At 39.2% G+C, this 144179-nt stretch overlaps 4 protein-coding genes and 1 pseudogene across 6 annotated transcripts in view; 4 read left to right on the top strand and 1 right to left on the bottom strand.

Annotated features, from left to right (window-relative positions):
• Window positions 1-26745, bottom strand: part of LOC140228721 (peptidyl-prolyl cis-trans isomerase-like) — a 27371-nt gene extending 626 nt beyond the window's left edge. Inside the window, exons 1-5 of the mRNA XM_072309002.1 lie at window positions 26529-26745; window positions 9654-9684; window positions 8961-9146; window positions 7003-7078; window positions 1-569 (exon numbers count right to left, since the gene is read on the bottom strand). The exon at window positions 1-569 is cut by the window's left edge and continues 626 nt beyond it. Coding sequence (XP_072165103.1) covers window positions 437-569; window positions 7003-7078; window positions 8961-9146; window positions 9654-9684; window positions 26529-26597 — 495 coding nt within the window. The 5' untranslated portion in view covers window positions 26598-26745 and the 3' untranslated portion in view covers window positions 1-436. The remainder of the gene's footprint in view (window positions 570-7002; window positions 7079-8960; window positions 9147-9653; window positions 9685-26528) is intronic.
• A 24677-nt stretch (window positions 26746-51422) lies between these two features.
• LOC140228720 (AN1-type zinc finger protein 4-like) lies at window positions 51423-71647 on the top strand. Its single transcript, XM_072309001.1, has 9 exons — window positions 51423-51936; window positions 57472-57547; window positions 58923-58990; window positions 60218-60407; window positions 64676-64820; window positions 65188-66006; window positions 66478-66529; window positions 67151-67277; window positions 68338-71647. Exons 1-9 carry the CDS (start codon window positions 51771-51773, stop codon window positions 68471-68473), a joined length of 1779 nt encoding a protein of 592 aa, XP_072165102.1. The 5' UTR covers window positions 51423-51770; the 3' UTR covers window positions 68474-71647.
• A 4075-nt stretch (window positions 71648-75722) lies between these two features.
• LOC140228719 (bifunctional 3'-phosphoadenosine 5'-phosphosulfate synthase-like) lies at window positions 75723-124595 on the top strand. Of its 3 annotated transcripts, none has more exons than XM_072308999.1 (12): window positions 75723-75853; window positions 108806-108923; window positions 109977-110212; window positions 110987-111125; window positions 111509-111627; window positions 113313-113426; window positions 114014-114125; window positions 116004-116209; window positions 116664-116925; window positions 117490-117632; window positions 118653-118778; window positions 121289-124595. In XM_072308999.1, the coding sequence occupies exons 1-12, from the start codon at window positions 75797-75799 to the stop codon at window positions 121529-121531; spliced, it is 1875 nt and encodes a 624-aa protein (XP_072165100.1). In that variant the 5' UTR covers window positions 75723-75796; the 3' UTR covers window positions 121532-124595. The 3 variants fall into 3 exon arrangements, with proteins under 3 accessions (XP_072165100.1, XP_072165101.1, XP_072165099.1); XM_072309000.1 differs by lacking the exon at window positions 75723-75853 and adding an exon at window positions 90393-90532; XM_072308998.1 differs by lacking the exon at window positions 75723-75853 and adding an exon at window positions 96677-96781.
• Window positions 124596-126251: 1656 nt separating this feature from the next.
• LOC140228927 (glutathione peroxidase 2 pseudogene) lies at window positions 126252-128742 on the top strand (annotated as a pseudogene).
• A 12723-nt stretch (window positions 128743-141465) lies between these two features.
• LOC140228368 (E3 ubiquitin-protein ligase TRIM45-like) lies at window positions 141466-143430 on the top strand. The gene has a single exon (XM_072308594.1). It carries the CDS (start codon window positions 141466-141468, stop codon window positions 143428-143430), a length of 1965 nt encoding a protein of 654 aa, XP_072164695.1.
• The last annotated feature ends 749 nt before the right edge of the window (window positions 143431-144179 follow it).

The raw sequence follows: 144179 nt of genomic DNA, 5'->3' as shown, positions 1-144179 counted from the left end.
CCATGTGTCAGTATGATCCATATACATCTCATGCAACATAATTATGTAATATAACAGAGACAAGTACATACTGTTTTGCCATGACTGTAAGAGAAATGTGCTACAAATAAAAAATATTAATAATGGTCTTAAAGACACATATCCTTTTTTTTTTCACTTCTAATTTAGACAATAAAAAAGACTGCTGGCTTCACATGTGACATATTGAATTGAATGAATGGTATGAATTGTACTTACAACCCATTGAAATCAGTCACCATGGACATCAAGTTACACATATGTTTTTCACTGAGTGATTCTACACAGATTTCTCTTGACAGTCTCTAGATGCAAACATAATACTCATACCACAATACAAATCACCTTCTCTGACACTTACGGACCCTACTACCAGTCTCTATGGGATAAAATGACTGGTGCTGAAAAAAAGGGCTTTCTACAGCTGACCACAGTCAGCGATGGTGATCTTCTTGGAGGTTTTGCCACTGTCACTACCGTATCCCTCCATTTTCTTGACGACATCCATTCCTTCAACCACAGATCCAAACACCACATGCTTTCCATCCAACCTGACCAAATGAAAATACAGAGGCAAATGAGAATAGACGCATCAACAGAGACCTCCAAGGTGATTTTTAGATTTCTGCATTTTAACATCTATAAAATGGGTACAGAGTTCCAGAATTCATTGTGATTAGGAATAAGAATGTTTTTCAAAACTCATAACTAATCACAAGGAACAAGGATGATGGCATAGCAGCATAAAAAAAAACAAAAAAAAACGGCATGATTGAGTGCTCAAAAATAGTATTAAAAAATATTATTATTATTATTATTATACAAAAAATACATAAACCCTATGTGCTCAAGGTCCACAATAAATTCCACAAATCTGCACATGGCACTACTGTAAAAGTAAAAATTTTCACGGTGTTGAAATTTTCGCGCATTTCGCGCAACCAGAAGCTAGCACGAAAATAAAAGCGTGCAAATATTTTTGCATGCCATATACAGTGAAACCCCATTATAAAGAGTTCGGCTATGATGAGGAACCGCTTATAATGAGGTGATCGCGTCAGTCCCGTTTTCCTTTTGCGTGTAAACCTATGGCAGAACGAATCAGTTATAACGAGATTCCAGTTATAACAAGGACATTTTCAGTGCATCATGATAAAGAAAACATAAGCAATTTGATCGGATACAACGAAGTTCCATTTCTTGACTTGCCACTTTCAAACAAGCAACGAACGAAACATTGAAAAGCGAATTCACACTATCCCCGTTTTACATAGTCTGTAAAGAACGTAGTAACACACTGCACAAATGCCTGTTCTGTCTCGATCTCTACATGTACATACTCTATGTACTATCTGAAGCGGGAAGACTCAGAAACAAACATGTTTCAGTCCCGCCGTTATCCTTCTTTACCGCCCATTATCAGTGACGAATAACCGAGTACCGTTCCTTCCATGTTTCTTCTATACCACATAACATAATCATAATCATTCCATTTTCTTTTTTGCGAGGTTCTATTTCTTGACTTGCCGCTTTCCAACACGCGACAAACGGAACATTGAAAGCCAAATTCTCTTTCCCGTTTTGCAGGAGTCCATGTTTTCTTCTAAACCGCGCGATAAGACAAAAATACCTTCCGATATTCCCACTATTAAGTTATTGAATAGAATCATTCAATTTTATTTTTTGTGAGACACGCATGCGTGATATTAGGTCAGACCACAGCGCAACGAGAGAGAAAAAAAATAACGCATTCAAAAACTTTTTAGTAGCGACACTTGTGGCCAATATGGTCAATAATATTGGAATGCAAGAGCAACTCATCATTGTATCTTTTTCATTTTTAGTCCCGACTTCCAGTTGTTTTGCTGGCTAGTAAATATTATGAGTGTATATGATTAAAGCCAAAATAATTAGTGAAATCAAAGCAACCCCACCAGATGACGGTAGCGTAAAAATACATTGTAGTTGAATAACGCTCGTTAATCTACTTGAGTCGGTGTTTAGAAAAAGAAACAAACACATTTAACAGTTTGAATAGATCTGGGATTGTTCATTATGTAACAAAATATGAGTGTGTATGATTAAAGAGGAAATAATTAATGAAATCATCGCGATCCCACCGGAGGACAGTAGCGTAAAAATAGTTGAATAGCACATGTTAACCTAGTTTAATGAGTTGGTGTTGAGAAAAAGAAACAAACGCATTTAACAGTTTGAATAGATTTGGGTTTGTTCATTGTCATTTAACACTGCATTTCACAATGTAGGTTTTTCTTTCTTTCAGAATGGTTTATAAGGTAAAGATTTGCGTAAAAAGGTTCACAGCCTTCCAAATTCGACACTGTGGCATAGTTTTCAAAAACGGGTAGAGAACGCATTTTTTTATCCCTTCCGGCGCAACGATCATACACTGTATAGGATTACAGCCGAAATGATTCATGAAATCATCGCATTCCCGCTGGGCACCAACAGCGTAACATATCTCGCAAGTTGGGATAAACAACGCATGTTACTCTATTTGCGCTGGTGTTTAGAAAAACTTAAACACATTTTAATTTATACAGTCTGATTTTGTTCACTGTCATTTTACACTCATGTACACTGTATTTCACAAATGAAAAAAACATTCTTTCAGAATGGTCCGATACAAGAAGAAGAAATAGGTGTAGAAAGAATCACGAATATGATCCTGCCGAGTAGGACTACTTCTCAAGAACATAATGTGCAACTATATTATGTGACGAGATTTTTGGAGGAAAAATAAGGAATTAACACATTTCAACTCCTACTTTTTTCCATTTCTTTTTTAAAGTATCAAATCACAAATAATTTCCCTTTATTGTCTCAATAATAACGATCCATACTTGTGTAATAGCAACATAAAGGATGTTCCAAAAATTGACGGGTATGATGTCGTGCTTATGTTTTTCTTTGTTTTTAATGCGTACGGTTATAACGAGGTACGGTTATAACGAGGTAATATCGCCGGTCCTACGGACCTCGTTATAATGGGGTTTCACTGTATATGTTCCAGTAGCTGATGTCTTGATTCCATGGAATCAAAAACACGCCAAACTCTTCTTACCTGGTCAAGCACAAAAAAAGTTAGTCGCACCAAAATATCCACTTTTACAGTATCGATTTATGTACATCTTAGGTGAAATTATATTAATTGTCTGGGAATGCCCATTTAAGTAAAGCCATATTAAAGCACTGTTCTTCAAGCTTGGATATGGTTGTTCCCTTCGTGTATGGTGAGGAACACACTGCGCAAAGTATGGGGAAGCTTGATATAACGAACACTGCTATAATGAGATATTGGTTATGACGAGGAAACTCTTGCGGTCCAAACGTTCCTTCCACACAATTTGATGTAAAATGCTAACCTTTATAGAGAAATCTGCTGTTATGAAATGACTGCTTTAACGAGATGACTTGTGATTTCCAAACAAAGAAAAAAAATGGTTAATCAAACCTGTTAGAGCGAGGTGAAGCAAAATCATTTTGGGTAAAGCTTTACTTCACCTGAGCGATCATGTTCGACGACGCTATGGCACAATGCAATGCAAATTGTTCACTTTCTACATTGGGGGTATGTTTGTTTGTCTGTGTGCAGATAAAACTTACAGGAAACATTGAGAATGACCTAAAGAAACAGATTATTAAAAATTTTGGTCGTGATCTGGGAATTTTTATGGATTTTATGAAGGATTTTCGATATTTAGGCAGGTAGGGAATGAACTTGGGAGTTAAAGCTATGCATTTTTTAGGTTTGCACAGGCGCACTAATGTGCGTGCTCTAGTTTCTGCTAGGGTGACTAGGCGAGCTGTGGCGCTGCTGGATCAAAGTTGATGACGTAAGAAAAAGGCTTCTACAGATTGGGAAATCGGCAACTTGCAGCATGCATAAGTACGGGTGGAAATCAATGATCTCCATGGAAGAACAAGATCAGTGGTGGAAATGAGCAGCTTGGCGGAGGTCTGCACTCTCTGAGAGCTCCTCTAGTTATCAAAGTGATGAACAGATTGCACACAACTCCCATCGTAACATGGTACCTACCCCTGAACTAGCAGCTTTTTTTGCTACATCAAATTTTGTTATAGCCAAACAAAGAAAATACAGGCATACAGGGGAAACTCAAAATAACATGAGGGACGAGACCATGCAGTTTTACTCGTTATAGTCGATATGTGGTTTTTTGATCAATTAGCATAAAAGAGCATAACATACAACACTAAATGATACATGTGGGGCCAAAGGTCGCCCCGGCAATGTGTGGTACAGAATACTCACCTTTATGTATAAACAGACGTGTTTTTTCGCCAATGAAATATGATTTTAACCCTATTTCTGTCACATATGCCGTAGCCAGACTGCTCAGACATTTTGCAGTGCGCTGACACAAGATTGTTGATGGCCATTTCTGATTATTATCATTGACTATAATGTGTCATGTTATACATCATTTAAAAGCTTATGGTCTAAACTTTCATATTACATAATAATCTGAGTGAGGGCGCCCTTAAATTTTATGTAGGACGCCCTCTTATGTCACATAATTATCATTGCAGACTTCGTTCTTCATGTTACCACCTCATTTCTTCACACAACATGCTCTTGCATCACAAAAAGGTCTCACAGATATTGTAGAGAATTTATTCAGCTTTCAGATGATATGAATTTTTTATCAATAGCATCAGTACTTTTCATTTTATGAACAAAAGTCATTTACACATTTTGTGTAATTTCTGATTTTGTGAATGATGTTGGACTGAAAATAGATAAAGCGTGTTTGTATCTTGTCAAGCTGAAAATACAAATTGAATTGTGCTTATTATTTTAAGTTTAGATTAATCTTGTCCTATGATATTGCCATAATGATAAGATAATCTAAGGATAAAAATTGTTACCGATGGTATTGAAAATATTCAGACTTCGCAGTGTCCATTCCAGTTGATCATATGCTAGTCTACGACTTTCTGCTCTCTCCTCATTGAGACAGAATTAACTATCACAACAGTCATTTTCTTTATAATAAACCTGCACTGAACTGAAGTTTTGCATAGTGATGGTTTCCTATGTAATAATAACAAACAGTCTAACATACCCCAACATCAAGACTTACAGCTTCAGGCGGCCAGCAGGAGGCTACTGTAACCCTATTGCTCCTTACACCTGCCCTGCTGGCCCCGGCTAACTAGAGATACCTTGCACTGCTGTTAGTGCTGAGTAAACAGTTACAACTGCTGCACTGAATGTGCAGTGTTCATCTATTCTACAGATCATTTATGAGGCCGGTGTTACTGGAACTATATGACTTCACAGAATTCAAAGATGTTAAAATCCCTATCCTAGGTGTTTTCACTTTATATTTTACTATTCTGACTTAGATAAAATAGATGCAAATTGACCCATGTGTACGATCTTTTCATCGCACATGGCAATCTCTATTACAGTCCCACATATACAGATTTGTGAAAGTTCTCCACACAAGAAACCTATGGCAAAACTGTACACAATACATTGCAGTCTGAATGCGAGTAAACATGGGCAGGGCCACCACAATTTCTTGGACTTTGAGAAGGCTTTCCTGATTGGTTAAAGGTGGGGACGCTTTTTTTCACACTGGATATTTTTCCTTACACTGTTAACCAATCACAAATGAGTTTATAGAGTGGTAGTGCCATAGCTTTTGAAGTAATCTGTCAATCAAAATAGGGCCGATCAAATAGGCCGAAGCATTTATATGGCAGGCTTTGGGCCGATTAGATCGGCCCGTGACACAGACAGGGTTAAAGAATGTTCAAGTTGTAAAAATAATGTATAGCTTGTGTGCGATTGTGTCACAATCATGTGCAAATTGATACATGTACATGTATGGGGTTCTGGCAAGTGTTTGTTGTGTGTGGAAGACTAATTCAAAGATGTTTGCATATCACTAGTAATGCTAACTATAAGTGACACATTTTGCATAATAATTTATTCACATTATGGAAGTGAGTGTAAAGATTGGGAATTCTCCAGTAGAGAGCCAATCACAGCATCAGATTGCCTCATACCTACTGCATCATGATGATGTATGTATGCCTAATGCTACAGCCACACACGGCCAGGCTACAAAACCGATTTGATCCGTTGCAGTGCTAGGCAGAGTGCACTGTAGAAAATGTACGACACAATTTTGCGTCCCATCAAGCAGTAGAATCTTAAAGGGTGTGTACAGTTCTGGTCGAGGTGAGGATTTAGCTTTTAACATTTTACTAGATATTCAGAAACCACTCTATGAGATGTCAAAGAGCATGCAGTTCTAAGGGGTATCAAAAGTTTATTCGATGAAAATCGGTTTTGAAATGGCTGAGATATCCAAAAACAAGGTGAAACAAAGAGATCCTAATAAAGTTGTGGCATGTCGCCTTTTATTATTAGCACTTTTTTAGATATCTCAGCCATTTGAAAACCAATTTTCATCAAACAAACATTGAATCCTTCTTAAAATTACATGCTCTTTCATATTTCATAAGAGGCTTTTCATTATCTCACTTGGGAATGTTCAAAACATGAATCCCCACCTCAACCAGTACTGTACAGTCCCTTTAACAGCACTGCCTTCAAACCTGATAGCACAGGTGAAGTAAAGCTTTAATTACCAAAACATTTTGCTTTACCTTGCTATAACAGGTTTAGTACTCATATTTTCCTTTGTTTGGGAATAACAAACTTTTTCTCCTTACTGCATTAATCTCCTAACAGCCAACCACACTATAAGAGTAGTGTTCTTTGTCGACTTGTGTGGAAGGAAAAATTGGACCACGGAAGTTTCCTTTTAGTAAATGATATCTCATTACAGCAGAGTTTGCTATATCAAGTTTACCCTGTCTTTTGATAATTTTGGAAATTTGATTTTGTTGTAATGAAATTTAATTAGGACTGCGTTCATTATAATGGGAGAGCACTGTAATTCAGTGGAACAAAATTGATCTTACCATGTGGTCTTCGCTGTGCAGATGAAGAACTGGGAGCCATTGGTGTTGGGACCAGCGTTGGCCATGGACAGGATTCCTGAAAAGAAGTAAATTGAGAAGTGACACCAATAATGGCCATTAACACTGTCCACAAAATAAGAAAAGAAACCTACTGTAGATCCTAAATTCATAACCTTAGTGGGGACAGAATTTCTTCCACCTGCTGGACTGTGCCTGTGGGAGAGCCACAGTGTATGCCATATACTTTGTGGTGGCTTTATTTGAATTCGACATGGCACTCGCAAAAATGATCCAACTTGAAAAATGTTGCTTCCAATATCAAAAGTGTACAGCAAATCATCTCAAAGGCTGGAAATCAATTACTTTTAACCCCCGAACAGATAACACTCATTACTCATTCCTTCACCGCAGTTCTTCATCAGGAATTCAACCAATCCCAAACTTGTCATACAAGTGCCAAATCGCACAATATTACACTGCTACTGCACTAATGCAGTGTACAGACTGTCACTGCAACAGGAGCGAACACAGAGGTTGAATGTTCATGGTGCAATTCAAACATTCCTTGTTCTCCCACAGAGGTTACTCGAGACATAATGGTAAGTTGTATATTCCACTTTCACGTGGGGGAGGGGACTGATTGTTTGCAATTTTATTCTCAGGGTGCTACATAACTTTATTTTACCATTTGCAGATTTTCAATTTCTCTGCAAAACACTTGCCTGAACATTAAATTTACTTGCCCAAAAAGAAAGTTCAAAATATAAAGAAACTAGAATTAGAAAAGCACTCCGAGAGCACAGACCGCCGCCAAGTATGCAGCTCATTTCCACCACTGATCTTGTTCTTCCATAGAGATATCAGTGATTTCCACCCATACGTACTTATTGTATTGTGTGCTGAAAGTTGCCCGATTTCCCAGTATAGAAGCCTTTGTTACGTCATAAACCCTCAGCTGCATGGCGCGCCTTGCCCTAGCAGAAACTAGAGCATGCACTTTAATGCGCACATGCAAACCTCAATACGCGCAGCCTGAACTCCCAAGTTCATTGACCCTACCTGCCAAAATGTCAAAAATCCTTCATAAATTCCCAAAAAATTCTCGGATCACTACCAAAAGTTAATTGTTTATTACTTGTGTCATTCTCAACCTTTCCTGCAAGTTTCATCCAAATCCGTTAACTACTTTTTGAGTTATTTTGCACACGGACAAACTAACTAACTAACTAACAAACCAACAGTAACAAAAACATAACCTCCTCCCTTGGCGGAGGTAATAATAAAGAAAATCATGTGTTAGTTAAGGGCTTAATAAACAGCACACATTGATTCGCATGCTTAAACACAATGGAGTAACAAACTTGGTGTGATCAAGTGTTACCGTTGCATTGTATTTGGGCTTCTTCACGTAAGTGTTGGAAAGTTGCTGAAATGAAATATAAAGTGTGTTGCATCACTAAACAGTCATTATCTTTGGGCTTCTGTATGGTTGACTTTGTGGGATTGTTGAGGGAATAAGTGAAGAAAAGGTGGCCTCAAAAATTTTGGGCAAGCATTTGTTACCATTGTTCAAAAACACTTGCCCGAATTTCGATTTTCACTTGCCCCTGCCAATCAGGCAAGTGCTTATGTAGCACCCTGACTCTTATTCTATGCAATAAACTAGCTTGAGCATAAGCAGAAAAGATGGGACTAATCAGGTGACAAGAACAACTTTTGACTTTTGACAGCCAGACCTTTGCATACAAACAATGCTTTTGTGTTCAAATATTAACCCTATCTTAACTGACACCCCCCCCCCCCCCCCCCCCCCACCTCCTACCCCCGGACATTTTGCACCATGATTCTGCAATCAACTGCTGCATTTTCAGGCATACAAAATAAAAAATAAGAAAAAGGTGGCTATCTGACAGAATAGTACCATCCTTGGACACTCTTAGGGCATAACTAACGCATACCAGCACCAGTGTGTTTCAGGCTGAAGTTCTCATCAGCAAACTTCTCGCCATAGATGCTCTTTCCACCAGTTCCGTTTCCACGGGTGAAATCGCCTCCCTGGCACATGAAGCCTGGAATGATACGGTGGAAGGAGGAGCCCTTGAAGCCAAAGCCCTTCTCACCAGTGCACAGTGCACGGAAGTTTTCTGCAAAATAAAGTGTAAAGAGCATGGTGAAGAGTCCATACTGCATGTTCAAATTATCACAGGCAGCAAGGATAGATAAACCTATAACTATTAATGATATACCCGGTACACAGCTCAACTACATAATGAAAGTGACATATTGACTAAATACAAATACAGATGTATCTACACACATGCACAAAAAACCAAAATTATTTTGAATAGGAGTGGAAGCTGTTCAGTATGGTTCCAAATACACCAATATATCCAAGCCTTAAACATGGTCTCTGGATTGCCAAGTTAATATTTTGTCTAGACAGTGACTGACATAAGGAAATGGAAAATATTATCTTACCATTGACACTTGTTATTTCTTGCGCTCAAAATGATAGAATATGAGGTGATATATGTGGGATAGAGATTTCCACATCTATACATTATGTTAAGGGGTATAATTCAGATGACTGTACACTGTGTGTATCTAGAATTGCTGCAAAAGACCAACATGATCAGGATGACTCTGCCTACCTGTTGTCTTAGGCACGACATCAGGCCGCAACTGCGAAGGCAAAAAGAGAGAAACTTACTGGTTAGCATTGTGTTTTCTGAAAGAGATGCTGTAATGAGAGCAGATAAAATGAGGAAAGTTCAATGCCTGTCAATACATGTAGTCAAACTTGTCTTAGCAGCCACTAAGTTTGGTGAAAGTCCATTATGTTGTTTTAAGCAGGGGTTTTAAGGGGGTTTTAACCCCCCGACTCCAAAGGGTCTCCAAAAGATCCAACTTCATTCATCCATCGCAAGAGCAGGGTGCCAACCCGATGAAGTTGTCCTCCAAACCACCCACACAAGAAAACAGGCAAATGAAGCCGACACCTCATGGTTCACCCCATCAGTGACTAGCAATGGTCAGCAAACGGTAACAACCAGGCACATTGTGCCATACGCTAGATGTACATTGTATACGATACATGTAGGCAATGCACAAAAAATGTTGGGATAACCTATAGCGACAACCTTTCTAGGTGTATAAATGGCTACTTTTTTCATCTCTCTGGGACAGGGTTCGAAATTGGCGATGGTCCGCTGGCCATTGGCCACCCAAAATCACGTCGGACTAGCTAAAAATCATAAAATTCTGTAAGCTACTAGTCCGTCTGGCTAGCCAAAATATCGCTTCAGTATCAAAATTGATTCTAAGTAGTCCGCCTGGCTAGTTAAAAAAAAAGTTAAGTGCGACCCCTGTGGGATAGCCACTATAGACAGGTTTAACCGTATATTCCCCTTGACCAGCATCGAATCTTGTCTGGACAAAAGTTTTGTCAGGAGAATGGAACATTTGGGCCATTATTAAGGTAGGGTCTTGGATTATGTAAGTATGGCTTGATGCTAACTCTTTTTTTCCTGGTAGCCAGTTCAGGCACCTAAAATCTTTAAATCTGAAATTTGGGGGCTGAAGTAAATGCAACGATCCATTTAAGAACATATCTGACCATGAATAATACTGAAATCAGTTTCATCACATAACAGCTAGAGAACAGATGAAAGTAAAACAAATGCATTTGGTTTAGTAATTTCACTAACAATAACATAGAATGGGTTCCAGATGGCGACTGGTATGCCTCCGCCATAATGCATTATTCCTCCTGCTTTCTAAAAGTGGTTACACGGTAGTCAAGTGCTCTTTCATAATGTGAGAAAAGTGAATTTTCGTGGAATTTTCTTTACCGTATACGCCATATATTCCGCAAGTCTAAATTTTCGCAAATCGGGAATTCCCGACAGTTTCGTGAGTGGTTAAATTCACGATCTTGGAGTCCTGTACTGAACAGAGAAATGTACATGCAATCAGAGTCAGTATTTTCGCATGTCTTTACTTTCATGAATAGGCGTAAACAGTATATTGTTGTCCACCCATACATCATAACCTCTAGTAGTCTCCTCATCCAGCGGTTCCAACATCAAAACTTTAAAAATTCATAATAACATAAAATAACATAAAAATTCATCGATTGTCCGATTTTCCTCAAACTTTCACTAATGTGTTCAACTAATGTTACTGCTTTCACTTGATTCGCATTGCTCTTCCGAGTTTGGGTTCCCTTAAATTCAGGCTGCTTAGTAACAAAAACTGTATCCTTTCCTCATATGAAATAAGATGATTAATGCCTTCTGAACAAAAAAAAACAAAACCATAGCTTTGTTACCAAGCAACCATGGAAGACTACCACCACCAAACTAATTATGCTTATGCAATAGAGTCGAGACAGGTAAAATCGGCAAAGAGGAAAGGTGCTCAGCATTCAGCACAATCAGAAAGGTGATCATATTAAAGGGTCACCTCAAATCCTGTAAAATCTATGCTTGTTCACAAAAACATGGAATCAATAAATGGCTATGTGTAGATAAATTCAGTACATACAATAGACTCCTATTATAATAAAGTCCTTTGGATCTTTTATTTACATAAATATTTTGTTGATACAAATAAACAATACCAAAAAAATAAATAAATAAATAAAGAGAGGATACTATTGCAGCCTGAATTTTTATCTAGTTGTAGCCTGAATTTAGTCTTACAGGAGTACACTGTATATCCACAGACAGACAAACTCAAACAGGTCTTGCTTATTCTATTTTCCCTTGCAAATATATTCATTTCCATTGAAGACCTTCCTTAATTTTTTAACTTCCAATGGCCAAACATAGAAGACTAAGTATTATTAAACCAGGAATGTTAGCATGCATTTCACAATTTTGCAATCTCAAAACATATTCAAAAGTTTTTGTCTGGACACTACATGCCCCGAATAGACCAACAGTGACAATTCATGAAAATTCAATGCCGCAAAAATGGTTCTTGGCTCCCATTCACGAAAACTTCATGCACCTAAATATCTTGTTTTACAGAGTAAATGTTCATGAATAATGAAATGTACAAAGCAATGCCTTAATGCACCCTTTGAGGGTAAGGGCAAGAAATACAGGCCCATCTCTGGTATCACACCCTATTTGTGTGCTCAATAAGCAGATGACTGAAGTGGGGGAAAAATTAAAAAGGACCATAACGCTGCAATCATTTAAGGACGTTCCTCAGTTAAAGTGAAATCCATGTCATTTTCTTGAAACTTTCCATACCGTAACTTTGACCCATCCGAAGCCCAAATATGTAAATAAAACCATAGATTCATGTGCTTGTTTTTCTTCTACGGGACTTTGAAGAATATGACTAATCTGCCGTCCTGTACCAAAATGATAGCGTTACATGATCAAGAACATGATTGGCAACAAAATCTGCAATGACAAACGTAAATCCCCATAATTCTTTCAAAATCCACAGTATTTTCTCCAAATTTGCAAGAATTGCAGAAAAGGGTACCCAAAACGAGGAAAGGGTTTTAAAGTTAGGGTTTACACTCTCATTCTTCAGCAAGCAGCGCCCTCACGCGGCAGAAAACATCGAAGTCTCTCAAATCCTTCTCATCGACGTTTTCTGTTAGGGGTGAGCAAAAGGACAACGTTCATAAAACTTATGCTGTACATTCAAAACCCATGTCAATTTCACGAAACTTTACCAAATTGTAGACAGAGGCTTACTTATTCCAGAAAAACAATCAAAAGTGTTGGTTCATGTGCTCGTTTTTGTGCTAGCAGCGCCCTCATGCGACATATACTATAGTACGACCCCAAAATCTGGTTAGGAACCTATCCAAAGTCGCCCTAACAGGGTGGGTTCATAAATCTCATGCTGTACATTCAAAACCCATGTCATTTTCACGAAACTTGGCCAAATCATAGACGAAGGCTTACCTATTCCAGAAAAATAATTAAAAATGGGGGTTCATGTGCTCGTTTTTGTGCTAGCAGCGCCCTCATGCGACATATATCATCGTAAGTCCCCAAAATCTGGTCAGGAACCTATGCAGGGATGCCCTGACAAGATGAGTTCATTAGGCTTATGCTGTTCATTCAAAACCCATGTCAATTTCACCAAACTTGACCAAATTGTAGAGGAAGGCTTACTGATTCCAGAAAATAATTGAAAGTTGGGGTTCATGTGCTCGTTTTTGTGCTAGCAGCGCCCCCATGCGACATATATCATCGTAAGTCCCCAAAATCTGGTCAAGAACCTATGCACTGATACCCTGACAAGTGGGTTCATAAAACTTATGCTAGCTGTTCATTCAAAACCCATGTCATTTTCACGAAACTTTGCCAAATTATAAAAGAAGGCTCACTAATTCCAGAAAAACAATAAAAAGTGGGGGTTCATGTCCTAATTTTTGTGCTGGCAGCATCCCCAAATGATAGAAATCACCTCACCGGACCCCAAAATCTGGTTATAAACCTCTCGTGGGTGTCCTGATTATAGGTGGGGTTCGTGAATGTCATGCTGTACATTCAAAACCCATGTCAATTTTACGAAACTTTATCAAATTGTAGAAGAAGGGTTACTTAATGCAGAAGAATTGTAAAAATGGGGGGTTCATGTGCTCGTTTTAGTGCTAGCAGAGCCTCCTTGCGACGGAAATCATCGTAAGACCCCCAAATCTGGTCAGGAACCAATGCAGGGATATACCCTGCTAGGATGCATGAATCTCATGCGGTTCACTCGAAACCCCATTTTCTTAAAAAAAAACAAACAAACACACACAAACAAAAAAACATGTCACAATTGCAGTGATATGGTGAAAAATATTCAGAAAGAAAGGTCAATGTGCGTTTTTGTTATCATTTCCCTTCCACAGCCATAATGATATTATGTGGATGCAAGCGTGGTAAACTCCATATTATTGACATGCACGCTTGTTTGTTTGTTTTACCCACTTGCTGTAACCATGTACAAAAAGTGATAATGGAGGAAGAAGAATAAATATAAGGAAATGGGAGTTTTGGCATTAGTCTGACGGTCCTCCAAATGAAAAACAAATCTTAATACAATGACGCTGATCGTAGATTGCATGTGTTGGTTGTTGCAGTGGTTGGTAAAGTGCGTGTTGTAAGCTATGGAGAAGTACCTTCGCCCCCCCCCCCCCCCCCGAAAAAAAAATGATTCTCCTTAACACCAGATTTGGTGATAAAAAAAAAAATAATAATATATGAATGGTGAAAGTGATGAATAGTCTTGTTTGATAACACTTTCGTGACCTTGTATTTTGTAACCAAAAATTAAAAAAAAGAACAATATTTTGTATTACTAGTAATGACAAGTTTAGATCTAATTTAGATCTTAACAGAGACACTCAGATTGTTTTAGCTGCTAGACCTAAAAATGAAATGTGTGTCATATGCTTGTTTTGTTGTTGTTGTTGTTGTTGTTATTGTTGTTGTTGTTGTTGTTGTTGTTGTTGTTTTAACACCTAGTCCAATAGACTAGTGAGCCTTAGACCCCGACTAGGGCCTATAGGCCCTTGGTACCTTACCATTCGACATTACCATGTTGATGACCGGATAATGAACTTCATGTCACAAAACAGATCTATGGATTGAAAATGGAAACAGCTCTGTTCCACTTCCAAGCTTCGCGATTCCGTCAATCAGTGTTGTGCTACAATGACCATGTATATGCGGCTCGGACCGCTGAACTTTGGTTATGGTATGTACAGATTGTAACGCGTACAGTCGGCACGCGAGCCGAGCGAGGCTGCCCAGCGCGGCTGCCCGGCGCGGCCGCGGTGGGGAGCTGTCGGGTATCCGTACGAACACATACCACACTCTAGCTCGATCTACTAGCAGCTGCTCAGCTCAGTTAGCTCAGCTCATCACTCGTGCGTGCGCTTCTACGCTCTTTGTTACGTCACTGACACCTGTGCAGCTAGGATGCGCACAAACTCAACTGAGGAACGTCCTTAACTGGAGAAGTCTACAAACTTACTTCATGCTTGTGAGGAATCATACATGCACCTTACCACAATCTCTTCAGTTAAATTTCTGATGTGGTTTCACTCACAGTCGCTAGTGTCCAAATTTGCATCAAGTCACAAGTGCAACACAAAAATTAACTATGTAACAATTCATGGTCTACCTAAACACATCTGAATACACCGGTAATGGTTTTGACTATTGGTGTTTGAAAAGCAATTTGGAAAACAGGGGTGGTATTCTGAGGTCGTCATTAAGACCATAATTAACTTTATAATTAAATCGAGAAGTTAATAGGCCCTTAATCATGGACAAAATCAGTATTCTGAGGACGTAATTAAGGTATGATTAAGTCCCCTATAATTATCTTAGGTTCCTCCCATCTGATTGTTATTTCATCCAATCAGTAGCGTTGTTAGAAGCCAAAATGATGATTACGAGCGCAAATATGCCCTCAATGCGCGCTCCTCCACACACCCCCTGTAATTACAACCCAAGAGCTCCGTGCGACCACTCCGGTCTTTGATTACAACCCTTCACCTACGCACGCGAAAAGCTCACATAAAATGACAAAATGCCTCAAAGATTGCCTATATTTCTTTTTTTCTCTGAATTCTATGGATACTATGACAACAAGATTCAACCGTTTCTTGGTTACCGAAGACAGTAAGCATCGTTGTGGCCAAGAAAACACGCTGTAATGCGTGATATGGGAGTAGTTAATGACACTCTTTGGTATCATTAAATTTTCCAGTAACTTTCATACTTAATTGCACGCTAAGAATACCGATTTGTATTTAACTCTGTGATTAAGTCCTCTCAGAAGTGCGCACGCGCCAATACGCACCAGCGCGTAATACTTTTCCACCAAAACGTTTGTTGTCATGGTAGTTAATAAACCCCTTACTTAATTAAGCTCTCAGAATACCAATTTGGTAATTAAGTGCTAATTACACCTTAATTGAGCCCTCAGAATACGGCCCCAGGTAATCATTCTTTGTGAGGGGGAAAAAGAAGTCATGAACTACAGCAACGAACATCACAATTTACAAATTAGTCCTTTTTATTTCATTTTGAAATTGAACTCAGGATTTTTGCTTCAGAGTGTCTGTCTTCAGCATGCAATATTTTTTTGCTATTTGATGAACCCACATCTGTACATTTAACCCAGAGTGAGGGTGCCTTGGATTACTAGTACTGTACATGCCATATTATGTGAGTGTATTTTTTTTTTAAAATCAGGACTTCCAAACAATTGTGCAAGAGGTTAACTTTGTGATTGTAAAATGAAGTCATGAAGAGAGACATGTACAACATCACATTCATGTGAAGGTCCGAGTTAAAAAATCAGCAGTGGACTCACAATATCTGAGAAAACTAGAACTATCACTGAAGGTGATTAATACATACACGGACGCAAATTCCTTTCTACCACTACACCAGCCAAGCCAGGTGGCTGGCATCTGCCGCATGCTTATCAGAGACACCTGGGTCCCCATTTCATAAAACTTGTGATCAGTAACAACTACCACATTTCTATAACAAATTTGCTCTCAGCCAATCAGATGCAAGGATTCCAGTAGCTCATAACAGCTACCATAATTTTTATTGACAAGTTCTATGAAACGGGGTCCTGCATGGCTGCTAGCAAGTGATTTGTTGTTTAACCCTAAAGCCCAAGGGGGGGCACAATGGGGGCACCGTTTTTTCGTTTCCCACTCCTACACCCTTTACCCGATTTCAACCAAACTTGGTGACTTTTTCTAAAATCTTATTGCGAACATTTTGGTATATAATTTAGCTATGTTTGATATTGCTGGTTGCCATAGCAACCATAGACTGACAACCATGTTTGTCAGGTTTTGCATGTTTTTCTGTTCCAATTTCAATCAACAATATAATAATGGATGAAATGTGGGTTTTCTTGATTGTAATTTGCTGGAGAACCAAAATGTGAAGTAATTATGGTTGTGAATTACCCTGAAATGGTTTTCTTATTATTTTCCTTATTTCTATATGCACGGGAAGGCATCAAACAATAGATATAATAGAAATTATAGAAAATACAGCATTTTCCAAAGAATACCCATTTACTTTGTGTCATTTTCACACAAGCTTTGCCTGTAATATCATTTGTTGATCACATTATCAATCTGCAAACTCAAAATTCCAATATTATGGAAATATTAAATGTGATACCAATATGTACCTATCCCAAGCAATACATCATAGGTTTAATCTATTTCTATATGTGATGAATAGTGCCCCCATGTGCTGACATTGAGAAATTTCAACCACAATAAACAGTGAACTGAAGGCTGACTTGCTTTTCATTTGTGGCAAATATGAAAATGATTGATACAAAATAAACGCATACGCCCAAGGGACAAAGAAATATAAAGAAAACATGAATTTAGCATACTTCCTATGTATTTCTCTTATCATATAATGAAGAATGCCCCCCCCCCCCCCCCCAGCCAGCTTGGGCTTTATAGGGTTAATCGTTGCAGTGCCATTTTTTTTTTTGTGTGTGTGTGTGTGTGTTTTTTTTTTTCCCCTGTCATTCATGGGACTAGAGCCAGGGCGAGAGATATCAAGAGGAAGTCTGCTCAGGCAAGTTGTCTCTTATATTCATACTATCAAATTGTCACTACGATCGCTAATCATTTTTGTATTTCAATCAAGTCCAAAAGTCAGGTTGCGTCTTAGACACCGTTGTGTCATATACATGGAACTTTGCTGTACTTTCTGTCTTTTTGTTCTTTGTTTGAATCATGGATCTATAGTATTTCCCTCGGCTCCATCTACTTCTCCTTTCCTCACCAATCACCAATATCTTTTTCTTATATTTTGTTCTGATAGTAGGACTAATAAACCTTTCTTTCATTTCCAACATGATTATTCTTAAACTTTCTATTCTTCTTTGCTTTCATCCAGTTTTGCTTCATCTGTAATTCTATCATTCTACCTAATGCTTTGTTTTCAATCTCAATTTTTTCTTTGCTTTCCTCTTTTCTTTTCAAATATATCCACCTTTCCCTTGCTTTCCTTTATAATGCAAGTTTCTCTTCTTTTTTCCTTCCTTTATCTTTTAGTGAACTGTCTATTTTAATTGTAAACCTTTTGTTTCATTTTTCCATGTTCTTTTAATATATTTTCTTTCAGTTCCTTTCCCCCTTAAAGGCTTTATATTCTTTTACCCTGGTCTTATAACCACATTTTTTACTAGTCTTCTTTCATACACACTTACACACACACCCTCACACATACGCATATGCACGCACGCACACACACACACACACACACAACATGAACAGCCCCAATCTTCAATCAACTGCTACCACGACTCTGTAAAAGCGGAAAGGCGGGAAATGTATTCTTTTTAAAGGTACCATAGATGAACTTTTCTGATCGCTGTCAGATACCTCCATTCAGATCAATCGCAGCGCTCACTGCCGTGAATGTGTTTTGTACACCATGCTGCACTGTTTGCTCCTGCGCAACACAGCTCTTGCAGTTATCGCAGAGCAAACTAGCTGCGATCGACATATTCCGACTGTGCAAGTGTAAGTGTCAAAATGGTGGAAAATTCCTTTTTCTACTGGAGTTGAATCTCACTCAGATGCAAATATTTGAGGCTGTTGGACTATAGAGTGAGTGTGTGGATGTTTGGAGATTATTTGACAAACAGGTGAGAAAGTTGACCAAAAGATTGGTCTGTATCTAGTCGTTGGGACTGCATTTGGCTTCACGGATCCCCTCCTATACAGACTGTAGGCTAACCTTCGACTTGCTCTTGTAGTGATGTTCATGTGGGGCTGCTCTGTCCGCTGTCGCGTGCGGACCAAACGTTACCATGCAGTGCTTTTTTTACATTCAAACAAGTTTGACATGACATAATATGGAGCAATCTTTGGGGTAACTTTTCCACATTATGCAATCAAAATACTTAAAATAACTAGGTTAGATCACAGAATTTTGTATCCACCATGATCCACATCGAGCAATATCACAACATCGCTGTTCTCTAGCTCAAGTCACCATTTAATACGAAAGTATGGTATACAAGCTGTGCTCGAAGTCTAATTGGCAGAGAAGGGACCACTCCTGTTGCACGTTCTAGTCTTCTACATCGCATGTGATTGGCTAATGGGTTCTAACTGCGACCAGCCCCAACGCATAGCGTAAGGGGGCTGCGCACTGTAGCATTCAGGATCATGACAGGGGTAGTAGCGCGGATAAATATCAACTTAAAATCGAAATGTTTCTTCCATTTGAAGACTTACAGGTGAAGTTGAAGTGTTGACGACAGGTAACATGCAACGTTTGGTTCTGCCAATAGTCCCTTTCTGTTCGAATTGATGACTTAATGTGACTCGGTCAAGAGGAACCTGGGAGAGCTACACTGAATTGACGGCCAGCGCATGCGCACAGATTTCAAATCCATTGACCGGATAAGATGTCGTTCTTCAAGGTTCCTCTCTAATTGTAATAAGGCGTGGCCTGTTGCCTTTTATTATTATCACTTTTTTTTTTTTGGATATCTCAGCCATTTGAAAACCAATTTTCATCAAATAAATGTTGAATCCTTCCTAAAATTTTCATATTTCATATGACTTTATGAGGTTTCTCATTATCTCACTTACGCATGTTCAAAACATGAATCCCCACCTCAACCAGTACTGTAATGTTTTGACTGAAAGATCGGTCTGTATCTGGTTGTCGGGGAAATGTTCCGCGGAGACTGCGTCTGGCTTTTACGGATCCCCTCCTTATACAGATCGAAGTCAATGATGCTGGCTCCTGTAGGGATGCGCTGCCAGCGGTCGCGCACAGATCAAACGTTACAATAAACCAAATTTCAGACAGCTTTTTTTACATTCAAACAAGTTTGACATGACATGACACATTATGCAGCAATATTTGGGGTAAATTTCTCACATTGTGCAATTGAAATACTCACAGTAACTAGGTTATAACGCAGAAATTTTATCAATATCGCAACATCGCCGTTCGCTAGCAGAAAGTCGCCATTTTGAATCTGTTAGCCAATCACATGCGAGGTACGTGTTTTAATAAAAAAAAAAACATGTACATGTAGAAACTACCTCGCATGTGATTGGCTAACGGATTCATATTGTGTTTCAGTGCCGTTTGAACGTGACGACGGGCTGGTTGATGTGTGTTTTACGTTGAAAATTCTACCAAAATGTTGGGATTATTCATTAATCTGGTGAGTGTAGTGCATTCTTGAAATGTTGATTTTGCTATAGGGGCAAGCATGGTGCCATCGGACACCACAGTATTACCGGACACACACATTTTTGCACACTAATGACATTCTGTACGTGCGAGACTTCATAGATTAGCCTCACAGAACTCTGTGTGGACCGAAATCGCAAAAAACGCGACATAAAAATGTAAAAAACACGAAAAAATTCACATTTTTACCTCAAATTTATAATTGAGTGACCCGCACTTCATCATAGTTAATATTTGTGCATGTTTGAATCACATTTCACAACTGAAATTCTATGAAATCCCGCTCACATACAGGAAAAATGCTGAAGATTCCAATAGAACCAAAAGTTCACTGATCGATATCGGAAATTTGTAGCCATCGTCCTCAAACGAACGATGCGGAATAGTTGTGCGCTACCGGGCCCGCAACTCGTCAACCGCGCGTGCAGCTACCATAATCTTAAAAGCATGTAAACTAGAAGTAGAGTCTAACCAGTTGTCGATTTCTCACAAGGTTTTATTGCGTGAACTGTTCGAAATATTAATGACAAACATTTTACCGTAAAATACAAAATTTGAGCCTCATTTGCCGACTTTTTTTTATTTGTCATCCGCTCGGAGAGACTGTGTACGGTGATTTGTGTGATAAATTGTGATTCTGGTGCAAGGACTATAGGTGCGAAAGATGTTGATTATTTCATTGCGAAAATCGTGTCCGGTAATACAATGCGATTTTGAACCGCGCAAAAAGACAACTTTTTCAGAGGGGTATGTTTGAAGCATAGATGGTTCTATTTTCTAAAAACTAGAGTGAACAATTGACACAAGTTGGCTGAATTCGTAATTTCCAGGAGTCTGTGTCTGTGATAATAAGTGATGTTATTTTTAGCCGAAATTTCATCCTCCAAGTACGGAATTCAAAGCCACAAAAAAAAGCGTCCAGTAATTGGATCTAAGCTAACGTTAGGCCTACCACTGTACCACCTAACTGCGACAGCCACCACACTGCGTGTGGCGGCTGCGCCGTGCTCCCATTCAGATCTTCATGTTGAACAAACGGGTGCCTTTGCGGCGCTATATTTCCTTAATTTTTCAACAGAAACTACTAGGAATAGGGTGTCGGATCGTGCCCTTCCTACCTTCGGACCATTGCGCGCCCTATCTCACAACACGCAACTCCCATAGGACGCCGTGCAAACGCGAGGTGCGCCGATTTTGGCAAGCGATTTTGAGCCGGATTTCCCTTTATTGAGTTTTCCACAGTCGATGCCGACCTCAAATCCTAACATTTTTGGTATCATATGAAAGAAGGAGTTTGTCTCCATCATGTATTAGAGCGCTGGTACATGAATCCGCCAATAAATACATTGTAGGTGTAAATGTCGTTAGAAACACGTTTATCCCCATATCTCAGCATCTACTTCGGTACTTGCACAAGCGTGTAGCATGTGAGTAGTTTAGGATATGCTGAATCCGATGGTGTGGTTAGTTTTTCGCTAGCTCCACGTCTTCGACTGTGGATTTTGCCTTGAAAGCACTCCTTGCAATAATTTTTCGGCTGCAGCGAACGTTCAAGGCGTGGCTTCGTATGCAAGGATCCATGGTAACTTTCGCGTATTTGGGGTCATGCATATTTAAATTCAACATGCAACGCAGCCACATGGCGTTCGCGGCGCGAAGCTGGGTTGCGTGTGCATGATGTGTGTATGTAGGACGCCTGTGTGTGTGTGTGTGTGTGTGTACCATACGTATACATACGACCGCGTCTGTTGCAGTGCTCCTCGCTATCGCTGCATGCACAGCCAGGCCAGTGCCAGGCAGCACAGCAGCAGGAACATGCCAGCTACGCAGGCTAGGCATAGGCATGCATGGCATAGCCGGGCACGCGCTGTCGACCTAGCTAGCTTGTGTTGCTACAGCGCTACCCCGGTCGACAGCATGATAATTGTGCAACGCACGATGTTTGATACACACTGATTCCACAGTTTACAAATGGACAATGCTAAATGCCACGTGCCTTCGTGTAGACTCAATACATACAACCACAGTCACAAACAAAACACTATTGACAACATTGACTCTCGCTTTTCTCAGACAGCCGATGTGGCAGTTATCGCAAACAAATAAGTTGTATGCATACGTAGGCGTAGAGCCACAGCTCGATCGTAAATGAGCAGTCAATTCCTTCCCAGGCCTACGCGTGGAAGACACGATTGAACGGGAAACTGAGTACGATCGAGTAGACCTATTACGAATACCGATATTTGTTACTGAACTTCAAATCGAGGTTTTTTTGTCAAAAGATTACTATAGCCTGTAGGCGCTTTAATGCTTTTATGGATGGTGGTAATTTGGCATCATTTTCACGCAAGAAGCTGCTGGACGACATGCTTCCTGTACAGCGCTGGCATTACATGCATGGTCACGGTGCGTGCGTGGCGATATCCGCGAGCTGCTAATGTACTGATACTGCCGCGCGATGGTGAGGCTAGCTGCCCGAGGTAGCACTGCGCGGCTAGCTGGCGCATATTCTCGCACGACGACAAGAGCATGCTTTCGCGCTAGCTTTATCGCGATGATTGGGGGGTTGTGTGGGTCTGTAGTGTAAACAACTGCGCTGTGTGGCACGGTAAGGGTAGCGAGCACATACAAATGTGTACACACACACACACACACACACACACATACATACACAAACACCACATGCGGTGTGACGACATTGTGGGGGAGTGGCTTCAGCGCTTGTTACGCGTATTTTCTAACCGCTGTACGCTCATTATCCGATTGCTCGAGATCCACACGCCAATGAAACTTTCCGGCATAATGATTTGGACACATTTTGGAGCGTTCTCGGAGAAAAGTGGGGTAATATTGCTGTGATTTGAAAGTTAAATTTCTCGAGATAGAAACATCGTTTCGCCATGAAATTTGAAATGTGTCTTAATGATGTAATCCTCTTTCATATAAAATAGTTCACAATTCGTTTTCCAGAGAATTTCAAAAGTTACAAAAATGCTTCAGACACCCTACTAGGAATATTTACATGGGTCGATGAAACCTAAATGACTATCATCGGTGACTGTTTGATGCATTTCATGGCTTGTGATGCACAAAATGATGTCTTATAAGCAGCTCACCGATGCGATGTTCACAGAATTCGCAATCACTTGCACAAGCGCACAGTATTGCTAGCCTTTTGTCAAGGCCCTCTCGCTGTAACGGAAGAGCGAACGGACGAGCGAAGCTAGTCCATCCGAGCGCACAGCACTACCCCACTCGGCTGGGCTCTCCACACCATACAGCGAGAGGGCCTTGACAAAAGGCTACGTATTACTTGCTACATGCGTAGATGCGTGCAAATGGATACACGTTTAAAAGGCTCTCCTCACTGGGGCAGGTCGCTTACTCCTAAAAAATGTGGAAAATTTTGCAGTTTCCAGATGAATTGGTGAGAAGAACCAAGCCAATGAAGTAATCTATACTTCAATTTTGATTGTTACTGCGTTCATTATCGAAATTTAGTTATTGTTTATTTGTGAAGTCGCCGCATGTGGCAATAGGGGAGCTATTCGTTACTCACATAAGCGAAACTGCGGGGAAGCTGCCAGGACCGCGCCTGGCGGCGCGGTCTCCGGGGCTATGTACCACCCTACCTCACCCAATTTTCCATAGACAGATAGAGACAGTGGTTAAGACCATCCCTAGATCTCTACAGCTACAGCGATGAATAGACTATACCGTTAGATCTAACGGTTAGGCCTGGCGCCTACTAGTAGGGTGTCGGATCGTGCCCTTCCTACCTTCGGACCATTGCGCGCCCTATCTCACAACACGCAACTCCCATAGGACGCCGTGCAAACGCGAGGTGCGCCGATTTTGGCAAGCGATTTTGAGTCGGATTTCGCCTTTATTGAGTTTTCCACAGTCGATGCCGACCTCAAATCCTAACAAATTTGGTATCATATGAAAGAAGGAGTTTGTCTCCATCATGTATTAGAGCGCTGGTACATGAATCCGCCAATAAATAGGTGTAAATGTCGTTAGAAACACGTTTATCCCCATATCTCAGCATCTACTTCGGTACTTGCACCAGCGTTTAGCATGTGAGTAGTTTAGGATATGCTGAATCCGATGGTGTGGTTTGTTTTTCTCTAGCTCCACGTCTTTGACTGTGGATTTTGCCTTGAAAGCACCCCTTGCAATAATTTTTCGCCTGCAGCGAACGTTCAAGGCGTGGCTTCGTATGCAAGGATCCATGGTAACTTTCGCGTATTTGGGGTCATGCATATTTCAACACGCAACGCAGCCACATGGCGTTCACGGCGCGAAGCTGGATTGCGTGTGCATGATGTGTGTATGTAGAACGCCTATGTGTGTGTGTACCATACGTATACATACGACCGCGTCTGTTGCAGTGCTACTCCTCGCTATTGCTGCACAGCGCAGCCAGGCTAGGCAGCGCAGCAGCAGGAACATGCCAGCTACGCAGCAGGCATGCATGGCATAGCCGGGCACGCGCTGTCAACCTAGCTAGCTTGTGTTGCTACAGCGCTACCCCGGTCGACAGCATGATTGTGCAACGCACGATGTTTGATACACACTGATTCCACACCACAGTTTACAAATGGACAATGCTAAATGCCACGTGCCTTCATGTAGACTCAATACATACAACCACAGTCACAAACAAAACACTGTTGACAACATTGACTCTCGCTTTTCTCAGACAGCCGATGTGGCAGTTATCGCAAACAAATAAGTTGTATGCATACGTAGGCGTAGAGCCACAGCTCGATCGTAAGTGAGCAATTTCTTCCCAGGCCTACGCGTGGAAGACACGATTGAACGGGAAACTGTGAGTACGATGAGTAGACCTATTACGAATACCGATATTTGTTACTGAACTTCAAATCGAGGTTTTTTTTTTCAAAAGATTACTATAGCCTGTAGGCTCTTTAATGCTTTTATGGATGGTGGTAATTTGGCATCATTTTCACGCAAGAAGCTGCTGGACGACATGCTTCCTGGGTAAGACTAGAGTTCCTTTTGTACAGCGCTGGCATCACTCACATGCATGGTCACGGTGCGTGCATGTGCGTGGCGATATCCGCGAGCTGCTAATGTACTGATACTGCAGCGCGATTGCGAGGCTAGCTGCCCGAGGTAGCACTAGCACTGCGCGGCCAGCTGGCGCATAATTCTCGCACGCCGACAAGAGCATGCTTTCGCGCTAGCTTTATCGCGATGATTGGGGGGATGTGTGGGTCTGTAGTGTAAACAACTGCGCTGTGTGGCACGGTAAGGGTAGCGAGCACATACAAATGTGTACACACACACACACACACATACACAAACACCACATGCGGTGTGACGACATTGTGGGGGAGTGGCTTCAGCGCTTGTTACGCGTATTTTCTAACCGCTGTACGCTCATTATCCGATCGCTCGAGATCCACACGCCAATGCAACTTTCCGGCGTACTGATTTGGACACATTTTGGAGCGTTCTCGGAGAAAAGTGGGGTAATATCGCTGTGATTTGAAAGTTAAATTTCTCGAGATAGAAACATCGTTTCGCCATGAAATTTGAAATGTGTCTTAATGATGTAGACACTCTAATCCTCTTTCATATAAAATAGTTCACAATTCGTTTTTCAGAGAATTTCAAAAGTTACAAAAATGCTCCAGACACCCTACTACTAGAGCAACTAGACATGTGTACTACTGAGTACTACTGGTACTAACGTTAGGCTACCAACTTCCGCCTGTCTACGAAGCGCGAGGAGAGCGATAACGTCAAAAAAAAAAAAAAATTTAAAAGACTCCTCCGGACAGACGGATCTTTCTGTCTATTCTACCCCCAAGTCTATGAGTATGAGCTATGTAACGTTGGGTCGTTTAGGCCTAACGTTACACTTACAGTCCCTTCAATACTTAAGTTCATATTTATGTAAAAAAAATCAGACTGCTCTGGACAGACGGATCTTTTCGCGAAAGTTAACGTTAGAACTAAATTACTTTACTTGTACTGGCGCCCGTAACGATTAAAAAAGGCAGCAAAATAAATGCGATTTGTTGCGTGCTTCTAGCACACACAGAAAATGTTCACTGATTCTGAGGAAAGTTCTAGATGTGCGCGGCGCGGTGCCCTGGGTAAAAAGGAACTGGGCTAGGACATGTACGTGACAGGTTGATTTCACGTGCTACTCTAACGTGCAAACGAGTACCACGAAGCACTCACACGACTTCAACGAGCACCGCTCTAGTTGAGAGTTTAAAAGTATATGATCATAAATCTCACCTCCATAACCACTCTACCGACGGCCTGTTTATCGGCAGTAATGTCGAAGAAAACTCTGGGCCTGGCCATGCTAATAGTTGCTAATTGGCGTCGGAATGCGCTAAAAATCGCAATTTTGCCTTGCCTGATGGACCTGAGGTCAATACTAGTAGGATGATAAACGGCAAAAGAATGTGCCTGAAGGGTTGATCGCTTGTCGGCGGCGCGGCGTCGACGCTCGACGGTGTAAGTACGTACGTACAGTACGGTCGTATCGGTCGCGCTCGCGTACGTACACGTACGTGCGCGCATGCACTTACTCTGAGTATTCATTCAGCACAATCATATTACATGCGGTCTCCGAAAAATCATCCTGTGCTCGTCGGTAAGATCGCGGTGCGCACGCTGTATTTGGAGTGATGATTGCCATGCAGAATGTCTCTGCCGCCAGTAGTAGCTAGAGCTTAGAGACAGACAGAGTTGTGTGCGCATGCGCTGCAGGTGGGGAACTAGTCTACGCATGCGTACCGTGCAGTTTGCCACTTCAAGGCGCGGTGAGAAATTCCTATGAGATGAGAGTCGTCCGAAAAAATTCGGCCAAGATTAAAGGGACTTGTACAGTACTGCATGAGGTGATGATTCATGTTTTGAACATTCCTAAGTGAGATAATGAGAAACCTCTTATGAAATATGAAAGAGCATGTAACTTTAAGAAAGATTCAACGTTTATTTGATGAAAATTGGTTTTCAAATGTCTGAGATTGTTTATCAAAAAAAAAATGATAATAATAAAAGGCGACAGGCCAGTGCACGCCTTTTATTAGGATCTCTTAGCAAAATGGAATTTTCAAAAATAAAATTATAGATTCATTTTCAACAAACTGCCTGTGCAAATGAGATGGGAAAAGTTTAAGTTTGCGAATTTTCACAGTAAGAAAAAAGCACTTAATTGGAAAGAAAGACTCCAAATTGTTACCAGAAGCAAAACTATAGGTGAACTTGAAAATGTAATGATGTGAATGAGTGTAATGAAGAGGTAGGCCTATTAAGTTTTTATCTTATACTGATGTAAAAGAGAAGTTGGGGAAAATATATACGAAGCCAAGGGAGCTGGTATACGAGCTCGCACAAGAATTATGCAAAAAAAAAAAAAGAAACACAAACCAGAAAAGTATGGAAAATTATATACTGTTCACAAAATATCAAGCGTCTCTCTGACGAAAATAAGGTAATGTGTGAAGGATTACTCACACAAGAAGAATGTAAAAAAGCTGTGTTTGCAATGAAAAAAGATCAGGCACCCGGTTTAGATGGAATTTCTGCAGAGTTTTATCAGGTGTTCTGGCCGAGAATACAAACGTTTCTCGTAGAAGCCTTGAAAGAAAATCATTTATCTGGAATGATGTCAAATACCCAAAGAAAAGGTCTCATCACATTGTTATTTAAAAAAAGGTGACAGTCAACAGCTGAAGAACTGGAGACCTATCACTCTGTTAAACCAAGGAGGTGGCTAAACGGTGACTACAAGATAATAGCAGCCGTAGGGTACAAAAGGTCATTGGCGGAATTGTGAATGGAACTCACAGACAGGATACATAAAGGGCCGCTTAGTAATGTAAGGTTGACGAAAGATATTATTGAATATGTTACGAAAAGCGGTTAAAACCGGAGCAATAATGGTAGCAGATTTAGCTAAAGCATTTGATGTTTTAGACATAGAATTTTGGAGTTTGTGGTGAGAAAGGTTAAATTTTGGTGAATCATTTCGAAAATGGATTCGTATTCTTTACACACACATATAAAGCTCTGCATTGATTAATGGTTGGATATCGAAAAGTTTTAATGTTGAAAGAGGACTCCGACAATTAAGGATATCCACTGTCATCACTAGTATTCATTTTAGCAGCTGGATTCATTGCCAACAGCATCAGAGAAAACAGAAATATTCGCCCTATGGAATTAGCAGGCTATGGTTTTCAACTTAAACTATTACAATATGCTGATGATACTTTGTTTTTTGTTCAAGATGAAAAATCGTTAGAGGAAATTTTAAAAGAGTTATTTTTTTTTTTTTGGAGATGTAAGTAATAGCAGGTCCAAAGATTAGCAAAGACAAAACATTTATGATATGGTTGGTTAAACAGAGTTTAACGCTGGAATTTATATAAGTTTTATCTGAAGTGGTCGAATTAACCAGTTAGATAATCTTATTTGGGACATTCATCCCAATAATGATGTAGCTTTGGAGTTAGATTGGGAGCAAAAATTATTCAAGTTGCAAAAAATTCTTGACAGTTAGACAACGGGAAGTTTAACCATTTTTGGACGAGTTATTGTTTTAAAAAGCTTTAGTTGGGTACCTAAGGGGGGGGGGGTGCGGGGGGGGGGGGTCACCGTGCACCCCCCCCCCCAGGACTCCTCGAAACTTACATTTTCAGGATCCTCATGACATACCAAAACATAATCAAGATGTTAACAGGAACGAAAAGTGGCTGTTCTAGGTGAAATTTAATGTATTCTATTGTTTTTCATAATTTCTTATGTATTTCTTTGTTTTTCAACTTTTTCAACTTTTGTTTTTTCTTTGTTTTTCTATTGGAAATTGTCACTGACCACTTTTTTACCATAATTAGCACAAAACTAATCAATGAAAGTGATTAATTGTAAAAATAATCAGGTTTTCATGACTTTCATGACAGAGCACCTGTTTTCCATAGGAAATGTACACAAAAGCACAAAATTGTGCGACATTTGGGACGACATTCCGTTACAAAAATGGGCGTGACTTCGCACAAGTATGCGGGAAGTTCCAAATTTGGTCTCGAAAGTTGCGTGAGACTTGAACAAAACAAAGTCAAGTAAGTTTCGAGGAGTCCTGGGGGGGTGCACGGTGACCCCCCCCCCCCCCTTTAGGTACCCTACTATGTATAGGCCCTACATGTAAGCACATATATATTACATACATACATATATATATATAGCACACCCTGTTGTCGTGGAAACAGAAGAAATACATTTATGTCGAACGCACCCACGAAGTTAAGTGACTTTCGGTTTATCAAAAAGAAAGATATATATGGATAAATACTTAGTAAAGCATACCACCTCCTTAAAAATGAGATTATGTGAAAATTGATTTTTTTTTTTCATCCTTTAAGGACGGGGGGGGGGGGGGATTTGCCCCCCCCCCCCCGAAGTTTCGTGCTATAAATCTGTCGCGAGGCTTCTTGACTTTGTTTGTTCAAGTCTCGCACAACTTTTGAGACCAAATTTGCAACTTCCCCGCATACTTGTGCGAAGTCACGCCCATTATTGTAACGGAATGTCGTCCCAAAACGGGCACAATTTTGTGCTTTTGTGTACATTTCCTATGGAAAACAGGTGCTCTGTCATGAAAGTCATGAAAACCTGATTATTTTTACAATTAATCACTTTCATTGATTAGTTTTGTGCTAATTATGGTAGAAAAGTGGTCAGTGACAATTTCCAATAGAAAAACAAAGAAAAAACAAAAGTTGAAAAAGTTGAAAAACAAAGAAATACATAAGAAATTATGAAAAACAATAGAATACATTAAATTTCACTTAGAACAGCCACTGACTATGTTTTGGTATGTCATGAGGATCCTGAAAATGTAAGTTTCGAGGAGTCCTGGGGGGGGGGGGTGCACGGTGACCCCCCTTAGGTACCCTATACTTAGCTCTTAGTCAAGTTCATTTGATAATGGTAGATTCAACACCGCTTAAATTTTTGAAGATTTTTGAAAATGTGATGTTCAAGTACATATGGATAAGAAAAAAATGAAAAATTAAAGCGAAGCATTATTGCAGAGGATTTCAGCAAAGGTGGAATAAAGATGATGGATATACAAAAACTGTTGTTCAGTTTTCGGTTGAAATGGCTGGGTCGTTTTCTCAATGACTCAAGAGATATATAGAAAATAATGTGCTCTTATTGATTTGATTTGCTATGAGTATTATTTTGCTGCTGAATTGTTACTACAACACGACTATTATTAATGATATTGATTTAAAAATTCCTAAGTTTTATAAAGAAATTTCACAGGCATGGGAACAAATACGATATTGCACTACAGTGAAAGATATCAACAGTGGAAACAGTGGGTCAACTGATGTTTTAAATCAGATTGTTTTGGCATAACAAACTTATATTGTTTGACAAGCATTCACTGTTTTATAAAGATTGATATGAAAGTGGCATACTCTGTTTTGGAGATTTAGTAACAATAAATGGTTTCCGGTCTCTGGAATACATTATGTCAGAAATTAATTTCAAAAGAAGAAAATGTACGGCAATTTTTTTATTATGCAACATTAAAAAGAGCAATACCATTGGTATGGATTAACATGATGAATAAGGAAATGTTACATAGTTATATCAGAAAAGAAAATGTATTGTCTGTACCAAATGTGTGTGTTTAAAAAAAAGAAGTAATCTTCATTATGAATTTAAGCAGCAAGGCTTTATATAATTTGATGCCTTCAAAAAGTATAATAACTAATATAATGTTCCTTATATTGGGAGAACACGTTTCATTTCTAAGCTGATTGGGCAAGTGTATTCAGATATAATTTAGAATACATAAAAGAAAACAAACTACGAGAATTTAATTTGAAATTGTTGTATGATTTGTTGTATAAAAAAAAATATAGAGCTACACAAACGGCAGTTTTTGGGACTGTAAAAGAATGTCAAAATTTTCATGTTCGCTCGCTTCGCTCGCTCGCATTTAATTGTGATGCCATTCTCCTGATGTTGCTACCAGAATTGCCAGCAGTTGCGCCCGGTGCGCCCTCCTTAATTTCCAAAGCGAAAAAATATAGCTACACAAAGTTAACGGCAGTTTTTTAACTGTAAAATGTCAAAATGTTCAATCTAATTGTTATGCCATTCTACTGAGGTTGCTGCTAGTAATTGCCACCAGTTGCGCCCGGTGCGCCCCCCTTAATTTCTAAAGCGAAAAAGTATAGCTACAAACGGCAGCTACTCGGGGCTTACAGCCAAACAAGTTAGCTTTCATGTATAGGTCCCGTCATACTTCTCTTTGATCAACCCCATTTCGATTTTGACCAGTTATCATTTAATTACTGTGTTATCACCATGTATATTGTATGTTTTCTGCACATTGTTTACAAGGTAAATGAACTTGTATTATTATTTCTGTTGTAATGTTCATAAATGAGAAGTATGAAAACAAATTAATTGAATTGAATTGAATTGAAATATACCAGGCATCCCATTCACAAGCTTGTTTGTTGGCCACAAACTGAAACAAGATTTGCTAGACACTAGATATATTTCTGGAATAATACAGAATGAATAAGGAATGAGTAGACTTTTTCCTGATTGCCCTTGAGTGGGTCATCTTCAATTATTAAGACTTTCTGCTGTACAGTCAATGATTCTCAAACATCAACGGAGCAATAATACCTCAGTTCTGTGGCGCTTTGCATGCATCAGAGTTCCTCCACAATTTAGAAGACCATCACATGAGGGTAATCTAAAAAATTGTCACTGTCTTGAAGCTGATGAATGTGGTGTTTGGCAATCAGCCATCGGAAACATTCAAGCGGGATATTCTAGAAAGAGATGAAAAGGGCAGTTTTTATGTTATGTACTAAGAATTTGTATCTAAGGGAATTAAAATAAATTAATCTCTGGGATAAAATCATATGAAAAAGTCCAGATATTCAGCTCGTGCAATTGAAATATACCATGTAAGATTTGGTCCAAAGTCACAACTTCTCATAACATTTCCACTGGTTCTACAGTCTGATAGACATGCTATTATCCAGTCATTGCTGAACGATACAATTATCGAAAGGTACAAGTTCAAAGTAATTCCACAATCACTCTTCATCTCATAATGTCATGGACTTCTCCTCATTCTCACTAACAAAGGTTCATTTTTCATACTCATGCCTTAGAAAGTAACCCACAAAACTGCGCCAAATAATCAGCCTGAAAGTTGAAATACTGAGCAGTCATTTCCATCTGACACAGAGACCACAGTCATCACGGAAAGAAAAGAAACAAAAGGTTCATCAAAGATGCCATGGGAGCTTTCACCCATCACTCACAACGAGGAAACAGACAACCTCATTCCATTATATGTATTAAATGCTACTTAGTACTTCAAGAGCAACGGGAAAATCCGAGATATTGATGATTATTACGTAGACACTGACATTTCAAATCTCCTGATGGATCATGTAAGTTTGCTTTACTTACTGCATTTGCATTGCATTTCATTTCATTTCATTTTTATTTCATTTCCGGCCAAAGCATATAATATGACAATATCATATAAACAAATTCAGTACATTCAAATTCATGAATTTCTTCCGTCGAGATGTTTTCATTGCAAACGATTGACAAATTGCCCTACATCGACGTAAATAAGCACTGAATTGATCAGTGTTTTTTAGTAGTAGCCATGATAAAAAATCATGGGCGTACATACTCGAGCAGGATTCGAACCTACGACCTCCTGATCACCGGACAGGCGTCATCTCCACTAGACCACCGAGCTTTCGCCCGACAGCATGTGTTGGTTCTAATCCTTATCATGCAGCGGGTACTGCTTTGTTATTCAAATTCATGAATTTCTTCCGTCGAGATGTTTTCATTGCAAACGATTGACAAATTGCCCTACATCGACGTAAATAAGCACTGAATTGATCAGTGTTTTTTAGTAGTAGCCATGATAAAAAATCATGGGCGTACATACTCGAGCAGGATTCGAACCTACGACCTCCTGATCACCGGACAGGCGTCATCTCCACTAGACCACCGAGCTTTCGCCCGACAGCATGTGTTGGTTCTAATCCTTATCATGCAGCGGGTACTGCTTTGTTATTCAAATTCATGAATTTCTTCCGTCGAGATGTTTTCATTGCAAACGATTGACAAATTGCCCTACATCGACGTAAATAATGAAAACATCTCGACGGAAGAAATTCATGAATTTGAATAACAAAGCAGTACCCGCTGCATGATAAGGATTAGAACCAACACATGCTGTCGGGCGAAAGCTCGGTGGTCTAGTGGAGATGACGCCTGTCCGGTGATCAGGAGGTCGTAGGTTCGAATCCTGCTCGAGTATGTACGCCCATGATTTTTTATCATGGCTACTACTAAAAAACACTGATCAATTCAGTGCTTATTTACGTGGATGTAGGGCAATTTGTCAATCGTTTGCAAATTCAGTACAATGTAACTTTTACATTTCCAAATGAAGTTTAGATATACGCCATTTGTTTACATGAATCAATAAACATACTAGTTGAAGAAATACATGGACAAAATGTGACTGAATCATAACAAAGAAAAGGTCGGAAATGGAGGGGACTGCTAAAAAGCCAAGCTTGTAGAATGCAGACCCCTCGTGAGTCGTGAAAATTATAGTAATAATGCAACGAGACAATTTGACATAATCCTCGGGAAACAGAACATAAAACGAGTACGCACAAAAATGCACACACAGACAGAAACAAAGCTGCTCTCTTACATACGCGTGGAAAGAATAAACAGGAGGTCAGAGGCCAGAAGGGGACAGGAAGACAGAGAAAGACAGAGGGGCAACGCGGTCGATGCCAGGGCACATGAGACTTTGGTCTTACCGAGAAGTGGACTATCTACGAGTGATATATTATAACGGTTATGAAATAAATTAAACAAAGCAAAGACATTAGCAGCAACGAAATCAGTTAGGAGCTTTCGAAATGCAATTCCCCAGTGATGTAAGAATTAACAAACATTTTCTTTAATTTGAAAGTAAAAGTGTGATGCATGATGTCTCCTCCATCACTGGAAAAAAAGGAAATTATAAAAGTACAATTTATACATTATTGAGGGATTATGTTCTGCAGTTCGTTGCGAAAAAAAACAACTATAAAGGTCTGCTTTTCATGCCTTTCATGGTGCTGGCTGAAGTTGAAAATTTGAGGATGTCTCAAAGAGCAAATGGACCAAGAAGTATTTAAACCTGGAATCATGCACATTGTGCAATCACACGGTCCATGCCTTCCAGAAGTTTGGCATGGATGACTCCAGCTGGAACAATCTCCCACTTTACCCTCGTATAGAGTATTGATACAACACATCCAGAGAGCAAACCTCGTAAACTCTCACAACCTAATTTTTGATATGATATGATATGATGTGGTATATTACATTGTAGTAATTTCCAGAGGGTATGCATAAAATGTTCAATTAAATGCTTGGAGCTGCCTACACCAACGGTAGCCACAGAATTCATTATCATGCTCATAGCAAGAAATGCAAAAGTCATTGTTTCTGGAAGATAGCACCAATTCTCCCCTGTGTATTATACAGCCTAAAAGTGCTGTGACTTCAAAAACATATGCAGGGAATTAGCCTATTCTGTTAAAATGACTATCCCATGATTTTTTAGAATATAGGGCTAATATTGTAAACTCTTCAACCAAATCGTCTAAATGGGGCATTTAGTCAATCAGACACATTATTAAAGGACAAGTTCACCTTCATTAACATAAGGATTGAGAGAATGTAGCAATATCACGAGCCTTAATAGTCTCCTCATCCAGCGGTTTGTTTGTTTGTTCATTTCCATCTAAGAAGATGGCTGGATAGCCCATATTCAGCTACGTTAAGCTGGTCTTCCATGGGGTCCAGTTGGATGTGAGGTGGGACCACTTCACCGGGTTAACACCCTGCTCTTTTGCGATGGATGAATGAAGCGGGATCTTTTACGTGCATTAGTAAACACAAAAATTTAAAAAAATAATAACTTTTGCATCGATTGTCCAATTTTCCTCAAACTTTAACTGATGTGTTCTACTAACATTGCTGCATTCTCTCAATCCTTATGTTTATGAAGGTGAACTTGTCCTTTAAGCCGTGTCACACCGTTCCGGGCAAGCTACGTGGGCTTGTGGCGAGGAGGTATAGTTTCCAGTACGTAGAAGATTTTCAGCGGGTGAACAAGAATGTCTGCAATTTTCATTCATGCCTTGTCTGTGAATGTCATACCGTATCTGGGGAAGTTTTGCGGCTTGACTTGCGGGGAAACAAATTTACTCCCCGGAGCTCTCCGCAGTTGGTCCGCAACTGACAGTATCTAGCGCGTATCTCGCCTGTAGTTGCCCGGAGGTGCTCACGCAAGTCCGATTTAACCGCAGCCAAGTTTTGAGCATGACAAAAACTTTTTCCGGGTGAGTCGCGGGAATGCCCGGAGAGGTCCACCCAGAACGCCAGTAGGAGGCCCTTAGCGGCAGCACTTCCCAGGCAACTCCCACGCAGGTACTTCGCAGTCCCGTATGCAGCCAAGATGATGAAATTCTGTGGGATTTCAGCCATTCCATCAGAGGAATTCCTTCACTGAGTTGTCAGTCTCCACGCGACTGGTACAAAGGTCACACAGTATACTCGCAAGTATTTATAGAACGCGTCCAGCAAGTAAGACACACATTCCGAATTGTTTGTGAATGCTGTAATTCACTTAATTCAATAAAACACATAAAAAAAAAAGTAAGACACATGCGCTGACTCGCTCAAATCCTTTTCCGCCCTCAGGAATGTCCGGTATGCTAGAAAATCCCTACACGTAACAAGCCCGAGTAGCTTGCCCGGAAAGGTGTGACAGGGCCTAAACACGGTTGCGGGTAAAAAAAAAAAAAAAAAAAAAAAAAAAAAAAGATATACTGTATATATATATATATATGCGTGCGCACCTCCGGGCGACTACGGTTGAGATACGTGCTAGGTACTGTCATGTGCAGATCATCTACGGGGACCTCCGGGTAGTAAAAATTGTTTTTTGCAAGTCGAACGCAAGGCTTGGCCGGAAAGGTGTGACACGGCCTTTATCTACACCCTCGTGTGCTTGCTTTTTCTGTTTGATTGCTTAACAGACAGCGTTCATGATATTAATCGTAAGAATTAATACAATAAGTTTATGTAAATGATACCATTTTATAGGCAAATCATTGTTCAATGTAATCTCCATCAAAATATAATGCTACCTTAAACAAGTGGGACTGTTTCAACTCGATAAAACACGCAAACATGCATAAAATGGCACCATTTACAACATAAAAATGCAAAAAAATTCTAGCCCCCCCTCCCCGCTCGCTCCACTCCCTCGGGCTCGGTCGCGTTCATGACATTCAGTGTAAGAATTAATACAAGAAGTTTATTTAGATGACACCATTTAAGGCAAATTGTTCAATGACAATCTACATCATAAATATACTGCTATACCGTAAACAAATGGGACTGTTTCAAGTCGATAAAACACGCAAAAACATGCATCAAATTGCACCATTACAACATCAAATGCAAAAAGTTCTCACCCTTGGAGGGTGGACACTCCAGCCCACACTCTTCCCCCCCCCCCCCCCCCCCCCCGGCCCTTGCTCGCTCCGCTTGCTCGGGTTCGGTCGCGTTCATGAAATTAAGTGTAAGAATAATACACGAAGTTTATTTAAATGCATAGCCAAATTGTTCAATAATAATCGACATCAAAGTGTATTGCTACCTTACAAGTGGGACTGTTTCAAGTCGATAAAAACATGCATCAAACTGCATCATGTAAACATCAAAATGCAAAAAGTTCTCACCGTGGGAGGACACCCGTCCCACCCCCCCCCCCCCCCCCCCCCCTCTCCTCCCGCAGTCGCTCGATCTGCTCGCTCGGGCTCTGTCACGTTCATGATATTCAGTGTGATAATATCAAGAAGTTTGTTTTAATGATACAACTTTATGTAGGCAAAATTGTTCAATAACACTGTCTACATGGTACAGTCTGCTGTTGTCGAAATATTGGGTCCCGTGAGATTTTCGTGCTAACTTGGTTAATTTGTGGGTGCTGAATCCAAAAAAGAAAAAAAAAATGGTTCCATTTTTTCTGACCATGTCTTCAGCCCCCATTTTGAATTTCAAAATGCCTGCCATAACAAACTGTATTTTGACCCAATTCTCATAATGTGAGCATCATAGAAGGTTCAAATTTGATGCAAAATGCATGTTTATAATGTCAGACATTCTGATACACCATTTTCTGATAATGTAATAGTGTTGATACAATTTTTAGGCAGCCATCTTGAAATGCAAAATGGCCACCATTGCTAAATATAATCTTACCATATCTATGGTTGTAAGCATTATAAAATGGAAAGTCAAAAAGGCAAAAAGCATGCTTGTGATGTCAGACATGCTAATATATACACTCTTTTTTAATGACGGATCATTTTCGTTGGCGGCCATCTTGAAATTCAAAATGGCCACCATAACAAATGTAATTGGGCCTGTATCTAATATCGTAAACATTGTGTAAGGTTCTAATTTGGGGCAAAGAGCATGCGTATATGCGTTCAAACATTCTGAAACACCTTTTTCTGAAAGGATGGTTCATTTTGATATTGAAGGTGGCTATCTTGACATTCAAAATGGCCGTCATACCAGAACGTATATTTTGACCCATATCTCATGTTGTAAGCAATGGTTTAAAGAAAATTCACATTTCGGGCATAAACCGGGCTCATGATGTTGAACATTCAGATGCACTTTTCCCCTCCCTGAAATTGCAGATCACTTTCGAGGCGGCCATCTTAACATTCAAAATGGCTGTTTTTCAGGTAAAATTTCTGGTTACAGTCAACTTTTAGACATAATGAATGTTTATGGTGGTGTACAGTGTACATTCTTTTAAATACACACACGCACATAGGGCCTATACATTCTGTAATAATGGATTATTCACACTGGCCGCCACTCTTGAAATTCAAGATGGATTTCGACCATATACCTTGGTGCAGTAAGATCTTTACTGCAAACCAGGCAAGCATGCTGGAACACTGTGAAAGTCAATCACTTCAGTAAATTCTCGCTATCGCCAATGACGTGAAAGTACCCGGATGTTGATTTAAGCGTCATTTACGGTGCATTATGGGATAGTCCGGTAGCAAAGTCACTTCCGTTCGTACGCGCGTGATACGTGACTAATGCTATTTACACACACAACCGACTGTATTCTACGTGTACTTCCGGTTTTCTCGACTTGAATTACAGCTTTAATATGATTTGAAATTTCTCCATTCTTAAGAAATTGCTGTTAATACGACTATAGTTGTTGCTGCGAAGCTGCCATGTGTTGTTCGCACGACAATAAATGAAAAAATCTGCAGAAATAGGACCCTTACTGGCATGCGAGACGTGACGTGGCCGCGTGGGTGAAGTTTGCGGGTGACTCCACAGCGCAGTACCTGTACGCGCGACTTACTAGTAGTGGTAGTATTATAGTAGCACTAGGTAGTAGGCCTATAGTGCCTACGTACATTGTACGTACTTACTTGGAAGAAATTGCTTCGGAGACAGGATAAGTTCGAGATCACTGTTCGTTCCCGATTGTGTTCGCGACATTTCGACAGAGAACAAATGAAAAAAAAAAAGATGGGCATTCCATGACGATATACTGCATATCCAGGTGGGTGAATATTTTCCAGCATATTTTCAACGTATGCAGAGATGTCTGATCTGTGATGTGCACATCGATCGCATGATCAAGCAGTACGCCGTACCGGTATGTGTTATGTAATTAGCTTATGCGCTGCGTGCAGTGGTGCATGTTGACCGAAATATCGGGATCCGTCGGGGAATGTTCCGCGGAGACTGCGTCTGTTGCTTCACCGATCCCCTCCGTCTACGGAGGACAGCGTTAATGGCAAAATATAAAAGAGTCCTCCAGACAGACGGATATTTCTGTCTATGGTGCAACATGCTAATGCAAGGCCGGCCACCGGCGGGGACTACAGTGTACGAGTATGACAGGCCTGGCCACTCGTTGGCTCGGGCGGTACACAGCGGCCTACTGTACTAGTATCCGTGGTCGGCGCTGCGCTATAGGTAAGGTACACGTACGCGCACGCTAGCGTTGTGCAAATTATGCCCCGCGCCGGAAGTGCCCTTGCTACCAAGTGCACTAAATCTTGACGAAAAAACCACATCCGGGTACTTTTTACGTCATTGGCGATAGCGAGAATTGCGTAGGCACGACTGCTTCCTGTCCTGTAGGTACACTGCCATGTTGAAATGCAAAATGGCTGCCATGAGAAACATTCCTTTAAGAGCATTGCGTTTGGGTAAAAATTGTGAATGGGAAATCATGTGATTCTGACGTCAAAACAAATGACTTTCAAAAGAACCTCTTAAAGGACAAGTTCACCTTCATTAACATAAGGATTGAGAGAATGCAGCAATATTAGTAGAACACATCAGAGAAAGTTTGAAGAAAATTGGACAATCGATGCAAAGTTATGAATTTTTAAAATTTTTGTGTTGGAACTGCTGGATGAGGAGACTACTAAGGCTCGTGATGTCATATGAGTACAACAGTATAAAGAAAATGTAAAGAAAATTCAACGTATTTTCACTTTTTTCGCACGATAAAAGAGCGCTTGACTTGTCTCCTTCTAAAGACAATGGGAATAATATTACCAATAACATAATGTCAGTAACGAGTCAAGGGAATGTGTACTTTTTTCAAAAGATGAAATTTTGTGAAATTCTCTTTATATTTTCCTTATATTGTTGTACGCATGTGACATCATACACTGCAGTAGTCTTCTCATCCAGCGGTGACTGCACAAAAACTTCAAAAATTCATAACTTTTGAACGGATTGTCCGATTTTCATCAAACTTTCAATGATGTTGTGTTCTACTAATATTGCTACATTCTCTTGTCCTTTAAGGTACATTTGGCAGTGATAACAACAACGACGTCACGACGTTATCCGTTCTTACTGTGAGAAAGATTCATCAAAATTACATCTGATTTTTCACGGAATTGCTCCAAGTGCTTGCTTTTCAAACATGGAGAATGTGTTGAGGTGATTATTGATACTGCTTGTGATCAATATTTGTGGACATGATGGGATCAGGAAATCGGACAGTAGGACGGAGAAAAACGGGCAGAGGTATATAGCTCATCAAAAAATGTCGGCAGGTACGAGCCTCTATCGTCCGACGATGGGGAACCGGAGCCCTCCGGCTGCCGAGACGAGGATGGAGAGGGTACCAAATTGGGTGCTCAACCTACCATGGAAACGGACATGGGTGCAAGCAACACAGTGATGTGACTCCGGACAACGGCGTAGCCAGGATTTGGGGGCGGTTTGTCTGTGAGGGAGCGAAGCGACCGAGCCCGAGCGAGCGGAGCGAGCGAGGAGTGGGGGGGGGGGGGGGAGGGTGGTGTGGGAGGGGGTGTCTCCCACTGTGAGAACTTTTTGCATTTTGATGTTGTAAGTGGTGCAATTTGATGCATGTTTTTGCGCGTTTTATCGACTTGAAACAGTCCGACTTGTTTAATATAGCAATTATATTCATGTCGATTATTATCAAACAATTTTGCTATAAAATGGAATCATTTAAATAAAGTTCTTGTATTAATTCTTACGCTGAATATCATGAACGCGACCGAACCCGAGCGAGTGGAGCGACCGAGGGGGGGGGGGGGGTGGGAGGGGGTGTCCCCCTCCCACGGTGAGAACTTATTTCAATTTTGTGTCTTAAATGGTGCATCTTTGGTGCATGTTTTTGCGTGTTTTATCGACTTGAAACAATCCCACTTGTTCAAGGTGGCAGTACATTTTGATGTAGATTATTATTGAAAAATTTGGCTATAAAATGGCATCATTAAAATAAGCTTCTTGTATTAATTCTTACACTGAATATCATGAACGCGACTGAGCCCGAGCGAGCGGAGCGAGCGAAGGGGGGGGGGGGGGGTGGGGGAGGGTTAGAGGGGGTATCCCCCTCCCACGGTGAGAACTTTTTGCATTCTCGTATCTTAAATGGTGCAATTTGATGCGTGTTTTTGCGTGTTTTATCGACTTGAAACAATCCCACCTATTTAAGGTAGCTGTATACAGATGTATTTTGATGTAGATTATTATTGAATTGTTATTTGCCTATATAGAATGGTATTAGTAAAACAAACTTCTTCTATTAATTCTTATACCGAATACCATGAATGCGACTGAGCCCGAGCGAGCGGAGCGAGAAAGGGGATGGGGAGGGTGTGGGAGGGGGTGTCCCCCTCCCAGGGTGAGAACTTTTTGCATTTTGATGTTGCATGATGGTGCAAATTGATGCATGTTTTTTCGTGTTATATCGACTTGAAACAGTCCCACCCTATATTTTGATTTAGATTATTATTGAACAATTATTTGCCTATAAAATAGTATCATTTAAATGAACTTCTTGTATTAAGATTCACTGATTAACATGAACGCGACTGAGCCCGAGCGAGCGGAGGAGCGAGGGGCGAGGGGAGGATGTGGGAGGGGTGTTCCCCCTCCCACGGTGAGAACCTTTTGCATTTTGATGTCGCAAATGGTGCAATTTGATGCATGTTTTTGCTTGTTTTATCAACTGGAAATAGTCCCATTTCTTTAAGGTAGCAATATACACTCAGCAAAAAAAGAAAGTAAACGCTTTTTTGAAGTTTAGATTTCTCATAGAATATTTGGCTGAAAGCTAATGTATTATATACCATATTAAAGGTAATTTAATTGGCTATCAACTTGGTAGGTCATCGAAAAGGCAAACTTTACGCATGAGTGAACACCATTGTTTTTCTCTTCCAGGGCAAAAAAGTAAAAATTGCAAAACTGAACAAGTTGTCATTCATGTGTATGCGTGTTCTTCCATAGAACGATAAGAACAAACAACACATTTCACACAAATTGAAAATAGATTAAGTTGCAAAAATAAACGTTTGATCTCTATGACATCTTTGAAGCCCAAAAGATCAATGAAGGCTAAAAATAATGGAGGAAAATAAAGCATCTTATATCAGATCTAAATTCAAATAAAATAAAAAAAGAAGTAATAATTAACAAAAATGGGAGAAATTTGAGCTTTGTTTTTAAATTAGGAAATTGTAAATAATGTTTGGTTCTTGAAATTGTCACATGGATTCTTAAATCACTGGATTAAAAGAAATAAATGAAGAGATTCTGCTCATTAATGCTTGTAATTCCCTATATCATATGACGTTTGACGTGACAGAAAATTCATATTTACCCGTTTAGTTTCCCACTTTGTTTTTCTTGGAGATTATTACGAGAGATAAAGAGAACAAAAACTTATTTTTCCTATTTCATTCATGTCTCTCATTGTGTTAAACTGGTCTTTTGCTGTCAATGTTATCGTGAAGGGCATTTGAAATTTTTGCAATTTTTAATTTTGTGCCTTGGAGGACAAAAACGAATATGCTCACTCAAGCGTAAGGGTTTCTTTTCAATTAACCTATTAGCTTAATAGCCATTTAAATTACCTTTAATATGGTATATAATACATTGACTTTCATTAAAATCTTCTATGGAAAATATGACGTCGAAAAGTGTTTACTTTCTTTCTCTGTTGAGTGCATTTTGATGTAGATTATCATTGAACAATTTGTTTAGGTAAATGGTATTATTTAGTTCTTGTATTAATTCTTACGATGAATATCATGAACGCTGTCTGTTCAGCAATCAAACAGAAAAAGCATGCACACGAGGGTGTAGATAAGGGTCATTTCTCCTCCAACACGAAGGTGATTTTGCATTTCAGATCTGAAATTCAGCGATCTGGTGCAAACTTTTGGTGCAATACTTCTTCAAGGAAGTGTTAAAATCAAGGAATTTAGCTCTTATTGTGAATGTGCATCATCTCTGTGTATGTACAAAGTCTTGTGAGGTAAAGCTTGACTGATCTTTTGCGTTTTTAGCATTGAAATAAAGTGATCTGGAGCACACTTTTTGTGGAAAATTCAGAATTTGTCATTCCCCAAAGTGTACTAAGTCTATAGTGGGTACCAAGCAATGGAAGGGTGACAAGATACTCTCCCATCAAGGGAGCTTTTTTCCAGTTTTAGAACTGAAATTCAACAATCTGGCGCACACTTCTTTTTTTTTTTTTGGGGGGGAATATCTGTATTTGTCAATCAGAAGAGAGGTGTAGCAGGTCTGTGAAGGAGATTTTGTATAATATTTTTTCTGATTGCAGTTAAACGTTTTGGTGTGCACATTCTGTTGCATATTTGGAAAACTGTTTATGTTCAAAGTGTAGCCACAATCTACTTGTATGCGGGGGGGGGGGGGCATTGCAGGGAGAAGGCGTGGACGAGTGATCCCCACCCTTCTCGTATACGATTGAGCTTTTGCCTTTTTAAAGTTGAAATTGAGATATCTCGTATACGCATATTTGATGGAATATTTAGGAAATTATAAAAAAAAAAAAAAAAAACAGTTGATCCGGGGGAACTGAGGGAGGAAAGGGTTGATTAAAAGGGAATATTCCCCTTGTGCATGAGGAACTTTGAGTTTTCGGAATGTGAGTGATAAGTCTTGTGCACTTAGAATTATTCAGAATTTTTTTGTAAATGTAAAAAAGTGTACTAAGGCGAAGGAAAGGAGCACAGAGGGGGAGGGTTGGAGGGGGGGGGGGGGGTATCCCCTCCCAAGCACGAGAGATTTTGCATTTTCGAATTGAAATCCAACGATCTCTGGCACACTTTGAGTGAAATATTGAAATAAATCATGATCTTACTTGATGAAAGGTTGAAAGGGAGATCCGTTCATGTTGTATGCAATTTTTTGTATGCAATCAAGTTGTCAATTTCATAACTGACAATGCAAAATTTTCGCCCCTTTATAATACACTAACAATATACATTATTATATCTATAGACTAATATTTACGGTTACAGCTCGTTATTCCGAAGGTTCGTTATTTCGAAGGCTCTTCGATAGTCCGAAGGTTCGTTATTCCGAAGGTTCGTTATTCCGAAGATTCGTTATTCCGAAGGTTCGTATAGGTATAGGGAATTTGTGTGTTTCGGATTAACGAACTTCGGAATAACGAACCTTCGGAATAACGAACAGCACCTGGCCATATCTACTCATGAGTAGATTTAGTGTATAGATGGTAGCCTCGCGTCCTCTAGTGTGCCCCGTGGAACATACCTTTAGTAAACCACACATTTTTCCTTTTCTTCTATGCTTTCTTGTAATACAAGAATAATTTTCATTGCTCGAACTATATGCAATTTTGTTTTGCTTTTAATGAATACATTTCAGACGAATGGCAAAGTGAGAGTGGCTCTCTCGCTCTGTCCATACTTATAGTTAAATTGTATAGTTTGCATAAGTTATGATCAGAGTCCTTCGCAGTGATTTTTTTTTATCACGAGTCCTTCGCAGTGATTTTTTTTTATCACGTTTAATTCCCTAGAAATTTCATTTAAATGCTCTATAAACGCGACTTTTATGCTCTGTTCTGGATTACAAAAAGTCCCTATGCGTGGGAAGGGTATCCCCCTCCACACCCTCCCTGCTCGGTCGCTTCGCTCCCTCACCGAGGATCTCACACCGTACCCCCGTATAATCATAGTCCTTCGCAATGATTCTATCCACTGTTTAATTTCCTAGAAATTTGCTTTAAATGCTCTATAAACGCGACTTTTGTACTCCATTTTTACAAAAAGTCCCTACCGTCCCCCTCCCCACAAAAAGTCCCTACCCCCCCCCCCCTCTCGCTCGCTTCGCTCACTCGCCGAGGATCTCACACCGTCACGTGAATATCGAGATTTTGCCCCCCCCCCCCCCCCCCAAAAAAAAAAAAAAGTGTTCCGGCGTGCTTGGGGCGCGGATGGGCTGCAGTCCCCCCCCCCCCCCCCCAAAAAAAAAAAAAAGATTATTTATTAAAAAAGAATAGAGCATGCAAGTATGCTTAAAGGACTGTACAGTACTGGTTGAGGTGGGGATTCATGTTTTGAACATTCCTAAGTGAGATAATGAAAAGCCGCTTATGAAATATGAAAGAGCATGTAATTTTAAGAAGGATTCAACGTTTATTTGATGAAAATTGGTTTTCAAATGGCTGAGATATCCAAAAAAGTGCTAATAATAAAAGGCGACATGCCACAACTTTATTAGGATCTCTTTGTTTCACATTGTTTTTGGATATCTCAGCCATTTCAAAACCGATTTTCATCGAATAACTTTTGATACCCCTTAGAACTGCATGCTCTTTGACATCTCATAGAGTGGTTTCTGAATATCTCGCAAAACGTTAAAAGCTAAATCCTCACCTCGACCAGAACTGTACACACCCTTTAAAATCGCAAGCTGGCACCCTAAAAATGAAAAATCTCCCTATTGTGGGAGGGAGATAACCCCCTCCCACACCATCAACCCCCCCCCCCCCCGCCTCCCACACCCTCGATCCCCCTTCTGACCATCTCAAAAGACTTATAGTATATTATAGGCCTGCTTCACTAAAGTGAAATGACGCAAAAGTGGAAATATATTTAGCCTTTTCACACTCATACAGACAGTCAGCATTTTTCTTATTTAATGGATTGAACATTTTTCATTTATTTCCCTAAAAATGTGCATCAGATCGTTAAATATCAGTTCAGAAAAATAAATGCAGAAGCTTCACACCCCTTTGTTCCAGCTCTATGAAAATTATACACGATAAACACACACGCGAAAAAGAGGTGACAGCTCAGCCCTTTTATGCACATTAATTTGCAATGTCTTTGAATATTCATTTTATCTCCTTTTTTTATTAAAATTTTCGAAATGATCCCCTAAAAGTGTACACCAGATCGCTGAATTTCGGTTCTAAAAAATGCAAAAGCTCCATCGTGTGGGAGGAGGACCACCTCAGTTCGGCTTGTGCCGAAAGGGTGGGTTGGGTGGTGGCGCGTCGCGTTAATGGGAACACCACCCTTCGTCCAAAGCCCCCGGTTTTGCCGAAAGGGTGCGTTGGGAGCGTTGGGTCGCGTCGCGTTGACTGGAACCCCACCCTCGTCCAAGCCCCCCCCCCCCCCCCCCCGTTTTGCCGAAAGGGTGCGTTGGTACTTTTTCTCATGTATAAATATTAAAAGACGAGTTTTGAATTTATATTCAACCTTCAAACAACCATTTCAAAGAGGCTATCGTCCGGATCGGTTTACACTCTATTACCACTTGGTCTACAGCCAGTTGGTCTAATAGACTGTTTAATATCAGTTGGTCTAATAACCAGTTGGTCTAGTCATCATTTCGTCCAATTACTGCTTGGTCTAATTGTTATTTGGTTTATTACTATTGGTCTACAGTCAATTCGTCTAATAATAGCCATTTGGTCTATTTTGGTCTAACACCAATTTATATCATCAAATACCGATTTGGTCTATTATGAGTTGGTCTAATTCCATTTCGTCTAATCATCAAATGGTCTAAATAAAACCAAATTTGTCCAATATAAATTTGGTGTACACTCATTAATTTTGGTCCTTTGCCAGTTGGTCTAGCCTCTGTCTATCATCATTTAGTCTACACCCATTTAGTCTAATAACCATTGATCTTATGTCATTTGGTCTAATAGCCAGCCTCCTGGTCTAATCAGGTACCATTTGGTCCAATCATCGTTTCGTCTATATGACCAACTGGGCTATTTTTTTTTTTTTTTGGGGGGGGGGGCCTTTTTATAGATGTGTACACCAAATTTATATTGGACAAATTGGTTTTATTTAGACCATTGATGATTAGACGAAATGGATTAGACCAACTCATAATAGACCAAAAATAGACCAAATGGCTATTATTAGACGAATTGACTGTAGACCAAAGAGCTATTAAACCAAATAATTAGACCAAACAGTAATTGGACGAAATGATGACTAGACCAACTGGTTATTAGACCAACTGATATTAAACAGTCTATTAGACCAACTGGCTGTAGACCAAACAGTAATTGGACGAATGATGACTAGACCAACTGGTTATTAGACCAGCTGATATTAAACAGTCTATTATACCAACTGGCTGTAGACCAAGTGGTAATAGAGTGTAACCGATCCGGACGATAACCTCTTTGAAATGGTTGTTGAAGGTTAGATATAAAAACTCGTCTTTTAATATTACATGAGAAAAGTACCAACGCACCCTTTCGGCAAAACGGGGGGGGGGGGGGGGCTTTGGACGAAGGGTGGGGTTCCAGTCAACGCGACGCGACCCAACGCTCCCACGCACCCTTCGGCAAACCGGGGGGGGGGGGGCTTTGGACGAAGGGTGGTGTTCCCATTAACGCGACGCGCCACCACCCAACCCACCCTTTCGGCACAAGCCCCTCAGTTCTGTTATCTGTTTGGTTATCAGTTCTGCGAAGAAACAATATACAGTATCTGACACTGACAGTGTATTTCCGTATAGTACTCATAATAATTACTTCATGAATAGCGGCAGTCGCTTTCGATATTTATACACTGTATAAAATGATTTAGACAGTATGTGTAGGGGAATTGAAGCACGAGAGTGACATGAGGTGTGAAAATGTTAAACAGGTTACTCAGTTGACGAGAGCCACACAATCATATTCCTATCAGGTACCATACTCGAGAACTAAATCGCATCGCCATTTGTTCTTTCCAAGAACTGTAAAGGGAGCTGGAATTCCCTGTCGTCGGAAATTGTTTCAGCGCGTTTCTGTGGGATCATTCCGTAACCGACTTAAGGGCTTTTTACACTTGTGTTTCTTTAACCCCGGGCTTTCTCTGACCCAGGACTATCGTTAGTCCCGTACCAATTTTTTCAGCTTTTTACACTCGCCAATTAGTCCCGTACTATCTCTTGTCCGGGGCTAAGGAGAAAACTGACCTTTTTACACTCGTATTAGTTTCTTAGCCCCGGATTTTCCAAACCACATGAATATTCATAATTACGCTGTGTACTGTACACGTACACGCACGCACCGGCAGCACTTGATTACCTCGTTTCTGATTGGTCATTGAGGGTCGGACTCAAGAGTTCTGTGGTCGGACTTCGTCTCCGTCGCTTAGCCCAGGATTATTTTTTCGTTCTGTTTACACTCACTTGCTTGGCACCGCAATTGCGGTGCTAACCCCTGCTATTTTGCAGGGCCAGATAGTACCGTACCATCGGTGGGGCTAGCCCACTTTGGCAAAAACGAGTGCAAACAGAAAGTGGGCTAAGGATAGTCCCGTACCAACGGTGGGGCTAAGGCCCCCCCTTATAGCCCCACCGTTGGTCCGGGGCTAAGCAAAATTTTACAAGTGTATAAGCCCTTAGCGGTTGATCATAGTGGCTAGTCATTTTCTTCAAATTTGTTATATAAAGTGCCTGTAAATATCTGTGAATAAACTGTATTATAGTGTAAATAACACAGTCTGCAAGAATCTTCCGCCAATTGAAGGAGGCAGACTTAACAGAAGGAGAAGAAGAAGAAGAAGAAGAAGAAGAATGAGAAGAAGAGGAAGAAGAAGAAGAAGAAGAAGAAAAAGAAGAAGAAGAAGAAGGAAGAACGAAGAAGAAGAAGAAAAAGAAGAAGAGAAGAAGGAAGAACGAAGAAGAAGAAGAAAAAGAAGAAGAAGAAGAAGAGTGAATCACTGAAATGTGGTATCCGAAAATTTGAGGCCGAAAATTCTATGGTCGAAATGACTGTTAAACACAGAAAGGGGATTGTGTAATATGGGAATATCCATCCGCAAAGTGATGCGCCCTGGACAAAAGCTCATAGTCATGTGGCCCTGGGTTCATGCCCTAAACTATACGTGACGGGGATACAAGATTGATCTGCTTTTTTTGGCCCCTAAACGACTCAACAGACACATGATATAGAATTCCATTTGCGAAGAAGTTGAGTCTCACAGAAAGTGATTCACGTGAAAGTGGTGCAACAAAAAGAGATATTCATGTGTTAAATCTTAACAAAGTAACAACTGCAGAGCGCTGAGAATATTCCGAGAGATTGCGATATTGGTGATAAATATGATAATAACAACAACGATAACCCTTGTGACTGAGGCAGTTTGTTAATGCTATCTATAGTACACTAAGTATCTAATGAGGTACCAAGTTCACAGTGACAAAGTCAATATTCATATCTGTAAACATTTTTTTTAATAGAAAATCCTTTACACCAATCAAAGAGTGCATGATGATGATAATGAATAGAATATACAACAATAACAATAACAAGACAACAACCGTAAACGATGATAACCATGATAATAAAAATGATTATGATGACAATTGATAACAATAACAATTATTATTACTATTATCATTATTATCATCATCATCATTATTATTATTATTATTATTATCATCATCATCATTAGGGCCAATATCTATTATCATTAGTAAAGGAACTACCCCAATGAATACAATCAGCAGTATCATATATAGGGCCTATAAGGATATTAGAACCTAGCTTTTGCAATTTGATTTGACGGATAGCTATTTACCAACCAATATAGGTACAGGCTTGCGAAAGTCCATGTCCGATACAGATGCAGGCCTATATACTATAGGCCTAGATTGGTATTTGTTTTCTTCTTTTTTAAAGCGCTGTCTTATTGTCGTTGTATTTACCATTGTTATTGTCTCTATGAGACTGTTCCTTCTTTGCGATATCTGGAGGAAATCAATACAAAATAAACAAAACGGGATAAAAAACTGAAACCTAAATCAAATTGTTGCAGTTTACTCGTAGGCGCTATACATTTCCATTTTTTTTTGTATTTTGTGCCCCTATACAAGACTTTTACATTTTTATGTGGAATCTCATCAACTTTTTTTTCTACTAGAAAATTATTTTGAGAAACAATTGATAATAATGGTCTTTGTTGTTGTTGTAGTTGTAGTTGTGTGTGTGTGTGTTTGTGATTGTTTTTTACTTCTTTTCTGGGGACCTATATCTACCCCCACAAGCATCTGCTTCGGAGTGTAGGTCCCCCCCCCCCCCACCCACACACATGCATTATCTTATTAATTTCATTTCATTTATTAATTTGTCCAAATTATGAATAAAAAATATCATGGAAAATTGGTTTTGCCCCACATTCATTATGAACACATCTTGACAACAGATAACAAATTGCATTACATTAAACATAGAATGAATACTAAAAAAAAATACAAGGAACTAAACATTCAATATAGCCTAAGACAATATGTGACCATAAAGTGATTGCCCTTTTATTGCTAATTTCATTTCACATGCAATATATTCACTTCATAGTTGGAATGGACGCAGTATGTACTGTGGCTTGTCGAATTCTAACAAGTTTGAATACTGGCACTGACCTTTTATAATCAATACATGTATTGAGTTTTCAAATAACTGGGACTTTACTGGGTTTGGAAATTATATGCTCCATTAATAAAAGAAATGCTAAGATATCACGACACGAACAATGTTCTGCTTGATATTGCAGATTTTTTTCGGTCAGATGCGTTATCACCATGATAGAAAGTCGCAATAACTCATTTTTATCTGTGAATGGGGACCCCCCCCCCAAAAAAAAAAAAAAAAAAAAAAAAAAAAAAAGGTTTGTGGGGAAAGGAAACAAAATATTTTAGAGAAAAAGCATAAAGACACTCATGTACTCGTACTATTGCGCACGCTGAGAGTGCGCGTTACCATTGGTGACCTACGTCATTGGTATAACTGAACTTATACACTAAAAATCTTGAACGAGAATATAGTACTGGTAATCTATGAAGTGTATTAAGTGTCGAGAGGGCGTACTACTGCGCGGTGTCCGCTAAAACTAGTTTCTAACTTCAGCAAATCTTCAGCCATCGTTCCCGATGCACGGCACCACACGGAAGGTGTACGAGGAGTCAGCACCCGTGCAACGCCGCTCTGCCTTCGCCTAATGTCTGTGCTGTGTTTGTTATTTGTATGCAATTTGCGTGCTATGCAACCTCGACCGGCGGCCACTCAACAGTGAGATGCCCGCATTGCATTGTGTGTCCCCACACGTATGTACGAAGTTTTCTACTTCCCGACATCGACAGGCAGGGGACCCGTGTGTTAATCCTATGGGCATGCAGTGTTTAGTGCAAGTGACAACAACCTGAGAAACACAACTTCACAAGAGCAGTAACGACTTCAATTCACCCTTTCCCCTTATGGGGAGCCCAAAAGTATTTCATCGAAACGTCTTGTAAATTTATTTGGGGCATCGTGCTTACATGTAGGGCCTAGATTTAGGTGCCTACATAATCTTTTTGCATAAGGAATAGACGCAATTCGCAAATTTTTCGTCTTGAGGAGGGAAACTCCGCTACGTGATCAATGGTGATGTTGGACCGGAAATCGCTGCGAGGTTTGGTGTCGGGAACCCTGACAAAATGAAGCCAGATATGAATGTAGACCAACACTAATTTCTTGCTGCTTGAGTCGGTCACCTGATGACAAGCAACATGAAAGAAGACACCATGGAATACCTTGATTATCCAGAATATGCGGATATCATGGAGCTCTTCATCGAAACTCTGACGGGAACAGTGTTTGAGCTGCGAGTGTCGCCGTTCGAAACTGTGATTTCAGTGAAAGCCAAAATACAAAGATTGGAAGGTTGGTATGGAAGCCGTCTATGATGAGTGATGACCACGATGACTATTTATGGCGTAGAAGTTCTATTAAACTGTTAACGAATGTATATAAAATGTTCGTTCTATCTTAGAACTGAGGTTGTAATAATTCATGGCAGTTAGTAATTTAATGGTAAAGTTAGATCTAACTAGTTAAATGTAACCGCAGCAGCGACCCCATACGGACAAATACGTTACTATGTTACAGCGCCCCGCGACGGGCGCGGGGTTACTAAATGCCAAAATGGTGCTGCGGCAAGTTGTAGAATAGAGAGGTCTGAGAAAATGACCCGCACCTCATACTGTAAAATTTACTATGTAGTTAATCTAATGACAGTAATGTTTAAATGTTTATATCACATGACACATTTCGTCACTGACCTGAAATTCTATGTCACTATGAACATGATGAAATCCCACTCACAAACAGGAAAGCCAAGCAAGATTCAAATAGAACACGCACAAGTTCACTGAACGATATCGGAAAGTTGCAGCTATCGAGTATCGTCATCAAACACGAACGATGCGGAATAGTTGTCTGCTAAGGAAGGGGCCCGCAACTTGTCACCCGCGCTCCCATAGACAAAAACAAAGCACGTAGGGCCTACTAAAAGATGTGTGCGGTTGACCATGTTGTTGATACTTCCTATGGAATCCTAATATAAATTTTTGCGAAAAACTGTTCGCTTTTCACCACAGTTTGCTTGATTGTGGTAACCCTTCCAAGTTTCAACCGTACTGAACACAGTCCCAGGCATAGATTTTTGTTCAGTGTGCTTGTATCAACAATTTTAAGCAGGGTGACGGTATTCAGGCCCCTGATGAGGTGCGGGCACCTCACTTACAGTTGCACTATACCTACATGAATGTGTATCTTACTCAGCTCAACCTGGGCTGATATGGGTGGGTTCCATCTGCGACAATTGCTTCGTTATGTGAAATATCTGCACGCTAAGCAAGGGCCAAGCATAGAGTGGTGGGTTTAGTCAAAATACAGTCGGGAAAATCCGCTCATGAGGGGAGCTCCATCTCAAGGCACTCTCCCCCTCATGAGGACCTCTGCCTCGAGAAGCTCCCTCCCTGCAGTGCTCATGAGGCCTCCTCTTCGCTTCTCACCCATCTCACATCTGATATATGAATGGTTTAAAGTTCGCTCTGTGATTTTTTTGTTTACACAATAATAACACACACACACATGTCCACTCTCCATGATGAAAAGAAGAAAAAATTCTATCTAATGACAGTAATGTGTTATTTTTTGTTTTGATTAATTATCATCATCATCATGTGATATATGGGAGACGATTGGGAGTGAGGTAGTCCTGTACTCTGTAGTCTCCCGGTTGTTCGTATACGCTGTACTATTTTAACATTCACAACTGTAGCGGCCTGCAATATGCGTAGATTTCAGTGGGTATTGAACAGCTTCATTGATGATCCAGTGTGAATTGGTACTTTGGTTTTACGAAAAAGTGTTCCAAATATATTCTGTCTATACCATGTAGAATTTGGTACACCTGGATCATGTCGCCCCTCTCATGCTGACAGTGAAGTGAAAATACCTCAGTTTCTTTAGCCTTTCAACGTATGATTAAGAGCTTATGCCGGGACCCATTCTGGTAGCTCTTCACTGTACAGCTGCGATTTTACGATCATCTCAACCTCAATTAAAACTCAGCGCATGCACATCACATGCGCACAAATTTCAAATCCATGAACGGATAAGATGTTTGTGTGCACATGTGCTGGCCGTAGTATTCAGTGTATGTAGCTCTCCCAAGGTCCTCTCGACCGAGTCACATTCAGTCATCAATTCGAACAGAAAGGGACTATTGGCAGAACCAAATGTTGCCCGAAGCCTGTTTTCAATACTTCAACTTAACTGGTAAGTCTTCAAATTGAAGAAATTTTTGGATTTTAAGTTGATGTATTTACCCGCGATACAAAATCTGTCACGATCCTGAATGCTACAATGCGAAGCCCCATTACGCTATGCGTATGGGGCTGCTGGTCGCAGTTAGCTATGCGTATGGGGCTGCACGCTGCTGGTCGCAGTTATCATGCAATAATGGTTTCGTACAATACGTGTACTACCTCGCCGCCGTACGGCGGCGGCTCTGGTATGAAATCATTATTGCATGATTACTCAGACATGGTGGGGCGAGTAAGTCTCACAGTGTTAGTTATATGAAAGGTACTTTAACCTGAAACACAAACTAAGACAAGGAAATTCAGGGAAACTTTTGAGGTACCAAAACATTTGAGGTACCAAAACTTTATATTATCTTTAAATATCGGACACTCTTACGGCACCCATGAAATTCTGTGTGTAACGTACCAGTGACCAATCTACAATGTAGAAGTCACAGTGAAAAATGTTTATTACAGTATTCATCGCATAATCGGGACAGGTTGGGAGTAGCAAACACGGCCCCTTTAAGCGGGGTGCCCAATTTCGCGATGAGCACTCACCATACGCTAACGGCATACGACATGTACATGTAGTGCACACACACACACACACACACACACGCATACTGACGTACTGTACATGTACATGAATACACAACCACGCTACCCCTCGGCGAGACCCTCTAGCTCTCCCTGCATTCTCGTAATGATGTAGAGTAATCGCAACCGGGTTCTTCTTCTGTCACCTCTCTCCGAACACAAAATATGTGGATTAAAAGCTAGCACTTTCTTAAACATTCGTAGAATTCTTGAACACGTAGGGCGTTCCGTATAAATACATATCCACAACCATGGGAAATGATTACCCCGAACTGATGTGGGAACGTCAATGAAAAGTCCTTCAATCATTCAATCATCACGGCTTGATTGTTTACTTGCCGCGATCACTGCACTGTACATGTGTTGTCAATATGTAGCGATCTAGCTCGCCATACACATGTACAGAAAAGCGAAGGCGGGCAGCGAGCTGAAATGTACGTGTACTGGATGGACGGAGGTCAAAACACACCAGTCCGAAGCTTGCTTTGTAAGTTTGATGTAAACGACAACTGATAGGGAATCTCTGAAATATTGTTGTGGTATTTTGGTAGATTTTTTGTGTAAAATATCAACAAAATCAAAGATCGCTTGAAGAAAAATTGTCCCGTTTATCAGAGGTCCCCGCCCGATTATCCAGTGAAAATAACGTGCATTGGAAATGTTTCTGGGAAGCGTATGTCATTTAAGCGAGGTTCCCGATTATCAGATGCCCGATTATGCGATGAATACTGTATTTTAATTCCATAGTTAAGACACGGAGGTACAAAATTTACATAGTACATAATTATACAGGCTGTACAATGTACAGTGTGCATTCTTGGCACAATATACAGTGTACAGTTCGACCTCGATTATCCGGCCATGTCGGGACCGGCGCTCATCCGGATAAGCGAATTGGCCGGATATGGGAGACTCTACACAATGTTAATGTAATAGCTGCCGTCCAAGCTGCCATCCCAGTGCACTGGCAGCTAGGCAGGTACATGTAGTGTACCCCGCGACGGTGGTGTAATCTATGCTAGCCTGCGCAAAATTGTAGTCCCTTCTTCACAAAAATAAAGTATATCTTTATGTGAAACTCATTAGATACATGAGAAACCTATCATTCACATCTTATGAAATTAGTGAAATAGATCCATGAAAAGATGTTAAAGTCACTGTTTTTTTCTCAATTTTTGGATAAAAAAAAACGTCCTTCACTGCGTGAACGCGTCTGGATAATAGAGATTTCCGGATAAAAGGAGGCCGGATAATCGAGGTCGAACTGTACATGTACTTTGAATTACAGATTGGATATGATGACATAAATGGTATCCTGGGGTACCAAATAAAAATCAGTCATTTTGTTGAATTATTTATTTTTTTAAAAAGGTTGTACCCTGGGTTGCCAAAAAGTGGAAATTATTTAGGTGCCAAAGCTAGCACGCGCTAGCCACTGCACTGCAATGCACTGCACTGCACTGCACTGCACTGAAGCACACACTATTGCTAGCACAGTGTGCCATGCATGCATAGTGTAACATGCAGTGGCATGGGAATGGCTATGTACATGTACACACAGTGCATGCATTTCTCTGCGGCTGTCCACGAGTGGACATGAGGTGGCGCTACACAACATGGTACCCCGGGGTACACCATATGCAGTACTCATTACATTTCACTGTTGAAGTCACTGTAGAAGTCACAGTGAGAAATATTTATTATTTAATTCCATATACCCCGTTTACAGTGCGAGGTGAGGCCGCAGCTTGGCCGCGGCCAAGCCCGCCTTCATTTCAGTTTAAATGCGCAAAAGGCCAAATGCGGGTCCAAAATTGGCCGCGCATTTGGCCACGCTTTGGAGATGATCTTGGCCGCGTCCAAGCCCGGCCTCTTCTTGGTGTAAACGCAAACTGGGCAAAATGGACGGCCAATTTTAGTCTCACTTCCAGACCCTCTGCCCGTACTATTTTGCTATTCACGATATTAATCCCCTCAACGTCAAAAACTAGTATAGTTTAAGGTGGTTTTGTCCTGCAAAGGATTTTTCCTTCGGCAAAGGCCTGTTTTGCCCGAACGGCGACGAACGGAATCCAGTTGGCAAAGGGTCTGAAAACCAGACTATACCAAATTGCATTTGTTTACAAGCAGAGCGCCACTACGACAAAATATTGAAAGGTTTGAATTAAAAGCGCGGCCGAGCCCAGCAGTGTAAACGGACAAAATTGCGGGGCTCGGCCCTGCAATTTAGGCTGGGCTCGGCTCTACAATGTACAGTGTGCATTCTTGACACAATGTACTTTGAAAATACATATTGGATATGCAGTGTCATTATATTTCAAGTTTTCATGATTCATAATCTTGTTGTTTTTCTTTTCCTTTTCTTCCACATTATCCAGTACCAATTGTTCCTCCGTGCAGTGCAATGTACTGTAAATGGAAATTCTGAATTTCATTTTAAACAGCCAAACATTTTACTAAGATGATCATATGTAGATACTGGTCACATTCATACATGTATGTGTCCTTCATTTATTGTGTAGTTCTTACCATAGTTTTGTGAGTTGTGCTGTCCCACATATAATCATTGTGTACTACATGTAGTAAAGTGATTATACAGCTGTATTATGTGTACACATGTATTGATCTACATTGTACATCATCGTACAGTGCCAGCATTATACATGAAAAATGTTACATTGAGACCAATGTGTAGATATCATGATAAAACCTGACATTACAGATCTAATTGTATGAGACAATATTGAAAGTTGATATTTGCTTTGTGATGATTACAGTATGTGCAAAGGTTTAAATTTCCCAACAGGACATCTAGAGAAAAAAGATTACCATAGTATCATTCAAGCATTTTTTTTTTTCAAGGAATAAAGATCACCAGGACTAAAGCATATCGCCAGCTTGACAGAATATAAACAGGGATGAGCATGTGCAGAAATTACATTTGTATTGATTTGTGTTTATTTCTTTATTTTTATTTATTTATTTATTTTTTTTTTTTCATTTGCAGGTATACCTATTTCCCAACAACATCTCATATGGCGGTCTGTTGAGCTTGAAGATGATTACTGTCTCCAAGATTATGGGTAAGACTTTTTTGACCCAGGAATGACATACAATGTATGACACGTCCACACAGGCAAATGTGTCGTCTTCAATGTCCCCTACATACAATACAGTGTTGTGCAGCAGAGTTTTTTCAGTGGTTTCAAGTGAAATGAACATCCACATTGTGACATACACATGAATCTGTGCACATAGCCTAACAATAGTTAATTTTCAAAGTGGAGGTATTTTGGGAACACTTACTGAAAGAGGGGGAAATTTCACATTCAATGACAGAGTAAGCACAATTCTATAACTGTGGCTCAACTTACTGTAGTATCAATTTCTTAGTTTTACATTGTAGCTTCAAAGTATAAAGTGCAGAGGGACTGAGATGGAGATTTGTTGTAGGGTTACTGTAAAACGCAATATATTTGCTGCATGAAATTTTCACAAATTGCCACAGGCATTCAATGCATGTACTTGTATCTAGTGCAGGCAAGACCATTTTAATTTTGTAAATCTTGGCTCTCACAAAATTCAGGAAATTAAAATGCACGCAAACATTCCTCATTTTACAGTGGGTTACATTTTTATGGTAGTTCAGAGTTATGCGTACACAAGGTACAATGTGTACCAGTATGTACAGGTGTATGAACATTAGTAGTGTTTACAAAGTACACTGTAGAGTGTGCACCGGGACTTGCCTACTCAGTGCTCATTTGGCAGTCAGTTTAATACAACTCTAAGCACTGTTATGCACTATTACTGGTGTACCGGTAAATCAAAATGTTTCACATTTTTGCTTATCAATACTCCCAACATACGTACAGATGTGTACATGTACACTGTATATAGGCAAAACAGTAGCCAGCATCATTAAGTTTTATGGGTGGTTTTATACCAAACAATATTTGTGCGTATTCAAATGATATACTTGTGTTTTTACATAATATACTCTGTACTCTGCATGTATCTGAGTATGCATGAATATGTATTAATGGTGACACGGTATCATGTAAAGGACATGGACAGCATGTACAATGAACAGTGGACTCTTGTAACAACAAAGTCCTTGGGACCGTTAGTTTTCTTTCGTTGTATCAATATTTCCTCATAACCAAACAAATTAACAATAAAAATACATACAGTGGATAATGTTGCAGCCTGAATTTTTACTCCGTTGTAACTGGAATTTTTGTAATAACTGTTGTTTTAACAGGAGTGCACTGTACAGTTGCGTCAAAATGTACAAAGGATTCCGGTAATCTGTCCTTTGGGGGGAGTGAGTGGAAAGCACATTCGAGTGACACCCTGCTAAGCACATTTTAGTTCTTAATTCTCGTGATTTAAAAATGTTCATGAACAGTTCAAGAGTGGTTGCTTATTTCTTGATTATATATCTTTGTCTTGCAGAATTCCACCATCAGCATCACTCAAGCTGGTCCTAGCCATGAGGGGAGGCCCAATTAACACACGCAGAAGTGAGTTTACCGTAAAGAGAAAGTACAGCATGTATATACAATGTAGTAGTTTGTCTCAAGTGGGCAGTCTTTCTGCACTTTCATGGGCTTGCTTTAGCTGGGATCAGTGATCTCCAATGATATTTCTGTGTCAAAGAATGAACCAAAACTACAAAGAATGTAAATCAAAGGCATAGTTTACCTTTGGGAGCAGTGATTTTAAAAATTTTCGAGTTATCATATTTGATGCATATTTGTAGGTCGGTTGTATCACAAAACATCCTACCATATAGCATTTTCGTAATAAAACCGAAAATATATGGAGATGTCTCTTTTTTTTCTCACTAAAACGGTAACTGTAGAAACGATTTTATTATAACTATTTTTCACTTTTTTAGTTTTTGTATATTCAACAGTACTTATTCATTGATTATTCTGATTACATTGCTTGTTTCTATCTCTAACTCACATGTTGGAACTATTTTGAAGCACTAAAGTTGGGTTTTTGTTTCATCTGCAAATAGTAAATAATGCCTTTAATGTTTGTCTTAATTCAGTTCTAATTTATAAAGCATTTCCATCAAATCTAAAGCTCAGGATCATTAATCATGTAGATATGAATCATGTAGACAGAGTACATGATCTGCACATGTAAGTACATATCCTCTTTATCTTTGCCCAATCTCTCTAAACATTTGATTTGTTATAAGCATGTGTGAATGTCACTGTAATGACCTAGACAAGTTAAATATGAAGCTTAAGGAACAATATGAACAGGTGCAGTTACAAGTAGTTCAGGTCAGCACTAAACTTCGAGGCCAACTTGTTGAGGGGTAAGTGTATGGTATTAACTTTGAAAAGCAGTCAGGGCTTGTGGTGGGGATGAGGGACAACTGTCAATTTTGGTGAGATTTGAATCTCAGAAATGCCCGACCAGTGTACTTTAATACATGCATGTGTATACTAAGGGACATTTGAATAGAAAAGAAGGGACATATGGCACGTACAGTTGTAAAACAAAGATATCTATGTGTGATGTTCAAATTAATGAAATTCTTGCTTGAAGTTTTTATTATTGCAACTGATTGACTAATTGCCCTACATCAACGTAAATTTACATCAGTGTAGGGCAATTTGTCAATGAGTTGCTATGTGTGATATATTTTTAAAGTGTTTTTTTTTTTTCACATGCAGTGGTAGTGGTGACTTTCAAAGAGTCTTTGATTCTTCTTTTACCCTTGTCACTAGTTCCCATGGAGGACCCAGCCATCCGAGAGATGGCAGAGTACATGGAGGCCAATAAGGAGGAGATTTGGGAAAAGCTGCCTGGCAACCGTCAGGTTACCCTCCTTGTCTTCCGCGAAGGAGATCAACTCAATTTCTTCCGGGTTGTGGACCGAGGGGACGGAACTTTAACCCCATTGTCAGAGTCTTTAAGGTGGGTGTACATACATGTAGCTCTGCTCTGCGGGAAATGCATTGCTATTTTGTTCACCATCGCAAAAAGTTGTCGCCGCGGTGTTTCGCGACTCTTTTCTTTCAAGTCTCCCACATCTTTTGACACTAAATTTGCGATGCCTAGGCACATGGTTCCGGAGTTATGCGTAAATATGCATGTCAGACCTCAACTTGCTCAAAAATCATGAATTGTTGTACAATTTCGTTGCAAATTGTGCTTTCAGTCAAATTTCATAAAAGCATTATTATTTTTGGTTCTATTGATTGAAATCAATTAAAAACATTTTCATGCTCAGAACAATGTCGCCTACAATGAAAAAACAGTAAAAAACTAAAAGCCAAAAAACAGAGATACATAAGAAAATTTTTAAAACAATAAAATACTTAACACATTTTTTTGATGGCGCAGTTTGTTTCAAATACATTTGCTAAGGACACTAGAAAAAATATTTGCACAAAGAAAAATGTGTCGGTGATTTATAGCAAATAGTCTGATTTCATGCAAACATTATGCATATAGTAGCATAAATGATAATTTTTTGAAAAATCAACTCGTAACTTTTTTAGATTACATCACAGGCAATGTTTGTGCCGATTTTCATTGCGATTGTGTGGTCAGTGGCCGAGATCTGGGGGGGGGGGGGGGGGAGGGGGCATGGGAGGTCAGTTTTCAACAGAAAGAGGGTTGAGTACACATGACATTTGTCAGATGTTTCTTTTTTTTTCTTTTTTTTTGTGCAGGTTGTGTTATGTCCCCATTGTTACACATGTCATTCAATGCATATTGCTTTAGGGGAATAGCTTGCGGGGGGGATGAGCAAATCAAAGCAACCCAAATTAGATAGTTAATGTGATAGTAGTCACAAAGGAGAATCTATGCCCTCATCGGCAGGATATCCTATACAACATATGCAACATTCAGATGAATTCAAAGTCAGCTACAAGATTAAAGCTACGAAGGAAGAAGATGTTTAAAAACCAAAAGGATAGGATGGAAATATCAGCTAACAAGGAAGAATCTGATAAAAGACAAAGGAAATGATCAGGTGCATATGATGGGGAATTGGTTGTGAATGTGTTTTGTGAGCAATTCTAAAATTTCTAGGCCCATTTCTAGTTGTACATTGAAACTGTCTGTTCATCCTCTTGGTATTATGATAGGGCTTTAGGTTTCTGTTTGGTGATATTTTCTAATAATTAAACTTTGACAGAAAAAAAAAACACTTTCAGTAGTTTTAATAGTTTCATTACAATACAAACTGTTTGATGGATTCTGTACATGCTTTCTCACGAGTTAGGCACTATGACTCTATTAAAAACTGAAGGTACAATTTGTATGGTGTGCTAGACAAACACCTAGTACCACAGCCAGAGCCTGTGATGGTATCCCATGGTCATCTGAAATGTCATTTACTCATATTGGTTTTGTAACATCTTTTTTAATTTTATTATTATTATTTGTACAGATTTAGTGAATTTGAGCAGTTCAATCAACTAGTTAGTCAATGCTCAATACAATTTACTTTCGAGATGCTCAAGAAAATTGGAGTTCCAAATTTAATGAGGAAGAGATGATAATTTCTGCAGGGACTTGATGGTTTTAGACAGTTGGATTAATGTGTATGTTCATGTGTGAATACCTGCCCAGTACCAACTCGGTATTGGATGGGATTAGAATGCTATCGATAAGTCAGGTACTTCAGGGCCAAATTTGCCATCAATTCCCATTTATAAGCACACCTTCTGCAGTTGTATCCATGCAAAGTATGCAGACATACAATAAATATGTAGTGTGCAACTATTGGCTTTCACAAGACAGATGCATGAAACCATGTGACAGATGTAAAGGAGAAAAAAATCTGAGACAAAAATAGTCTTGGCCATAGTCATAACTGCACCTCTGGTATGCGTGCTCATATGGCCTTCGAGTATTGATTTAGTCCCCCCTATCCAAAAGGCGGTACCCATTTGTTTATCACTTAATGGTGAGCGTTGCCATTGTTGAGGGGGAGACCTTTCACAATGGCAGCCCTAATCCAGGCATCAATTGAGAGCGGTAACCAAGGAGGCGTCCAGCAGACACAATAGGCCCATGTAAACCTTGCCATAACAAATGTCTCCAGCAGGTAGTGTGGGATAATGTTGTTCCCAACCAAAACGCCAGTGTTTGTATGCTCTATATAAAACATCTGCTAGAGTTTTATAGTATTTATTTTCACACGCAGGTTATTTCATTTTTCCCCAGTATCCCATAATTTCCAAATGGTTGGTATTTTCCTTGATGGCATACTATCGAAACGGGGGGTCTCTGTAGTTTCTTCTATTGCTTGATTGATTGCAAGCAGTCTTTTATTATTTGCCGTGGATGGGCATCTCTTCTCGATGACCTGCGGGCAGAGATGCAGGGAGGGTGGTGAGAGAAATCGATGACCTACCTATGTGACAGTGGGTGTCAAATTTCTCATAGAGTGTCCACAGTGACAGGTGGAACTGACTGACTGACATACATACATTTGCCAGTAGATGTGTTTCACTTCTGGATAATGTGTAATTTTCTGTAGGGGTAATACAAATTTGCTGCAGAGTTTATGCCTCTTTTACATGCTTTGCTGTATGAAAGTCCTTGTCTGCAGAGTAGCTGGATTTTTTTTTTTTTTTTTTTTTTTTTTAGCATTAATTTTTTACAGTTTGATATGAGTTAAAGTAAGCTTACACTTTGGGTACATACACTTGAATCATTTATGGCATTTGATGAAACAAAGAAAAAACAAACAAACAAACAAAACAAAAAACCTCATATTGAATTTAAGAGAGATTACATTTCTCTTGCTACATGTATCTAAATGTCCTGTGTCTTACAGTGAGCTGGTTTTGATACATTGTACATTGTACATGTACCCCTGACTATGATGTAAGCAATAAGAAGTTTTCTAATGCCATTATCATACATCAGATATTAATGCACCATATCGATATCACAAGACAATTTTTTTCTTTTTTCTTTTTTTTTTTGTGTCAAGTGGTACTACATGTACTTTGCTGATAATGATGTACATATACATTTTTTTTTTAATTTTTGTTTTTTTACAAACATTACTTACATGCAAGTTTGCAGTTCTGCTGTTGGATCATAGTACCTGGTATACTTTTTTTTTCAGTCAGACAATCCTAATCTGTCTGTTTTTCCACCTTGGAAGTACAAGCCATCAAGCGGCCAGCTGTTGAAAAGGTTGAGTTGCTCAGTTCAGACTTCCAGTATGACAAAGATCAAAACCACAGGGAAGGAAACTTAGCCTTGCTTTCAATGTTTTTCCCTGATACCACTCTGGCTTCTTGTCTGATATGAGCATATGTGCTGTACAGGCATGAGTCATGCTATAGAAGCAGCAAATTCTCAGTTACATCGTTTTGTCTTCGTTATCCTCTCTAGAGTTAGTTTTCTCTCTTGTCTTTTTTTTTTTTTTTTTTTTTTTTTTTTTTTTTTTTTTTGCTTTCATTCTGTGCAGTTTCCGGCTAAGTCCCTTATCTAAGGGACTTACTTTTTAATTTCATTTAGGGGAGGCTGATGTCTGTTAATACTTTACATTGTAGCAGGGTTCGAAATTGGCGATGGTCCGCTGGCCATTGGCCACCCAAAATCATGTCGGACTAGCTAAAAATCATAAAATTCTGAAGTCACTAGTCCGTCTGGCTAGCCAAAAAATCGCTTCAGTATCAAAATTGATTCTAAGTAGTCCGCCTGGCTAGTTAAAAAAAAGTTAAGTGCGACCCCTGTGTAGGTACTGTAGGGGTGAAGAAGAGAAGATTCATTCACTTCTCCATTATTTTAGAACATTCAACATTGATAATTTTATGAATTAATACATTATGTGACCTGTTACCATGTAAAAATGTGTGTGAGTACTGTACATAGTACAACATATATTATTCTTCTACAGTATGTTAAAGCACTAGTATGGTCAGACCATTGGCTAGATGGAACATGATGAACATTATGATATTTTCTGTCTTCTTTACTGTTGCTTTATCTGCACAGTTTTTACCCACATATAAATGTACATGTGGACCAATGGCTGGGTGGAAATATGATGCTGTGGGTTTTTTGTGGGGTTTTTTCTGTTGCTTTGTCCACACAGTTTTTTTTTTTTTTTAACCTCTTGATTTTCCATGTTGACCATTGGCTGGATGAAAATATGATGTGATAGTTTTTGCATTTTTCATTTCTTTACTGTCGCTTTGCCCCCACAGTGGTGCCTCTGTTTACAATGTCTGTGAGGAGGAGGAAGATGATGAGAATGCTCCCACGCAGGACCAGAGCCAGGAAAATGATGTCACAATGGGCAAGATGAAGCTGCTGAGAGCGAAGATGGAGAACTTGTCTATTGGAAAGAAGGTGAGACATCTTTTAGACCTTTACTGAATTTTACTGAGTTTGAGGTGATTCCCTGTGAGATATACATAGATGTGAGCTATCACTGGAGATGTGGGCATATGATAACTAGGCAGAATTTGCGAAAGTAACAATATTTTAGAAATAGCTATTTCAATGTATGTTCTAATACTGTACATAATTGTTCTGAGCTCGTGAGGACCCATAGTATTGATTAGCACTTGCGATGCAGTACAGTGTGAATTCATTTGAGCAATTAGGAAAGTTGATTGTAACAGTTTTAATTCCAAAAGACCACTTCATATAATCAGAGGAACAAGTGCACATCCCATAACTAAACGTCACTCTGTTTGTGTGTATTACTTCACAGAAAACAAAGGTACCAAGACCGCCGAGTGGGAGACCCAAGAGCTCGGCCCAGAAAAGAATGATCTCTGCTAAGAAGGGAAGCCAGTCCCTCAACAAGAGTAGCCCACTACCTCCTGTGGGAACCACGCTTCTGACCAGTGCTGGCTCTGAAGAGAAGCTATTAGGTGCTAGGACTCGTATCGAGGCCCCTGCCGCAGGCCTGGGTGTGAGGTCGAGGACAAAGGCGGAGATTGTCCCCCAGGCGAGGGCAGCAGACTTGTCACGCATTGGTGCTACGGGGAGTTCCCTCGCAATGTCTGCAGACGTTGGAAGCAGAAGCAGGAGCCGCTCCCTGCGGATCAGCAGTAGCCAGGATAAGAGGCACAGCCCAGTGCCTCCCTCATCCCAGCGAACTCTTGACAATTTAACCAGCACCAAGGTGCATCACTCCTTCAGGAGTAGGACTAATGCTTACCCCCACCCTCCCGCCACCCAGAGTTCCTTCATCCAGGAATTCCGGCCAAAGACTTCCTCAAAGCTTGCCGAGCCCCAGATTGCTTCGTCAGCAGACCCCGGCCGCTCGAAAGAGCGCATGAACCTGAAGACGGCCGATGCACGCATGGTGACAGAACTTGTAAATCAGGCCAACAAGGAGGGAAAGATAAACAACATCATCAGGTCGGGGCCACGGGAGTCTTCCCATAATGCCAAGCGAAGTGGACATTCGCGTGTCACGTCAGGTGGCATAGCATTATCTCATGCACTGAACTCAAGCAGTGGACTAAGTAGTTCTATCAATGAGGACCGCATGAGGACTCCTGATGCCAGGAAAGCTCTCATTGTAAGAACTTATTGTAACCTTCAAAGCAAATCAATATGAAGCAATGTAAACCACATCATGTACACATGACTTAGTTGGGCAGGTTGAAATGGATATTTAGCCAATTATTCAGAATATGATGAGACATATACTGCCTCTTATAAAGATTAAGCATTAATTTTTATGAAGTGTGATTCATTTGTATGAACTTCATATTATGAAGTTCACATGTGCAGAAGTATAAGTGCGGGAGATTTATTAGCAGTATAAAGCCATTACCAGGAGGCTTATTCACAATATCGCATGATATGTGATTTCAGGCTATTGTACTATACTTCAGGGGGGTTTTCATTTTTTTTTTTTTTTTTTTTTTTTTTTGGGGGGGGGGGTCTTTTTTGTTTTTTTGGTTGTTTTGTTTTGGTTTTTTTTTTTTTTGCTTTCCAACTAGAATTGATTCCCTGCTTTTCTTGTTTGTTGATTGTGTCTCTGCAGTCTGCTCACAGTATACGAGGTCGGTTATCTGGTAACAAAGAAGGTCGATTATGTGAGTATACTAATTATATGATGTATTGTTCTTGCAAATGAATAGAGGCAAAAATTCCAATGACATAACTTGTTTCCTTGCAGTGATAGTGTGCTATAGTTACAAAATCAACAGTACACAGTACAAGGCATGTTTATGTCTTGCTAGCCTTCAAAGTTCATTTTTATGTGATGTGCCATAGGCTTTGTAGGTACTGTTGAATAGGAACTCCTGAATTTACGTGAAAAATTTCCACAAGATGAGGCAAACTTACTCATATCTGGAGTTAAAGTGCTGAAGCAAGACCTTGTAGTTCAATTGTTTAAATTGGAAATATTACCAAATGTGTGTAACACAAATGAATTGAAAGTTACTGCAAGCAGAAGTATATCAGATAAATTCAATGAGATTAGTATCACTTTAAAATCTACAAGTTTCGCTCTGTAGTCTAATGTTTATTTTCAAAGTGAGAATATTGTAATTTGAGGGACTGGTTTGGTATGTTTCTGACTAGGTCATCCGTATTTAATTCCACATGTTTTCATGCTATTTTTTGATTTGGTTTTTGTTATACATACATATTTGAAGCTGTGGGTTTTGGGTGGAGTATGTTAACTCTTTGCTGTCTTCATCTCTTGGTAGTGTCATCCCCAGCCCATCGTTTGCCCCCTGTGCCAAAGCCCTCCCTCAGCTCCAGCAAGAAGAAGACAAGTAAACGCTGCTTTCTGTGTAACAAGAAGACTGGTCTTGCCACCAGCTACCAGTGCAGGTAAGAAGCTGTGGTGTTAGCAGATCCATGGTCCCACCATCTCAGGTGCCATTTCACCAATGTGCAAGTTTGAAAAGTCATAAACATTTTGACACTCCAGTCCTGTTTTTGTGACTCCATTCCTGAAATATGCCAGAGACATCATTTGTTTTTCATGAAAGGTTATCCTGCTTTTTTTTTTCTTTCTTTCTTTTTTTTTTTGGGGGGGGGGGGAGGGGGAAGGTTGGGGGAGTGTGTTAACAAAGTTTTTTGAGAATGCTGAATAAGAATGAACGGTGTGTTTGAATAACCATTAAGAAATGGGGATCCAGTAGGAGACAGTCGGCAATAAAAGTAGTCCTACATGAAGTGTGATGTACCAGAATGGACCAACTTTTGAGTGTCGAGGGGACTCAAACTATGCAGTCATTTATAGAGAGAGGAATCCTGCTGTCAAAGAAACATGAATATGTCATGAGCTGTATGATTTCAGAGATACATTATTGGCAGGTATAAGGCACTTCAGGGAGTTGCAGAAATATGCTTGAGAAGTATTCCCTGTCATTTGTAGTGTATGAGATGCAACTAATTTGTCCTCTTCATTGTACACATGCACTCTTTCCAGTGCCATGATGTGCTGTATTCAACATTGACATGGCATCTTGTTTCTGTACAACCGATGTGGCAGGGGGGAGTTCAAGTACACACGTATATACCTCTTCGGTTTTTAAACACTATGACTTTTGTCGATCCTAACTGGGGGCTTCCAAAATAAGAAGAAAAGATGATTCAATTGGTTGTGCAATGAGTTGGGGGCATTGCTATGTCTGTGCTTAAATCAATTATAATTAAGCACACTAAAGCTCCTTGTTGATTTATGGTTGAAATGGATAGTAACATTTTAAAAAAAAAAAAAAAATGCCCTAAACTGAACGTGTCTATAGTATGTTGTGGATATCAACTTCCCTGTGCAATAAGTAATGAAACATTCCATTATAGAGTGTATTATTTTAGGGATATGCTATGCATCCCGTGATCCTCCTAAAATCTGTCAATGTTGATGTGTGTTTCTTGACATTAGGTGTGGTCATAACTTCTGCGCCAGCCACCGCTACGCCGAAGCCCACAACTGCGGCTACGACTACAAAACGGAAGGACGCAAGCTTTTGGAGCAGACCAATCCTCTTGTCAGTGCACCCAAACTACCCAAGATTTAATCTGCGTCATCTTTGTGTCTTGTGAAACAACAAATGGAGATCTCATATTTACCTCATTACCCTGAAATGTTTTCATTTAACTGATACCACAAAAGGTTATAATTCATGGTAGGTGGGAGGAAGAAACAGGCAATGGGTTTAAAGAGTTTCGTAGCACAACCCTAGTAGATATACACGCATGTTTGGCTTTTTTTTTAATTGTCCAGTGTTTGATATAACGCAGAGTCACAGACTTATCCGTTTAATTACTTGTGTGTCTGCAGATGAGGAAATGCTATAGCACATAGAATTTGCAGAAATTTGCTGGAATTTGTAACAGAGCAAAAAACCAAGAAAGAAAGAAATTATATGCTTTAGTCCAGGGTTTTGATGATGTATGGTAATTTATTGATATCTCCCCCCCCCCCCAAAAAAAAAAAAAAGACTGCTAATCTACTCTTCATGAGTGGTTGTGGTAAACAGGACAGTGTAGCCCCAAATATTGCAAACTCTGTTATGAACAGACCTTGTTTTACACCCTCTTGATTGGACACCCTGTCAGCTGTTCCCAACATGAGCAATTGATGGTATTTAGTCTTATCGAAGCTGCTATGTATTGCAGCATTTTTTTCTCCAATTCATAAAATACACAATGTGTGATCATGTATTGATTTCGTATCAAGTGATTAAGTTTGAATTTATGTTAAAATAGCCATGCGTTGCCCATATAACCATTCATGTTATTCTTGTCAGATTGTACTAGCATAATACTCAATTGTAACTTACACACATACACCACCACGTATAAAGCTACATGTAATGTGAAGCAAGTTTGCAGGCAACACTTGATTACAGCAAATAAAACATTTTGTAGATATATTGTAACATTATGTCTCATGGTCATCATATGAATGTGTAGTTCCGAACAAACCTGTGGTTGGATCTTTATTTGCTTTACCACACCAGTACTTGGTTTCCAGTATACTTGTCCCGTTCATCACAATACAACATTGGAAATGTAATGTGGCTGTGTGTGCCACCTGTGTCTGTACCTCTTTCTCTCGATTACACAAGTACTAGGCAGCTTACGTCAATATTATACTCATATTATCACTGAATCAGGTGATCTGGATCCTGTCCTGTCCAAACCAGTACAAGAGGTGGGTTGTAAACGTGTATTTTGGGACCTCGTTATAACAAGGTCGGATTGATATATACCGAGACTCATGATAAAGCAAGGTAACTTTGCAGGTCCAATTCCTTTTATATTCTTTTGTTTTTATCACCGATATAACAAGGGATATTTCATTGGTCCCAATCACCTTTTAGTGACGAGGTTCCCCCATATCTCTACCCTGTAGAATTCACCTTCACTTGTCATGAGTGTTTCAGTAGTGAGGGACACATGAATGACATGAAGAGTCTGCCATGAAGCCTTGGGCTGCCCATAAAAATCATTCTCCTATCCGGTTACCATGTTGTGCACACAAAGTGTGAGAGTCTCTCAAGATTTTGCCAAATGTGAACCGATTTGATACTGTTGAACACTGCGCATACAAAGTCACTGGCTGCAATTAGCCAGTGCCCCAGTAATGAAATTCTGCTGCGTAATTGACATCGCCTTTGCAGCAAGGAACCAGCTTCACGTGTCATCTCCTTCAGTCAGCTTTCTCTTTTCAACATGTATCATTTGTCCCATAAGGGTGTAGATCTATTTAGTACAACTTACTAACTCTTGCAAACTTAGGGCAATATTATAAATGCAAATTGTAATTTGCTGTTGACATTTGTCTTGATTTTGTACAGCAATTTGTGTTTTGACCGTCACTAAACAGACACTCGTAAATAACACCTTCCAAACAACATGAGCATTTTAACAACTTTGTCGTAAATCTTTTGAATATCACAACACACAAATCCAACATCACTGATCGTCTCTGACTCTGTATGCGCCAATTCAAAATGTTAACTCCCAGTATGCTGTGCAACAGTTGTTCGCTTCTAGGATATAACTGTTTGCTTGTAGGGCTTGACTGACTTTTGTGCTACATTATAGTACTACTCTGGAGATTTTTTTTGATGGCTGAAAATTAATTATTGATAACTGTATCTACCATAAAAAGAAGGTCAAGGAATGTCAAGAAGATTACTGCCTGTATATTATTCACATTACACTTCATCCATGACAGTACAAAGATTGTGTGTGCCACTTTGCAGAGAATTTATTTGATGTTCCATTTGAGTATCAAAGAAAAAAAAAATAAAAGTCATTCTAGAAACCTCATTATAACAAGCTCCGTAAATAATGAGGTATCACTTTTTACAAGATGAATTCAGCGGTCCCGATTTTCCTTGACTGTCGTCTGTGCTTTATAATGTTTACAAGGACGTGACGGTTATAATGAGGTAAAATTGCTAGTCCTGGCATGCTCCTTTTAGCAGGGTTTCCCTGTATACATTGCACTATCATGTTGTAAGATATAAACACATGTTCCTGCCATCCACTGTAAAAGCAAAGTTAGTTTTTGAGATAAGCACTGCTGATACCATTAAGTACTAGTCCACAGTATGCCCAGTGTTAGTACTCATTCCAGTTATTGTGTGTTAGTACGAAATATCAGTTCTCATGATTTGTTAAAGGATATTCCTAGTTCTTGTGTCAGACTGGGTACTGTACTATTTCGCATATTATCACCAGTCACAATTTACCCAGTTGCTAGAGGTCAAGTATTTACCTTGTGCTTGGGGTAAGAGGACAATTTTCCTTCTTGAATTCTTATTGGACAGCCTTTATGTTATAATCTTGGGTACCTCTGTAAATCTTGGTTATATCAATGGTAGTTTGTCTGTGGTGATAATTTTTGCTGTTTTTTTTTTTCTTTTGAGAAAGAATTTAAAGTGCAATACTACAGAAAATTTGAAATATGGTACTGAGCTGCGCATCAGTACAGATTTTGATTAGAAAGATTGTGTGATCTTACAATCATGTACTATGGAAATCATCTTTTCTTCTTTACCTGTGTGCATTGGTCTGTGTAGCGTTTGCTATTACTGTTCTTGTGGATTTCTGTAGCTCATCTGAATACATTGTATCTTGACAAGAAGAGAAAAAGAGAGTTTGACTTTATTTGCCTTATTCATTTTTCTGGTTTCAACTATGCAGGCTAATAAATGCATTGAGTGTCTTAAAACATACTTTTTCTGATGTCTTATGTTGTGATGATTTCATTCAGCCCTGCTGTGGATGTACAGAGAGAAAAGTCCTTTTTGTGTATTTAGGTTTCTGCACACAGATACTACTGTTTACTTGAAAAAAGAAAAAAAATTGAAAGAAAAATAAAGAGGGTCATGAAAGAGGAGAAAAAGTGTAGAAAACTTAGATTCAGGCTTTTATATGTTTAACAAGTCTTAAAGCTTGTTCAAAGGGGAATTAAAAGTCCTGTTTACCTTTGGGAACAATAATTAAAGAAATTTTCAAGATATGACATTTAATGCACATGTGTAGGTCTGTTGTGTACCAAAAAACATCCTATCATATAGAATTTTAGCGATAAAGCATAGAATATAAGGAGATAGTCTATACATTGTATCTGTATTTTTCTCAATAGCCCATAACTGTAGATGGTTTAGTCTGGAAACATTTTTATTATAACTATTGTTAGCATTTTGTATATTTAACAATACAATGTACTCAAAATCAATTGTACTGATTCAAATTTCTACAGTGATTGTTTCTATCCCTAAATCACATTTTAGAACTATTTTAAGGCACTAATGCTGGGTTTTTGTTTCACCTCCAAATGGTAAATTATGCCTAACCCAAGTGTAATATTCTGTATACATGAATTTGGTTAATGCAGAAATATCAGTGGAATACATCAGTGAAATTACGGAAAATCAAACAATACATTCATATGTTATGAATTATTAAAAAATGTTGATTGAATCCATGTGCCGTCATTGCTGGATAAAGAAGGCTACGGTTTATGATGTCACAGGAGTGCGGAAAAAAGAAGTTCCATAAAATAAAAGTGTGCTTGATTTGCCTGCTGAAGGCAAGGGTGTAGTACAGTGTACCACCCTTTGACATAACATTATGTTGGTAACAAATCAAGGGATTGTGTATCCATTTCATACAAAATGAAATGTTGTTGAATATTCTTTATATTCTCTCCATATCATTCCACTGTGACATCACAAGTTATTGTAAACCTTTTTATTCAGCGATGATGACACTTGGATTTGACCACAGCTTTGCAAATGCACAACCTTTGAATGGATTGTCTGATTTCCCCCAGCTTCACTGACATGTTCTGCCAATATTTCTGCCTTCGCTGAATCCATATGATCCACATGTGTTAAGAGTAACTTTGCCTGTAAAGACTCTGCCCATCTCAAAGAAGGCATGATGTGGCTGACCAGTGCACTCACTGTGAAAACATTGGTCTTTTCAGAGCTTCGACTGCTTTATCAATTTTAACTCCTTTGTAGTTCATCGACATTCGGCATCACATTATACAGGCTAAGTTACTTCAGCGCATGAAAGAGTGCTGTTGCCGCTGTGTCGGACTAGAAACTACAATGTTGCCGCTATTTGAGCTGAACTAAAGAGTATAGCGTGCGCCTCTAATATGCTCTTTGATCTGAACACTGAAATACGTGTAATTATTATAATACAAAAATCACAAAAACAAAAAAGAAAAAGAGCGGTATATTGCCGATAGCTGGCGCTGTGCAGCATCCCGGCTCCGTTTTGTATTTTCTGTGCGTTGTACAAGACATCATTAAACCGCTACTTCGTGTTGTTGGAACAGGGCTTACCGTGTGATGCACATTTCATTTTATCGATGCTCCCCAGGCTAGGTTTGGTGTAAGCACGAGTTTATTTCGAACGGAAATTTGGCGATATTTTGTTTAGATTGGAGACCAACACAAAATACTAACATTCTCTCAATATTGTGAACTGTAAAACTTGAGATAAGACAGACTGACAGATTGATAAAAGAAACAGCGTGCTTGAGAGATTATGCGTATAAATGGCATCACAAGTTTTAAGATGGTAGTCAAACCAGATAAACAGATAGTTTCATTAAAACTTGATCCTCATTGGAAATTACGAGCATTTAATCCAAACCCGATTAACCTGCTTATACCTCTCCCGCTTTATTTTTCATGCCTCCTTAGATCAAAATGATAAGCCCCCTTTCTTTCCAGCTAACCACTGATGGATTTTTACATCCCATCAGAAACAAAAAACGTAGGTCCTAACCACTTTTCAAGGAAATATCGAATATCGAACTCACATGCACTCAGGATAAGCTTATACTTGCACTTTACCACATGTCCTACACTGTTAGGATATACATCTATTACACAAACTAGGCCTAGAGGCGTAGACCCTATCATACACAACAGAAATATACCCCCATAATAATCGTTATACTCCGACTACGATCTTTTGATGTTGAATGCTGTGCGGAATTCGTCTGCGTCGTATGAGTCATTATTTCTTTTTAATGTTTGGATTCTTTCAAGTACTGTATGATTTTGTCGGAGGTTGATTTACGTATGAACTCAACCTCTCCCTTTCCTCCCTCTCTCTCGCGATCTCTTTATTGCAAATATTGAAAATAAAAAGGTGGGGTGGCCCGGGAGTCTGATCCCTCATCCCACGTAATCTGATGAAACTTTGGTTTTGCCAACTCGGTCTCCTTGAGGGACACGATCATTTTCCATGCCTTCTCCTCTTCCGGTACTTGGTTGTATTGCTCCTTCAAGTTTGATTATTGCGTCTAAAAATATCCGTGATTTGGAAAGACTAGCAACGATCGAAAGGGGTGGGGGAATGGTCGCAACATCGTTTGCCGGTATCATCGTCCTGTTATATCATTGCTGTTGTAAAAGAAAAGAAAGAAAAAAAAAAAAACCAGTCAGAAGTTTATGAGCGCATGCCCATATTTCTCACCAAAGCGCAAACCTCCGTCAAGGCCATATTCAGAGATTCAACGCCATAGGCACACGTTCTCACAGAAAATTTGAAGGGAAAACTGCCGTCAAATCGCCTAGCTGTTCCTTCACCACAACTAAAATGACCTAGCTAATCTGCAAGTTCAGAAATATATGTTTGTAACTTTTTGAGTACGTGCACTTTAGGCCGGCCTATTAACGACCGCCCATATCGACCTCCTTGGCGGAGTTGATACGAAAATTAGGTCTACGCATTCCTCAGCTTGTAGGAATGGTTCGTTGAGGTTGATAAGTATCTAATTGATTGATTAAAATCATTTTGATCAATCAGTTAGATACTTATCAACGAATCGTGTCAATATGCACTTTTATTTTGTAAAAGCTTGAATGTCATTCCTTTTTTAATATTGCCCCTCTAACAAAGTTATAGAACGCACATGGCTATGTGTATATGGCCCTATTAAACATCCGTTGATTTCAAGATGCCGTGCGCTTCTATACTCTAGATTTAGATACTCGATATCGAGGGGTTTTCTTGATGCATGGTCATTGAGTTTCATCATACTCGGATGGATCGGGTATAAAACAGTGTTACCATACGGGATGAAATTTTAAGTCCGTAATTGCGAAAGGCGGAACTATAAATAGTATAATCGAGTATCCACCATGTAAAAGTTCAAGTTGTTGCCGCTCATTTGATCTCAAAAGTAATAACTAAATGTACTTGATTTATAAGATTTTTGAATTTGTGAAGTCTGACTGATAATGATGACGTTTCGATCAATTCGTTTGTTGTTGTTTTTTATAATGCGGAGCTGTCGGGGGTTGCGTGGCAGTTCCTCCTCAACCCTTACTAATCGATAGTGAAACTTGCTTTTGTGAACGTGGCCTATTGTTACCTGAAGGTTTTAAAAGTATTTCATACTCATTTCACATCTATTTTATCATTGTAAAATTTTAAATATTGACAACAAATATTATGAAATGATCAGCATGTTTTCAAATCAAAGTATATTAGGATGGTAAATTTTACAAGATTAATAAGCCGGCAATATTATCAACGACAACAACAGTTTTCCCTTGGTTCATAGCCCATTCACCCTTCTCGTACGATTGTGAGGATCGATCGATGTGGGGCACTGAGAGAGAAATTCCGCAAGAACGAAGCACGCAATCACTATGCACATGTGAATAGAAAAAGTGAGCTAGCTGTTCGCTCTCGCTTCGCATCGCGTCGCCCACAGAGCTAGAGGACTACTGTCTGTCTACACGTCCGTATACGTACACGTCTACTATGCGTTGAAGATCCCTCTGCATACATAAAACAGCATCAGGAACTCTGTTGAAGAACCATTAACTTGTAGTGTACCCAGTTTCATGATGAGTTCAAGCCCAGAACATAAGAAGATTAAGCTTGATGACTTGGCATCAACAGTAAGTAGACCCAGTCTTTTACAGGGATGTGTTCAACTGTAAAATCAGCGGCGACGTTTTACGTCTGCTATCGAGATGCTGCTGTCAAGCGAACGGAAACTTTCGGCAGATTAGCTTTGCCGTTGTCTGCTGGTTTGGCACTGGCAGTCTAGCTGCAGAACTGTTGAGGACGGCCGATGATGGGTATGGGAGATGGGGAAAAGCGTCGAATATTGTGCTCATCTAATAAGATACCATAAGTGGAACATGATGTATACCGTCTGACTCTTGTTAGTGTTATTCCTGCATAACTTAACTCGAACAGAACTTGGTCTTAACTTGAACAGATCGATAAATTTATAGCGCCTAGAAAGCTAGTGTAAATTTGGGTTTTAGTTCTACCACTTCTAACGACTAACGTTACTACAATGTAGATCTTCTATTTTCCAGAGTTTAACTAGAGACTAACGTTAGACCCTAGCCTGGCTACTTGACAGGCATAGGCATAGGCCTACCTACTTTCTGTTATTCAGAATCCACCAGATGTCTCGTCTGTAGAAATATCATTAGAACTTTAAATTAATAATTTATCGTCCAACCATCGATCCGATTGATGATGATGATATTCTAATGAACTTATGATGTAGACCCATCTTTCATAATCCAAGTAGGCCTAAGCAAAAGTTAACTGGGAGCTCAGGGTCTAGACTAGATAATGAAGGCGTACAGACTTCACTAGACAGTGTCGGTGGTTATGTTGCTTATGAATATGATGTTATTGTTAATGTTATGGCAAGTTTGCACTTGTGAAGTTTTGTACAGCAACAGGGGCAGGGCTGTGCTGTGTATAGACCCTAGAGCCAAGCATTAAATGTTATAGGTTCCTAGTTATGACAAGTTGAGAAAATGTATGTGTGTATGTGTGCATGTGTCTGCCTCTTTGTCTGTCTGTCTGTAGATATCATGTTCATTTGAGCGCTCTAGGAACTGCATTTGTCAATTAAATAGCCCCATGTGATCAACTTGCCATTTATCAACACTGCAATTGGCACTGGTCCGAAGATCGCTGACCAGTAAAAATCACTGTTGGACAAGTAACATTGAATTACACGTGTATTTTGAATTGACCAGTAAAACATGGAAACATAGATAAATTTACCTTCTGGTCTGACAGACAGGTTGGATGAGTAGAAAAGACAGGTTAGTGTGCAACCCCACTATGTATATCATAAATATGTAGACTAAATTGATTGTTTAGCTCCTAGTTACTTAAAAGATACATGTGTATTTACGATTGCGCAGCGCTGCGCGCAGCGTATGTCATGATTGCTTGTGAAGAACAAGCTGTTTTTAGCGATGACATGAAAGTCAACAATGATATCCATGCTTCCTAATAATTTATTAAACATGAGTGATTGGAAATAAGCTATGAAGTGTATTTCCTGTGATTTTGGTTTAATTTTGGCTTCCAGAATTCAATCAAGATATCTAGTGTATGGATACAAAAGTTGAAGAAACACTAAGAAACAAGCAAAACATTACTTCAGTTAAGTAAGCAGAAATATCGAAAGTGATTAGAATTTGAATTCAGGGGAGTGTAAGGTCACCCTGAAAGAGAAGTCATGGTCAGATGACTAGTGTCATATTGGTACTCTTTGTTTCGTTCATGAAATGTCAGTAATTTTTTCATGTTTCAGAATGGCATTGTCTCCACTCTGCTGAAGATTTAGGAGGAATTATAGTAGATCACACCTTAATGTTTGCAAATCTATTAAAGGATTTTCAAGAAAGATCAGACAGTAGTAGGTATCAAACGATTCCATGCATAGAATACTGTACAAAACAATACAGCAAAGGAACATGTAATGAAACAAACACAAGTTTATAAATTTGATATCTACAATGTGTATGGCCTATAACATGTTAAGTTATCAATTCAATTTTTGGCTGGATTTCTTGTTTTGGAGTACAAAGCAATTTTATTCAAGTAATTTTGTGTTTGTTTTGTTGCCCAGGCTTCTTTTGCCCCATATATTTTTGATTTCTTGATACTCAAGAGACATTTAAAAGGGAGGCCTTGTGTTTACTGGTATGCCTTTTGGAGGATTCAATAAAGTAATCAGCTTAGTCTTTCATCAGATACATCACAGACAAGGCAGATTTAGTCTGTTGAAAGCACATATCTGTCATTAGTAGATCGGTAATGCAGAATACATCCAGAGTGTAAACAAAGCAAACTCTAATTTTGATACAAATTTCTTGGGCTCTATCGTGCAGAAATATAATGGGTAGTTTTCTTTTCCTTTTAGACCTAGATATTTGAATGCAGAATACAGAATGTAGAAAAATAAGTGCAAACTTGCTTATGATTCGTAAAAGTGCCCATTGGGATGAAGGATGCAAGTTGTGTACAGGTTACCCCATCTTGTTCTAGGGCCAGGCACTTGAAGCAAACATTATCTTTATAATTCTTAATAATTGATAGTCTTCTGTAGTTTTAAATCATTATGACACTGAAACTTAAGACTTTTCAACTTTATCTGTATGAGCAGTCCAGGTATGTGTCCAGAGAAACAAACAAGGAAAATGATTATGAAGTTTAATATACATAGTCACCTTCCCCCCCCCCCCCCATCCTTTTAATTACCAACATTCACTAATACCCCAAGAAATGTGAGCTGATTACAGGATGACTGTTAATGCCAATTTGATGAAATTTGCTTTCCAATTTGGCAGTGAGTAACCAAAGTGAAGATTGAACACCTTTCTTGTTTTCCTTATAATAGGTTTTGAGCATTTGCTGGTAAGTAGAGTTTTGGTCCCATGTATTTGACAGAGATTAAATGTGGTAAAAAGTAAAAACTGATTTAAGCCAAAGATTCCCATTCCCATGTACAGTAGTGTATTAAAAACCATAGTGAAAAAAAAAAATGAATGCCATGTACTCTGTCTGTAGAATCCATTATCATTAATAATCAATATGATGCAAATTTATAGTGTATTATCATCACTGTTATCACCAGTCATAATAATAGTTGTACATTTATAGTAGGACTGGAGTAGTAGCATTCTATTTCTAAATGTGATGATACATCAGTAGATCAGTCTTCCATTGAAGAATGTTACAGATTTGTATTGCAAGCCTCACACATTTTTCTACACCAAAGCCTTGCATTGAGCCGAGTAGGCCTTGCATTATCTGATAGATATCTTGCAGTGCTCACTAGAGGGCGCAGTATAATCTCTATGGGTAGCACCCAAAGAGTTGCATTGTACACAAGTCTGTGAGCTTTCATTCCATGCTGGGACACAGTGTCTTCTCACAAACTTTTTTTATTTTTTAAAATCATGCAAATTGTATCTTCTGGATTTACTGTACACTTATAGCACACTATCCATTGTCCCTGCAGTCATATATCAAAGCATCATAATTATGTCTGTGTATCTGCAAATAATTACTGTATACGTAATATTTCCAGAGGTTTTTATTTTTTGCGGATTTTGTGAGGAAGGTGCTATTTGCAAATTTTAAAACAAGCAAAAATATTAACTCTCATCCCGACATGAATGTGACGTGCGCTCATACATTTCTCCGTTCAGTACTGTACTCCACAATCGCGAAGTTAACTACTCCCAAATTGTCGGGAAGTCCCAATTTTACAAAAAAAATTAGACTCAATAAATATATGCCATATAGAGGTACATACAGTATTCTGGAAACAATCAACCATATTTATGACCAAAAGACTAACCATGACAACTATCAGTATGTGCATTTATGCTGCTGTAATAGTTATCTGGTGAAAGAAAGAATTGGTTGACAAACAATTCTGTCCTTATTAAGCTTTCATTGTCATAGTAACTGATTTATGATATCCCTCTTCTAGAGATAATAAATTCAAATTGACATCACAACTTCTGCAGCTGATTGACAAATTGCCCTACATTGACATATGCTTTCTCTACGCCAATGTAGGGTAGTTTGTCAATCAGTTGCAATAAAAACAACTCGACCATTTTATCAATTTGAATCACAACTTTTTTGCATGGCGAGAGTACTTTAATGATAATACAGCATTTTGGCAAACGGTTTTAGTTCTTTATTGTTTATTATTACAGTCCTATGCTGAATTATTATGACTTCAACAAAGTTACAAAAACTTGCTGAGATTTAGGTGTACTGATAATACTAGTTTATTACTACATAGAAATGGGTATGTGGGACTAATTATTACCAATCGATAACATAGAATAACCTACTGGGGTAGCCTCTCCAGTGTAAACACCACTCATCCAGAGGGCTCTTCGTGATTATTACACAAGTGTTTCAAAGTACTCATGGAACTCATTACACCCAGATGTAGAGGGGCATTGTAGCTTAACATACTGCCCAAAGGTATAAACACAGTGCAAGATTCAAGGTCAAGACCTCCTGTATGAAAATTCAGATCCTTATTCACTATAATGCCACAGCGAAAATTTCAGTCTCTATCATCGTCATGTATTTTTCATTTTTGGTCTCAAAAGTGTTTATGTCTGTACATGATTGCCATTGATCATGCTGCTGTAATATCTTCCTGCTGTATGCATCATGCTTAAATCATCAAAAGCTAATTTCAAGCAAATCTAACCAAACAAGCTGCATTCCCTCTTATCACAGAAGGCACACAGACTAAGGACTTCGTCGCTTCAGCTTGGAATATTTCAAAAATATGATCTCAGGGAATGCCATGATTCACAAAGATGACCTAAAGTGTGCCTTTATTTTGCACTCGCTTTTTCTTTCTTCCTTTCTTTTGAGAAGGTTATGAAGATTTTTTGTGAACAATATTGGAGGCATACAACTGTAGTTGTATGAAACTACTTAGTTGCAGTGGTATGCACTGTGATTGTACAGTAGTTCTATACATCAGTGTACCAAATGTTTTGATGGTTTACCCTCATAATTAGACTCAGAGGTTCATCACGTCTTTTCCCAATACGTAGTTCATTGGGTAACCCGGCCAGTTGACATTGCTTGTCACGTGAGGAGCCTTGTGTTGACAGACGTAGTCCTGACTGTATTCCAATATTGGATCTAGTGTTTATGTTGTTTACTGATCACTGTACTTGTCACTTACCTTGGCTTCAGTAATAACATCTGAAAGTCCAATTACATTAGGCGTGCAATTTCTATTGAAATCGCAACTCAAGTTGTTGTTCTGTTGGGAAGTTTTGGTTGGAAGGATTTAATATGCTGATCTTGGATCATGGTTACATGAGTTTTTCCAATAGTTGTATCACAATCTATTTCAAATGAATAAGGAGTTTTGAATCAGGATTTTTATATATTGATATATATATGGGTAAATAATGGTAGATAAATAATTTTAACGCCTGAGCAGCATGCACAGAGATCCTGATTTGTCGGTCAACTTTATGTGAGATCTGCCTAATATGACAAAATGCAACCAGTTGGGCAGTGAAGAAATAAAAGTGCTGAAAGTTCTCCATTTTGAAAATGAGACTCTTGTATGTCAGTACTTGCAACTTGTACACCGTATGCTGATCTGTAAAGTTGAATTCTACATGATCCAACATACTTCATCAGTGCCTGCTTTTTATATCTTGCGGTAAACAACAAATTGATACTGTCCCCTGAAAGTTCATCCCAGGTGACAAGTTACATGTGTAAAGGAAAAGATGTAACTTTGGCACATCATTTCATATGATAGAAATTGTAGGGTTGCATGCCTGTTAAGCGATTCTCACCAGAATGTTATTTGCTAGAAGGGATTTTCATACTTTGTAATCTTGTAGGATGTTGTCATAAATACTGTCATATCATATAGATCACTGTCATTACCTTATACCTGTACTTGTCATGCACTTAATACTGTAGAATATTTTCGCGGCATGAAATTTTCAGATATTGGAGCTGACGACTTTTTTCGGGGCATGAAATTTTCACAAATTGTCACTGGCAATCAATACGACTGTGTAGACAAGAACTTTCACTTGCGGTTTAATTTTGCGAATCTTGGATCTCGTGCAATTCATGAAATTAAAATGCGAACATTCCTCGTTTTGCAGTATGTTACTATTTTCCAATTTGTCATCCCAGGGAATATTTTGTGTAAAGCACTGATTAGGATTATGCTTTCATTTCATAATGGGATAACCGTGTTGTTGCTCTCATCTGATGAAATCCATTTCTTTGTAACAAAACAATTAATTTTAACTTTATGGTAAAGTAAGAAGTTTGGAGTTGCATTTTGTAACATAATTCTCCTAAACATACAGTATGCTTGATGCAACCATAGCTTTACTGTAATACCCCACTGCTCATGCAGAGGTTAAGTGGAAGTCAGTGATGTGCATGATGTATCATACAAATTTGACCTCTTCTAACCCCTTTGCTAGGCGGCAAACTCTTGCATGCTGTGTTTCCTTGTTGATACAAGCTACACCCATAGGTAGTGGATTTGGAATTGCAAAAGTTTTTTACGTGCCAGAAATATGAGAAGTGTGTGTTTGTTTTCAAATACCGGTATACATTTTTGTGGTGTAATAAACTAAATTTGATACAATTTGACAGGTTTACACCTGCGGAGGCTCAGTTTACAGTCCTGAAGTGTGTAACAGGCTCAATAAACAACCAGGCAGTGTGGTGCTTTAGACTTGTGCAAGTTATGATGCATTTCAGTTGTTCATTTAATTTTTTTTTTTTTTTAAAGGATAAAGAAAACAGGTGGATGACATTATGGGTAGAGATTTCCACATGCAGTTTATGGTAACGCTAGCGTCTGATGAATGAAAACACTAACAGTTATTGAGGGAAATGACAAATTGAAAAAGTGCAATGAGAATGATATTAATGTCGGATAAATTGTCTGATCTTTTAATGAAATATATACTTTCCCCAATCTTGTTTATGCAGATAAATTAAAGCAAACATTATTCTCTATTCCTTCCAGTCAGCGAGGTCAAGAGTTCATGATGACCTGGTATAGAGAAAAATTGTCTAAATATTGTTTTTGCTACTGTCACAACAAACACCGTTGAAGAATGCAAATGATTAACCAAAACTGACTGAAATTCATAAGCCTTAAACATCGAATGTTTCATTTGAAATGTTGTTTTCTTTTTTACATTCACTAAAATCCTGTGTTTGCAAATCTTCCCCTTCATAACATCTTATGGAAGAAATCTGACATTCATGTACACGACATGTCACAATCTACAATGAATGATTTAAAGACACCATCCGATACGCATGCATGTAACAGTTGATGAAAAAATTATTCAGTGCAACGTTCAAGATAAACCATTTTTGTGAGGGGCAAACAAACTTGCCCTCTCACCCACAGACCCTGGGAGTGTCAATAAATGTAGGTCACCATTGAGTTTCAGTAGGACCAGAGGGGTCCAAGGTACAGTCCCCAGTTGTTCAGGTCGTCCTTGGTATTCTGCTTATTCTGAAATACTCACAAGGGAGGCAACCTTAGGTTTACCAAAAGGTTGACAGGGCTGAACAATTCTTGCATTGCAAGAAGGCAAAGCAAAGACATTTGAGTCATGTCATATTTTATGGCGATTGGTAGAGGGGGGGGGGGGGGTGGTACAAATTATACACCTTTGTAAGTCTACTTTTATCGGTGTAGGATTCTCTCTGGCTGGCAGCCAACTTTATTTGTTGTTTTGTTTCATATTATGCTATCTAGAGGAAACTTTTGACATGATAGACCCTTTCACACTGAACATTTGGTATATAAAGTTTTTCCAACCAATTGTTGATTTTCCCAATATTACCAAAATCAAAGTAAAAAAAAAAGAAGAAGCAGAAAACATAAACAGAAAAGGAGATGTGACATTTGCTGGTGGTGTGATAGTGAAATATTTCAATTAGTATGGAAATTTTCATGAATTTTGCAATCCCCAGGGCTAACACACACACATGATAACATATTGATATTTGATTTGACTTCTAAATGATTTGTCATGATTTAAAATAAATAAATGAGTGAATTTGACTGAAATTGGCCCAGCCTGGAATTCATTTTAAAGGTACTGTTTACCTCTGGGAGCAATGATTTTAAAAATGTTACGAGATATCACATTTAATGCATATGTGCAGGTCAGTTGTATCACAAAATATCCTACCATGTAAAAATTTTGCAATAAAGTCTAAAATATAAGGAGATATTACTATTTTTCACAATAATCCGTAACTGTAGATGGTTTAGTCTAGAAACACTTATTATTTAACTATTGTTCACATTTTGCATATTTTACGATACTTAACATTATTTATATGGATTCAAATTTTTTCATTGGTTGTTTCTATCCCCAACTCACATTTTAGAACTATTTTGAAGCACTAAGGCTGGGTTTTTGTTTCATCTGCAAATGGTAAATTATGCCTTTAATACATGAAAGTTTGCATGTTAATTGTAAACAGTTCATTTACAACTAAAATTGTAAGACGCTGTATGAATGTGATTCAGGGAAAGGTGATACCTCTGAACATGATATGAGCCTCTACGTAATATATGCATGGATGTCATGAAATCATGCTGCTAAAGCACAGCTCTGCTTCAGGTGATACATTTTGCGTTCAGTGTGGATATTTGACATACTATGGGACTCCATTATGGGCTGGACTTTCCACAGGCTTAAAATGGGCCCTGAAATCCACAAATTTGAGCTCTGAGAAGGCGAAGATGTATTTATTCTTTGATATTCTTTTGCCAATTGTTTGTAGAAAGCACCTATGTGAGAGAGAAACCACTTTTGCCACCCTGATATTGCACATTTCGAAGTTCCTAAGCCCCACCCCTAAGAAAAAGTCAACTTTCGACAAACGGGAGTCAGGTGACCGCATACGTCATCTCAAGAATGAAGCTTTTGTAGCAGACGACAGCTGACTACATTTAGCCAATGTTCGAGGCACCCGTACCGCGTATGTCTGGCCGTACCCGTACCCCTCTGTTGTCGTGTGTTGATTGCTCACAAGACGATGGGTTGTCAAACGTTTGATTTCAAGAAAAGTATTCTTTTAGGAGATCTTAGCTACACCTTGTAAACCATGCCTACACGATGCATCATTGCAGGGTGTAGTAACACGGCAAAGGATGGGGTGAGTCTTCACTCCTTTCCCATAAGATCCAAATTTACGGAAAATTTGGACTGCAAGAGTAAAGCTGACGAGGGCCGATTGGGACGGGCCCAGCAGCTCATGCTTGGTATGCAGCGCCCACTTTCCGGAAATGCCTTCGAAGTGGGGCTGCACACTCCGTTTGTTATCAAACACATCAGAAGGCTGAAACCTGATGCTGCGCCTGTCATTTCAGGCATGGTTTGCAATATGTGACAAGTTCATGTGGCCAATACTTGCAATCCTCCCCCCCCCCCACCCCACCCCATGATAATATACTACAATGTATAACATGTGCCACGTTCCCAGGCCTGACTCGGTCGACGATGTGAGTTCGCGTATTGTTCTCAAACGCACAAACCAGCTCAGACCAATCGATAAATCGCCAAATTCCCCAGTACAATGGAATAGTTTATTTAGTATATTCCTGTCACGTGTAGCTTGCATTTTATGTGGTGACAGACTAGTGAGCGGTGTTTCCTTCTGGCTTTGTGAGTAAATTCCAGGTTTCTGTCGCTGTTTTGTGTGCAAAAAATCCGTACAATTATGTAGCTATCGGTAATTTGAAAGAAAACAAATCGTTCAATATTTAGATTCAGATTCAGATTCAAGTAATTTATTATCATGCACTATTGGCATAAGAATCTTCTCAACAGTCTCCATTTCAAAATTCCACATATAAAGGAAAATAAATATATATGTATACATGACTGAATATATATATACTCTGAAAGGCAAGTAACATAACACTAAACAAAGTACATCAAGTACGTGTATTTCATACACATATTTCATACAAATCATAGATTTGTCATACAATCAAAGCTTGGGATTTTCTCTACAACTTTGCTCATTACATGTCCATGATAACTAACACAAATATTGAAAAAAAAAAAGTTACATGGGTTTGAAAAACAGAATATTTTTCACAAAGCATGACTACGTTGCAGTCTCAGAATAATGTGGCACACGGGGTTTGCACCATGGTATACCGACAAAGAGTTGATAGAAGAAATGGATGTATGTAAATCAATGAAAATGGATGAAGTAAAAAATAAAATGATGATACTAGTATCAATACGGTAGACGTTAGTTGTAACAATAAAAGACTTTGCTCTGAAATTGGAATGATCAGAGTTTGTCTCTTGAGTTGACATAATTATTTTTACAAAATACAATTGCTGAACAAACAAAAAATCTACATATAGATCTACACATATTTTGATGTAATATTTTCAGAACCAATAAAAGGTCCGATTAAGAATTTTGTTCAAGTGAATGCGCAGAAATTTCTGATTTAGGCTTTATGATCGGATTAAGAGCAGGGATAATTAATGAAATGAAACATTATCATTCATCAGCATGAGCCTAGTGCAGTGCCGGCCTTAGGCGCTGTTGTTCGTACATCAGCATCGGGAAACCGCCAGGGCTGAGCTGGTGGGAACCCAATCAATGCATAATTCCCCACAATAATTTGTCCACAATAAGTATGTTTTTTTTTTTCACAGCCCATTACCATAATTCAACATTTTGTTTATGCAAATATGATTGCTGAAAGTTCCAAGAACTTATTTTTATTATTCTTTAAGCGAAGCAAATCTCAATTCTGCTCATGCAGTTCAATCCCAGCTCAGCTTGTGAAAAAACGATGAATGCCGAGGCTAAGCCTCGTTATGCATTATAGCTAAGGCCAAGGCGCGGTCAAAGTGCGGTGCGGCTAGGCTCGGCTGGCAGTTACTGTAGCAAACGCTCGATCCCTGGGGTCGATTGGGGTGATATAGGCCTACTACTAGTAGATATACATGTCGAAGCTGCGAAAGTATGGGTATGGGGCAAATTGGTAGCTAGGGAACTACAGTTTTGCTACAAAAACCAATAGAATTTCAAAATCAACAGTCTGGTTTGCCAATCTCTGTTACCAAGCCGCCTCTCAATGTCTCCTCCATCATCAGACCGAGCGACAGCTATCTTCACCATGGACTAGACAAAACTACTGGCAAAACTGCAGGAATTTTGTCATAAAATTCTGCATGTTCAGAATCTGAACTTAAGAGTCAACCCTCTCTTCCACGCTACTATCCGATTAATCGCTCATGTTTCTGGGGAAGGGGTTATCCAAAGAAAAATAGTTGTGTTATCCACTGTAGACAAACGACAAAAGCTATTAGAATCTATATACACTTTCGTGCCAATAGAGTTGAGTAGCGTCTGCTTGAACTCGCATCGTTCTTGAGATGACGTCATGAGGAGCTACGTCCCGTTCTAGTGTTTTGACAGAATTTCAGGGGGCGTTCCCAGAGCTGTATCTTCTCTCAAAATAACACTTTCATTCGTCAGAATCATGAAAAGTAGTTGTAAATGCGAAATCAGCACATAACATTACATAAATTTGGCCTAAACGTGAAAATTAGGCTGATTTAGGCTTCAGGGCCCCTTTAAAGGAACTGTACAGTACTGGTTGAGGTAGGGATTCATGTTTTCAACATTCCTGAGTGAGATCATGAAAAGCCTCTTATGAAATATGAAAGAGCATGTAATTTTAAGAAGGATTCAACGTTTTATTTGATGAAAATTGATTTTCAAATGGCTGAGATATCCCAAAAAGTGCTAATAATAAAAGGCGACATGCCCCAACTTTATTAGTATCTCTTTGTTTCACATTGTTTTTGGATATCTGAGCCATTTCAAAACCGATTTTCATCGAATAAACTTTTGATACCCCTTAGAACCGCATGCTCTTTGACATCTCATAGAGTGGTTTCTGAATATCTCACAAAACGTTAAAAGCTAAATCTTCACCTCGACCAGAACTGTACACACCCTTTAAGTTAGGGATTAGAACCTCTGCTGAATGTAGACTATTTTAGAACATAGTTTCTTGGTGTCCTTTGTGATGTAGTTCAAAGAATGCCGAGGACAACGGCTTTGTGCAATGTATTGTGCATGAGGACAGAGTGGTCATTGAAGCTTAGAAGCATTACATAACAGGGAAACCAGCCACGCCCATTTCCCAATAGCCCAACAATACTCTCCTGGACCAGTTGCAGAATTGTTGAAGTTGAAACTGTAAGAGCTGCATTTCCACTGTTAGGAGTGTAATCCCATGTACCAAGACAATCTCCTTTGCTATAGCACAGAAAGTATGATTTGTAGCTTGGTTCTTGTAGCTTGGTTCTTGTAGCTTGGTTCTTGTAGCTTGGTTCCTTTTTCATCATCTACATACTACAAAGCTCTTAGCCTCTCTATGGCCCAGCAAAATTTAGCAGGCACACTTGTCGACTATCTCTGGTCTGAGAACTCACTAATCTATTTCTGTTGAAAACAAAGATGAAACAGTAATAACCATTTGAGTGAAAGTTGTTATATCATCTGCATAAAAGTGATCCTCAAAAGGCGTTTTCGCCTATTGCTTTGTCCTCACGTTCACACGGGGTCATCCCACAAGACTGACACCCATGAGTCATACAGCCCACGAGTTCGACACCAGGCAAATAAAGGCCATGAAACCGATACTAGGTGATAACAGCCCACGAGTTCGACAGATGCAACACAGAGTTTAATGTGTCAATCTCGTGAGCCTTGTTTGCTTAGTGTCGAACTCGTGGGCTGTATAACTGGTAGGCTGTATGACTTGTGGGTGTCGGTCTCGTGACGTGCACCCGTTCACGCTGGGTCCTGCATCACCTTGTCGGTCACAAGAGATCTTGTGTTCTTGCTACTGACCATCCACACTACTACGTTTGCACCCGAACAACAAAGACAGTTGCGTTTTCAGGCATCCACGATGGGGCCAAAGAGGCACGCCCTGCCGTTTGACACCAGAGTTCACACATGCGCACATTTTATGAATACAGCCTGGTGCTATCAATTTATGAACCAAAGGTCACTCTCCCCTGTAAATTTTGTCCCAGGTCTGACTGATTGCATGGGACACCAGGAGAAGTCCCAATGAGCATTCACACTGTGGTTTGGAAGGAAATGTTCTGCAATGCATAACTTTATTCTCTGTGATAGGGGACCTGATGTAAAGGAGTTAATTTATTGATGGATAATAATCAACTTTCTGGCTGTTGATCTCCAAGTGAGTAGGCGTGTCTTCATCAGCCCGAAGTTTCAAAATAGCGCGCTATCTTGCGGTTACCAAACTAGTCCTATGTCAAGATAGCGCGCTATCTGTGTAGTGAAGACGCAAATAGCGCGCTATTTGATCGGGAAAATTTCCCCCGAAATCTTGGTCTAGTTCGTGAACTAGAGCGCTAATTCGTGAAATAGCGCGCTATTTCGGGTGCGTCTCCATCAGCCCGAAATTTTCTTGATCCCTCCACGCTTCTGGTTAGCCAGCTGGCTATTGAAAGCGCATGTACAAGCTAGTGATTGTGTATGGTGCATACACTCACGGCGTATTCAAGGATCACATGTGTGTACTAGGCCTCCTGTTGTTGACATCTTTAAAACCAGGGAGGTGATTCCGTGCATGCTAGCTGTTTTTTGTAAACTTCTTCTGGTCCACTCTACCTTAGCTAAAGATTCTTGCAGATTGTGTGTATTTTGGATTTGTTTAAACATTGCAATTCGTTCATTTCATGTAAGATGTGTCACTGGACAGAAGAGTATCGTTATTAATATCCCTTTGGAGAGAATTTGCTGTACTGCTCACCTCCCTGGTTGTAGTATCGTACATACGGTGTTGTAGGAGATTTTGAGCGGGAAATCCACTTTCGAACAGCGAGCTAGGCAGAGTAATGATGCAAATTGCGCATGCGTCAATTTTCGGACTAATTTCCCGAAGTAGGCTGTTCGAGCTGATGAAGACGCACATTCGCTCTATCGGGCTATTTTCTAAGACCGCAAAATGTCCCGCTAGTTTGAACTTCGGGCTGATGAAGACACGCCTAGTGGGTAACCAATTAGTACCATGACCTCACTCTCACCTAGTTCTTGTTTTCCCTTCTCCGCCCCACCCCCATTTATGCTAGTCTTGATACAAAACCTGTTTGATTTCCCCAGTCTTATACAGTCCATGTAGGAGAATTTTATTTTTTTTTTTTTTTAATTTAGGGATGATGCCCTGTCACCATTCTGACAGCCAGGAGTAATCGTTAGTTTTAGGCTCAAAGTGTATCATCATGACTTGACCTCGGCATTCTCACCCACCTGCTGACGTCATGGCAAGCTGCAATATAGACCACTATTTCATTGGAATCATAACAAAGCCATAGCATGGGTGGATAGTTCACAACACAGAAAAAGTGTACTGGGTTTGCTTGAGTGAACTCAAGATTTCATGCTCAATACGGCCTTCTCACTGTATTGGAAGTGTGTGTGTGTGTGTGTGTGTGTGTGTGTGTATACCACTGGCTGGACGCCGGTTGAGGTTGGGTAGAAGTTGTTCTTACCACCATTTGAGTTGGTCGTGTTGTAGAGAGTGCTGATTCTGCAGTTGCTCTGCCTAGAACTTCTGGTACTTGCCTGTATAGATTGACAGTCGTGGTACAGTGTACAACAAGTTTTCCAAGATGAATTCTGACTCAGCCGGTGTGAATAATGGTGTAATTATTGAAGAGGTAAGTGTAAGATTTTGTGCTTGGATATTTTGTTACATGTACTCTGCGGTAATCTTCATGACAAACTTCGATCAGTCAGAACTTGCTCATATCTACAGGTAGAACTGACAAATTTCAGAATATACATGGTCAGTTGAACGACTTGCTGCAATTATTACCCCTGGATTATCAACTTTAATTGGTCTACATTAATTTACTTATTGTAGTATAAACTGCATACTGACATTACTGTCTCACTTTTTCTATCTGTTATGTGTATTCATGTTCTGAGGACTGCTGAAAAGCTTTGTTTACTTCTTACTGGTAAAATCATGCAGAGAAATCAGGCAGTGACGATGCACATGTATGGATTCATGGCTTAATTGAATGGTTTGCACAGTTCCAAAATTGTTTAAATACTCACTCGCTGCATTGCAAAGTTATCGCTGCAAGTTTTTCTTTGTCTCTTTAAACTTTTCTATAGCATTGAAATACAATATGATTATCCTATATATTTTTTTCCTCACATGACTGGGTCCATATCAATCATGTTGTGAGTCACGAGTGAATGGTACAAAATGTAAGTGCAGCGCATTTAAACTTTGAACAGGTAACTCTGAATGGAATCCGGACATTTCTGGTCAAAGCACTTTCTCGTCCAGAGTTGGTGCATTGACATGTGACGTGCAATTCTATTATGCTTTGAACTTGAGGTCTTTTTCCAGTCTTGTTTTGAAGGCTAGAGATGTAACTAGAGTCCTGAGATGTATCATTTTTCCGTGAATGGTAGTTGGATTAATTTCAAGAAAATCTTTAACTTGTTCAAAGGGTATCTTGATAGTGCGTAGTGTTGTATGTGGTAGTGTTGTATATGGTACTGTAATACCCATTCAGGTATAGCAGGTCTGATGATGCTGTATATGTTCATATGTGTACTTATACATTATTTATTTATTTATTTATCTATCTATCTATCTATCTATCTATCTATCTATCTATCTATCTATTTATCTATCTATCTATCTATCTGTTTATAGGAAATCAAAGCCAGAGTTCATGAGACCATTTTCTGGTTCATCATGTAATCTGTAATAGTGGACTTCTAATGCTGAATTTCATTTTAGAATATTTCTAATGATGTAGCAACAGTGATACAATTAGCAGTTTGTGTTATTCTTGTGCAAAATCAGCAGGAGACTATTTGTGTTATCTAGCAGTTGCACGTTTAGATGAATGACAGTAATGCCCTTCCTGTTGCTTGTACATGCTCTGTTTTGTGTTGTTTGCGAGTATGGAAATGCAGTGATCAGTGTCATTACCTCAGGTATTGTTGGCAGTGAAAAGCTTAGAGTAGATGGATAATTGATCAGCCATCTTTGTTCTGCAGTCAGAGATTGCTTGATGATAGCAAATGATATAAATACGTCAATATCATTGTCTCACCCAGGTGTTTAAAAAAAAAATGGTACACAGGGGGAAGATTACCATTCAGTTTTACCTCTCCATCCACTTTGAATGTGGTCTCAGTGCAACCGAAACATGCGACTACAAATGAAATTGCTTTACAAGCACTCCTGTGCCCAACTTTTTGTAAAAATGGGGTATTAGTACGACGTAATTACTTCCTCCAGGCGCGGCGATACGGTGCAATTAACTCACCAAAAGCATGACCTTGAAGCCTCATTTGCATAAAGTAAACAACTTGTGTACATGCAAAACCTCTGGAGAAGTGTTGCAGGACAATTGCAATATCTCGCCTCAGAAGCCATCAAATTATTAAATCTATACAGCAAATTGAAGGAAAAACTATTCTCTAACTCATAATGTTAGTTATTTTGGGTTTTATTGAGGATAAACCTGTGAAAATGATGTCAAAACTTTGCTTCCAAAAAAGAAAATTTGGTCTCTAAACAAGTGTTATTTTCTCACATTTTTCTTCATTGCCCAAAAATGAAACTTCGGTATATGACTTGTGGTAGTATGTTCATACTGTGTTCCAAATATCTTTTCTGTATCATTTTGCGCACAGTTATGTCGGGAAAAAAATCGAGATCACTGTCATTTGTGACCCACGTAAAATCCACAGCGTAAACAGTACGCAGTCCGCTGTATCGGTTTTCGTGCTGCATGAAACAGTTGAAGCACATTGCAGGGTTCGTCTCTTTCCCACTCACCACCCTGTGGACCGAAACCGAACCCTGTCGCCGTGCGCCGAAACTGACACCGCTGATTGGCTAAGCGTGCGCTGAGCAGTAGAGAACGCATGTGCAGGGGGATGATCTAGTTGTGCGTGTCCAGTATTTTCTCTTAAATTGAGTTGTCTTTTTGCTCTGATTTTCACCGAACTACTAATTGCGCAAACACGAAACTTCGCAGGTAGTGAGTCTGGTGCATACAGACTAGCAATATGTTAATCAAATGCACATATTCATGTAGGCTCAGACTTGTCGGGAAATAATCGTAACCCTTTCCCATGGTCAACTCAAACAGAAAAATACACATATCTCGAAAGATACATCAGCATTTTCATCCAAAAATCATATGAAAGATGACATATATTTAAAGGTACTAGCCCACATTTGCAAACCCACGAAAATCAAAACTGCATAAAACAGGTCCAATATGACTTCGAGTACAAGTTATAACAGTAACATACCTCACCTGTTGCTCTTTGTCTATACCATTCGATAAAAGAGAGAAAATCATCGTTTTAAAATCAATTTTCAAACCGGGTCAACCCGACCCAAAGTCGAATTACGAGCGCGGGCTATAGCTACGTACATGTAACTTACACGGTTGACATACATGTATCGCATGCATGTAGTACGTACGTGGCGAGCGTTAATATACGCATGCATGCGGTGCATTTTCATTTATTTTAATGAAAGTAATGGACTAATTGGAATGAAATTTTGCACAGGTGTTACTGCAATCATACCCAAACTCCATGCTAACTATGAGACCAATTGCTGCAGGTTTACAAATGTGGGCTAATACCTTTAATAGATAGATGTGTGAAGTTTCAAGGGATTTGGTGGTAAAATAAGGGAGATACGAGAAGGTGAACTTTCGAGATTTTTTGTCCTTCGCTCCGCACAGTACTTTGATGACCGTTATGAATTCAAAAGCTTTGGCCTGTTATCGTGGAGTTAATTGCACTGTATCGCCGGGCCTGCCTCGATTGTAGTTTCTTTTCTCTTCCTGTTTGTGTATCTTAAATGAGAAGGGGAAATGTGATTACGTAGCATAACCTTCCGGCTGTGACACAAATTGCTAATCTGCACCAGGTGCACTGAACTGAGGTACTCTACAAAATTTGTAGGTACTCTGTCCATTCAAAACTTCTTTTTAGTTCGATTATTAGTAACTATCAATTTGCATTAAACCTTGAAACAAAGGCATATGTGCTAGTAAGTAGTCAAAGGATTTTTTTTTTTATTTGTGTATTAAAGGCAAATCAGCAAGACCTAAAAGCAGGTGAAGGTGTGTACATTTGTACCTGTAGGCCTGCACACTGGAGTCTGTATGAGTTGTGCCTGAAACATGACACCATTGACAAACCAAAAGAGTGCAAAATATCCACTTGTGCAAATTCATACTTTGCTGTTCATTTCATATCACTGTCTATCAGTGACAAAGAGTAAACTTGATCAGCCACATAAAATGTTGGATCTTAATCTAATACAATTGTACAAATAAAATCTTGTACTTATCCAGATGATCGATAACCAGTGTTTCATGATTTTAAAGGGGAAGGCTAGTAACTGATCAGTGGGAATCAGTGGAAATGCTGGGAGATGAATGTTCCAATCCTTATGGGATTCATTCAAGAGTTCATTGTATATCTATTGTTGTGTGAAAATGATTTGCTTCAGAACGGTCTCATATTCAAGTAATGTGCAGATTAATGCTCCGTCACTGACCAGGGACGCTTACCTGGAAGCATTAAACTGCACATTACCTGAATATGAGACCATTCTGAAGCAAATCATTTTCACACAACAATAGATATACAATGAACTCTCGAATGAATCCCATAAGGATTGGAACAATCGTCTCCCAGCATTTCCACTGATTCCCACTGATCAGTTACTAGCCTTCCCCTTTAATGCCTTTTTGCCAATGTTGCAGGGCTGTATTCTGTATACAAAGGACATTCATAGCTCAAGTTGCAGCATTTAGGCCTATACTGTGTACAATTTCAAATCTTTTTTTTTGAGGAGAAAACATTTTAATACATGGAACACTATATTGATACAAATTTTTGTACATGTGTCTGAGGTATAAGAAATGCGTCAAGCATTGTACACTTTAATCACATTCACACAGACAAAATATCAGGATAACAATTGCCATCCAATTACTGAGGTATTTTGCACCAATTCTGATGGACAGAAATATCCTGCTAATTGCCGATCACGATAATTTGTCAACCAAACTGCGTGTGCCCAAAATCTGCCGTGGTAATGGTGACCTTTGCCCTTGTATTCCTACACTGTCTTGATATGCGCTTTGAATGACATCATGACAAAAAATATTCATGTTTTTGCTCCAGCGTTCACACACATGCCATTGGGCAAATTATCACGCTATTTCTCAAATTATTGCAGTAATTCCAATTTAACCACAGAATTTCTTAGGATTTGGATTGTGATGCTGATAGCACTGTTCAGTGGGATTTTTATGTCAACACAGGCAAAAATCTTGAGATTTGGATCACGATTCAAATCTTGAGACTTGTTTCCCAGCGAATTCCCGCTAATTAGCATCAGTGTGAATCCTACTATCGTGCAGCTCAAGCTGCTGCCAAGATAATAAATATGCATGTGTGGAAGAGGCTACAATGTTTGTCAGATTATTAATTTTTGGCAACAGCTGTGCTTGTAGTTAGACACACGGCACGGCCACGGTACGGCATGTGTGTGGTTGGCTGACAATGCCATCCCACATCATGTTCAAGTGTTTAAGTAGACTTTCTACAGAGGAAAATCAGACAAAACGGAATGATAGAAATACATGTATCATCAAAATAGGACATAGAGTAAAGTTATGTAGAATTCACTTGTAAGTTTCATGTTATGATCAAGTATCTAGCAATACAACCACCCCCCCCCCCCATAATTTTCATACATTTACTGCACTTCAAGAGGACAAAATTTTTCTTGTCTTTTCCATGAAACATGTGAAATTTACCCATATCTTTTTTATTTCCATTATTCTTAGTGTCACAATTGACTTGTTCCATCAGTCCACTGGCTGTCGGTTTAGGAATTTGCTGCTTGGTTTAAAAACAGTAATACATATGGATCTAACCATAGATTTAAGAAGCAAAAAAGTGAGAAAATCAAAATTTCACTTGAATGTGCAAATGTTCACTTCTTTGTGACAAGGGGGCAAAATGCTGCTGGTCAGTGAACACAATTTCGTTTGCTCATCCTCCTATGCTTGACAGGTAAAACAGAAAATGACTTGGTTTACTTGATACAGCAAACTACCAAGTAACTGATATTGCTTTGCTTTTTGGATTCGCATTTGCAAATTACTTGCCTATACAAAGTCAAGCAAGGACTGTAAAAGTTCATGCCATCATGTGATGTCATCTGTTCAGCAACTCGCTTCAAAGAGAGTGGGCGTGTCCATGAATGAAATGAAAGCAGTAGATTCATTCATCTCTTGCAGTTGGTACCTTGAGTTCAGCATAGTTCCATCCCACATTTAGAAGCAATGCATGCTGCAAATGAGATCGCACTCTGGTATTGTCATGCTAATATGCCCCAATGATCAGTGCCTTCACCAAAGAGCACTTGTACAAATAAGTCAGAGTGGGAGGGGCGTGTGTTTGCTCTGCTTGTCCACGTCACCGGCTCAGAGCTACCTGCATCTCTCACAGTACAGGGTGGTAGTTCAATGTACACAGCCAGGTTAGTGGTCCCTTTAACTTTTCTGTGAATGAGGGTATAAAGGGAAGAATGCTGGTCTGTAAGGATCCTAGTGCCTTGCAAACAGTGGGATGATCCGGAGCTGCAGTCAGCGCCTCTTGCCAGACAAACCAGGGTTAAACCGCTGAGTATCATCGCTGAACGTATTGGTGCTTTCTTGACCGAGGTACTAGTCTTCGCCCACACCTTGTCCAACAGAACTTCTTCTCTGTTTCCTCAGTGTCCAACCAGCGGCAGCAGTGACCCTCAAGCATCAAACATGACGGACCCAGAAGCTCATCAGAAGCTTATTAACAACAATAAAAACCCGGATCCGTACGGAATCAGAGCGGTCAGTTTTTACTCAGCCCGACAGAGGCACTTTGTCAAAGTTCTTTCAAAACTCTTTTCAAACTCCACATGTATATCCTTCCATAAGTGCCATAATCATCATCCTTTCTGTAACATGCTCGGCATTCTATAATTTGCAGGGAATTAATGTCTGATGGCAATAGTTGAATTTCCGAGAGTAGCTCTCACTAAACCAATATTGGGTATTTAATCAAGCAAGCATTTTGAAATTGCAACATGATCATGCATCCTGTAGCTCGTGAAACTGACATTTTTCTCAACTCAGAAGCTGACACATTTAGTGCATCTCTCTCCATGGAATTCCCATTAACATTGCTAATATCCCGTGAAGCTACTCCCAGCTAACTCTGGTGTGGTTATAAATACTTACGACAGCAACATTACAGTGTAAGCAGTTCTGTTGTAAATTACAGTTCCATTACGGGTTAACTTTTGTGAATGAAAGTAACTGTTAGTCAGAAGCAGGTGAGAGATTGTAGAAAGTGAACTTTGTTTCTGTTCCCATGAGTCATGGTGTATACTGCATCAGAACATTCAGAAATTTTCTCATCATTCAGCTTAAAATCATTGCCTCCAATATCTGCTGGATTTTCTTTCATAATGTCAGCAAGTTAACAGTCCCCTAAAATGATAGATTAGTTTTCTCCTTTTTTGGATTAGTGACAGCAGGGATTAAACTATGCAGTTGTTGTTCGTTTTTTGTGAGACTTGGTGTGATGAACGGGAGAGTCATTCCAATATTCGACAATGGAAAACATAGAAGTATGGGGAGATGAGAGAGTGAATCAAGTTAATCAGTGATTTTGTCCGCTGATAGTTCTCAATAAAGTTTCAGTCTTTAGTTGTTGTAGTTGTCGGAAAATGTCATTGGGTATTAGGCTAGGCTTGACGTCGGTACGAGGTGACACTAATCATTACCTTGCTGTAAGTCATCAAATCCCCTCTAGAGCAGCTCCACATGTCATTAGACTTCATTTCATTTCATTCCATTTACTTTATTTTATTCTATTTCATTTCAACATGGCTCTTCTTCAAAGGGTCTTCTTCCACAAGTCCATGTATCTTAGAAAACATTTTTATGATGCAGGAATACACATTCTTGAATTTCCATGAATCATGCAAAATGGACATGCACAACATTAATACGCGTATTAGCCATTTTTTTCTGTTTGTGTCAAAGTCTTGCAAAATGTGTTGGGGAAATTAATGATTATGTAGAAAGAAAACAGAAGGCTTGCAAATGAATATGAATCATGTTATCCCACGCTGTAAAGTGTAAATTTCAGTCATGCATCCCAACATTCCTTTGTAAATATTATGTTTGTTGTCATCAATACTTCTGTAAAGGTTAAAATGATTAACTGCATTTGCCTGCTATATTCATTGGACTGTCCTAAATCATTGGGTTGTATATTCTTCTCTTTGGCTTTGGTCTTTCCTCTCCATCCAGATGTCAACCTGTCTGTGTGTGTCTTTCTCTCTCACTTGCATTCTTTATGTCTCTATCCCCCTATTTTTGGTTGTATCTTTCCCTGTTTTTCTCCCTGTCTGTATCTGTTGCCCCTCCTCCGTATGTGTGTACCTTTTCTATAGTGCACCAATATTTCAGTAACAAAGTGACATTGTATCCTGCAAAGTTCCTGTTCGTGTTGAATTTCTATGTTTACGGTTATTATTTGAGGCAGGGGTAGATATGCTAGCAAAGAGGCAAAAACATGCTCTAAAAACAGAAGAGAAGTCAAGATGTTTCGTTCACAAGTCACTCAGCACATTTCAAGGCAAAAAAAAAAAAAAAAAGCATGAGGTGCCTTCAATATTCTTTTGATTTTGAAAAAAAAAAAGTGTATTGGATGAAATTGACTTTTTAAAAGCAGACTGAATACTACCATTTCTGTTAGAAAATATTTATGAAATCCATTAATACCATTTACTGTAAAACAAGGAATGTTCATGTGCATTTTAATTTTGTGAATTTCGCGATAGCCAAGATTCGTGAAATTAAAATGCAAGTGAAAGTTCTTGTCTACATTATACTGATTGAATGTTAGAGGCAACTTGCAAAAATTTCATGCCGGAAAAAGGGCCGTCGGCTCCAATTTGCAAAAATTTCATGCTGCGAAAATATTGTGTTTTACAGTATAAAAATAAAAAGCTCAAGTGAAGACATGTGCTGATATGATGTAATTTTCTATAGATGTTAATAAATAGAAGTGCATTTTGTGCACATAACAAATTTGAGTAAGCCGATCCAAATGTAATAGTCATCAAGGATACATTGTAGCCAATGCAGGAAACTTTGTTTAATTAGCATTAGTAATTCAGCAAATTTGTCCAGTCATGTTCCATAGTCTTCAATGTGACAGTGCATCAATACCTAATGTAGTCCATTTATCTCACAGATTACAATGTATTTTCTAAGTCTGATTGTTTTGATAGTGATTATTTTGATGAATTTGGTGGAAAATGTCTTGATGCTTTACCATCTATCGTGATATGACCTGTCTTCCTTTCGTCATTCAAAACAGCTCCGTAGTAACAGCTACAAGATACATTACAGAGTTGACATATATTATATTCTCTGTTGCTGGAACTTTCTATGTGTCATCATCTGCCTACCAGCAGACCTTCAGGCTCAGGAACAAAATTTATTTGGCAGTACTTTATTAAAAGATGCTAGTAACTAATACGTTCCGTTTTAGTAGCTGGTATCAAATTCATTCATACGTGATGGTGCTGTAAAAATTGTGCTGGTAATACTAGTCTGTGTTGTGTGTTATGCATGCAAGTATTTGTTGCACACTCGGTTTGCAGCTTCGGGTACCTGCATGTAAAACACGACCATGACATGCAAATTGCTTGTTTTAACAACCATTAACATATACAACCTGACCTGAGGGCAGTTAAAAAACATGTGGGTTTCTCTGGTTTTAATATCATATCAAGCCCCCTACAACTGGAAGTGAACTATGGGCATACGATATGATACATTTGTAAAGGCATAGTCTTAACCTGTAGAGCAAACAGTTACAAAATTAGGATTGCATTTGTGAACATTATAACCTTCTCTCTCTCTCATCAGTAAAAATTAAGTAATATTACTTCATCATAATTCTTTACCAATACAGCAAAAAGAAGAAATATATGCAGAGAGTCTCCGAACAGATAATTCAAAGAAAAAAAAAAAGTGCTTTATTGTAAGCAGGCATATAATGCTGGAAGATGAATGAAATCAGTTTGGCTACAAGAAAGACACGAAAGAAAAATGAGATGAAAGTATGATCCCACTTCATTTTTTTTTTTCATTTTTTTTTTATCCCCAACACATGTGACATTCTCAGTCCTATTGAGAATGCTATGAATCCAATTGTTATCAAGTCAAGTAGTGTGGATAAAGAGTGGAAAAATTGTCGGTATTGCTCTGAAGAACTTAAGAACTTCGGCACTGGTGGCATGGGCAGAGGGAGAGAAAGATAGAAGAAAAAATAAGATAGGGAGAAGATAGAGCTAGAAAGAAGGGAGAGATAGAGAAAAGAAGAGGGGCGTTGCCTATTTTCCACTTTAACTTATCCATGGAGAGTAGGTATATGTACCAAGCTATTGAGTGAAAAGTAAATCAGATTGACCTATGTACCAGCAGTGCACTTGGAGGTGATCACGTCTAAGAGATAATTGAGAATGCCATATGCCATATTATTCTTTTAGGCAAATATTTGTTTTTAAAAGTGCGAGTCATGCTGGATAGAAGTTGAACTTGCTCATACCAGGTACCTGAACAAAATTTATGATCAATGTTATCTTTTTTCCTCCATCAACATTTTGTACATGTAACAGAAAAATGGTCCTGATAAACCTCATTTATTTCTTTATAGCCAATACAATGGTAAACTGTATTTCTTGTGAATGGGTTTGTGTAAATGAAAGCAAGATTCAATACAGTAGCAAAGTACTCCAGTGCAATAATATGACAGTCCTTTTGGCCATTTGGCATACTAATGATTTCTGTGTCTTCTGATTCCCTGCATGCAGATGGTTAATACTTACCTTCTTTAAAGTCAATATCTTATGAACCTTATGGAATCATATGCACACACTGTGCAGGACAAATTATCACAATGTTTCAACAACAACAAAAAATCAAGGGGGACTGATTTTTGCATAGCTGATAACTACAATATATGTGTGTCACACACAGAAGTTTTTGTTTGTTTGTTTTGTTTTTTGTTTTGTTTTTTTTGCATCGCAATGCAGAACTTGAGTTTTGAAATATGGGTGTTTGTGAATGGCACTAGTATTTTGGCATCTACTCCAGACTAGAGGATAGAACTGTTACTGCAATTCCTATGAAAATCAAACTTAATTACAATGCAAGGTCTTGCCCATACTTGACAGCTAAATAGCAAAGCGCAATGCAATTCTCTTGGACTAGAAACCTTTGAAGCGTATGTTTGTGTGTGTTGGGTGAATCTGCAAAGGCCTTAGCAGCTTGGAATACAAACCTTTGCCCATGTAAATGTGCAGCATCACCTTAGTAAATATGTGGGCATGATTTAACTTTACTTTGCTATTGGTGACATGTAAATAACGTTGCGTTCAACAATGGTACAGAACGCCATTAAGGAATGCCTTCATAACTCTCTGCAAAAGCCATGGGCAGTTTGAGTTCCACTCTGTCGCAATATTATGGTACCACATGAATGCCTTCTGAAAACTGAGAACTTTGAATGCCTGCAAAATCAGTGCATTTGTAGTAAATATATTATTAGATATTTCAAAAGAGACAAACATAGCAGCAAGTGACTACATTGCATTGTATTATTGTACATTAAGTTCAAAAATTTGGTATCAAATCCCTGGTACTTTGGAAAGCAGATGTGTCTTGTGCAGTAACAGAATATAAATATTGGTTATTATTATTATTAATATAGTTAATATCATGAAATCTTACTGTTCCTTGTGAGAACATAATTCACATGGAATAAGTGCTCTGTCCTGCACTACACTGAAAACAAAAGCAAAAAACAACAACAACAACAACAACAAAACAAATAAGAAAGGTTTACATAAGTGATGGCAAGATGAATTGTTTTTATTTCATTTCTAGTCATTAAGTACTGAAAGGAGACAAGTTTCCTAAATTGTTGTAGATGATACTTTGTTTCCCTCTGTAAGAGACATTGCTGCAGTACTTGCTGCATGTTATGCTGCTACAGGCTGGAATACAGTCTACCAATTTTATAAGGTACGTGTGGTGTTGTTGTAAATTATATTTGCAATCGAGTGCAAGGTTCGTGTGTGATCACAATGAAAGTTATCAGCCTGCTCCATCAATATTTGTTGGGAACAAGTTTCAACATCTTGTACAAAGAATACCTTCATCAGTCAATCATTCACAAATTTCTACCCGAAGAGGCTTGCCAAGCTTGTAATTCAGCGATAAACCGATTTGTTTCCTTGATAGGATCCTCCTAATGGCATGATGTGATGATAAACAGGGCCCCATATTTGTATTTGTTCTTGACTTTGAAACCTTTCGAATTATTTCTAGTAAGACCCTGGCACACATTTCCCTTCAGTCCTTAATTCTCTTTCTTTCTTTCTTTTTTCAATAGACCACAAGACCTGTGAAGCCCAAAGTCCCATATATTCTGTATCCTAACAAGTTTGTACTCAACTCTGATTTGCAGATAATGCTCTAATTTTGGATGGCCTTATCAGATAAAAACTCCAAGAAACATTGTTTACTGAAGTAAATTGAGTATAGTGCTTAGAAGTCTTTCAATAATTATCCCTCAGTTAAAACAATATGAGATTTTAGTGTGACGGGGGGGGGGGGGGGGGGGGGATATGACACATTGAAATTATCAGTCACATGAACACCATATGCCAACATACCATTTATTTAAATTTCAAAGTTGCAAATTTATCCTTTGTCAACTTGAAAGGCATTAGAGATCCTTCTCTGTCTGCTTGGCTGGATGATGATTTCATGGAAGGAGAAACTATATTTTTCTCTTGAGCGTTATTCAAATCATAGATCATTTTATTCTCTCATGCTGTCTAAATGGCTCGGAAAACACAGTTGAACGAAGATTACACCATGTACAACTGTTTGTGAGACATATGATGTGTGATATTGAACTAGAATCATTATGAGTATGTGTGACTGTTGTTATCAGTTTTTGCAAAATCATGTGATTGTCATGATATCAGTCTTGGACAGTTTATGATACTATGTATACAATAATGATATTATATATTTGAATATATGCAAAATGCACTTGTGCATTTTATGTATGTTCCATTCCATAAGTGTGAACAGGGAGTTGTTTGTACCACATATAAAATACCCATGAGTTAGTCATTTACTTCACTGATTTTCAAGTAGTAAATAATTGTATTCATAGAGCATTTGGGGTCAAAAATATTCCAACTTGTACAGCTCTCCCTTAGTGATACAAGTAACATCCAATTGTCAGTATTGATGAAAGCCACGATTTGCTTCATGTGTATAAATGCTTGAAATTCCATGCTTTTGTATACAAAAGACATGATCAGTCTGTAGTCCAATGTATTAAAGGACATGCCCAAACCCAGTGGTGTGCAGCAGTCCAAGGTAATGAAGATTGTGATTAGCCATGTATTTGTGCAAAGCTCAAACCTTCTCCCTTTATGTTGTTTTGTTTTGTTTTCCAACAAACATGTATTCCCTTTGGGATTATCCGAAATTACGAGCCTTTTATCTTTTAGTCTTTGAAGAGTTGCATGTTGTCGAATATGATAACCTCAGAACAGAAATGAATTCTTTGAAGCACTGACCTGGCACTTACTCATATGATTGACATCTCAACCCAACAAATAAGATTCATGAAAAATTAGATTGTAAAATTTGACAAGGTGACTGCAAAGTTGATATAGACGATGAGAATATTTTTCAAAATAACAAAATGAAACTCTCTCTCTGTTCCAGTACATCTGGAAGAGACTGCAACTCAGATGCATTGTATGACATCCTCACATGTGATTCCTTCTACACTTAAAATTTGATGACAGCTCGGTATTGGAAGCTAGCCAGAGAAGGCCACTGCTGTAGATATTGGCATACATAGTTTCTCATGTAAATGACAGGAATCTATGCGAGAGAATTCTTGACATCAGTGCAAGCAGAATTGAATCCTACTCGTATATAATGGATAAATTTTTGTCATGCAGCATTCCCTCATTAAGTCTACCTCTGCCTTGTCTTATCTTAAAATTCTTCTGTGTAAGATTGACCAGATTAAAGACTGACCCTCCTCCCCCTTTTGTCTGTCCCCTTTTGTCTGTCCGCTCTCCTCTGCCTTTTGTCTGTCCACCCTCCTGCTCTAATCCCCCTCCCTTTGCCTGTTGGGCTCCTTGCCCATGACTTCCCACCCTCTCCTTTGTTTTCTTTGTTTTGTGTACCCAGCCTGTCCCTGTCTGTTCTTGTTGCGTGAAGTCCTTATATGTGATTGCTTTCCCTGCTTGTTTGTTATTTTGCCTCTGACTAAGATTCTGCTAGGATCGAAAGCTCAGGCCCCTTTTGACTCCAGATTAATAACAATGACCACCCAGCAGAGGAATAGGCTTTAGAATTTTCTCACTTAGCCTTCATGTATATGAATGTTTGCCAGCTTGTCTTGCCAGTGATTAACCAGTTACTACTCACTACACATGTAATGCACTGTGACGGTGAGTTTGCGTTCTTTGAAAATTCATAATCACACAGTTTTCCACTGCGAAGTTGTGCAATTCATTTCGCAAGCAACCACCAAAATTCAGCAGGATACTTGGTATTGCATAATTCAATGCAGTTTGGGGGAAGAGAGTATCACTTCAAGGTGTAGTTTGAACTGACAACTCACAACACTATGTGATGACTGATATTTGAGGGGAGCAAGCTTACAATTGTACCTTGCCACCTTTCAGAATCAACTACAGGGTCTCATATCAAAGTCAAGGTCTTTTTTGAGGGAATGTGCAGTTTTCATTAATATTTTTTTAAAAATCAAAACCTGTATAATTCTCTTTATATTATCTATATATAACTATCCTGCATTGACATCAGAAACTTTTATAATGTTCTCGTCCAGAGATGGAAGCACCAAAACTTTAGAACTTTTGAACAGATGGTCTGATTTTCTTCAAAGTTCAATGATGTGTTATAATATTGCTGCATTCACTCAATCCATAATATGTGCACATCATTCCCCTTTCATACATGATTTATAATATCGCATAGTATCATGTCATGATAACATCTCTAGAACTTTAACCAGTGATTGCTTGGAGAGGTCCTGTGACATCAATATCAAATATCTTGTGTGTAAAGTACAGTTTGTACTACCTGGCGTGCTGATATGAGAACACACTGTACACTGTATGTGATTACATATGTAGCTGCTTGGTCTTCACACATTTTTTTTTTCTAGTCGTGCTAGCATTCTTACGAACTTATGATCTATTTGTTAATGTCTGGTTGGCACCAGTCATGAAATTTGTTATCTATACTTGCACAAGCTGTAACTGACATGGCTATTATCCGCAGTTCATTGAGCTAGCTTATAGTAGCACTATATTCTGCACAATCTTTTTTTTTTTTTCTTTTTTTTCAGACTATGAACCTTCATAAGTTGCATTCTCTTCTTCTTTTTTTTTTTTTTTTTGGGGGGGGGGGGAGATGGTGAGCGAATGTGACTTTAAAAGTTAGCCCTTTTTATGTGATCCACTGATATGAACATTATCAGCAAGAATGCATCAGATTGACATCTGATTTACATCCATTTACCACCAAACTGCATTAGGGACTCTAATAAGTCAATGCTTAGTTATCTGAAATGGCAAATTTCAGCAAAGTTAATATATAAGATATAATTCATAATGTAATGTGGACTCTTCAAAAGTTTGTCCTCTTTCTGTTTGCTGGAATTTTGTTGGGATTTCATTTATCTCCAGTCAGCTTAAATGCTGTTTGTGACTTGAGGGCATGAAGACCTTAGTCCCTTATATCAGAGGGATGCATTCAGTCGTGTAGTAATACTGAAGTCCATGCCTTCCATTATGAACTGAGCAGAGAATGGGAAAAGGGGTACCGAGCTTGTGCTAAATACCCCCAACCTTATTTTCTCTCTAAAAACTACCAGCTTGTTCCACTACCTAAAATGTGACATCCTGTTTGTACCACGCTTGCTGGTACACATGTACCGTACAACCTTTGTGAACGGGCACATGTACATTGATTGTACAAGCCATGGCCTCATAAGGCACTTAAAGCCCTTCTGTTATGTATTAAAGAGACCTTTGATCTGAGGCGGGGCAGTGATTAATAAGTGTAAGTAGTAATAGCTGTTGAAAACGCAGGGCAGAGTTGCTAGTAGTGATGGGTGCCCGGCTTTTTTAGCCACTGCCATGTTAAGACTTTTATATTCCTGTAGAGGCATGCAGGTTATTTTTCCAGACTTAGTGACGACATGAAATGATATGCGTATTACCTTGTCGTGATAAATGCATCACAGATATGTGTTTAAAATTTTAAGAGATCTTTGACCACCATGGTAACTTTTGCATGACATATCTGTGCAGCTATACATTATACATTCAGGAGATTTTGAAATAGAGGGTTTTTACAAGACCTGAAAACGTATTTGTCAATCAAGTCGCAAAAATAAAAAAAAATAAAAAAAAAAAATTAAGACTAAAAGAAAGTAAACTGCTGCTGTATGTGAGGAGAAAAGGTGTGGATGTCACTCAAAACAGCAAAGAGTACACATGCTCATAGAGTACTGGTAGTATTTAATCTCAGGTCGGTAGCTTAGCAACATGTGGCCGCTTCGCGGTAGGAACAAATTGATTGACTGTCACAAAAAAACACACACACGCAGAGGAAAAAATATCCACCTTGACTCATAAAAGTTGATTTCATGAGTAGCCTATCCTGCATGTACCTTTACTCATATTACAGATTAACCAAAGTGATACTGTACTCTTGGGTTGACCGAAACAGTAACAGAATGTGTTAGCTGCTGTTAACATGCATTAATACTGATCACTATAGAAGAAAGGCATGATTTATCATTATGCCGGTAGGAGATACAACATTTTGATGAAAATCATTTTGCATCGGCATAAATATTTCATAGTGTTTAACAGAAATTGTTTTAAAAGGTGCATTTATCTTTGCTGTACTGTCTTTTTATGCCTCCACCCGAAGGGTGCCGGAGGCATTATTATTAATGGTGAAGTGCTTCACTGCCATGTTCAAACTCTGTTGATTAATACTAGTATGCTTCCTAACTTATGTGCTGCAAAGTAACTACTGTAAATGAATAAAATCCAAGTATGCTTTTTTCCTTCGCTCTATATCCTTTAAGATGCGAAGAGCACTCTCCATGTTTCAAGACTGCTGTGGAATGTTGGTTTTTTTTTGTACAAAGATGGAATCTTTTTGAACTAGTGCAAAAAAAAAAGAAGAAAAAACTTGCCAATATATTGGATGATGTATACAGTAGAAATGCTCTCGTCCTCAAAAAGCAAATGAGGATCATCGGATCACTGACTGTTCAAAAATTTAATTGTGCCAAATTTCCACTTTTACAGTGCTTTCAAGCAATCGTGCAGTGTAGGGGTCATTTTGTTTTAAAAAGAAGTGACTACCCTAAGAAACCCCTCCTAGCTCTTTATCTTAAGACTTGTATTTATTTAACAACATAGTACATTTATGTACGTGCTATTCATATCCATGACACTGTAGGCATTTGATGTTATGATCACAATTATAAGCATGCATTGATATGGCACATCACTCATCGCCAGCACTTTTGAACATCCCATAAAGCATCATAAATTCTCTCCCATGTCATGTCATTCTACTACATGATGGGTACATGTAGCATTCAGTCTCAAATGAAGCAAACTGTGCCAGAGCATACATTTTTAGGGAGCTTTAGCTTTACATTAGCTCAGATTCAGCATTCCGTGATGCGGTGATGATTTGATTTACATGTAATGTAACACATTTGATAGTCAAGTAACGTTAGCTGTGATAGATAGTGGATCTTTCGTTAAACCTAAATCTTTCCCTGTTGGAATGAATTGATTCAAATTCAAATCGGCTTGCAATGTGGTATCTATATCAAAGTTAACTAGAAAAGCACTCTGAGAGCGCAGACCTCTGCCAAGCAGGTTTTTCCACCACTGATCTTGTTCTTCCATAGAGATCAGTGATTTCCACTCTGCATGCTGAAAATAGCCCTCTCTCCCAATATAGAAGCCTTACGTTACATCATCAGCTTTCAGCTGCGCGGCACCTAGCCCAAGCCCTAGCAGAAAATAGAGCACGCACTTTAGTGCGTGCATGCAAACCTCAAGTATGCGCTGCTTGAACTCCCAAGTTCATTGACCCTACTATCAAAATATCGAAAATCCTTCATAAAATCCATAAAAATTCCTGGATCACTAACAAAATTGAATCCTCGGTTACTTGCGTCATTCTCAACCTGTCCTGTAAATCTAATCCAAATCCGTTCACAACTTTTTGAGTTATTTTGCACATGGACGAACAAACAGACTATTAAAAACTAACCAACAATCCAACAAACCGGTGCTGATGAAAAAATAACCTCCTCCCTTGGCGGAGGTAATAATATTTGGTCTGGTATGTTTTCCATCAATATTTGTGGCACAGCATGGTACAGTGAGCTCCACTCTGGACCTCATCATGAGGTGGTCCACTGTAGCACACTTTGGCATGCATGAACATTGGGACTGAATGTACCCGTGCTCACATGATAGTGCAATGGACACCTGTTTACGTCACTGCAAAAAGTCTCCATCTGAAATAAAGTCCAGCTTTGTGCCTTTGTGTGTCCATAGCCCCGTCATGACCACAATCCCAAAATGCTGTGAACATTGCGTGTAAATAGGTTGTCAGCTGAGTATATGACAGACTTGGTAAAGTTGCACTCTTTCTGTGTTCTTCCTTCCCCCACAGTCCAAGAAGCAGGTCGCCACCAATGTGACGGAACAGACCCACCATGTGTCCCGAGACAAGCGTGGGCAGGTCATGGGCCTGCGTGGCGGTTTCCGTGGCTGCACCATCTGGTTTACCGGTCAGTTGAGTCCACACGCAGAAATGTTTTGGAAGTTTTTTAAGTGGGAAGGGCTGGGATTCAGATTTATGGGTGTGCTGGGGGCCTTTGATTTATTAAACTGTTACTAAACCAAAGAAGTGGTTACTTCTCTGACTTTAGTCTTTAAAAGACGGGGAGAAATATGGATTCTCCTATTCCTTTGGGCTGGAGAGACGGTGATATGGGGAAAGTGAAGGAGGGATGGCAGAAGATACCAAAGGAAGGAGAGGAGATATAGGTAGAACAGAGTGAAATCAAGGGGAAGAAATGCATGCTTGATAGAATGCTGCGGGAAGTTAGGCACCTTGTGTGGTTTTCCGTACAACGATAAATTATGCTGCCTTGGGGGATATTGGATAACAGGTGCTGTTTTCCTTTATAATATTTTCTCTGTTTTGTTGAAATAACAGGATTTATTTTACCTATTTCAATGCAATATCCCCCTGAAACCGAAATGCACCCAAAAGTACTATGATGACACTTTATTTGCCTCACTTTTTACTTCACAGTGATGTTTATGCCTAAAGCATCTGATAATATCAATTTCAAGTCGTATAACCCTGTCGGCAACCAAAAATGGTGGTCTGTGCTTTGTACCAGCAAAGCTATCAACAGAACTCTTGCAGCATCAGACCTATGAGAAAGCATGTAACTTTGCATCATGGCGTATTGTTTTACAATTATGATTTGTGGACAAATGAAGAATAACTTTTTTATTTCATGATACTTTGATTTCTGAGCAATGAGCATCTGCAAAATATCTTATCTAACGATGACAGATCTTTTTAATTTCCCAAAAGGGAAACCAACTGCTTCTTCTGGAATGTGCACACTTAACTTACCTCAAATAGACTCTCTGCCAGTAAGAGCAAGTTGTTGTTGTTGAGTTTTGTTTTCTTTCTTTTTTTTTGCGCTTCTCAGTCATACATGACTATTTAAGCAAGTGTCCCCGTTTCTGCTTGTATATTGACTGAGTACCAGTAATTCAATCCCAGGACACATGTCACAACTTCTCTCGTAAACTTGGTACAGGTTTGTCCGGAGCCGGTAAGACCACGGTCAGCTTTGCCCTGGAGGAGTACCTCTGCCACCATGGCATCCCAGCCTACGGTCTGGATGGGGACAACATGAGGACTGGCCTCAACAAGAACCTGAGCTTCACCCCTGAGGATCGTGAGGAGAACATCCGCCGTGTTGCTGAGGTGGCAAAGCTCTTTGCTGATGGTGGTGTGGTCTGTCTCACCTCTTTCATCAGTCCGTACGCCAAGGTGAGAATACTCAACATTTTCGTTTTCTTTTTTTCCTTCGACAAAGTTTGTATCTTAATGCTTCTTTCCACCATCCATGAACAAGCTTTCTTTCTTCGACATTACTGTAGCTGTGTGCTTACAACAGTCGCTTTCACCAAAACCCCATGAACTCTGATGTAAGATTTAGCCGTAACATACATTCTTCAATTTCTTACATGTTTGTTGAAACAGTATCAGGTGGACTGGCTGTCTGTATGAAATGCTCACTATAGTGTCCAAAGAAATTGTTTGAAATGATGTGGATTCTATCTTTCTCTGAAAATAGAATGCTTCAATATAGTTTGTTTTACACTTTACTGATGTAGTTCTTTTAATTTGCAATTATAACTGTCAAGAAAAGAGGGGAAAAAATAGAGTAGCTAGAACTTTGAATGACCATGAAAAGCCTGCAGCATTCTTATGCTGAAGAATGAAGTAAATTAAGCCAGTGGGCATTATCAGCCTCATAAACTCATGAAAATGCTTGCTTGAAGAGAAGAGAAGGGAGAGTAATAGCATTCAATCTGCATACAGTTCTTAAATCGTGTTCCATGAACTGGAATCAACCTCTTCTCAAGATAATTCATCTGTGGAAATGATTACAGTATCGGCCACTGCTGCAGAATCTGCATGAAGTTAACCGGGAATCTCTAGCCTGGAGTGGTATTTGAAGAAGAGAAACTGTGACACCCATTCTCCTGTATTAAGTGTGCTGACAGTGACCATGTTTGTTTTGCTTTCGCCCCTGCCTAGGACCGTGAAAATGCACGTGAGCTCCACGAGAAGGCGGGCCTACCCTTCTACGAGATCTATGTGAACACCTCTCTGGAGATCTGCGAGTCTCGTGATGTCAAGGGACTCTACAAGAAGGCCAGGGCTGGTCTCATCAAGGGTAGGCCAACATTTTTAGCTTTTTGTATCGCCCCATCTTGTGTGTTACATTGTAGCTTAAACTTACTTTTTTATTTCCAAGCTGATATTACAAGTACATTAATTTGTTAGCTATTGGAATGGGCAAACTAGTTTGCCAGATTTTGGAGTGGGTAGAAGGGGTTTTTCTGTTTCACTTGGATGGACATATCTAGATGGAAAATATTATTGCATTTTCCCTATGTGAAAACCTTTTTACAATTTTTATTCATTTTATGTATTGAGCCCTCTCCCCAATGGATAAAACACAGCACCTGTCGCATGAATTGGTGGGCTCAAGTAGATGTAGGGCATGTTTGAAGGTGTCGCCATGACTCATGGATTTGTTTCCCCCACCCTTTACAGGCTTCACTGGTATTGACCAGGTCTACGAGGCTCCAGCCAGGCCTGACTTAGTGCTGAACTCTGGGGAGGACACTGTCAAGGACGTGGTGCAGCAGTTGGTGAACTTCCTGAAGAATGAGGTGAGAGTCAACATGCAACGTCATGTGGAACGATACTCTTGTCACTCACAGGGAGCAAAATCACAAAATGTGCTTTGGTTTTAAAATGACATTTACAAAGGAGGTATTACAAGTTTCACATGTCAGTCATCACACCTGACATTGCAAACTTGGCACGCACACACGCTTGCATGTCTGCGGTTAGTGCACCATGTATAAATAGAAGTAATTCTTTGTCAACTTGGAAGCCTTACCAAAAAGCTAACAAGGAGGGGGGGGGGGATGTGTTGGTCATTGTTGCATTAAAGTTGCAAATGAATTCTAGTGGAGCCTTGTTTTGTTTGAGACCCAGATGACAGGTTGCAGTGTTGGAGAATAAAGGTTGCAACCTTAAAATTGCTTCCCTAATGTGATTGCCATACCTGAGTATTCTGTCCAGGCTACCAATAAAGGATTAACATTAGATCCCAGTGTCTTCGGGCCAGTGGTGGATGTCGATAGGCATTTAAAGACACAGAAACATTACCGTCATTATTTGGTGCTGACTCTTAAGCAAGCTTAAACTGAAATGTCACATGTCCTTGACTACATGTTATTTTTGCACAAAATGTGATAAAAATGTTTTTGAAAGAGGACCACCATGTTTGTTGAAATGCCCTTTTAATAATATGGGAGTAGCATCCTTATTAACTTACTGTTACTTATTACTTATTGTTTGACAGGATGGGGAATCTAGTCTTTATATGTATTTATGTTTCCATGAGTACATGGAATATGTGTATTAAAATGACTTAGCATCTCCACAGTAATCTAGTAAGGTCTGTGTTGTTAAGAGTAAATGAAAAATAAATACACGTAAGTTCCTTTTCATTCTGCATCACTTTTGGCCGAAGAAATTCAATGCAAATGGTATCAACCCCTTTTGAGTAATCGCTTTTAAAATGGAGGGTGATCTTTTCATACGGCTTGATATACACGTGTGTCATGACATACTGTCCCATGCAAACCAATAGCAGTGAATTAGTATGTCACTGCTGGTAGTAGGAATGTTTACCTAAGGTCAAAGAGATATGGATTTGTGTTATTTAGGACACAGGAAGCTAGTGTTAGATGCTCGGGACATAAATCATTTAGCAGATGTTTTCTGGCCGAAACTTTGAAGTTTGGTAAACTAGTGGGTTTGTTTGTTCTGTTTTTGTGTGTGTGTGGTTTTTTTTTTTTCACAAGGCTTTCATTATCAGTTTGCCCGTGTCAGAGGTTCCTAGCTTACTGATTTTTTTTTTTTTTTTTTTTTTTTTCTGAAGTAAATCACCTTGTACATAGAGAAAAGCATTTTGACATGTATTTAGGGATGGTAGGGGCTTGGAAAGTTAATGATTAGTTCTTGTTTCACAGTTTTAACGATGTAAAAATAAACATATTTATTTTTAAATATTCAGATTTTTCTGCCAAAACATTTGACTAATGTCACTGCAGAAGTGTGTTTATATTTGCAAAGGGAGGTGCTTTTGTTCTCAATATGACACAACTTTAAATGCTTTTATGAGGTGACGTTGTATACAAGTTCTTGCATAGCACAAACCTTCAGATGAAACCCAATTGTTGTTTTTAAAGAGGAACCCTGGACACCTTTATAGTACTAAACCAAATTGAGAACAAAGAGCAATGCAGTGTTAATCACGATCGACTGGTTTCTCTTGATGCAGAACATCCTTCCGGACTCTGCAGTGGAGACGGTGAAGGAGCTATTTGTCCCTGCTGCAGCCGTACCCGAGGCCATGAAGGAAGCCAACAGCCTGCCTTCCCTCAACATCAACAAGGTGAGCCCTCATTGTGCCAAATGCCGCTGATATGGGTCCGGACACAGGCAGCTAGCTCTAGCCCTGCTACCTGCACTATAAACACCCTTCAGATGAGAACCTTTGTTTGTTGTTTAGACTGTTCTTATTGTAGGATTTATTATTTGCATGAAAGAGAAAACTTTATGTAGAGTTCTTTCTGCAGAGATTAGGTCTTGTGTGTTTTTACTTTTTATATGCTGCATATGCAGAATGTAAATGAGTGCAAATTCAAAGATGTTTTTGTTTTGGTTATTGTTTTATTTTCAAGATACAGTGTAATTTATATTCTGCACTTATTTTTCAATTTTCTCAAGCTGTTTAATTTAAAGAAGGAAATTCTGGCATTGTAGGGAAAGTTACGATATACAAAGGGAAGTACCAGTACGTACAATGTAAAATCATAGCCATCATAGCCACTTGTAAACACAACCATGAAACCCTATATATTTACATACCCCCACGCACACACTCACAAATAACACTTGGTCATGTTAAGTCAGGGACCTCCATTCTGATGTGTAGAGGTTTAAGGGCATTGTTATTACCTACCTTTTGTGGTCATACAGCTGGACCTCCAGTGGACCCAGGTCCTGGCCGAGGGCTGGTCTACACCCATGACTGGCTTTATGAGGGAGAGGGAGTTCCTACAGTGCCAGCACTTCAACTGCCTTTTGGATGGTGAGTTCACATGACACTTGGTTTCTACCCTTCTCTATCCTCTTTTTGTCCTTTCTATTTTTCCTTTGTTGTTGTTGTTATAATCTAAATACCAATTAGATGTTCCTTTCATTTCATTTAATTCAATTCTGATCATGTAGATTGAAACCTAACACGTGTATACAAATTGTATTGCATTAAACTTTAAATTTGCAGAGTTTGTGAAATCATTTTTGTTCTTTTCTTGAACCTTTTGTTAGTGCCCCTTGGCATCCATTCAGATGTGAATGAGGGTACATTAGATATTTTTGAAATTGTGTCAATGTGTATACTTCATCTTTATCTTAGGATACTTTCAAGTACTCGTAACCGTGAAATTGCAAAATTAGTTAACTTGATCAAGCAATTATATAATGATGAAGACTCAGATCTGATCAAAGTGACCCAAATTCTTCTCGGAGTACTATATTGGTGTCATTATTGTTTTCCATTTGTTGATACGTTGTTTTGAAAATAATCTGTGGCCAATGGTGTGATTCAGGCAGCTTGTTATTTCTGCGTTTTTATCTCTCGGCAAAAATCAGAACTGGTTACAGCCTTTTCGGGCCATGAGTTTTCCATTCATTTCTTTTGAGATGATAAATGGCCCTATTCTCTTTACATATTTTTCCAAGAACTTACATGTATGACTTCTCAAGCCAATATTGATAACAAGAATGAGTGCAGGACATTAAATAAAACAGAAACTATATCTCTTTGTTCCATTTGGACACACTATTAGTGTCACATGTGTACACACTCCTGCATGATAGTGATAATATTACACCAGTATTGCCACCAAACACAAATAAGTAGACGAACAAACACATATACACAGAGCTTCAAAGCATTTCTGTGAAGCACCCCCTCAAGTTCTAAAAATAAGGCAAAATTGTGACAACGTGGCAGCATTTCTGTTGGCACGATGTTCAGTACATTGGCAGTCCTGGCCCCCAGAGTCGTCTATGACCCTCTTTGATGTATACTTGAATAGGATGAGATACAATGTGTTTGAAACTGTTTCTCACAAACAAACCATGTGATCATACCTCTGTTTGACATTAAAAGGTTAGTGCGCAGTCCTCTGTAATAGTACAGGGTGAGATTAGATACTATAAGCTAATGATTTTTGTTTTTCCAAGACAAATTTGAAAGGTCAGAAATGGGAGGAAATAGTTCTCATTAAACATTTTGCAGCGACAGTTGTTTGCCAAGTGCAGGGATTGTTTTGTGATTCAATATTAGCAGCTGGATGAAATACACATATTCAATATTGCTCTTAGATTAATTTTGTGAGGCAATCTTTCAAGCGTTGTTAACATAAGAGATGACAAATATTGATTTTTCCCATGTGTTCTTAGTACAGCATGTTGGCAATTATTAAATTTCAAATAACAGGGCTCTTATCGTTGGAGTTCTGAAGAAAAAGAAATTGTGAATCGCTGTGAGCAAGCATATATGTGTATGAGACAATTACATTTTGAATCAGCTACTGTGACTTCTTTGCATATATTCAATAATAGTTGAGTAGTTAAGTATTCATTAATACTTTTTTGTTGTTGCTCTGAGCATTCGATCATCATTAGTCACACTTTCAGATTGTAAGCAAGATGCTTACTTTTCATAGAACTTTTTCAAATCATTTTAAATTTGATTGTTGTGATATGTTGTACATCATTTCAAAGAGAAATACACACAAGTATTCAAATTTCACGAACTCATGGAAACAGAAGTAACAAATTCATAACGATTTTAGCTGATCAGATTTCATGTAAGTTATGCCCATTGGAATGTTTGTAAAAGAAAAAAAAAGGGAAAAAAATTTAATGTCCACTGTCCATATCTTGACCATGTCCACAGGTGGCACCATCAACCAGTCTGTGCCCATTGTCCTGCCGGTCCACACGGAGGACAAAGAGAGGCTGGAGAATGAGCCGGCCTTCACACTGAAGTACGAGGGGCGCTGCATCGCCATCCTTCGTACCCCTGAGTTCTACCTGCACAGGAAGGAGGAGCGGTGCTGCCGCCAGTGGGGCACTTCCCATCCAGATCACCCCTACATCAAGGTGAGTTTGGGCAGCTCTGAATGCTGCATTTCATCTGGCTAGCACTTGAATATCAAGTCAGGGAAAGGAAAGGGCAAATTACCTTTTTGCTCTTCTCTCTCTCTCTTGACATGTCAGAACAGTAAAAATAAATTAGAAACTATTGCTGCTGGCAGAGTTAAGCACCATTTATCATTTCATCGATTGAGTTGCTTCTTTTTTTTTTTTTTAATTGATCAGTAAGAACAGAAAGAACAGCTGCATTGTTGAATTTCTTTTCTCACCATATATCATCCACTTGCTTTCCAAATAAGTCTGACCCAATTTTCTATAAAGAGGGTTGGTATGCCACTGTCGCTCCCCAAAATATATATGTATATTTTGTGAAATCTTGCTAGTCGGCACAGAAAAGCTGTTGAAACTTTGTTACTACCCTCAAGTAATCCCTCTAATCCTATGTCATGTTCTATACCAGATGGTGATGGAGAGTGGAGACTGGCTGGTGGGCGGTGACCTGGAAGTTTTGGAGCGCATCCGCTGGAACGATGGCCTGGACGACTACCGCCTGACCCCCAACGAGCTGCGAGCCAAGTTCAAGAGCCTCGGCGCCGATGCCGTCTTTGCATTCCAGTTGCGTAACCCGGTGCACAATGGCCACGCCCTGCTTATGAACGACACCAAACGCCGACTGAAGGAGCGCGGTTACAAGAAACCGACCCTTCTCCTCCACCCACTTGGTAAGTGTGGAATATCAGCTGTGGACATCAAACGAGTCATACCACTTGCTTAAATGATTGTCAAATACAAATTACTGTGGTTTAAGCAAGTCAATGTTCACCTGCTTACTGATGTCAGTAGTGAAAGACTTCTTACCAGTTCTGGTGGCCTTGCCTTACTTTGCTCAGTGGTTACAGTGGATAATCCTGAGCTCAACACTTACTTTTTTTCTTTGGTGGCCTGAAAAATTGATGTAGTGGCCGGAAATGAAAACAAACATAGCAATCCATTTTGAATCTTTGCTACCTGATCAGACCACTAAAAGACAACGTTATGGAAGTTTGGTGGCCAGACATATATTCTCAGTGGCCGAGGCCGCGGGCCACCAGGTCACTGCTAATTTTGAGCCCTGGGTAATGTGTTTTGAAAGTATTCTTCATTAGTTATTGAAAGTCTTTTTTTTTGACATCTATCTTAAAGACACCGATGAAGTCTGCTACAGTAAAACCTGATTAAGAGTGAGATGCTAATGTTGATTATGGAAACTTGGGTCACTTTGATGTCCTTTTCCCTGTATCGACCAGGTGGCTGGACCAAAGCGGATGATGTGCCTCTCGATGTGCGCATGCGCCAGCATGCCGCCATCCTAGACGAGGGCGTCCTAGACCCAGATTCTACCGTTGTTGCCATCTTCCCATCACCGATGATGTATGCAGGACCAACAGAGGTGAGGCAGCACCACCCTCTTCACTTCTCCCCCTCTCCCCTCCTCACTCTCTCCTGAAAATATATCCACTACCATCCATTTAGTTAAAAGAAATCACTGTTGTCACATATTGTAGTGCAGTGGTTTATCATTGCAAGTATTTTATATCTCCTTTTAGTTAATCCTTATTGTGTATTGCTAAAAGTTGTTTGTATAAAGGTTACCCATGCAAATTAGGTGTCACTGATTGAAGATGGCCTGTTCAGCCAGGTCTCTAGGACTTCCTAATGCAGAGTGAGCATCTACATCTTTCTAACTTCATGGTATACTCATCAAGCATGGCAAGAAAACAAATCACATATCTTCAAAGGATTCTCATTGATGTTTAAACTCTAACTGTGCTCTCACCCAGATCATACATTCCTTGGTTTCTTTATTGCCGTTCATCTAAGTACACCTATGTACCCTTATGCAACATTATTTAGTCAAAAGAATCAGGATCATGGTACCAAGCACAGGAGAAGAAAACATATATATTCAAGCCATTCCCGAGGGAAGAAATGTGAACTTTGCTCCAGATTAATGATGTTTGAAATAAAGTGTCAGGTACCATACTGTGAAAGTGGGCAGACATGCATAATTGTTTCCTCTCAGCCCAGCGGGATAATGTGTAATGTTGTTCATCTCGTGGGAAATCTTGACACTGCTGGTAGGACATTGAGTAGTAATACCAAATTTTGATTAAAAGGAATATACACATATAACCTACACATGGGTGTATAGACAACAGCTACAGCATGACAAAACATAGAAACATACATATTATGTATAGTGGACCGTGATTTATATATGCATTCACCATACCCCAATGCATATGTTCATTTGCAGAAAATACAAGGTAGTTAAGCAAAAATGTCAACATATAGTTGTTTTTTGTAGCAGTTTTATGCAATGCTAAATACAACACATTTCGACACCATGAAATATTCAATGCCCCTACATTATCTTACCATATGAGCTTCATTTTCTTCATTCGTACAGGTTCAATGGCACGCCAAGGCTCGTATGTCCACTGGGGCCAACTTCTACATCGTGGGCCGTGACCCAGCCGGAATGCCCCACCCAGACAAATCTGGCGACCTCTACGATCATTCCCATGGCCGACGTGTGAGTATTTGGCACAGTCCCAGTTTGGTACATGTACATCACAAAGGAAAACACTAACATGTGTTAGTAACAAAAGCAATGATTGTTATGGTAATGGTATTGATGTTATAGGAACTCATCACTGAATGTGGCTGCATTGCATGTCTTGGGTTTCTGGAAAGGGTAAAAAGGATGAACTAATCCAGCCATTGATTTTAAGCTAGCATGTGTAAAGCCAGCTGTCTCTTTTAAACCAGTACTCTCTTCTTTGTGTTCTTATCTACTTTTAAGTAACTCTCTTATTTTCCTGTTTTATGTTGGGGTTTGTTTTGTTGGAAGTGCTGTATTCTGTGAAATCTACCTAACTACAGCAGTCATGAAATTCAAATATTCCAGCAATTTTTTGACTTCACAAAAGTGAATTCCGTACACCATCAATTAATAAATTTTTTTCTCATTGGATTCACACATCACAAACACACTTTGGTCACAAAAGCAGTCTGAAAATGGCATATGCTATCCAAGTTACAGGCATTTGTAGTCATCATAGCTCATTATGGGCCACAAACAAGACTGGAAGCACGTAAATTTTGTTGCAGCTTTTTGTTCAAGGCATGCAAGAGTAACACGTCGTGCTGTAGATATCTCCAGAAGGCGGCAAATTTGATTGCTGGACAGTGATATTTGTCTATCCCATGTTTATGTTGGGACATAATAGTGGTGTGGTAGTCAAGTATTTGGTGATGGAGCTTGCCATTGTTCATTAACATGTCATGCACACGCACACACTCTTCGTTCATGTCCTGTTTCTCTGTCTCTAGACTGACCCCCTACCCTGATCCGCCCTCCCCTCTCTCTCCTAACTCATTTGGCTAATCTCCACCCAGTCGCACGAATCATCTCCCCCGCCTAGCCCCCGGTGGCTAGGTTGTGCTTGTGAGGGGCGGCACACGTGTGTAGCGGATCTAATCGACTATGTCATACGCCGCGCCACCGTGCAGCGACGGAAGGGCCATGTCAGAGAGTCAGACGTGAGCCTTGCTTTTAATTGATGGCAAGAAATGACCTGGACCCTACATCACACACACTCAAAATCAAAGTTAATCTCTCAAAATTGATTAATCCTCTCACCTTCTAATAATCAGTGAGATATCAATAAATGATTCAATTTGATACACATCAAACCACATGGCATTTTCCATGATTTTTATCATCTAAAGTGAAGGTTTTCTGCAACTGGTAGTAAGCAAAATGAGTATGAAGCTTGGTTGGCCTCATTTTTAAGACACAAAAGTAAGTGATTCTCAAACAGATATTGGTTTATTCTAAAAAGACAAGAATCAGAATACCTTGGTAATCACGTAATCATCATTTTCTGGGATTAACTAAATATTTTTGCCAATAATTTCTCATTTTGGTCTCTATTTTCCTAAAGGAAACAATTTTAGACAAAATAGTCAAGTAGCTGCCAAAGAAACAGTGTGTAGAATGGTTCACATGCCTTTAATATGGTGATTCTTGTAAATGATATGTGTCAGTAAGACAACATACAGGGATTAAAGTCAGATGTGTTCTCTATGGAAATCACAAATTATTATTCACTAATATAAAGGTTACTAAATATGTTTGAGTTTTTATTATAAGGATAGTGACACCCTCACTGGCTTATATCCAGCTGATGTACAACAGTTTGCTACTTAGTTCAAATGTTGGCAGTCCAGGTTATTTCTGAAAAAAAAAAAATCATCGCTGCAGTAATATTCATGCAGTAGGCAGCGCATTTCATAACGTGTGTCTGGACATGAACTAATGCTTTGATTGGTGTGGCATAACTAAACTGTGATCTCTGAAAGTTGGCAGATCCTCCCCCAATTTCTGTCTTCTGTTTCTGTTCCAATTTCCGTTTCTCTCATCATCTCAGTCTTTATCTCTGGCACAGTCATGTCTCCTCATCACCTCATCACCTATGTCGTATCCAACAAGCATGTATTTCATGAGCGTGTTTTTGTGCATTTGGTTTGAGAGACACTTTCACAAGAAGCTGAATTTATGATCAAGAACCACTACCGCATTTATAGCATGCAAATTATCTTCACCCCATCAAAAGAAATGAAGTTAGCAATTTAGTATCTTGAATATGATATCTTGAATATGATGTCCATTCCATTTCACAGGTGGCAGTATCTTATGATGTTGTTAATTTTGCAAGTATCTAAAAACTTGCAAAATTTGTGGAAATTAAAGCTACCACGAAATATATTGCATGTACAATATTTCATTGAATAGTGTCTGTATCCCATCATTCCAGATATAATGCAGAAATGTATATGAAATGTCATATATGCTATATTTGTCTGATTTGTATATTTGTCCATATTTTATCCTATATATTTCACCTCGTCACTTTCTTTCCAGTCATTCTAGAAAGCTAACCATAGATATTCACTCACCATTTTTCTTTAGTGGATAATAATTATTTCCAATTGTATTTCATGCATCCATCTGCACTTACCTTGTTGCCATGGCTACAGGTCCTCACCATGGCACCTGGTCTCACCCAGCTCGAGATCATCCCATTCCGCGTCGCCGCTTACAACACCAAGAAGAAAGCCATGGACTTCTTCGACCCCGAGAAGAAGGAGGACTTCGACTTTATATCGGGCACCCGCATGCGCAAGCTGGCACGCGAGGGAGACACCCCACCGGACGGCTTTATGGCACCGAAGGCCTGGCAGATCCTCAGCACATACTACCAGTCTCTACAGAAGAAGTAGGGACAACATTTTTGCAGGGAGCATGCCGAACCATCATTGGTGTATCCGAGTAATGATTCCTCCAAATTTGTATCCAAAGTGATTTTTTGATAGGCCTTTATTTTGAACAGATTTCTATATAAAGCTGATGAACTGCATGTTATTTGGCACAATAAGTTTCCTTTGTCACAGTTTAAAACTGATAAAGCATTTTCTTTTCTCTTTTTTATGGGATGGGGTGGGGAGAGGAGAGATAGTGGTTCAATTTTCTAATCCTTTATATTCAAGACAGAGAAAAACATTAAAACACTGCCCAGTTGATGATGGTATAGAGAGTTTAAGAGTAGTGATATCTAATGCATGTTTTTGTATTAGTTCCCTTCCCTTCCCAAGGAGTAAACAATATATATGTATATTTTTTTGATAGGCCCTACAAATAGTTGAGCATGTCACTGAAAGAAAAGCAAATTTTTTCCAGCCCACATTCATTGTACACTACAGTTGTGTTTGTCACAAAAAAAAAGAATAGAAAAAAAAAATGTCCCACAAAGTGAATGCCTAGTCTTATTTACAGTTATGTATTTTCCTGTGTTATATCATTCCCTCAACCCAGCAGTGTTTTCTGTTACAGTTTGTATTCACACGCTTCCCCTCGCCTCAGAGTATATTCCTCCAGAGCGTATTTTATATTCTGTGTTTTGTGTGCTGTGTTACATCCGCCAGCATTGCCATGCATTACCAAAGAACTTGCTGTTGATGTTGGTAGACACTTTATACCTCATGTTATCAGTGAACCTCCGTGTATCATGCAATGTGTTATGTCAGCAAAAGTATTGTTCCTCCAACATAGGTGTGAAAGAGATTGGTGCTCCTTTGTTGTGACTTAATGGCAACACCACTGAAAATGGTTAAATATGAACACAATGTGCCAGCCTTGTCATTCCGCGGTGAGTTTACAGAATGACGAGATGTGGAGGTATATTTGACTGGTCACTGATCTGATATGTGACAATTAAAACGAGGCAGTTTCCCTCATCAATAGTAGGTTTGCTGCTGTTTATATTGCCTAATGGAATAGCACTAACAGATTTCAGGTATCAAGTAAAATTACACCTGAGGCTTACATATCCCACTGTAAAGAATCCCTAAAATGATAAAACTTTGGCTCTTAGTATTTATCTGATTTGAGTGAATTTTTTGCTGGACTTACTAATGTGAGCTTTCAAAGCAAATCTCCCTTTAAAGTAAATCTTTGTGTTGAAGAGCTTCTTAGACAAATCTGAGGAGTTTCAACCAAATGGGAAATCACTTTAGTATTGGTGCCATAGTGCCTGGTTGAAAGTGAAAGGAAACATGGCACCTAGGTATGTTCAAAAACTCTCTTCCTTACCCCCCACCCCCTCCTCTTCCTGCCCTTTGTCATTTCCTGTATGACCTCTGTCACAAATCTCTATTGTCACATTGCCATGGGATACATTTTGCAGTGGAAAAGCAGTTTGCAGTCTTCAATGAGATGACAAGTCCATCTGTCTTACAGCCGCTTAGACCGAGATATTGACTCTGCTGTTGGGCGGTTGGAGCAAGATGATATATGGAGAGATAAGAATATAGAAAGATGTCTATTATATATTGAAAGAAATGGTATCAAATTTGAAATGAAGGCTTTTGATTTGTGTGCTAGATTTTTGCATTGACTCTACCATGTAATAATGCTAGAGATGTCACTGCACAGCACTACAATGCTGGTGATGCAAACTATGAAACTCTCAGAAATGAGACGTGTCGACTTTGATACCAATTTTCTCGTTGATGCTCTCATCACATTGATGAGGACGCTGATCCTAAATATTAAAGAGTTATATCTGAATGAATAATATATTGTTCTTTCAAGGGGCATATTCCCTGTAGAGTTTATAAAAAGAGTATAAGATATATTTTTTCGCAAGGCTGCAAACTGCTTTTTCAGCGGTGAGTTTCTGACTGCTGAGCGGATAGAAAGGTAGCCACCAAAATGCATGAAATGTGCTCCTGTCCCCTTCCTTCTGTTCTCTCAAATGTTCAGTAACACATTCAGGGGCTTAGCTTGATCTTTATGTCAGGCAGGTGCATAGTCACCTGTTTCATCATTGTATTTGGTGGACCCCTTCATGCGACCAAGGGCAAACAGAAATAGGTACATTCCATTTTTATACTGACCAGTGGGAAAAAATACTCTGGATGCTGTGAACATTGTGTTCCGCTCCCCCATGGAAGAACTGGGCATTATCCTTCACAATGGGCAGTAAAAGTAAGCTCTTGTGCAGTGTCATATTATGTGGCTATGTGCTAGACTGATCAGTAATTGTCATTCAGCTTGTTTGTTTGTTTTTTTATTGTAAAAACAAAGCGCTCAAAAAGAAAGTATAAAAAGAAGTGATCATGATGTGACAGGTTTTTCGTCTTCCATCTTTACATGATGAAGATATGTCTTTGTCAGCTCACAGTTGTTTGTGTTATGATGGCAAATCAGACTTATTTTCTTCAATTGTTCTGTATCAGTTTTGCTGTGTTTGACAACCTTGAACAGAATTTTGATAGGAGATAAAGGTATTAAATGAATTTGATAAGTTGCACGCTTCATCAGTAAATGTACTGGTATAACACTGAGCTCACCTTAAAGATGAACAACATAATCACATGGTTTCCACAGACAATTTTTTTCTGTTTTGTTTTGATGTAATAAGTATCTTGGTGATCAAATCAGAAGCTTTCAAACCGGGAGGGGGTACATTCGGTATCCTGTAAAGTGCATTTTAAAGGGAGTGAATAAACTCAAATGAATATTGTGATCTGGCTTGGATCATTCTGTTCCCACTTTATGTTGCTGCCAGAGACCAAATGCCTTATCATGCTGCCATTGTGAACGCACTAACTAACTGACAAGGTGTGTGTTCTTCTATGTCAATGAAATCGTAATAATGCATTACAACACCTGTGGTGTGTTGAATTGAAATGTGACGCCAATCATGTATCAGTTCAGATGAGTCTGACACAGAATAAATGGATTCAGAGAATGAATGTTGAATAAATCCTTGAATACTCTATCATTGCACAATGAGCATGGTATTCTGACTTTGATTCATGTGTCATTAGTACTATTCTAGACCAGCTGTTGTCTGGCTGAAAGCAGTTGAAAGGTTAAGTGTGAGACTAGTTAGGTCCATTTCTCAGCCTCTAAAGATTTGTTATAATCACTGCCACATTTTCTAGCAAAATGCAATTATATGTAGTAGCTCTATCTTAGCAAAGAACTGTAAATAATTATTGCATTTCAATATCAATCCATGTCTCAGAGAACGAACATATATGCATACCAGTAACTTCTTAATTTTTGGAGATTTTTGTAATGATGGTACGTACTAATTTTGTCTAAAGCTTTAGGATTTCAAATTGATACCATCACAGAAACCTATGAGATGCTATAAATGTTCTTGTTCAGGTCATTTTATGAGAGAGTTTGCTGTAATTTGAGACAAAAAAGGGGAGAGAAGGTAAAGTGGTAACAGAGAGACAGACAGACAGACAGAAATGAAAGAGGGAAGCACAAACAAAGTGCGAGGAAGGGAGAGAGTGTGTATCAGTTTCATGTACCTTGTGGCTTTTGTGGGATGGCATTAGGCACTTTGGAAGGAACTGTCACAAATTTTTGCATCTTTGTTGATGTACTGTAGCATAGTTTCAGCAGAGACCCTTATTGAATATACATACTGTGTCTACTTTTGTGTGTTGGCCAGTATAACAAAACATTTGAATGAAAAGAAAATGGCAACTCTAAATGAGTGTTTGGATACAAACAGTGATTAATTAAATGAATGTTTGGATACAAAGGTGTGAGATCCCTCAACTTTCCCCTCACATCCAGCAAATTTTTTCAGAGGAGATATGAAATATGCTGAACAAGCCATTGGCTATGAAAACAAATTTGGAAAAAAAAAAACCAACAACAAACACAGATGTTGATAAAAACGAAAAATGTGAAGATTAATTCTGACATCTGTTTACACACACACACACACACACACACACACACACACAAAAAAAATACATCATCTCTTGCCAGCCATGCATGCATCAGATCCAAGACACAATTTGAATAGTGTACAGTTTCACTGAATTAACATCTCTACTGAGCATACATCAAAGTCAACTTATCCTACAACATGCATTCTTCTGAAGAATAAAAAAAGAAAATCGTGTTCAAATTACCTTCTCACAAATTCCTATTTTATTTTCAGTGCATGCAGTCTTACTGATTTTGAATTCTCTTATTCTAATTGTGTGTGTGTCTGTGTCTGTGTGTGTCTGTGTGTGTTTGTGCGTGTGCTGCTCTGTTTGCTTTTTCATTGATTTTACTTCCAGGATTGCAGAAAGCCTTATATTAATTTTGTTTGTCGAGTCTTGATTTTATCATGCCAAAATTGACACCAACATCTGGCGGCATGAAGTACAGAACATACGCAATAGACGCCGTCCTTCCACAGAAAATTATTTAATGATAATATGGAGAATGAATCTCATACATTCGATCAGCTGTGTGCTCAAACACTTTGGTCGCGATATTAGCAGTGCTATTATGCATTCTGGATACTGAATATGTAATGACGATACTTTGTCCATATGGCGTCTAGATCGTTCTCAGATGTTGTGTCAATATCCTAACGATGTGCATGCATAATGCCTCATTTATCATGCGCGACAAGCGCCATTGGGTGTCTCCTGTTTATGTTATGAGGAGCTTCGTGAAGCCGTCAGCCGTGGCAGAGTGGACCGGAAAACTGGTAGGACTGAAACTTGATAGTCTGCTCAGCAAGCTGCTTGAACCAGCACATTGAGCTGCCTGCACTTCAGAATTGTGACGAAATATTTGTATGTTGAAATACCTTTCAGCAGCAGTAGCCATGTCTTCCTGCCTGTACCAGCTCGTCATCGTCGGCTACGCCTTTCTTGCCTTGTCCCTCCTGCCCAAGGCCTGGTCATCCACCTTGTCATCACTCTGCTACAGGGATGTAGAACCAATCACCGGAATCGAGATCGTCGACCCATTATCAGTGGCCACATACCACTCCTTCATCGGTAAGGCCGTACTCATCGTGAACACAGCCTCATTCTGCGATTTTACCTCACAGTATCTCGACTTCAACGTTCTCCAGGACGAGTACGGCGACGACCTCCTGATCCTGGCCTTTCCGTGCAACCAGTTTGGGCTGCAGGAACCCGGTGTAGGGGTGGAGATCTTACACTCGCTGCAGTACGTGCGACCTGGCGGTGGCTACATACCTAGGTTCCCTGTCACCGCAAAGGTGGCCGTGAACGGACCCGACGCCCACCCGCTCTTTGACAAACTGAAGGCGAGTCTTTCATTTCAGGGATGAATATTCACTTTGCTTTCTTTTTAGTCTTGACTTTTCGGTTTTCCCAACGAATTAATATTCTAAAGGACAAGAAATATATGTTTCAGTATAGCCTGCTACTCCAAATATTCCCCGTTACTTTAAACGTTGTGCGTGTATGTCTGAGTGTTCCATGAGCCATTCAACAAATTTGTTTTGTTCCTTTGTTAACAAGCACAATATCCACGACGAAATATTAATCTGATAGAACCAATGATATCAGATATTTTAGTATTCATGATAGAAAACCATTTATTGGAATTTGAATGAAGATCAACAATATATTAAAGATGACAGTTTTCATGACAGTGAAATTGAAAATAACGAAACAATCTTGTTTACGCATTGTAGCCTCTTCAGTGTTATCTTTACACTCACAGAGTAACATTATTCAAATTCATGAAATTCTTCTGTCGAGATGCTTTCATTGCAATTGATTGACAAATTGCCCTGCATCGACGTAAAGCTCGGTGGTCTAGTGGAGATGACGCCTGTCCGGTGATCAGGATGGAGGTCGTGCTGGGTTCGAATCCCGCTCGAGTACGTACGCCCATAATTTTTCATCATTGCTACTCCTAAAACACTGATCAATTCAGTGCTTATTTACATCGATACAGGGCAATTTGTCAATCAGTTGCAATGAAAGCATCTCGACGGAAGAATTTCATAAAATTGAATAATTACGCAGTACCCGCTGCATGCTATAAGGATTAGAACCAACACTTGCTGTCGGGCGAAAGCTCGGTGATCTAGTGGAGATGACGCCTGTCCGGTGATCAGGAGGTCGTGGGTTCGAATCCCGCTCGAGTACGTACGCCCATGATTTTTTATCATGGCTACTACTAAAACACTGATCAATTCAGTGCTTATGTACATCGATGCAAGGCAATTTGTCAATCAGTTGCAACAGAGTAACATTGCCAGGAACCCAGTTGGTATAGGCCTATACGGGATCATGAAGGATACATTGGATAGAAATGTAAACATTGTTCAATGACCATGATTATCGGTTCAATTCTAGAATGATTATAAACTGAATCATCAGAGCTACCAAGTCTCACGCATTCTGCGTGAGACTCAAGCATTTACGGACCATCTCACGATCTCACGCATGGCACCCATTTTTCTCACGCATCGGGCGAAGTCTGCAACTTGGGCCTATAATAATGAGCAAAGCTCAAAAAAATGAAGTGATAGTTGCGAATGAAGGTATATTTCCCTTTTGTCTTTCAAAATAAGTAAAAAATAGTAACTTAAAGTATGCACCTGATCGCACCATTAAAGGCCACAGGGGGGAAAAACCCCTCCCACACCCTCGCTAGTGCGCACATTCACATGCCGAGATGCCGAGTCATGAAAATCTCACTCATAAAATTTCTTTGAACTTGGCATCCCTGAATCATAGATTTGGATATACGCACAGCATATGGAAACGTTAGGGACAGTACATTGAGAAGCCAAGGTACACGTGAAGATATATCGCAAGGTTCTTTTGGGCTCAGCATAAATAATTTCTTTTGTGTCTCTTTTTAACAGAAATCCTGCCCTCCGGTCAAGATGGAGATCGGCGACCCAAAGGGTCGATATTGGTCCCCCTTCCAAGTTGGCGACATCACCTGGAATTTTAACAAGTTCCTGTTGAACAAACAGGGCGTTCCCTTCAAGAGATACGATTCAACGGTCACGCCCATGGAGCTCCGTAGTGATATCAACGCTGTTCTTGCTGAAGTAGACTTCTTGAGGAACAGTGAACGCCCTCAAATGCCGGCTTACATCACCGACAATGCGCCAAATCCAAATTAGACTGGTAGTGATGGTATAGTAGCCAAGGTGGAGATTGATGCCTCAGTTTTTGTTTTGTTTTGTTTCGTTTGTTATTGTTGTTGTTACTTTTTTTAGGGTAAAGGAAGTAGACAGGATGCAGTGATACAATGCTTTCCTGTCTTGGAAACCTCACAGTTCCCCCAACGATTTTGAGTTGCATAATTATAATCTATTACTTGAATAGAGGTATAGCCAGATTACAGTAAATGTCTGTCTAAAGTTGAAGTGAAATCCATCCCAATTTCAAATAGAGTGACTTCAAATGAACAATAGAAGAAGCTTCGTCAAAATAAGATATTGAATGTTATAAGGAACGATACTTTCAAGCTACATATATTATTTTCAAGAAGCAGCGATCGATTTTACTGTGTTACGTATGCAAATTTGATGGGGTGATAAAGGCATCGCCGCACAAGTCTTCCATCGAACCGTGTAAAGTCTTCAATTTATGTAATAATATTTAACATGAATTCACAAAGAAAAACTCGTATCTGTCTATTCATATCATTGTTTTTTGTGATATCAGAGCAATGATGACTCGTAGTTGCCATTTAATTGAGAAAAACAGTTTTATGATATTTTTAACAGACTAATGGTAGAGGTGCAAGGTGATGAAATTATCAACCCTTAAGTTTCAAAATGTGACTGCGACCAGCTTCAGTAGCTTGAGAAAGTACATGACGTATGAAACTTCAAAACTTTCATTAAGTTTTTTAATTATTATTTTCATGTTCGAGTTTAGTAATCTCCTACAATTCTGCTTGTGTTATTTTACTCTATCTTTTGCATAAGATAGTTGGATCTTGGAGTGGAATTGCACTTTGTACAGTGTTATACGTGATGAATAAAGTTATAGCTTGAAATAGCTAGAAATAGGTAAAAATCAAATTGGGTCATGCTTAGAATTACGATGAAATCTCAAGATTAAATCTGAAACACATCTAGGATCTAACGAGACAAGAAGTGAATGCTGCAAATGTATGGACATGCAGCCTTCCGAAGTTAAGATGGTAAGCCTATACAATTATTTTTTGTCATTGCGGTTACCATGAAGGTATATCATTCGTGAATATCACTGACTATCCCACCTTCTTGACCTTGTCGTTGAATATATAACTGTGGGCATATATATTTTTGTAAACAAGTCGTGTGATGGTCTTGTTCAATTGATATTTTCATTCGTGTTCCGATTGACCAGAATATGGAGTTTATCGCAAGTCTGTTTTTGTTTTTGTATTTTGTTCATTTGATGTATTGTCGTATTATATTTATAATCTTTTGAACATCCGGGTAATATAAACGTTCCCAGATCACGTTTAAAGGGGCATTCCGGACGATTTTCAAAATTTCACATCATGTAGTACATAAATCAACAACTTCATGTATAGATTTGTAGAATTTATTGTGGTTCTTAAGCAGAGAAACAGTACTTTCAAAAACCTTAAACAAATTACACTGAACAAAGATGATGACATAGGAGCCTCACATATCTCAGAAATGTAGCAGTGTCATTCCATTACAATACCGCATGCTTGCAAGCTCACCTGTGTGTAATCTATGCATGCCTTCTTCTTTTGAGCCACATCTCATGCATTCTTATGGTGAGGCTGCCATGTCATCATCCTTGTTCATTGCAATTTGTTATAAACTTCGAAAATATTCTTATTTTTCATCCCAATCATTATAAATCCTGAAACTCTGTACCCAGTATAACTAATTTATACATGTTCAAATGTAAAAATTTGAAAATCATCCGGAGGTCTCCTTTAAAGGACTCGCTCTATTCTCTATGAATATCTATGCACGGTGATATTTATCCAGTTTACGCAAAGTTAGACCATTAGCATTACCCTCAAATGTTTGTGATTATTTCCGTATGTACAACAGCAACAACAACAACAAAACATGTAGAAGGGTACTAGTAGATAAACTTCGGATACGAATGGTGTCTGTTTATTTTGTTTTTAATCCGCTGCATCGATTATCGTTCGTTTGTATGTATATGATAATATACAAAAACTACACTTTTTGTTTTGTTTTATTTCGTTTTTGATTTGTTTTTTTTTGTTTTTTTTTTTTTTTTTGCTTTATTGCTAAGGGAATATATCATAATGACATAAGCACTGTCGTAATATACAGTGTATTTATTCTTTTCTTTGTTTTCACATTGTTCTTGTTGTTGGAATATATTTGGTGGACCAGAATTTAAGAATTATGTAGATATCCCACGGCCGTGACTCCTTACTAAAAGTGATTAGATCATCCGCCATTGAAATATTGTATTACAATACGCTAAAAATAAAAAAAAAACATGATTTTAATCGCGAAGAAAAAATGCAAATGAACAAATGTGATGAAATTATGAAAAGATACTTTCAAACGGAGGATATTATTTTGTCCTCGCCAGAGTCCATTCTACGTGTAGATAGAGTAATCTCACCCATCCGCGTCTATGGGCTACGGGGAAATATTCTGCCTCCTTTACTATTAATACCTGAAAATAATGCTTCATAATTATATCCTTTCCTGTCATTTCTTTAAAAGTACGTCAGGGCACTTCCCCCTGTGCCGTAATTTAATATAGTTGCAGCCATCATTAATTCAAAAAGCTTTAATTGGAAGCGTTATTTCCTTTGTTTTTGGCCTCGGAAGGAGGAAAAAAACCAAGACGTGTTCTCACATTGTATTATAATATGCTTTACATTGCTCCGATAGAGTGCAGCACAAGATTGGTTACCAGTAGGGTGTATGTAATGAAGAAACCAGTCCAAATTTACATTCGATGTGACTTTGCAAAGAATTTACTGTATTTGCGCAAAATATCGCTTTTTCTCGTACGTGGCAAGAATGATGTTAACCTGCTACACTTTATAGAAAAGAGAAGAGTACTAAATGACTACTTTGTAAGGGATGTCCTAAACATGTGTGCCTCTGTAAATCAAATATGAATCACTGTCTTGGCGAATAAAAGTCTATCGATGTTGATAACATCTCACCAAATTTGGCTGGCTACTCGGTAGATTGGTTGTCAATGTGCTTGGATGCTTGGAACGATAAAGAATGATTAGTTGGGGCGCGCATCCTGAGTTTCACTATTAGATTTTTTTTCATCCTCATTGCACAAACTGGCCCGATTTCATAGTGACAACTTGAAAGCCTTAAATATGACTCCTGCTGCATAAAAAGGAGTCTATTTGTTTGTTTTATATGTTTTATTTTTTTTCATTTCAATTCTAGAAATATTACACAATACATGTAATAGCAAAGAGCAAAATAAAATTACAGAACAACCGACATACTTATATCTCAAGGTTCTTCTTGTCTGTTAGTGTTGTAAGAAATGTTAATCAAGTCAAGAGAAAAAAAATAATGAATGGCTATACGCAAAATAATAACGTGATACAAATATGATTTCAAATTGAGGGATGTGAACAGTTTAGGCTATCAAAGCTTTTTCAAAACGATGTTTACTCAAGGTCTTTAAGCAGCTGCATGTGAGGCGTGATGAATCCCCACAGATTTTTAAAACTGTAAACCTAATTCCCATAAATGCGGGCTAAAGAAGACTGACCAGAAATACCAGCACAAAATCACTGATGTCTTGGAAGAGTATCTCAGAAACGAGGAAGCGAAACATAACCATTATGTATATACAAGAACGTTTATATACACCTATTGTCCATAATGTTATGACTATCTTATTAAAAGAAAAAAAAAATCACGGTTACGTGATTTGCTCATCACAAACATGTGCTTCTCAATAGCTGCCTTACTGATCATGCCGCTATATGTTTCTCGACAAGAAAAGTTTTCTCGATGACTCCACCCGAGAAACATCATGTGCTTGTAAGCACTCGAAGAAGAGAGGGTATGATTTCTTCAGTCATAGAATCAGGAAATTCATATTTAAGTCATCTTATGTGGAAAGCCCATGGCATATAGGTGTAGTATCAAGCAAAAAAAAAAAAAAAAACACACATCGTATCATGACAAGAAAATATGTATTACTTTTGAGGGCCCGTAGGCCCATCCTACAATACATGTCAATATACCTGTAAGATGTATAATTATAAAGATGAGCCGTGTATTATTTGCATCATTTCATAATGATGAACGACATGAGCGTGGTATGGTTCGTGGGTTCGAGCCCATGCCAAGCCCGACACGTTTGCCCTTCAGCAAGGCACTTTATCCACATTGCTGCTCTCCACCCAGGAGTATAAATGGGTACCCGGTAGGATGAGAAAGCTTATGTTGGTTGATCAGCATGTGCGCGCCTGTAAAAATGGCTGCGACTGGCTGGAATGCTCCCCAGGGAGTGGAGAATGAGTATTGTCAGTGCTGGTTGGAAATAATGTATCCAGTGACCGGGGTAATAATAGTCTGTAAAGCGCACTGAAACCCTGAAGTGTGTGAAATGCGCTATATAAAATAAACAGCTATTATTATCATTATTATAATTGGCTTGTATTTGTGTTTTTTTCCTTGCACACAGCGCCGATGCCTTTAAGCGTTGACTTTATTGTGATTCAATCTCACTTTTTGATGCATGCCAACATTCTCTATAAATTCCCTCTTCTCGTACTTTAAGTTTATGATCTAATGTTCGTCTACCATGGCTTATCAAAATGTCACGTGCTAACAACATAATTACATTCTCTCTCCGGCACAAGCGTGACGTTCAAGCTGTCTGATGATTCGATTTGTTCGACGTCTGGTGGCTACAGTCTGTTGTTGTTGTTGTTTTATCTTTATCTTTTTCTTTCTTTTCAAAATGCTGCACGGTCTTTGACATTGTTATAATGGGATGCAGTGAGAAGGAGGACGTGCGGAAGTGAAGATATCAATACATGTAATGATCCCAAGTGGTTTGATGCAGCCTATAGATGTACAAAATAAAAGATAAAAAAACAGAGAGAAAACACAAACAAAACAGCGTAAAATTGGGGATTCAGCGTGTTTAAGCATGATTCTTTTTTTTTTGTGAGACGTGATGGACTTATTGAATACTTAACACTGTATTAAACTTTTGTCGATTCCACAGCGATATCTAACTTGAACGTGATGAGCATATTATTAATATATTCAATTTCATTTTTCTTCACAAACTCCTTAGTTTAAAATATTTATTTCTTGCGTATTTATGGATTAAAACGGCTCAATGTTGCTTTTGATTACATCCATGGATTTATGGATTTAAAGTGACTTATCGCTAAGTCAGCTGTGCTTCCTAAAGGAGTAAGGAAGTGCCTTCAAATTTTCCCCTCCAATTTATCTTTCCTCTCCACAAATTGTACCTTTGTATATGAGGGCTGATTTAAGGCTTTACCGCAAGGAAAAATTTTGTGATGTATAGTTCAAGGTATTTGATTGCGCTAATTTGTGGCCAACAGCTTAATTATTACATGACATCATAACATCATCCAAAGGGGCTATTAGGGGCTTGACTGTCCTAATCATCTTTTGAGAGGGCATCTAAAACCTGTCAGGCTGAGGCGTACCACATCACGACAACACATCATAGTTCACTTCGTGTTAGTCATTTTCCGGAATGACTTGGAGAGAACGGCATAAGGAGGAAGAGGTGGGCGGGGGAATATGAGAGGGGAGCGGGAAGCAGAGACGGCAAGAGCGAAAAAGAAGCGGAAATTAAGAGGTGAAGGAGAACTCCGTTGGTAGTGCTTTGTGGGACCTCTTCTCCGCACGCGATGAAGCTAGTTGCCATGGTAACTGAGATGCAGGACATGGGGTTTCAGCGAAAGCGTCCAAGATGTCTCCCTCTCTGACGACGTTCAAATTAAGTGGCAGTCCCGTATCCCTCTCTCCTCTTCCTTTCTAACGTATACAGGAAAGGACTAGTTGACTGACTAACTACTTCTTTAGCTTCGAGTCGTGTTCGATTCCGAATGGTGCACCGAGATCGGAACCTCAGCCAAGCCAGTAATAAACGAAAAGTGTGATCAGGCCAAAGAAATAGAGGCGAAATTTATGTAAAACTGAATTGCAACCGCACTCTATAGCTTTTTACGTTCATCACTGCAAGTATCACTCTGGACATACACGGAGGATAAGCGCATGGTTGTCGGAGTTCCTTCGATTCTGTTTCCTCTGCAATATCGAGCAAAGATGTAAAATCCTTACTGTATTCTATCTAAAGTGAGCGAGCGAGCAGCTGTCGCCGAGCGATTAACGCGCAGATGCTTCACGCACTCACCTGCATGCTGTGGTAAGCAAGATATTCCAGATCTTTTCTCCCTGTTAACGTACGTTCTCAAGCATACTGCGCCTAGTTCTCGTTTAGAGAAGTAGTAACGAATGAGCGCATTTTCACTGGAGAAATTACTCGGCTATTTCTTTTCGGTTCTCCTTTAAGCTGACCAGGTAAGTGCTTGGACGTCAGGTTTATGTTATTTCCTCATATGTTATTCAAATTCTCCTGCATATTGTATCATAATGTTTATGTCCTCTTCTTCCAGCAAGTTTCCTTTAGTATGATTCCACCTCTGAGTTCTTCTCATTAACAAGATGAAGAAAAATCATTCTAATCTGTCTGTTGAAGTGTTGTTTCAACTAGCTGCTGAGTAACAGATATCGCTCAGGCTATCCAGAAAATAGAACGTATCGTTCATGTAACTGTGACGCATTTTGTACAGTATTTAGGTCGTATAAGTGCAGATTTGTGTGTTTCACACTTCTTTTGAATTGTATTGTCTCTGGTAAGTCGTCGTTAACAATGAAGCTAACTGAAATGATAAACATTTTTGGAGTCATTTATATAGGATAATTTCCACTTAATAGTTTCTATGCTCAGCAACGGATCAGCTAAAAATAAGAGGCTAATTATTATCATGTTCTCATGTTCATTCAGGTTATGATAGACACTGAATCTGAAACTAGTGTCAGTAAGTTTGCACTATAAATAGCAGGGACAAACACAGAGGAGGTATTAATAATGACGTGTAACAGGTGGTTGCCATGACTCCTCGGTTTGAGCTCCTATAGTTAATCCAAAAAGCGAGAGAAAGAGTGACAAAGAGTGAAGGGGGGGGGGGGAGAAAGAAGTTCATGAAGTGCAATGTGACACGTTCAAGTTGACTTAAATAGAGTGACTTTGAGCAAAAGTTTCAACAAACTGTTGGATTTTGAAATCCCCTTGTTTTCACCGAATTGTGATATTGACTGCATAATGGAAATCATGTATGCAAATTTGAGGTGATAGTGTCATCAACTCTCAGTGCTCTGGCCCATTTGTTTGTGTATAAAACTGTCACAGAAAACATATTTTCGGTAGGTAATTTTAAAACTACAATTTAATCCCCCCCCCCCCGTCATCATTGCTATTATAGGTAAGTGAGACTCGATAAAAATTCATGCGAAAATTTTTCACTCTATAACGTTTATTACCAGAAAAAAGAAGGGTACACGTTTTTAAAGATTTCAACTGAAGATTGTGATTATCAATAGGTATAATTTGAATGTATACGTATTGCTACTATTGTCTCGCGAAAGCATATGAAACTTTGAAATTCCATTAATTTCTTGTCTTAGCTTCAATTGTGATTAATCTTTTACAGGTTTTTATTTCTTTAATTCTATATGATTTATTGGAACCAATTTGAACATGGTCTGGAATTACATTTAAAAAGAGACTCTTTGAAATAAACAATGAGAAAATGGTCTAGTCCCACCCAATAAATTGCAGGTTTGGCCCGTTTTGTACTTCCTCGAACTTTCTATCTTGCCAGTACATGTATTTGAATGCGATTATAGACATTACTAGTTGGGGTTTGTACCATCCATAGATACATCTTGATTCCCTATAGAGAAATGAGATATGTTATAGCCAGGTCTTTTGACTTGAACCATGCTAAGAACCCACTGTGGATTTTGACTGCTTGCAGAATATCAGAGATTAGTTCTTTTTCTTTATCTCTTTTCATTTCTATTTCAAACCTCAGTCTGAAATGGTATTTTCTACCACTGTCTATCGCCAAAGTGATGCTACGCCATGATGAAATGATAACATGGTAATGCACATGGCGATCTGTCAAAAAAAAAGAAAAAAGGAACATAACTTTTAACGCTATGTGGGAGAAACAGATGAAGGATTCTGAACATTTCTTTTTGTTTATCATTACTATTTCGAATGTTTCAGCGCTCCAATTAGAGGGCGTTTCTTGTCATGACTGTGATAACACCAGCGAAGCTGTGTTGGCCCCGCCCAAAGTGACGATACGTTGCCCTACTCAGCAGTACATTTTAAATACCCCCTGTAAAGTGTATATTCCTTCACCCCCCCCCCCCCCCCCACCTCTGTCAAAATTAAAGAGGAAGCTCAGAGTAGAGTATGACCTGTAATCAGGGATCTATTTCCGAAATAAAGCCCAATCTCTTGTAAACAAATTCATATGAATGAACACCCACAATAAATTGCACCTTCATTTATTCACGTAAAATAGACCACAAATGATAGTACTGTGTGAATCTTCACGGGAAAGTCACCTCACAATCCCTCAAGGGGCCTCCAAGCATATACCCTTTCTTCGGGAAACTGGTAAGATCCCATCTTGAGTCTGATCAGCTATCAGTTTCCGGTGTTGAGAATTCTGTATGCGGGCCCGAGACCCACTAACGGCGTGCTGGGACGGAAAGTAGACGGGTGGCCATATCGTGACATTGCTCCCTTTTCTCGATTCCCCCTTTTGTCCCTCTTGTGAGGTAGTGAGTTAATCTCAAGGCCCCTCACTATCTACCCTCCACCTTTCACTCTCATGTGTGTGAATATGCGTCAAAATGTCACCGACCCGGAGATCGAAATCCTCTCACAATAACAAACTCTGCTCCAGTAATGAAACTGTATCACAGAGGTGCACTGATCACCTTTTTTGATGACGAGACGTCATCATCTCAGATAGTTTCATATTTATTTCGTAAATGATTCCACTGTAAAAATGAAGGGAATTTGTTTTGTTTTGTGTAGTTACTGAGGTTTATTTTGTGTGTAAGGGGGTGGGGACGTGAATAAGTTCGTCTGTGTTATGAAAACTAGTAATATTCAATTCAATTCAATTCAATTCAATTCAATTGAAAATGATTTTATTTCCATATAAAGTAATACAAAGTAATATACATAACGCTTACACGAGTACTCAATATTCAAAGTAACTTTGAATCACGTAAGTTTCAACAAAACATGAATACAATTATCATAATGATATCAACTCTGGTTTGGATAAATAAACAAGTAAGCAATACAATCTTAATTTATAACTCTACATGGAAAAGAGGAATTCACAAGAAAAGCATAGCTTTTAAAAGTTGTGAATTACTCTAGAAAGTGAGGGCATCTCAAGATCCGTCAAGGACTCCATGTATAAAATTTTGATATCCTGATGTCAGGCGATGTCAGGTGATGTCAGGCGAAATAATCAGAAAATTAAAAAAAAAAAGACTATGACAAGGACAAGATATGATATAATATAATATAATATAATATAATATAATGTAATATAGTATAATATAATATTATAATATGATATAATAAGATATAATATAATATAATATAATATAATATAATATAATATAATATAATATAATATAATATAATATAATGTAATATAATATAATATAATATAATATAATATAATATAATGTAATATAGTATAATATAATATTATAATATGATATAATAAGATATAATATAATATAATGATAAAGCATATTCACGACGACAAAAAATAGGAAAACAAGACCTCTGGTGTCAATGTGTTGTGAAACAAGATCAAAAGTACACTTCCATAGCTAGCTCGTTTTTGCTACATTTCAATAAAACTTTTACTGTTCACTTTCTTTGATGTTAGAGTAGAGTGATTAAATTCAAATTGAATTTTGGTAAATTTTGTTTTAATTGAGAGGGTCACACGTAGAAGGGATTAAATAAAGGAGATGTAACTGCGTAACTAACGAAAAGCTAGCAAAAAAAGTTATTCTTGAAGTCGATTTGACGATACACTGCCCCCCCCCCCCCCACTCGATTTTGCAAACATTCATATACATCAAAATCATGGCTTATCGGGTCTTATATTCGTACACTGTAATACATTATGATATCACTGTCACTTTTGCTTCGCTTTCTGTCCTTATCTCTGAATTACCAGCCTTAAATGATATTCATGGCAATGGAATTAAGGTCCTGCGAACTGTCGCTTTGACTTCTGTAATGCTGGAAATGACAAACCTCCTTACGCCACGTTGATGAAAGCAATGCTGTGAGGCTGCGTTCACATAGAAGTATACGGTATTCGGTATACGGTATTTGCTATTCGTTATTCGCTATTCGCTATGCGCCGTCAAGTCGACCCAGTACACAATCACCCGCACCATCAACTCCCTACTTCTTCCTCCTTCACAATCATCCCAGCAATAACAATTTTTAAACTGCGTCAGAATGTCAGTCTATTTTGTCAGTCTTAATGTCAGTCTTATTTTTGCTAAAGGGCAAATCCAGACCAAAATTGTCATCATTTCATAAACGAAAGATGGTATACGCTGCTCGAAAATCGAGCAAGCGCGATTCCCGCTATGCTATACTATTCTATGCTATTCGGCATTTTCGAATAGTGCCCTCTTATGTGAACCGGTGTTAGGAAATCCTATCGTTCGATTAAAGCTATTCGCGTGCCCTCGAAAACGCGCACCGAATACCCGAATAGTATACTTTCTATGTGAACGCATCCTTACTATCTGTCTTTAGCTGACAGATAACATCTGCTGCACATTTTTATGATGATTCTATTATCCAATTATTGTCCTCAAAAGATCTTCTTATCGTTAGTGTCTTTTAATGGCAACTTTGGAATATTTAATGTTGAGAAAAATCCATGTTAGGAAATTAAACAGATAAAGAAAATATGAAACTTATATACATACACATGTAAGTTTTTGCCAGGTCGGACAAGCCTCCTGGAAGCTTTTGAACCCTTTTTATGATGAGTATTTGAATACATTGTTGAATCGACACACTCCTGTGATACATTCCGTTTTTCTGCATGATAACATCTCCTAAAAGAGATTAGTCGAACAGTTAGTGAAAGATTTGAGAAAATCGGACAATCCGTGTAAAAGTTATATTTTTTATGGTAAAGTTTCAGATCATGTAACGTGTCCCGCCCTCTCTGAATGGGATCTCCATAAGATTTTGTGGTGTCAGAATAGTGCAGCGCACCATCACATCACACAATATAAACAGATAATTCTTAAGATTGACAGATTTCCATCTTTTACGAGAAGTAAACAGTCCCTCGCCTCATTACTGTGATATTGTAAATCAAGCCTTCGCCCAGAAGGTATCTAGAATATTCATATCTAAGAAAAGCGACACATGAAATTAATCCAATCATGCATCCCCCTCAAAAAACAAACAAACAAACAAACAAACTACAGATTCCACATTCAATTCCACATTGGCTTTCACTGAGTATGTCATAATATCATTTAATACATACACTAAATACAGGAGTGTTTTCCTTTAAAAGAAAGAATACTAACTGCTACCTGAATTGGACGTGGTGCCAATGTGTGTCAGAATGTGTCAGAGTATGTGTTACGAAGGACTAAAGAAAAAAAAAAATCATAAGCCAAAAATAGATTTGTAGGTATGCCTACGTCTTGGAGCCTCTTCTGGGAGAAGTGACGACTGATTCAGAATAACAGGAAACCAGCGGGATAGACATGACTCTGGTACCCCGCTCCCAATCGGAATGGACTGGACAGGGGGAGAGTGTGGGGGCCGTGAGGGAACAAGTTCTGGTTCTTTACCCTGGAATTAGCCTCTTCTAACTTTCCTAAGTTCTGCGCTCACCTATTTCTTGCTCTGTTAGCGACAAAGAAGACAGTACGATGGTTATAGTGATATCATGTGTTCTATACATCCCTATCTTTTGAAATGTCTGCCAACTGATATCGCAGAAAAGTCACCAAAACTATAGCAGTATAATGAAAGTCTGTTTAGCACAAGCGCAGCGGTAGTAATATGGAAATAACGACTAAAAACGTTGCACATTCAGAACAAACACTGAGCACAGAAATTTGCCAGCAGGAGAACCATCCCCCTCAAAAAAAAAAAAAAAAAAAAAAAAAAAACAGCCCCCCCCCCCAAAAAAAAAAAACCCAAACACACAACAACAACAACAACAAACAAACAAACACACAACCCGGGACTTATTACGAACAAGAACAAAATATCAATTCAATAGAAATATGTGACGAAGGTGAAATAGTCATCTTTTTTTTTCTTTTCTTTTTTTTTGTAACATATTTTGATTTTGGACAACTATGATAACGAGTTTATGGAAGAACTAATTTAAATCTTACGTCTTCGGTCTGCTACCTGGAACTAGTACTATTAATCTATGATTTTTCTTATCATCATCACAATCTTTGTAATAGTTCCTAATTGTTTGTCTTTAAAAAGGTCATATTAGAAGGAAAATAACTGCCACGATTGCTATCCAGAGACACATAATGAGTTCATCTAGAGCAATGCTAATTATACTTTGCTGTCTTTTTCCCAGGTACTGATGTGACAAACGCGAGGACAACAAGACAACGGGAGTGGCGTTAGAGCTTGAATCATAATCTTTCCCAAATCTGCGAGGACTAGCCAAGCATATCTCACGCATTTGGTTAGATGTCATCGCGTCCATGGAGAAAAATATGGCAGGCCGAGAGACCATTGATCGACTCCGCCAGGAGCATGAGTGCAGCATCTGTTGGCAGAAGTTCGAGAGCGCCAGGTTCCTGGCTTGCTTCCACTCGTTCTGCGAGCTGTGTATCGAGCGATGCGCCACCACCAATGACAGGGAGAGCACCGTGGTATGCCCGATCTGTAGGCAGTGCACCAGGTTATCTGGTGATGGTGTCAAGGGTCTGCCCCTAAACTTCATCATGAACCGCATGGTTGACGACTTCGAGGAGTTCGAAGCTTACGAGTCGAGGCTGAAGAGCATGGAAGCCATCTGCGATTGGTGCGGGGACGACGATGCGGTCGCCACCTCGTACTGCCACGACTGTCGCCATGTTCTTTGCGACGACTGCGTCACGATGCACGCAAAAATGAAGATCGCCATGAGAGATCACGTGGTTACGCCCATTTCAGACATTCGTAGCGGGAAGACCAAAATACAGCGCATCGATAGCGGTCCGGATGAATTACCGGTGTGCAAACAGCATGAACATGAGCTTTTGAAGTTCTACTGCAACACGTGCAAGCGATCCGTGTGTCGTGATTGCATATTGACCAGCCATTCCAAGCCACATCATGATTGTATGGATATGGCCAGCGCAGCCATTAAACTTCGAGAAAACTTGAGAAAGCTTCTTACCGATGGCAGAAAAAGGTCGACTGAAATCTCTGACAGCATTTATATCATCGATCAGCGTAGGAATGAAGCGATGGCGGAAATCAAAAGAGTTATTGATAGGGTTAACCAAGCCGCCAATGACGACATCAAACAGATCGAGGAACGACGACAGCTGCTTATTAATGACTTGAAGCAGGTGCAGTATGCTCTGGACGAACGTGTAGAAGGCGTCAGGTACAATGTCAAGGAAGCCGAGTCCAGACTTTCCAGAGTGAATACCATCGGGGAGATCATCTTGGAGAAGAGCAAGGACCATGAAATGTTGCTTCTGCATGAGAGCTTTGGCATCACCATCAACAAACCGCTGTCCAAGAAGTTTGATCGGGCGGGTCTTGACCGCGTTCTCGAGATTGCTCGAAAGATTCGCTTTGACAGAGAGACTCCCAAGCAGTTCATTGGAAAGGTAACTCATGCTCATATGGTGTGGCGTCTGGCACGGCAGGTGGAATTTCCCGTCCGACGCTGCGTCATGAATGGTATGACGTCATACAAAGACGGGCAGCTCGTCATCGGGTATTACTCTGGTGGCGTCGACGTCGTCAGCGTCAATGGCAGCGGCCGTCGTGTCGTGGATGACATCAAGGTCCATGATGTTGCAGCGTTAAGCGATGGAAGTTTCGCAGTCTCCAGCGTAGATGGATCCTTACAGCTTCTCAGCAGCGATGGCAAAGTCAAGAAGCGCTTCGACACTCAGGGAGCATCCGGCTTCGCATCCATAGCGGTTGACAAGGATGACAATATCCTAGCCGGATACCCCTTCATGCAAAAGGTGATGATTTTCAGCACTACTACTGGTAATTTGATCCGGGCAGTCAGCACTTCAGGCTGTGCCCCGTGGCAGCTCCACACCTTCAAGTCCGGTCGCTTCGTGGTGAGCGACCCCTGCGCTCAAAACGGACCAATCGTCAGAGTTTATGATCAAAATGGAACAGTGAAGTCATCCATTCGTGGTGGCCCCAGCGAGCACTCGTACTGCACAACGGACAGCGACGACAACCTGTACGTCGCCGTCATCAGCAAGGGCGGTGAAGACATCCTATCCGTTAATCTGATGACTCCCGAGGGAAAGTTTGTGGAGAATGTCGTACAAAACCAGCGGGTGAACCTGGTCAGCACATGGTTGCGTCTCGCGTCGCCTTCACCGGGAACCGTTGTTGTCAGCACACACGAAAAGCTCCTGGTTTATCGAAAGCGACCCACATACAACGAATTTTGGATACCAGTGGCACAAGTTGCTCGATTTTAGGACTTGCAATCATACGCAATAAGGACAATGTGGACAATGACATGATGACTACCGTGAGTATACCTTCAGTTATCAGTTTACACGAACCCTCAAGTCTGGATTCCGATATACTGTATAATTATAGCAATGTGATAGCTTGCATACATCTTTGTGATGCTAATAATGTGTGAGGTGACTCTGAACAGAGACTGAACGCTGTCGTGATCACGGACTATTCGGGATCCATGGCCATTAGAAACTTGTCTCATGCAGGTTTTTATGAAGACACTCCAAAATTACAAAATATGGATGATTGTATGTATGTAAGATGTTTATGTCGCTTCAGTAATCATGAATACTACAGTAGGCTGAACATTGCAACCTTCAGCAGTGACTGAGCGTGGTATGAACAGAGAGCGATACAGATTGATACCTCGAGTGATGATGAGCTCCATAAAGGAAAGAAACATTATTCGCATGTAATGTTTCACACCTACCTTATACGGGAAAGAACACAGTGTCCCACAGTATGTTCACAGTCCCGACGTTCACAGTGTGGTCACATAGTCGACTATGTGAAAACGCTCAAATTTAACAGTGTGAAGATGATTTCCCACATTGGTGTGGTTTCACCGAGTGTTTACCTACACTCTGTAAATTGACGACTCACATTGTGTTCACACTTTTAAAACACTCGAATTCAACACACTGTGTTCACACTGTGGTTCTCACACTGTGGGACATTGTGTTCTTTCCAGCAGGGTAATACC

Source organism: Diadema setosum, chromosome 5 (genome assembly GCF_964275005.1).
Source record: "Diadema setosum chromosome 5, eeDiaSeto1, whole genome shotgun sequence".
Lineage (NCBI taxonomy): Eukaryota > Metazoa > Echinodermata > Echinoidea > Diadematoida > Diadematidae > Diadema > Diadema setosum.
The sequence above is the reverse complement of the archived record's forward strand: the minus strand, read 5'-3'. Positions and strand labels throughout refer to the sequence as shown.

Excerpts from the sequence above, each read along its gene's own strand:
- LOC140228720 (XM_072309001.1), top strand. The coding sequence starts at position 51,771 with ATGACAAGCAACATGAAAGAAGACACCATGGAATACCTTGATTATCCA. Across the intron at positions 51,937-57,471 it reads CAAAATACAAAGATTGGAAG|GTATACCTATTTCCCAACAA; the intron begins GTTGGTATGGAA and ends TTTCATTTGCAG. Across the intron at positions 64,821-65,187 it reads ACTTGTCTATTGGAAAGAAG|AAAACAAAGGTACCAAGACC; the intron begins GTGAGACATCTT and ends ATTACTTCACAG.
- LOC140228719 (XM_072308998.1), top strand. The coding sequence starts at position 96,710 with ATGACGGACCCAGAAGCTCATCAGAAGCTTATTAACAACAATAAAAAC. Across the intron at positions 113,427-114,013 it reads CTTCCCTCAACATCAACAAG|CTGGACCTCCAGTGGACCCA; the intron begins GTGAGCCCTCAT and ends GTGGTCATACAG. Across the intron at positions 118,779-121,288 it reads ATCATTCCCATGGCCGACGT|GTCCTCACCATGGCACCTGG; the intron begins GTGAGTATTTGG and ends CCATGGCTACAG.
- LOC140228368 (XM_072308594.1), top strand. The coding sequence starts at position 141,466 with ATGGAGAAAAATATGGCAGGCCGAGAGACCATTGATCGACTCCGCCAG.